Raw genomic sequence first — 143,240 nt, 5'->3', positions numbered from 1 at the left:
ATATGACTCAGAAACTCAGTTGATCCGGGTGGGAGGCAGATTACGACGATGTGAATCACTTAGTAAAGACATTTTACACCCCATTGTTCTTGATCCTCATCATCCCATAACAAAGCTCATCATAGCAGACTATGACAGCAAACTTGCCCACCCAGGAGCAGAGAGAGTTTTTGCCGAACTGCGAAGAAAGTTCTGGATCCTGCGTGGCAGAGAGGCTGTCCGCAAGCATCAGCACCACTGTCCTGAATGCTGCAAATGGCGCAGTAAACCAGTCATTCCAAAGATGGCTGATCTCCCACCTACCAGTTTAAGATTACATAAGCCAGCATTCTATTCAACAGGAATGGATTGTTTTGGACCTTATCTAATCAAGAGTGGGAGACGCAATGAGAAACGATGGGGCATAATATTTAAGTGCCTGACAACGCATGCAGTGTACCTTGATCTGCTAGCCAGTATGGACACTGACTCATTTCTCATGAGCCTACGCCGTTTCATCGCCAGGCGGGGAAAACCTCACGAGTTGCTATCTGACCAAGGGACAAACTTTAAAGGAGGCAGCTCAGAACTCAAGGAGACCTTCGACTTACTTGTCCCTGATCTACAGTCACAATTTGCCAGTCAGCAAATTCATTTTCACTTCAACCCGCCAAATGCACCCCATTTCGGGGGCTCTTGGGAGCGTGAAATCAGAGCCATCAAATCGGCTCTGCACACAATCCTAGGGTCTCAAATAGTAACGGAAGAGGTCCTGAGAACCATCCTGACTGAAGTGGAGAGTATCATCAACTCCAAACCACTTGGCTACACTTCCACAGATGTGGCAGACCCAGATCCAATCACTCCCAATATGCTGCTCATGGGACGACTGGATTCCTCCACACCTCAGGTCATCTACCCTCAGACAGACCTTCTTAGTCGCCGCAGATGGAGACACTGTCAAGCCTTAGCGGATCAGTTCTGGATCCATTTCATCCGGGATTACTTACCTTCTCTTCAGAGCCGTTCAAAGTGGCAGCAAGACTGTCAGGACCTCGCTATAGGAGACATTGTTCTCATCGTGGATCAGCAGCTTCCACGTGCCCTGTGGCTGATCGGCACAGTCACAGCTGTTTTTCCTGGAGTGGATGGCAGAGTACGGACTGTCCAGGTTCAGGTCAAGGACAGGAACTACACAAGACCAGTTGCTAAACTCATCAGACTTCCTTCGCTACCACAGGATACACCTACCTGACTGACTTTAATCAACTTTGATCCTCAAAGTTGGGGGCGGCTGTTAACAAGGTTTCCTGATTTACTCATTTCCGGACTCATTGAACGCATCACCATCCCATAATAGTTGTTTTCTCACAGCCCATCCCATAATAGTTTCCTCCTCATGTCGGAACAGGACTTCGCTTCGGAGCTCACCGTTCGCTCTCCTTTAGTTGAACCAGTACCTTCAAATAGTTGCTAAAATAGTTACTCTTTTCACCTCAGTGGAGGACTATCTTGCCGGGACACTCATGGGTTTTGTATCCTCAATGTTTATGCGTCCATGAGACTGTAAGTTTGCCTCTTTGATTGTTTGGCTATTTACGAAAAAAGCGTCCCAGTTCGCTGTTGAAATGCTCTTCTCTATAATTGTTCACACTGTTTAATTTTGAGTGTTGTTGCTGTAATATTCCTCATTATTATGATAACTATCGTTGTGAAATCTTTATTAGCCTTAGTTGCGTCTGAGTTAGCTTTTTTTGTATTGCGGTTGCCGAAAATACCGGTGATGCATTTAGAGACCATCGGAATTCTGGAAATTCCCATAATTTCATCTTAGTCAATGGTGCGTTCAAGGACGCTTGGAATTTTCTGTATTTGGCGAGAATTCACTGGATCAATGTTCCTTTCTAGTATGCTATTTAGTTAAAGCCATGTCATTCAATATCTCTTTACACCATTTCGGGTTATTTTATTGTAGATACTTGAATATTTATCTGTGCTGTTAGATAGATTATATTGTTATATATCTATTTGATCACTTGTTGTCATTTATTCTCTTTTTTGTAGAAACCATAAACTTCACTATAAACATAAACATCATTATAAGCATAACCCTCATCCCAAGGGAATAAAGAGTGGCATGAGTGTAACTGACGTCTTCTCTCATCTGTTCTGGCCGGACAACCTGGGGAGATTGAGGATCTAAATCAGTTGCCTTATACAATCCTTTAGAGGTCACAAGTTTGGATTATTTTCCATCACCTCTTTTACACCCTCAATAAAATTAATCTAAACAGTGTTTTACAGCAAAACAGTACATAACACTTCACATCATAACACCAGGGAATAGTCGGTGACTTACTGACTCCAGTGGTCAGCCTGTGCTATAACACACCACCTCAGCCTATCACTGGATTTCTCCCCTCTGAAACCAGCAAGAGCAAACATAAGCTCAGTCTCTGAGAATAGCGCACACACCATGCACGCTGGATCACACGTATATGTTGTGCCTTTGGTCACTTACGCTGCTCCACTGCTCTGGCTTTTCCACACCGTGCGGCAAACAATTGGTTTCTCAAGCAGCTTTGCGGCGATCTGATGGCGTACGGGACATTTGTCTGGTCTCTAGCCTCGATCTGAAATCTCGTGGGATTTCCGCATTCTCGCGAGACTAAACAGCTTCAGTGAGAATGACAACAATGCTCCACCAGGTGGGGCTGTTGAACCCTCTATTTAATCGCTTCCAATTTCACCTGGCTACATATATTAGCGGTGGGATTCGATTAAAAAAATTAATCGAATTACAAGCTTTGTAATTAATTAATCGAAATTAATCGCATTTTAATCGCATTTCAATATTTAACATGATAAATATTAATTTAAGTTTAGTTGATGAATGGATCAATATACATAAGCTTAAACTTCAAAATTTTGTTTATTTTCCCACCAGTCTACTACACAGACCAATGAAGGGTGGAAGTGCTCCTGTGATAAGCAAACTCCTGAAACTAAAGTTAAGCATCATAACTGGATAGTTTTATTCAACATTAATGTCTCACTTAATATAGTTGGAAATTAATCATTAGCTCAGCTGTATTCCTTGATGTTGAAATGTGTTATGCTTGTTTTAACAGCTTATTTTGAATTAAAGACTTAAAATTAAACCACAAAAAGGAGAAAAAGTTTGTTCTCCGTTTAACCAGCTGTTTTTACACAGCTGTGCTTGCACTCACGGTTGCTAGGCGACATGAGCTACGCAGAGGTGACGGCAGGTGACGCTGATATGAAGGCTAGCCGCTCACTTCCGGCCTTTGTGGTCTTCGTGGGCTACGAAGACGTGGGCCGGGTCCTTCGCAGGATGCGGCCCCTAATTTGGACATTGTGTGTCGATATAATCTGTATGCCTGGAACTCGTACACTGAGAAACGTTCCACGGTGCAAAGTGCGATTAAAATGCGTTAAAATTTTTAACGCGTTAATTTCCCCGTTAATTAATTAATCGAAATTAACGCGTTAAAGTCCCACCCCTAATATATATATATATATATATATATACACACACACATACATACACGTCTGTTCCTGTAAAAGATAAATCATTTAAACTATTTGATAAATATTTGACAAAGTGCATTAAACTATTGACCACAGTGTAGGAGCCCCTGAGGGACTCTCGGTAATCAGCTTATAGCTCAGTTTCTCTGACACATTAAAGATGAGAGAAAAAAAAACATGTGAAGTAACAGAAACAATCAGAGCTCATCAAATGTGCTTCCAAAGCCGGCATTCCTGCAGTAAGGTCCATAAAACAGAGGAGTCTCCATGTGAGCTCCAGGAATCCTGTTTGTGCTCCTTCAAAGCTGCTGCTGCTTTTCTGATCTTCTGTGTCTCCAACACAGTTTTCAGGTGACTTTTTATTTCCATCTTTCCTCATGAGCTGAGTCAGAAACATCCACACTGATGGAAACTTTCCTTAATGCTGTGATCTGTACTGGATCCACTTCAGTCCAACAGTGAGGATCAGGGAGGAGTTTAACCCTTTAATTTGTCCATCAGAGAGGTTTCACTGAAACTTTAACCAGTAAGATGTAAAACTGAACTATTTGTGTTCGTCGTCAGCTGAACTTCAAGTATTGGAACTGAAAGCTGTTCAGGAGGAAGTCTATCAGTCTCAGTGATTGATGTTTCCAAGCTGATCCCCCAGAGTTTGACAGCAGCCACACCTGAAGCTGGATGACGGAAACACCTGAAACCCTGAAACCCCTCAAACACCTCATTAAACTGCTTGGAATCATTTGCATTCAGGATGGATGGATGGATGGATGCTTTAACCTTGACTGCAGAAAAGACTGCCCCCCCCCCCCCCCCCCCCCCCCCCCCCTCAGGCCACCGCTGAATCCATTCTGCAGACCTGCTTCTTTGCTGAACTTCTTTATCGTTTATTTTCTCTAAAAAATAAAAATGGGCCATTTACTGTTGAGATGCTCTGATTTTCCACTCTGTTTTCTTTGTGTGAAAATGTGCTCGATAAACTGGACGTGGTTTGAATCTTCAGCTGGGGTCAAAGTTCGAGTTCAAATAAGACTCGACTGCTTTTGTAGAAGTGATGTTATGATGGATCTCAGTGCTGCTGGTGGCTGCTGGGCTGAATCCCAATCTGACTAAAGGTCTAAGACAGACTTCCATTTACACTAATGCTCCCTTGAGCAAGGCACCTAGACTGGTAGTGGTTGTTTTTGTGTCTCATTATCTGGATGCTTCTGCTGAGAGAAGATGAACAATGAGTCAATCTGACGGCACAAGAAACAACAACATGTTTGTGTTTGTTTGTTTCTCACTTACAGATTGTTTCAGACAGAAGCGTTGAGAGAAATATGCAGCAAGAGCAGGGAAAGCTACAACTGATATGAAGACGATGACAACAATGACCACCGAGACCCTGGACCGACCTGCTGAGGTAGAACCGAAGGTCACCACAAACTCAAAAACTCACCAAAACAGAAATGAAGCAGAAAAAAGTTGGAAAGTTTTCTCACCATTTCCTGGAATCTCATCCTGAGGATCTGGAGTTTGGAGGTTTCTGGGCTGCAGCGGTGTCTCTGTTGTTGAGGTTTTAGTGAAGTTTGGATCTTAAAAGAAAAAAACAAGAAATTAGAGTCATGATCTGTGGATAAAATGAGCCTGAATGTTTGTAATGGTGTACAAAAAATACACAAAAACAACAATCAGAGTCTTTGGATTTGAGTTTGGAACTACAAACATCATCCAGACAAATCTTCTCACCAACTACGAGTTGAACGATGGCGGCCTTCACGCTGCTCCGCAGCTTCAGGATGAAACATCTGTATCTGCCGCTGTCTTCCTCCGACACGTTCAGGATCTTCAGTGAAATGTTCCAGTGTTTCAGGTCGTCGTCCATGTCATCCATGAACAGCTCCGTCCTCCTGAAGTACGATGCCAGCTTCATGTCGGGGACCTCCTTCCTGTTCCTGTACAGGTGAACGTACTCGACTCGGCTCAGCCGGTCTGACGGGTCGGGCTTCAGGTCGGGTTGGGACCACTCCACCGTCAGACCCCGAACATCAAACAAGGGCTCCAGGTGGCACGGCAGGATCACATCATCACCCGGAGCAGCGATGATTGGAAGACCTGAACCAATCACCAGAACATCACCAGGAAACAGATGGAAGACATTTCACCCTCCATTAGAAACGTATCTTCACTTCCAGCAGCTGATCTGGAAACCCATGTGTTTAAGGATGCTGTACAAAAGGCCATCCAGTCAGCCGTGGTCCAGTAAATGTTCTGGATTAAAAAATGTAGGTATTATCCTCAACCAGCCTCAAATCGGCCCATTCCCCTGCACCAATCAGAAGGCTCTAAATCTGTCTCATCTCAGGTGAATATGTGAAGAAACAATTTGGTTGGAGCTGTTTGTGAGGACGATCAGTAGATGTTTATTCCCTGTGTGGACTTTTTTCCTCCCTTCTTTTCATGCTGGGTTAGTGGTGTGCATCCATGAGGCTAAACCACAGCATCTCACACCATCCTACTCTATCCTCACTCCATCTGCTAAAGCTAAAATCAGCAAAAAGCTATTTAAGCATAAAAATTCAAAAACAATAAATAATACAGCTTCATCAACTGCACCAAAAAATAAAACAATTAAATGTGGATTGCTAAACATTAGGTCTCTCTCTTCCAAGTCCCTATTAGTAAATGATTTAATAATTGATCAACGTATTGATTTATTCTGCCTTACAGAAACCTGGTTACAGCAGGATGAATATGTTAGTTTAAATGAATCAACACCCCCGAGTCACAGTAACTGTCAGAATGCTCGAAGCACAGGTCGAGGAGGAGGATTAGCTGCAATCTTCAATTCCAGCTTATTAATTAATCAAAGACCCAGACAAAGTTTTCATTCTTTTGAAAGCCTGACTCTTAGTCTTGTCCATCCTAATTGGGAAAATCAAAAACCTGTTTTATTTGTTATTATCTATCGTCCACCTGGTCCCTACTCAGAGTTTCTATCTGATTTCTCAGACTTTTTATCTGATTTAGTGCTCATATCAGATAAAATAATTATAGTGGGTGATTTTAACATCCATGTAGATGCTGAGAATGACAGCCTCAACACTGCATTTAATCTATTGTTAGATTCAATTGGCTTCTCTCAAAATGTAAAGGAGCCCACCCACCACTTTAATCATACTCTGGATCTTGTCCTAACATATGGCATAGAAACTGAAGACTTAACAGTATTCCCTGAAAGCCCCCTCCTGTCTGATCATTTCTTAGTAACATTTACATTTACTTTAATGGATTACACAGCAGTGGGGAATAAGTTTTATTACAGTAGAAGTCTTTCTGAAAGTGCTGTAACTAAGTTTAAGGATCTAATTCCTTCATTGTTATGCTCTTCAGTGCCATGTGCCAACACAGTGCAGAGCAGCTACCTAAACTCTGCTCCCAGTGAGGTCGATTATCTCGTCAATAGTTTTACTTCCTCACTGCGTATAACTTTGGATACTGTGGCTCCTCTGAAAAGGAAAGCTTCAAATCAGAAGTGCCTGACTCCGTGTAATTCACAAACGCACAGCTTAAAGCAGATAACCCGAAAGCTGGAGAGGGAATGGCGTCTCACTAAATTAGAAGATGCTCATTTAGCCTGGAAAAAGAGTTTGTTGCTCTATAAAAAAGCCCTCCGTAAAGCTAGGACATCTTACTATTCATCATTAATTGAAGAAAATAAGAACAACCCCAGGTTTCTTTTCAGCACTGTAGCCAGGCTGACAAAGAGTCAGAGCTCTGTAGAGCCGAGTATTCCTTTCACGTTAACTAGTAGTGACTTCATGGATTTCTTTACAAATAAAATTTTAGACATTAGAGAAAAAATTATTCATAACCATCTCGAAGATTATTCTTCATGTTCGGCTGCTTTCAGCACTGCTGGTATTTGTTTAGACTCTTTTGCTCCAGTTGATCTTTCAGAGTTAACTTCAATAGTTACTTCCTCCAAACCAGCAACATGTTTGTTAGATCCCATTCCTACTAGACTGTTCAAAGAAGTCTTTCCAATTATTGATGCTTCAATCTTAAAAATGATCAATCAGTCTTTATTAGTTGGCTATGTACCACAGACCTTCAAGGTGGCTGTAATTAAACCTCTGCTTAAGAAGCCATCACTTGACCCAGCTGTCTTAGCTAATTATAGGCCAATCTCCAACCTTCCTTTTCTCTCAAAGATTCTTGAAAGAGTAGTTGTAAAACAGCTAACTGATCATCTGCAGAGGAACGGTTTATTTGAAGAGTTTCAGTCAGGTTTCAGAATTCATCACAGTACAGAAACAGCATTAGTGAAGGTTACAAATGATCTTCTTACAGCCTCTGACAGTGGACTCATCTCTGTTCTTGTCCTGTTGGACCTCAGTGCAGCTTTTGATACTGTTGACCATAACATTTTATTACAGAGATTAGAGCTTGCTATAGGTATTAAAGGTACTGCACTGCAGTGGTTTGAATCATATTTATCTCATAGACTCCAATTTGTTCATGTAAATGGGGAGTCTTCTTCACACACTAAGGTTAATTATGGAGTTCCACAGGGTTCTGTGCTAGGACCAATTTTATTTACATTATACATGCTTCCCTTAGGCAGTATTATTAGAAAGCACTGCATCAATTTTCATTGTTATGCAGATGATACTCAGCTTTACCTATCAATGAAGCCAGATGACACACATCAATTAGTTAAACTGCAGGAATGTCTTAAAGATATTAAGGCCTGGATGACCTCTAATTTCCTGCTTCTAAATTCAGATCAAACTGAAGTTCTTGTACTCAGCCCCACAAATCTTAGAAACATGGTGTCTAACCAGATACTTACTCTGGATGGCATTACTTTGGCCTCCAGTAACACTGTGAGAAATCTTGGAGTCATTTTTGACCAGGATATGTCCTTCAATGCACATATTAAACAAATATGTAGGACCGCTTTTTTGCATTTGTGCAATATTTCTAAAATTAGAAACATCCTTTCTCAGAGTGATGCTGAAAAGCTCATTCATGCATTTATTACTTCTAGGCTGGATTATTGTAATTCATTATTATCAGGCTGTCCTAAAAGCTCCCTGAAAAGCCTTCAGCTGATCCAAAATGCTGCAGCTAGAGTACTGACAGGGACTAGAAAGAGAGAGCAGATTTCTCCCATATTGGCTTCTCTTCATTGGCTCCCTGTTAAATCTAGAATAGAATTTAAAATCCTTCTCCTCACCTACAAGGTCTTGAATAATCAGGCCCCATCTTATCTCAAAGACCTCATAGTACCATATCACCCCAACAGAGCACTTCGCTCTCAGACTGCTGGCTTACTTGTGGTTCCTAGGATACTTAAGAGTAGAATGGGAGGCAGAGCCTTCAGCTTTCAGGCGCCTCTTCTGTGGAACCAGCTTCCAGCTTGGATTCGGGAGACAGACACCCTCTCTATTTTTAAGATTAGGCTTAAAACTTTCCTTTATGATAAAGCTTATAGTTAGGGCTGGATCAGGTGACCCTGAACCATCCCTTAGTTATGCTGCTATAGGCCTAGGCTGCTGGGGGGTTCACATAATGCACTGTTTCTCATTCACCTTATTTACTTTGTTTATACTCCACTCTGCATTTAATCATTAATTGATATTAATCTCTGGCTCTCTTCCACAGCATGTCTTTCTCTCCCCTCAGCCCAACCGGTCGCGGCAGATGACTGCCCCTCCCTGAGCCTGGTCCTGCTGGAGGTTTCTTCCTGTTAAAAGGGAGTTTTTCCTTTCCACTGTCACCAAGTGCTTGCTCATAGGGGGTCGTTTTTGACTGTTGGGTTTTCTCTGTATTATTGTAGGGTCTTTACCCACAATACAAAGCGCCTTGAGGCGACAGTTTGTTGTGATTTGGCGCTATATAAATAAAATTGAATTGAATTGAATTGAATTGAATTGAATTGAATCTGACTCCTCACTCTCCACAGTCATTGTATGGATGTATATTTGTGGAATAAAGCTGCTGTTAAATAAACAAGTGAACAACAACTACCTTGTGGACCGTGGATTCATCTAAGGCTGAGCCATCGGTTCTGACCGGCCTGTTGAGATCGTAGACAGAGGAGTCAGCCCCTTATTATCCTCGTTCATTCTCAAGAAGGGCAGCCTCCATTACAGAGGCTCATTGAACAGATATGATGCTGTTCACCATCAACTATGAGCCACCTATAACCTATGTAGGAGTTATTTTAGGAGGTTTGGTATCACTGAATTTACTTGGTATCAGATCGTGTCAGAATTTGCGCGACCGTAAATAGTTTAACTCGAGACTATTCTGTGAATAACCAGCAGTTTCTTCCTTAAAAAAAGGTTAACAGTGAGTTTGGCTTAACCGCTTTTCCAATAATGTAAACTAAGTTGTGGCGTTTAAGTAAAATATCCGCTTACCTTGAACATGAGTCCTTAAGACGAAAGCTGAGCACAGCATTAAAGTCCAGAGTGAAAAAGTGTAAGAAGACTCCTTAAAATGAGAGCTGTGCAGGATCATAGTATCAAGTGCAGAGAGACCTGCTCTTCTTCCGTTCTTCAATCAAACTCCTGAAACGCTCTAAAGTGACGCTTTAATAACGTCGTGACGTAACGTAGAAATTCCCTATGTGCCCCGCCCCCTTTTTCCACCCACGATTATGTCATTGTTTTGTTACGGTTTGGTTTCCAGTCTAGATTTCTATGGAAGCATTTTTCTCCTGATGAGAATCAGTTCTTAGCACAAAAATCTTTATTTTGATCGTTTTCTTCTCATTTTTTTTCACTTTATAAAGAGCCACAGTTCTGGCTCCGTTCAGCTCCGATTACAGGCACATGTGAACAGTGTTGCCAACTTTTCCTTAAGAAAACTTCCCGTCTCAGAGTCGCTAAAGAGGGGCTGTGGGGCAACCTGAGGCAGCCTCAGTTACTGACTGAGGCTGCACCATGATACAGCAGTCAGTAATGACAGAGCAGTGTCTAGTGTTGGGTTTTATTTTTAACTCTATGAACAAAATGATAATGCTTAAGGGTACATTGCAGGAAATTAATTAATAAGTAGCGTTTGAAACAAACAATAGATAATTAAGTAAATAATTAAATTAGATAGAGAGCAGACAGACAGTGGACCAGGCTGACTTCATGGCCTCTGGGAGACATGTTGATCTTATTTATGACCTTCGTGGTCTCTGGGAAATTATGTTTATCTTATCCTTGACGGTTTTGCTAAAACATGTATGTCTGTGTCTAAGGACGAACAAATACAATTGACTTGAATCTGTGACTGAAATCTGCAGATTCATCATTTTCAGTCAGCACTCTCTCTGCCTGCCAGTTTGTCAGTGCGTGAAATGCATCAACACGTCAGTATTATCATCAGGTAACAATGGAAGTGATTACAAATATGTTTAATCCATTTAAATAAAAAGAGCACTCACACCTCTGTGTTTCCGGCATCATTCAAACCGATGCTTTCACACAGCATCAGTGGAAACTCCAGCTCACCTGCAAACATCCTCTTTCTGTCAGCTGCTCTCTGAGCTTCCCTGGAAGTGGACGGTTATGTTGTTTGGCAGAGGTGAGGGAATATTGGCGAAGTTCACCAGGAAGAGAAACGTGAAAAACTTCAAAGGTCAAAAAAATACAGCATAAAAAGTACAGACAGCAGCTGCAGTGGACACTTTATTGTTTTTAACACTCGGTTTCTCTTCAGCTCTTTGTCTGAAGCTCTAACTTCACTCTTTGCAGCAAACTGACAGACCAACAACAGCAAACACAACAGCGACGCACAGAGAGTATGGACCACATACTTTGTACACTGGTGACAACAGAGCTCTCTGTAGACTAAACTATGAATGAATGATATTTTAAAGTTCACCTGTTTGTTTAAACTCCAGGATGTGAGGGAGTGAAATCTGATCAAGCAGCCTTCACTGTTCCAGGATCAGCAGCTGATAAATGTCCTCATTCATTCAGGACGTTTCCAATGGTTTCTATAGTAAAACCTGTCTGAAAGGTTTTAGTGTCTGTGACTAAAATCTGCACGTTCATCATTTTCAGCCAGTGTCTCCTCTGCCTGCCAGTTTGTCAGGGTGTTAAAGCACACATCAGGAATATTTTCAGGTAACAATGGAAGTTATGCTGAATAAAAATATATTTATAATGCATTTAAAATAAAAGCAGAACTTTTACCTTTCAGACACAGGCTTTCCCCATGATGAAAAAGTTTACCTGCACACGCCCACTGCTTTTTGTGCTTTCCTGGAAGCGAATGCTGTATGCTGATTGGTTGGCGCACAGAGCGGCTAGACTACATACTTTGTACACTGTGAGAACAGAGCTCTCTGCAGGCAGGCGGGTCCTCCCTGGACTGAACTCTGCCTCTGCTGGACCATCAGTTCTGCCTAAGACAACTCGTGGAATTAGTTTGTGTAAAATAAGTAAATGTGCTTCATCTTTGATGAGTTCAGCTCAGAAGTTTATTCTAACAGTAACTGATCTGATTTGAAATAGATACCAGGAAGCGCAGAATGTTGTGACGAGCAGAACTTCAGTCATAAGATAAAAATCCTGGCAAAAGAACCAGGATGGAATTTTTTTTTCTTTCCTTCCTCAACAGGTAAGATTTCTTCTTTATTGTTCTTAATGTCAGATAATCACCTGATGATCTGACACATGATCTGTGAGTCAGCATAAACGTGCAGTGGTGAGTTTGGCTCGATGACTCGATGCCTTGTGTTTCCACAGTGATGTCAGCTCAGTGTCATTCAGTCTGTCCAGTGGCGGATCTAGGATTTTTCTGAGTAAGGGGCCATCAAGGGGTCACAGTATTCATAGAGGGGCCAAGTATTTGTGGTAGATGTGGTGATATATGGACCAATAAAAATTAAAGCCATTACATTAAAGTTATGGTAAATCTGATCACCATGATGTGGAATAATTCACTGAACTTATGTGCCATTTCACTAAATAACAATATCAGAAGTTTCATACATTACAGCATTAACTGTTGTAGCTCTCCTTGAATGATTTCTGACCTGATGAAATGGGGCTGGAGGTGTCCTGCTCCTGACCAGCCTCTGGTCTACTGTGTCCTGCTGCTCTCTCCCTCCTCTCACCCTGCTCATCTTCAGCTGGCAGACTCACTCTGCTCAAAAACTGCTGAATTCCCGCCTGAGACTGACCCTTTCTTTTCATATTCTTCTCTATCACTGCCAAACATTATAGGTATTGTTTACACACAAATGCAAATTACAAAGAAGTACATGAATTAGTGAAATGCAAACATTCATGTCGAAACACAAGTAGGGCCTCAGTTAACATTACTCTTAACTAACTTTGCTTCTTAATTTAATGTTTATCAGACTTACGCTGTGTGACAGCTGTGAGTAAAAACGGATTTATGATTTATCATTACCAACAAACTCCTCAAAATGTAGACAGGCATCAGTTGTCGGGTAAAACACTTTCTCCACAGTATTGTTCAAATCTTCTTTTTCTTCTGTAAGCTTTATTCATGCTGAGCATTCCTATTGTGCTCATTAGCGCTACTGGTGTTTCGGCATGGAATTGCATCCACCTATAATTTGATCCTCGCTCTCGGACAAAGGGCAGATGAGTGACAGGACAGGGGCACTTCAGGGGGCCAATTAGCTTTCAGATGGGCCCAATGCCCCTGTGGCCCCGCGCCTGGAACCGTCCCTGGTCTGTCACAGGCAGGTTTCTCAGCTGAGAGCTCAGTGAGTTCAGTTTCAGAGACCTTTCCAGTCCTGATGTGCTCAGTGTTTGAAGGAAGGCTCCATGACGGCTCTGTCTGAATCCATTCAGTGATCATCTGTAGAAAATAGCAATCAATATTTTTAGCAGTGAGGTTTGTGCCTGTGGCTCACCATGTGGAGCAGTTAGCTGAGGCTAAAAACACCTGAAATCCTGGTTTTGGTGACTTATTATCATATCAGCAAACTATCAGCTCTCCTTCACCTGGACTGCTGAGACCATTCCCTGTTCCTGGTTGGCCATGATCCCACCTTTCCCTGGATTTGGTAACTGGATTATATCATGCAGTAACAGCACTATAGTGACTGTGAACGATCAGTTCTCCAAGGCAAACTTCCATCAGCCCTGATCACATGTTCCGGCTTCATGGCATCCCTCTCGATATAGTCTCAAACTGTGGTTCACAGTTTACGTCCCAGCTTTGGAAGGAATTCTGCTCTTCAATCGGTCCCCTCTGTGCCACATCTGGATCCAGTTCGAGGCGGAGTAAATATTAGTAGGGACGTAGCTGCCCCGTCCATAGATAAATCTACACCCCTGACCGTTTGACATATTTAAATGCTAAATATCAAACTTAGACACCAATCAGAGCGCAGACACTGAAAACCATAGCCCACACCTTTAAACAAAGACGGACACACACAGTTCAGAAGTAACAACAGCAGATTAAATGTGTGTGTGACTTACCTGGACCCTTATTGTTCAGCATCTGTCCACATTTCCTTTGACCATCTCACACAGACCTGCTGTCTAATGTGTACACGTGAATTTGAACATTATAACTGCACAAAACACTGAAACACATATTTGTTGTAAATTTCACATTTGCCAAGAGGCAAAATGTAAACCTAACTATTGAAAAAGTGCTTTTAAAATATTATTTGAAAAATAAAACCTTCCCTGAGTCCCCAAAGTGGCATTTTTTTCCTGTTGTCCCAACTTCTTGATGAAAAAACTGTGAATCACATAACACTTAAAATAAGTTATAAATCCGCTTTTTCATGTTGATTTTGTTGATAAATGCCTCTCAAAATTGTTAAACCAATTTATTTGACATCATGATACTTTAAAGAGCAGCAATTATTCACTGCAGTTTCTTTCCCACTGCACACGAACAACCCTGAAACCTGATTAACCCAAAAGAGGAAGAGAAAGTAGTGACAAAGAGAAAGTGACATAATCAAGTCATGTGTTAGCAGCCTGTGTAAACCAAAGTCCTCTTTGATCTAGAAATAACTAGAAGCAGTGAAAGCAGCAATAAACCATCTGCATCAGATTACACAAAGTTTAGCTTTAAGTGGCAAAAATACAGAAACAATTTTCCTTAAATAAACTGGAGCTCTGTGTCAGGCTGGAGCAGCTTTACATTAATAATAATAAATAGATTCAGTCTGAGCATCGAGTCCTGACCAGCAGCAGGTGCAGTGGTTCATGAACACAGTGTAGAAGCCTCTGAGGGTTCCTCTGAGATTCCTGCAGTAAGGTCCATAAAACAGAGGAGACAGAACATTAACAGAACAATTTTCCCCATTTTGACATTTGGATTTTTTCTTAAAATATACAAAATGATCAGTCAAGAACAAATTTTTAAAAATCACGTAGTGTTCAGAAAGTATAATACAAAATGTAATAAAAATATCCCTTCAATCACTAATTTTCTGGATTTTACTTAAATAAACACACTGTACAAAATGATCACCTAACAACATTATAAAACATTTAAAGCAAATTTCTTCTTTAACCAAGTAAAACATGTTTTGTGTCACGTGACAGTATAACGTTCAAACACTGTGGGAAGGGGAGGAGCAAAGTGGCCCTGCTCTGTGCTGTGACAGGAGCAGCTGACAGTCAGCCACAGAGCTGCATACAGGAGAGAAACTGAAGCTAAAGTTTTGATCTCATTACACCGGTATTGATCAATATCAATACCAACGTTGGTATTGATATTACTGATATTTGGATCGATCCGCCCACCTCTAGCTGACAGTGACAGGAGTCATTACGATGTTCTGGGTGGAGAGCTGTACTCTCTTCTGGTCTATTTATTTCCTGCTATCTTTAACCTTTAACCTCAAGTGTTACCAAAACAGGTTGAACTTTTTACTGACTCACAGTTTTCTGGATTTACATAAATGAATCAAGGTGCTATTTAACAAATTAAATGTGTTGTCTGCATCTGCGTCCTCATCTTGATTAAAGTAATGTGAACACGAGTTATGTTAATTTTAATGTACAGCCATTAAAATGTACTGGATACAATGACCTAATGGACATTAATTTAAATGTCTGCACATTTTTAAGGAGTAAGTCTTCAGTTTGCTGCATTTGGTTTGTGTTTGAAGTCGAGAAATAAATACAATAACAAAATTCCTCTGACAGACTTCCAGATGGAACGAAATGACGTGATTCAGCTGTAAATGATCCAGCTGATAATCACCTCTGGCAGAGAAACATATCTACAGCATGTAAACAGTCCTGTAGTTGCGATATGATGACACTTGTAGTAATAAATGTGTGTGGCTGTTTCCTGCACCTCAGCAGGTTGTTGAGTCTATTTTTTCGTTTGCTTTGGCTGCGCACACAAACACACAAAACCTGTTTAACCCTGCCTGCAGCAACACAGCAGTTCAGTGAGTTAGTGTTGTTTCTGGGATCGCTGCCGTGCAGAAGTAGCTGAACAAATCCTCTGCCTACACAGACTCTCTGAATAACATGGTTTATTAAACAAAAGAACAGTGTTGTATCAAGCACCCCGCATGTGCTGGGAGTGATCACCCAAATTCTTTCTTATATGTCTTAAAAGTTACACCCCAAACATATATTAGTATGATTTTACCTTTTCAGGATGGCTAAAGCCACTCACAGAGGAATGTGACATAGTCTTTGTATATTTATTCTTCCATCCATCATCCATTCTCTTCCGCTTATCCGGGGCCGGGTCGCGGGGGCAGGAGCCTAAGCAAAGAAGCCCAGGCTTCCCTCTCCCCAGCCACCTCCTCCAGCTCATCCGGAGGGACCCCAAGGCGTTCCCAGGCCAGCCGAGAGATATAATCCCTCCAGCGTGTCCTGGGTCTACCACGGGGCCTCTTCCCGGTGGGACATGCCCGGAACACCTCACCTAAGAGGCGGCCAGGAGGCATCCTAATCAGATGCCCGAGCCACCTCAACTGGCTCCTTTCGATGTGGAGGAGCAGCGGCTCTACTCTGAGCCCCTCCCGGATGGCCGCACTCCTCACCCTATCTCTAAGGGAGAGGCCAGCCACCCTTCGAAGGAAACTCATTTCTGCCGCTTGTATTCGCGATCTTATTCTTTCGGTCACTACCCAAAGCTCGTGGCCATAGGTGAGGGTAGGAACGTAGATCGACCAGTAAATTGAGAGCTTCGCTTTTACACTAAGCTCTCTCTTCACCATGACAGACCGGTGCAGCGTCCGCTTCACTGCAGAGGCAGCCCCGATCCGTCTGTCGATCTCCCGCTCCCTTCTCCCATCACTCGTGAACAAGACCCCGAGATACTTGAACTCCTCCACATGGGGTAAGAACTCGTTCGTGAACCGGAGAGAGCACTCCACCTTTTTCCGGCTGAGGACCATGGCCTCAGACTTCGAGGTGCTGATTCTCATACCGGCCACTTCACACTCGGCTGCGAACCGTTCCACTGCGAGCTGGAGGCCACCCCCTGATGAAGCCAACAGAACCGCATCATCTGCAAAAAGCAGAGATGAGACTCTGAGGCCACCGAGGAAGAAGCCTTCCGCCACCTGGCTACGCCTAGAAATTCTGTCCATAAAAATTATGAACAGAATCGGTGACAAAGGGCAGCCCTGACGGAGTCCAACACCCACAGGAAACGAATCCGACTTATTACCGGCTATACGGACCAAGCTCTCACTGCGGTTGTACAAAGACTGAATGGCCCGCAACAACGGGCCAGACACCCCATACTCCCGCAGGACCTCCCAAAGGACACCCCGAGGGACGCAGTCGAATGCCTTCTCCAAGTCCACAAAGCACATGTAGACTGGTTGGGCAAACTCCCACGCACACTCGAATATCCTTGAGAGGATAAAGAGCTGGTCCAGCGTTCCGCGACCAGGTCGAAAACCGCATTGTTCCTCCTGGATCCGAGGTTCGACTAACGGACGGACCCTCCTTTCCAGCACCCTGGCATAGACCTTACAGGGGAGGCTGAGGAGTGTGATCCCCCGAAAGTTGGAGCACACCCTCCGGTCTCCCTTCTTAAAGATGGGGACCACCACCCCGGTCTGCCAATCCAGTGGCACTGCCCCAGATCTCCACGCGATGTTGCAGAGGCGTGTCAACCAAGACAGCCCTACAACATCCAGAGCCTTCAGGAACTCAGGGCGACTCTCGTCCACCCCAGGGGCCCTGCCACCAAGGAGTTGTTTAACTACCTCAGTGACCTCACCCCCAGTGATGGTCAAGTCATCTCCCTCGTCCCCAGACTCTGCTTCCACTACAGAAGGCGTGTCAGTGGGATTCAGGAGGTCCTAGAAGTATTCCTTCCACCGTCCGACTATAGCCTCAGTTGAAGTCAGCAGCACCCCACCCGCACTATAAATCGTGTGAGTGGAGCACTGCTTTCCCCTCCTGAGTCACCTGACGGTTTGCCAGAATCGCTTCGATGCCGTCCGAATGTCTTTTTCCATGGCCTCACCGAACTCCTCCCACACCCGAGTTTTTGCTTCAGCCACTGTCCGAGCTGCATTCCTCTTGGCCTGCCGATACCTGTCAGCTGCCTCCGGAGTCCCACAGGCTAACCAAGCCCGATAGGACTCTTTCTTCAGCTTGATGGCTCCCTTCACCTCCGATGACCACCATCTGGTTCGGGGGTTACCACCACGACAGGCACCAACCACCTTGCAGCCACAGCTCTGAGCAGCAGCCTCAACAATGGAGGTGCGGAACATGGTCCATTCGGACTCAATGTCCTCAGCCTCCCTCGGAATGCTGTCGAAGTTCTGCCGGAGGTGGGAGTTGAAGATCTCCCGGACTGGGGCTTCTGCCAGGCGTTCCCAGCACACCCTCAAAATACGTTTAGGTGTGCCAGGTCTGTCCAGCATCTTCCCCCGCCACCTGATCCAACTCACCACCAGGTGGTGATCAGTTGACAGCTCAGCTCCTCTCTTCACCCGAGTGTCCAGAACATACGGCCGCAGATCTGATGATACGATTACAAAATCGATCATTGACCTGCGACCTAGGGTGTCCTGGTGCCATGTGCACTTATGGACATCCTTATGTTCGAACATGGTGTTCGTTATGGACAAACTATGGTTTGCACAGAAGTCCAGTAACAAAACACCATTCGGGTTCAGATCGGGCAGGCCGTTCCTCCCAATCACGCCCCTCCAGGTCTCACTGTCAGTGCCCACATGAGCGTTGAAGTATCCCAGCAAGACTATGGAGTCCCCAGATGGAGCACCCTCCAGCAACCCACCCAGCGACTCCAAAAAGGGTGGGTACTCTGAACTGTCATTTGGCGCATAAGCGTAAACAACAGTCAGGACCCGTTCCCCAGCTCGAAGGCGCAGGGAAACTACCCTCTTGTCCACCGGTGTAAAGTCCGACGTGCAGGCAGCAAGCCGGGGGGAAAACAAGAATACCCACCCCAGCTCGCCGCCTCTCACCGAGGGCAACTCCAGACTGGAACAGAGTCCAGCCCTTCTCCAGGAGACTGGTTCCAGAGCCCAGGCCATGCGTTGAGGTGAGCCCAACTATATCTAGCTGGTATCTCTCAACCTCACGCACTAGCTCAGGCTCCTTCCCCACCAGAGAGGTTACATTCCATGTCCCAATAGCCAGTTTCGATAGCCGGGGATCGGTCCGCCAGGGCCTTCGCCCTCGGCCACCGCCCGACACACACTGCACCCGACCCCTACGACACCTCCTGCGGGTGGTGGGCCTACAGGAGGGCGGGCCCATGTAACCTCTTCGGGCTGTGCCCGGCTGAGCACCACGGGCTAAGGCCCGGCCACCAGACGCTCTCCCTCGAGCTCCCTCCCCAGGCCTGGCTCCAGGGTGGGGCCCCGGTAACCCTATCCCGGGCAGGGTAAACTGTTCCCTCGTTGTTGCAAACAAAGGGGTCTTCTGAACCGCTCTTTGTCTGGACCCTCACCCAGGACCAGTTTGCCATGGGAGTCCCTACCAGGGGGACAAGCCCCTGGACAACATAGCTCCTGGGATCACTGGGGCACACAAACCCCTCCACCACGATAAGGTGGCGATTCACGGAGGAGTAACTCGCCGTTCGCTCCTCCCGCCCCTCTCTGTCTGTCATCCCTCCTGTGACGGTGGTGATGGCTGCTGGCCGGGTTACACAACCCTTCGAACGCCTTCACTCTTTTTCTCCCTGATTGTTTTTTACTTCCTTCTTCACTCTGTGATCTTTGACCCCCGAATCTCACCTCCCTTACTACCCCCCACCCCACTCTCACAGGGAGGAAGAAGGGCAACTTCTTCAACACTCCACTGGACTCGGACAGGAAGGCGGGGCCTAACTGTAACGAAGTGATGTCATTTCTGACATCGTCGCCCTCTCAGCTGGCACAAACAGCCCCAGTATGGGAGAGAGCCCAAAGACTCATGGGAGTATTTTTATTTTAATGATGATTGATTTCTAACCTCTCTGTAAACACCCCGACCACAAACAGTCAACCAGCGCCCTGTGTGTGTGTCTGTGTGTGTGTGTGTGTGTCTGCAGGTATGAGTTGTACCCTTTTCATCATGTTCTAAAAGTGCATTTGTTGATTTTTGTTTTATTACTCTTCTGTGTGTGTGTGTGTGTGTGTGTGTGTGTGTGTGTGTGTGTGTGTGTGTGTGTGTGTGTGTGTGTGTGTGTGTGTGTGTGTCACAGCGGGGATGTTGGGTTATTACTTCAGGTGATTGTAGCGTTCGATTCTGTTGTTTCTGAGCAGACGGTTTGTGGTGCGTTGTCGTGTCTGCAGTGTGAGCTGCGAGTTAAAGGGGATTATTAATGAGGACGAGGAAACAGAGCCGCTGATGGACCTCGTTTATTTATTCTTGCCATTCTAAAACTGATATATTTGGAAGAGAAGGTCTTTGACCCTGGAAAGGGTCTTTCATCTCTTTTCCCTTCTGTGGTATTTCAGGCTTCCACCTCTGACCTTGAAGCTCTCTCATCAGGAAGGACTTTACTTCTCAGTGACATAATTGAGTCACGTGTTAAACCAAAGTTCCTCTTTGATGTATTTAGTAGGCTGAGTCACGCAAACCAGTATAACACTGTTACCCGCATGACCAAAAGAAGACAAATTAATGTCAAAGTTTCCTTCATATATTTATAGAACTTCATTTATCCTCAACTCTCACAGTTCATTACATTCAACTGTCTTTTTCTGCGAAAACATCAGCACTGATTTGCAATTCTGTTATCATTTCATTTTCATAAAATGATCATAAATATCATATTTCTACTGTAGATCAGCCAGTAGATGACAGCGTTCTCTTAAATAAAGCCTGCTCCCTCCTCATGCTGTACGTTTAAACTGTATATACAGTGAACCCTCGTTTATCGACGGGGTTACGTTCCAAAAATAACCCCCGACAGGCAAAATCCGCAAAGTAGTCAGCTTTATTTTTTACAATTATATACAGTACTATAGAACAAAACCAAAGATCAAAACCTGTTTTCTTAAACCTGTTTAAAGAAATAAAAATAGAAACGTTTTCTTACAAATTACTATGATATATTTTTAGAAATACTGTAAAATAATAATTTTAATAATCAACCAACGAGGTTGGACACATTGTGACTCACGCGTATTTCACAGTTCCTCTGACTTTGCCTTTTTGTGCTTACTCCGCTCCGTTGTAGCTTCTTTTTCTACTGAAGGCGCTGGGCGGAGGAGATTGATTGACGGCCAATCAGAACGCAGAACACAATGCGCGTTCATACACTTTAAAAAAAAAAAAAAAAAAAAAAAGCATAAAAAACTGCACTAAAAAAATTCCACGAAACAGCGAGGCCGCGAAAGGTGAAGCGCGTTATAGCGAAGGTGCTTTGTAATCAGTGTACTCTATATCACTGATTTAAATGCTCAGGGTGATTTACTTGAGGCAGATTAATACATTAACAGGTATGGACGTGGTCTCTATGCTGTCTGTACTGTTTAAGTTTCATATTGAACAATAAAACAAACTCATGATCATGATCATCGTAACATGATCAAAAATCCCCGTGAAGCCAAATGAATCATAAAACTGTTTATTGAATGCAGAAACGTTTGTTTCCCATTCTCTTAAATTAGAGCTGCAGATTGTTTATTATGGATTTTGCTGCTCTACAGCTCAGCATCCCAGATTGATTATTTTATCCCACTTTGTCAATGACACACTGATCAGTGATCAGCGGATTAAAACATTTAAGCCTGACCGTGAACACGTCATTGGTACCGTAACACAGACAGAGATCTTTATAAGAGGCAAAGCTTTAAATCACCTGCAGGAAACTGCTTCTGAATTTGGTGACGTGCCGTTTCACAGGTGAGCTGAGCTGATTAAATCTGTCAGTTTATGGAAAGTAAGAAAGAAATGGCACAACTGCCCCCTCAATTTTAACTGCACCCTATACACCTCATTCATTCACAACATAAACACATACACTTACAAGTTGGGCGGGGTGAGGGGGGGTGGGTCATCTCACACCCCAATTTCTTACACCTTGGCTAGGGTGGAGGTCGGGTGGTTCCTTGGGGCCGGGCTGGCGGCGTCTTGGGGTCACTGTTGGCCCTGGGGTAGTTTCCACTCGCCCCATCTTCAGAGGGTGGGTAGCTATGGATGAATGTGTGTCTTTGTATTTGTCACAGTCTTCATGAGTATGGGTGGGCGAGTGGATGTGTACGTATGGTGTATCTATGTTTATATGTGTGTGGGTGAGTGTGTTTGTGCATAAATGTGTACACGGGTGTGCTTGCGGGTGTGCTTGCGGGTGTGCGTGTGTTTGTATGTTTGGCTGGACCTGGGTCTGGGCCTGTGCCTCGCTTCCTGGCCGCTCCTTGCTGGTTGACTCTCCCCCACTGCCCCCCTGTTGCGTGGGTACCTCCGGGTTCCTGGGTGGGGCTGGATGTTCTGATGTGGGTGGTGACCTGCTTCCCTGGGGGCTGTGGCGCGGGGCTGCATTGGCTTCTTCGGTGTGGGGGGGGGGCTCTGTGGGGGCTCGGGCGGCCCTCGGGTGCCGGGGGCCCTGCTGCCAGCCGTGCAGGGGGCTGGCCGCTGGGGGGGGGCTGGCTTCTCGTTGCCTCAGATTCTCTGGTGTCCTTGCTCCTTGACTGCGGGGACTCCGTCTGAGACCTCCCTCCCCCGTCTGCTAGGAGGGGTGTACGGTTGTCTTTAGAATGAGTGGCCGCGGGTCTTCGTAGGTCTTGATGGGCTGCTGGTGGCCTGGGCTACCTGGGGTTCTCTTTGCCTGCCTCTAGCTTCTGGTGGGCGGGGCTGCGGCGTTCTGCCTTCTTTGGTAAGCACATTTCATGACACAAACACATACATCCACATAATAACACAAATGGTTGGTTTGTGTAACTGTGCTTCTTCTTTTATTTTTCCCCACACAATCTTTAATTTTGCAAATATTGTCAATATCTTATGTTTAACAAGTGACGAACTATTTGGTTTACCTACTTGCACTCTTTCCTGTTTCTTTTTTCTATTTTTCTCCCCCTTTTTTTCTCCTCTTTCCCTTTTCTTTCTTTTCTCTTTTGTATTTCTTAAGCCTGTCATTTCTGGCACAATTTATTAAATAGCATGTTAAAAATAATTCTAATAAAATAAAGGGTCACACAGTAACAAGAGGAGCCTATAGAGAACCTATAGAGCTCATCTTGAAATAGCAAATATGTTTGGCACAACAATACATTCAGATCACAGTTCTGTTTGCAAGATCTGCCAGACATGACAGGCTTAAAACAAAACAAAAACAAACAAAAAAAAAAAAAAAAGAAAGAAAGAAATGGAATCAGAGAGAAACTAAATAACTTGTTTCTGGAGTTTTTTTTATGATGTCACATTAAAAAAGAAATTTGCAGATTTTCATCAGCTTGAATTATTCTCATTTTATTTTTTACTTAATTCTCACTGCATTAAACACAGACATGATGCTGCAGGTGAGGCCTGCTCACATTAAGCAGATGAAATATGTGGAGCTGATTCCAAGTGTTGAACTTGTATTTGGTAGATTTCACTCAAACTCTCAGTACGAGGTCCAAAAAGCTCAAATGTGAGGAGGAACAGGACGAACACTCCCAGAGCCCTGAAACTGACCTCCAGTCAGCTGCTCGTGTGCAGTTTCTGACCAAACTGTGAGAAACACGAGACTGATGGAAGCTTCATAACACAGAACATTAACCGAGAGACACACACATATATAACACAGAATGACGCATCAGACTGAGGTCAGCTAAGGACACTTTACAGTGAGGAGTTGCATTTGACAGCAGCTGAAATCAGTGAAAACAACAACAACAACACAAACAACTACTAAATGTTGTTCAGCAGTTTACATTCATATCTGCAAATGACTTCACACATTCACAAATCAGAGTACAACTTCACAGCAGGCAGAAACACATCCATACAACATCACAACTCTACACACACCTGCAACAATGTTTCCACTGTGTTCAGCTGAAATATGTGAGGCATCAAGATAAGAGCATGAGGCTGAGCGGGCTCACAGCTGCAGCTCACAGCCCAAAGTGTGTGTCTGACTTTAACCATGAACCAAAGAATAAAAGACAAACTTCCAGTTTTTCAGGATCAAGCAGCTTTCAATAAATAACTATAAACAGACTGAACATGAAGTCCTGACCAGCAGGAAGCTTCAAACTAAACTCAATAAATTAGTTGTTCCTGTAAAAGATAAATCATTTAAACTATTTGATAAATATTTGACAAAGTGCATTAAACTATTGAACACAGTGTAGGAGCCTCTGAGTGACTCTCGGTAATCAGCTTATAGCTCAGTTTCTCTGACACATTAAAGGTGGGAGAAAAAAACATGTGAAGTAACAAACAATCAGAGCTCATCAAATGTGTTTCCAAAGCCGGTATTCCTGCAGTAAGGTCCATGAAACAGAGGATTCTCCTTGTGAGCTCCAGGAATCCTGTTTGTGCTCCTTCAAAGGTGCTGCTGCTTTTCTGATCTTCTGTGTCTCCAACACAGTTTTCAGGTGACTTTTTATTTCCATCTTTCCTCATGAGCTGAGTCAGAAACATCCACACTGATGGAAACTTCCCTTAATGCTGTGATCTGTACTGGATCCACTTCAGTCCAACAGTGAGGATCAGGGAGGAGTTTAACCCTGTGGCTGCTGGTTTGAATCCCAATCTGGCTGAAGATCCAGGAAAGAGAAATCCCTCAGTTCCATTTACACCAACGCTACTTTGAGCAAGGCACCTAGACTGGTAGTGGTTGCTTTTGTGTCTCATCCTCTGGATGCTTCTGTTGAAAGAAGTTAAATAATGAGTCAGTCTGACGACACAAGAAGCAACAACATGTTTGTGTTTGTTTGTTTCTCACTTACAGTTTGTTTCAGATGAAGGCGGTGAGAAAAATATGCAACAAAAGCAGCGACTGATATGAAGGCGACGACAATGACGACCACAGAGGCTGTGGACAGACCTGCTGATGTAAACAAAGGAAAAAAGGTCACCACAAATACACACAAAAATCACCAAGCAGAAAAGATAAAAGTTGGACTGTTTTCTCACCATTTCCTGGAGTCACATCTTGAGGATCTGGAGTTTGGAGGTTTCTGGGATGCAGCGGCGTCTCTGTTGTTGAGGTTTTAGTGAAGTTTGGATCTTAAAAGAAAAAAACAATAACATCAGAGTCATGATCTGTGGATAAAATGAGCCTGAAGGTTTGTAATGTTTCACAAAAACACACTAAACAACAATCAGAGTCTTTGGATTTGAGTTTGGAACTACAAACATCATCCAAACAAATTTTCTCACCAACTATGAGCTGAACGATGGCGGCCTTCACTCTGCTCCGCAGCTTCGGGATGAAACATCTGTATCTGCCGCTGTCTTCCTCCGACACGTTCAGGATCTTCAGTGAAATGTTCCCGTGTTTCAGGTCGTCCATGAACAGCTCCGTCCTCCTGAAGTACGATGCCAGCTTCATGTCGGGGACCTCCCTCATGTCCCTGTACAGGTGAACGTACTCGACTCGTCTCAGCCGGTCTGACGGGTCGGGCTTCAGGTCGGGTTGGGACCACTCCACCGTCAGACCCCGAACATCAAACATGGGCTCCAGGTGACACGGCAGGATCACATCATCACCAGGAGCAGCGATGATTGGAAGATTTGAACCAATCACCAGAACCTCACCTGGAAACAGACCGAAGATGAAACCTCCTGAACTCCCACAGAGGCCTATAGAGTTACACACTAAAGACCTGAAGCTGATTAACAGCCCTGTGAGTCTTTGTGTTTCTGATTGTAGGAGTGTTTGAGGTTGACCTGCTCACATTAAGTTATTTGTACTGTTTCTCTTCTCAGTGTGGAGTATAATAACTGCACACACTTGTTTCACTTCTGCAAAGGCAGCCACACAGACTCACAGGCTGCAAGTGTTTAAATCCCTGATTTATTCATGCTGATCAGTTTTGATTCATTAAGAAGCAAATATAGAAATCAGAAAATAAAAATAGAATAGTACTCAGTAGATGAGTTTAGAATTTTTTTGGGAAAATTTAAAACTACAAATCCCGAGTCAAAAGTAAACTACAAAAGACGCACAAACACCTGATTGGACAAGCGAGTCACGTGGGCAGTCCCCGCCCATCTATGGCTGAAACACAATGGCGGCTTAGCTGTAACTCCTCACATGAATTATAAATATAAGCGGTCCATGAAAAACGCGTGTGTGAATCCACGTGAGGAGAGGAGCAGCGTGTGTGGGGACTGAATCTGCATCATCTTGGATCAGTAACGGCTCGGTGCGAACCTGGCTGAGCATCATCTCGGTTTAAGCTTCTTTCGGTAGAAAGGAGCTCAGTGACAGCTGTCACCGCTGTTACTGACAGACGGTAACGGAGAGCTGCTGAGAGGGAACTCGGCCTTCTTACAGCCTCCAACATGTCCTTCAGATTCAGCGTAATCATCACTAACATGAGCTGCGGACTCAGAGTAACGCAGAAAACATCAGTTTACCTTGAACGGGAGTCCAGACGGTCAAAGCCGAGCACAGGATTAAAGTCCAGAGTGAGGAAGAGCGCTTAAAGTAGAAGCTGTACACAGACATGAGGATGATGAAGAGTTCAGTCTGTGAGGGAAGCGAGTCTTCTGGAAAGCAGCTGCTGAATGCTGTTTGTGAATGAATGAGGTCTGAGCGGCACTCTAGTTTATAGCGAATGTCCCCGCCCCTTTTCCCGTGACGTCATGAATGACAGGTGTAGTGTTTGCGTGCTTTTCATTCTTTAAATCACTGTTAGCTCAGTCGAGAAAAAGTTTTGCTTGGATTGTTTATAGAAACTCCGGCTCAGCGTCATTGATCTAACTCTGCTGTTACTGAGTCTCACTTTTCTCTTCAGTATTCAAGATTCACTCAAACACATTTTATTATAATGTGAGACCTGATACTGTTTCAGGTCAAACAGGCTGAGCTAATGAGTCCACTCAGACCCACTGATGAAGTTCATAAAAGCGATGATGACTCAGAGACTTCATGGATGAAAGTAAAAACATCAGAAATTAACTTGATTCATTTTCACTGTTTTTATTTTGATCAGTCCAATAATCTGTTAGTCAATATCCAAAAAAAAAAAAAAAAGAATGTCTTGTATTATGAGTTAGTGAAACTGTACTTTAGAATCATTTAGAGTAACAAGGAAATTATTTCTCTATTAGTCCAAAAAACACCATGTAGTGATAAGTATGATGACTTTTAAGAGGTGGTGCAGAAAGCTGCATCAGCTTAGAAGGAAGAACCACACAAGCTGGCAATGGTCAGATGCAAGGATGTCGATGACCTTTGTGCAGTCCAGAATCACAAGACACAATAAAGACAGCTGCTCAAGTTGTTTCATCTACCCAAGGTATTTTGTAGCGAGTACAGCAGCTGTGGCCGTTATTTGACTTGAAATTTTGACTTTATTCTCAAAATGCAAGATTTTTTCTTAATGTGGCCCTAATACGCTATTGTAGATCTCAAAGTGACAACTTCAATAATTTCTCTGTCCAGTAAAACCTACAGTATAAATATTTATACTGTATAAGTCTGTAAAAAAGTAAAGAAAAGCAGCAGAAAGACTCAGTGCTGTTTAAACATGTTCTAATGATGGATTCACTGATTAACAGGCACCATATGAAGTCATCCTAACACTAAAATATAAAGTGTGATATTTTAAAGTTCATGTGTTTGTTTGGTTGTTTAAACTCCAGGATATGAGGGAGTGAAATCTGATCAAGCAGCCTTCACTGTTCCAGGATCAGCAGCTGATAAATGTCCTCACTCTCAGCTGCTGCTTTTCCGATCTTCTATTTTCTTGGGTTTATCTGAGGTCGGGTCGTTGGGGCAGCAGCACAAGCAGAGGAGCCCAGACCTTTGTTTCACCAGACACCTCCTCCAGCCCGTCTGGGGAGACACCAAGACATGGTGCCTTCGGGAGCCAAGAGATATAACCAGCTGTGCCAACTGATAACGATTTACAGTGTGAGTCACTCTCCTGTGAAAGAATCTCATTAAAGAGTTATTTTTAGCTCAGATCAGTAGTGATTTGTTCCTTTTTATGTAAACCGAGGGTATTCCTTCCTTGTTTACCAACTAAGCTCCACTCTGAGCTGACAGTGACAGAAGTCATTACGATGGTCTGGGTGGAGAGCTGTACTCTCTTCTGGTCTATTTTTCCTGCTATCTTTAACCTTTAACCTCAAGTGTTACCAAAACAGTTTGAACTTTTTACTGACTCACAGTTTTCTGGATTTACATAAATGAATCCAGGTGTTGTGTAGCAAATTAAATGTGCTGTCTGCATCTGCGTCCTCATCTTGATTAAAGTAATGTGAACACGAGTTATGTTAATTATAATGTACAGCCATTAAAATGTACTGGATACAATGACCGAATGGACATTAATTTAAATGTCTGCACATTTTTAAGCAGTAAGTCTTCAGTTTGCTGCATTTGGTTTGTGTTTGGAGTCGAGAAATAAATACAGCAACAAAATTCCTCTGACAGACTTCCAGATGGAACAGAATGACGTGATTCAGCTGTAAATGATCCAGCTGACAATCACCTCTGGCATAGAAACACATCTACAGCATGTAAACAGTCCTGTAGTTGCGATATGACATCATCTGTAGTAATAAATGTGTGTGGCTGTTTCCTGCACCTCAGCAGATTGTTGAGTCTGTTTTTAGTTTACTTTGACTACGCACAGTCTAACATACAAAACCTGTTTCTGCCTGCCTGCAGCAACACATCACTTCAGCATAAGAATAGAGCATGTTTGTGAACTTTTGGGGGCTCAGAGGAGTGTGAATGTGACACATAAAATCTGTCACTTCACATGTTTGTGTTAGTGCTGTAGTGTAGGAATAGTCTCGGTCATAAATGGCAGTAAAACTCATGTCCTGTTAGTGATCAAAGTTCAGTAATGCAGTGTAAACAGTTCATTGTTTGTGTTTTTGGCGTCCAGGTTTGTGAGTTTGTATTCTGGGATCATTTTGAGCAGCTATGATGAACAGGAGTGCGTTTAAAGAGCCAGATTTTTTTTTCAGCTTATTTTCATAAAAAGTTTAAAAAAAAAAAAAAAGAAAGAAATTTCATAACATTAGGAAAAAGACAAAGAATCAGAAGAAAGTTGGTCTAAGGGAGTAGGAGCTAAAACATCTTGCTTCACACAGAGGGGGAACTGAGGGGCACAGGACGAGATTAAATAATGTGCCATCTGCAGCTTCAGTCACTATAATCAAAGGACCTTCATATCAGTGTCCATGCACCCCCTCAGCCCTCGGTGTTCCTAGTCGGACAGTTTCTGGTGATCAGGTCGGGCGTCATGTAGCATGATGACAGTTACATTGTAACCACACTACACTCTCACTCGTAGTGGGTGGTTACAAACAAACAAACAAAAAATGTCACAGTTAAATGGGACATTTGCACACTGTTCTAAGTTACAACTGTTTTTAAATGTTAATCATATGTCTCATTGATAGAGTATTCAATGTGATCCTGATACTATGCTAGCCGGATCCTGTTTGAGTGCTGGTTTAATAACAGACACGCACCGTGAATGCCAATTAGTGGTCCACAGAGACCTCTTGTGGACATTGTATGATAGTGCTTGTGTCCCACCCAGCAGAAGGTGAGGTTATTGTAATTTATCTAGTTATTCATAACTTTACTAATAACAGAATTGTTTGTTTCTGTCTTCGAGAAAACCACACCCCCACTCATATACTTGTTATCACCCACCTGTACTCATCGCTGCACGGAAGTCAGATTGAGTCTGGAAAGTGATTCAGTGTATCCAATGTTCAATACAAGGTTACATGGACGACCTTACTGTGACAGGTTCAAGCTGCACGTGCAAGGGGTGGTAATTCTATTGATAGAGAAGAACCCTATTAAGTGCCTCAGAAAGTGGTGTGATGAGTTACTTACTGACAGGAACAACAGTGCCAGGACAGAAAAGCAGACGGAGGAATGGTTAAGGAGAAAAAAAAATTAGGACTTCCGGGGAAATTTAAAGCATGGCTTTACCAACATGGACTGTTGCCAAGACTCATGTGGCCGCTAACTTTGTATGAAGTTCCTTTGACAAATGTAGAACGAGCGGAGAAGAACATCATTAAGTACCTCTGGAAATGGTTGTATTCTGTCCTCGCACAAGCGTTCTGGACCATGCTAGACAGATAGCTGACAAAAAAGACTTCAGGCGTTGATAACGTTTTCATCTTTTATGTAAAAGGACAAAGATACTCCAAGGCTTAAAAACTCTGAAAACACTGTCTCTCTGCCATGCTGTGAGAGTCCATGCTCGACTGACTGACTTTCTGACACAAAAACGAAACCTAACTCAAATCCGGCCACAAGGGGGTAGTAAATCAACAGAATACAGGCTTTTCTATATAAACATTTCTTAGCATCACAATACAGGTTGGGAATCCCTCCAAGCTTCACTGCGGTAGGCCTCTATATAAGATCAGGACAGCTTCAACGTCCTCTGTCATCTGTGGTCGAGGAATTTAAGGTTGCTTAGTGCTGAGTCGTAATGACATACAAGAAACTCCCAGGATGAACAAGTCAGACATGCTGGCGTCATCACGAGATCAGGATGCAAGTGGGCAGCTGACTCATCTGTTGTACGAGCCAAATGTATCCTGAAGCTACGGGACATTATTGAAACACCATGCTTAGGAAGACATAGTGTTGTAGTACTCGAGATCGGTCTTGGTCTCGAGACCGGTCTCGAGACCGCTTTTTGATGGTCTCGGTCTTGTCATGGACTCGACCGCATTTGGTCTCGGTCTTGTCATGGACTCGGACCTTGCGGACTCGGGATTTTATTTCAAGACCAGTCAAGACCACAGCTGTGGAAATATCACTAAATTGCCAGAATACTGTCCAATTTATTTGTTAACATCTTTGCTTTTATTGGATGCAAAACGTACTGATTCAAATCCCACAAATATTGCGCTCCTCTGCCTCTCAAAGGAGCGCACCTCACAGACTCCGCCCCGGCTAGGTCGCTGCTATTATCGCTGCTTACGCCTGTATCATTTCACCGCAGTTTGCAATCTACCACAGAGCACGGACAGTTTCATTCACAGTGTGTACGTTTGATCTCACTATGGTCACGTGTGTGCTGCATAAATCGAAATAACAACCGGCATGAACATGAGGAGAAGTAAGAGGGAAAATGAAGATCAAAGGAAAATTTCAGGCTTCCGATTCAACAAAAAAATCCCAGCATGAAAGGTAAATACCAACCTTCATGTATTTTGATACACAAACTAAAAATTTAATGCAAGTTTTAGGGCTGCAACGATTCTTGGAATAACGCAATTCGATTATTAAAATCCTCGACACAAATTTGTTGCTTTGATGTTTGGTTTCAGCTCTGCAGCTCAGGTGTCTCCGTGTAAGCGGAGCATTTCCAAAAAAAAACAAAAACGACCCTTTAACGCGAGTGGATCGCTGAGATGTTTTTTCACGCCCCCACTTCTCTGTGCTGTGAGTGCGCATGTTTGAATGTGCGCACGTGTTGTGCAGAGGATGTCAGCTGTTATTTTTTTCTTTACGTCAGCTGTAGCCACCAGAACTGATCTATAACCACAGTGTACTGGGGAAAGGGGGGCTGCCATTAGCACTAGCAATCGTTCGGTGCCCCCTCCACCCCCTTCAGTACAGAGGGGATCCGTCAAAATGTTTTTATCAACCACCTGATCAGCAACATGAAGAACAGAGAACTTTGTAGCTGCTCCATCCACCCTGTTTGTTTCACACAGAGAAACATCTGCAGTACGGAAGTTAAAATATGCTGATGAATTGTTAAAATGAAAAATTATTTCTTATCCAATTACTTGATTAATTGACGGAGTAATCAATTAAATACTTGATTACTAAAATAATTGATAGTTGCAGCCCTACTTTTATTCAGAAAGCCATAGTCAAACATTAGTTTTCAGCACCAGTAGAGCTATGAGAGGCCTTCAAGAATAAAATACTACAGTTCCCAGCAAGATGATGTCACTTCCTATTGTTGCATTAAAAACGTGATAGTTTATGCTCACAATATGGTGGCTGATATTCAAATGTAGGAAATGCTATTAGCAGCCGAGGAATCTGGATTATGTTTTTGTTGTGTATTTTTTTATGTGATTTCTGCAAACACAGTGGAAGGAAACGGCACTCTGGGACACATTAAATGCTTGATGTATAAATGTAACTTTTCTGGATTATATGCAAAAATGATCATTCTATCGATCTGATAAGGCCTGATTTAGAGTTCTGCATTGATCCTTTGTGTATAACTGAAAATCCTCTCTGAAGCAAACCTGACATGCACCTCGAGAAATGTAACTACACGTCCAAAAAAACTGATTACTGCTTTCTGGTTATGTCTTAGGCCCCATCACTCAATTAACAAGTGGGAGCGGCATTTAGTGGTTAGTATTAGCTTACTAATTAGCATTAGCATTAGTGCTGGGGTGAGGAATATTTCTTGCTAGAACCCGGAAGTTACCATGGCCACCACCAATGGTAACAGCAGAGAAGTAAGTAAGTTGTTTCTCCGCCATCAGTACATTGAGCTAGTGGTGGGCAGATTGATCCTAATATCGATAATATGGATGCCAACGTTGTATTGGTATTGATCAATATCAGTCTAATGAGATCGATACTTTGGCTTCAGTTTCTCTCCTGTATGCAGTGCTGAGGTTTCATCAAAGATGCGAGCTGACTGTCTAAGTGTCGCTCCTGTCACAGCACAGAGCACTTTGCTCCTCCCCTCCCCACAGTGTTTTGTTATACTGTCATGTGATGCATAACATATTTTATTTGGGAAAAAAAAGGATTTTGCTATGAAACATTTAAATCAAATTTAAATTAAAATTTGTAGAAAATTAGTGAATGAAGGAACATTTTTTATTAAATTTTTTTATTATACTTTCTGAAAAATCTACCTGGAAAAAAGTTTGCATTTGTTCTTGAGTGATGATTTTGTACACTTAATTTATGAAAAAAAATTCCAGACATCAATGTATGGGGAAAATTGTTTTGTTCTATTGTTTCAGAACAATAACTTTTATTTTGATAAAGTATTTTCTACTTACATATAAACTTTGCCCAATTCTATCCTGGGTTTTAACTAATTAATGATCCAAAGGAAAAAAATCTCAAACCAGTTAAACTTCATGGAAATTCTTCATAATTATTAAAAAGTATTGGTATCAGTATCGGTGATAATGGCCCTGTGTTTACTTTACATAGGATCGATACCAAATTATGAAGTGTTGCACACAACTACATTGAGCAGCATACACCAGGAGTGATTGACAGTGCTAAGACCCTCCTCCTGGCTCTGACTGGTTGTTTTTGACTGGGAGCGGTTCAGGGAGGAGGTGGAGGAGCTCCATTTTTTTCGCAGATTATCGGTCTCATACTGTCTGACATGGTGACAGTTTTAACAAATATGTAAAAACCAGATTTTTTATAAAAGTTACATCCTGCAGCTTTAATCTGTATAAGATTAAAGGCTTTAGTTCTTACTGTTGATGAGTGTTTGCCATTTTTTCAGTTTTACACATTTAGCTATGTGGTTTTGAAAAAGCACCCATTTTTACAAAGGTTGTTGGTTTAAAAACAACACAACTTTATGTATTGTTTATGAAAGGCAGAGAAAAGTTAAGACTATTGTGATGAACTATGAATAATTGTTTTACATTCTGTGATAAATGATGGAAGTCACCCAGGAGTATTAAATAAAGATGGTTATATTTATTTGAGCTGTGAGTGTTTAATATCAGGATGATTTTATGGGAATGCGGATCTTTCAGATCAATTTGAGAAGTGATTTTGATCATGTTTCACATTTTATTGTGTCATGTAGTGTCAGGCACTGGTCTTGGTCTTGTCTCGGTCTCGCCCCCCCTCGGTCTTGGTCTCGACTGGTCTCGGACCCTAAAAGTCTTGGTCTTGTCTCGGTCTCGATACCCTCTGGTCTTGGTCTTGTCTCGGTCTCGGGTTAGGTGGTCTTGACTACAACACTAGGAAGACAGGGCCTTGGAACTTCCCAATTCCAACAGTGGGGGAAGACAGAAAACAGTGACAGAAGAACCATGATCCAGGAGGGAGGAACCTGCAGGAAGAAGAAAGAAGATCAAGGGCAGTGTCATTAGCTTCCCAAGGAGTCTGGACCAAATGGGACCTCCCCAAAAGGAAGGTCACTTGGGGGGAACTGTGGAGACTGGAACCATTTCGCATTTCCTTCTTGCTCTAGTTTATAGCAAACGTCCCCGCCACGTTTCCGTGACGTCATGGATCTTTCGGTGCGGTGTTTGCGTGCATTTCATTCTTTACATCACTGATGAGAAATGTTTCGCTTGGATTGTTTATAGAAACTCCGGCTCAGCTTTATTGATCTAATTCTGCTGTTACTGAGTCTCACTTTTCTCTTCAGTATTCAAGATTCAATCAAACTCATTTTATTATAATGTGAGCACTGAGAACTAAAGAGAAACCAAGTTAAAGGTAAAGTTTGAAGCTACCATCATGTCCTGATACTGTTTCAGGTCAAACAGGCTGAGCTAATGAGTCCAATCAGATCCACTGATGAAGTTAAGAAAAGCGATGACTCAGAGACTTCATGGATGAAAGTAAAAACAGCAGAAATTAACTTGATTCATTTTCACTCTTCTTATTTTGATCAGTCCAATAATTTGTCAATATACAAAATAAATAAACAAAAATGGCCACCATAAGATCTCAAAGTGACGAATTTAATAATTTTTCTGACCAACAGTAAAACCTACAGTGCAAATATTTAATAAGTCTGTAAAAAGTAAAGAAAAGCAGCCGAAATAGTGTCATTTAAACATGTTCTAATGATGGATTCACTGATTAACAGGCACCATATGAAGTCATTCTAACACTGAAATATAAAGTGTGATATTTTAAAGTTCACGTTTGTTTGGTTGTTTAAACTCCAGGATATGATTGAGTGAAATCTGATCAAGCAGCCTTCACTGTTTCAGGATCAGCAGCTGATAAATGTCCTCATTCTCTCTGCTGCTGCTGTTCCAATCTTCTGTGTCTTCATCCATTTTCTTCTCTTTATCTGAGGTCGGGTATTGGGCAGCAACCTAAGCAGAGAAGCCCAGACCTCCCTTTCCCCAGCCACTTCCTCCAGCCCGTCTGCCAAGACACCAAGATACAATGTCTTGGCCAACCAAGAGATATAACCAGCTGTACCAACTGATAACGATCTACAGTGTAATCCACTTACTGTCCGTCTTATTCCATGTCTCTCAGGTTAAGCATGTTAGATCCAGCCACATCAATTTTGATTTCCAAATCTGCAACTACAAACATCTGGAACCATCTGGAACAACCATGCTGTATCTTTGATGGGTGTGTTCTTGAAGGAGGAACTCGCTTCATAGAACAGAGCCCAGGACACTTAGTTTGACCTTAGGGCTGATTTGAGACTCTGTGTCGGATTTTCTCTACACATTTATCGTGGGCAGAAAGAAGTCACTTCCACATTTAACTGCTGAATATCAAACTTGAACACCAATCAGAGAGCTGATATAATGAACACACAAAACCGACTACTCCACAGCGTTTCAACAACATCTGATGCACACAATCCAAAAGTAAAAACAACAGACTAAATGTGTGTGTTTGACTTACTTGGACCCTCAGCATCTGTTCTCTGATCCACATTTCCTTTGACCGTCTCTATTATGTCCTTCTTATGGCATAATTATTTAGACACAACGAAACCTTCAGTGGAGCGTGCCTTACTTTTATTAGACATTTGCAGAGAAACATAGGAAGATCAATGTGCACATACAGCACACTTGGTGTTGTTCTACTTAAACACAAAATAGTGCCAGTGAACAATGTATTTCTATTGCTAAATACATAACAGTCTCACAAAGATCTAAGTTTAATGTCTAATGTGTACACGTGAATTATGAATTACCGCCGAGTCACTCAAACCAATACAACACTGTTACCCACATTACCAAAAGAAGAAAAATGAATGTCAAAGTCAAAGTTTCCTTCCTTTACTTATAGAACTTAATTTATTCTCAGTTTTCACAGTTCGTTATATTCAACTGTGAGTGTCACTGATTTGCAACCCTGTAACAATTTCATTATCATAAAATGATCATAAATATCAGATTTCTAACAAAAAGCAGTACTGCAGATCAGCCAGTAGATGGCAATGTTCTCCTAAATAAAGCCTGCTCCCTCCTCATGCTGTACATTTGAGCTGTATATACTCTGCATCGCTGATTCACATGCTCAGGGTGATTTACTTGATGCAGATTAATACACTAACAGATGTACCAACAAATTTCCTCCTTGGTCTCTCCCGGAACCTTTAAATAGTGTTCAGACCCCTGGGGACACATTTGCCTGAACACACCCTGGAAGGACAAAAGAAGAAACAGGTGAGTGATTTCTGCACCAGAAACCCACTTGCACTATATCCGCATAAGTTAAATACACACACTTATCTTAACCACAGGTCAATTATATTTGTGGCTAACACTAATTCTTTATTTTACAGCATCTGCCTGCCACACACCGAGTAACTGCTCACGTGCCTGGAAGACAGAACCGTACCAACTGTTAAAATACTTAATAAAGAATCAATAAATATTTAAGAGTTCTTATTTTTGAGTGTATGTCAAAAAGTGCTAAGTGCCAGTAAAGTGCAAATGTGTCCCAACATTTACTACCCAAAACCATACAAATAAATATAAACACGTAATGAAAAACCTCTTCGTTACAGGCTGCTGGTTTGAATCCCAAACTGGCTGAAGATCCAAGAAAGAGAAATCTCACATCCATTAACAATATTTAATGTAACACAATATTTAATGTAAGGTCAAACTATTTTTTTTTTTTTTTTGGGGGGGGGTCTCGTTTTAAAACATGTATTATCTTACCTTTATTTCAAGATGCACCTATCATTCTCCCAATGGGGCAGTACTGCTGCAGCACTGCTCCCTAATGGTGCGACACCTTCCTGCCTCCCCCTGTGTATTTTCACAGTGCATTTATGACGATCACAACGAATAAACATGTCACACACATTCATTCATTAAATTAGACAGACTGTGGAACATCACCATGTGCAGCACATGTGATGAAACATGTATATTGGCGATATAAAGAGAGACAGCAATGGGCATGCGCCAACCGCCTGCTTCATTTATTGTATGTGACACAGCGCTACCAGAGGTGAGCCACAGTACTGCACTGGCTCGCCCCACATTTCGTCCATGTGTTTGAACAGGCAATGTGTAAATTCCACGATTTGGACCATTAAAGTGTTGAAATAATTCAGAAAACAGTTTTATAAAACATTTAAGTGGTCAAATGTATTTTCTCTTATCATTATTAGTATTATACTTTTCATGACCACAGGGGAGGCACTGCCTCACGTGCCTCCCCTGACCGCATGTCACTTCTAGACTGGTAGGGGTTGTTTTTATGTCTCGTCCTCTGGATGTTTGTGTTGAGAGAAGTTGAACAATGAGTCAGTCTGACGGCACAAGAAGCAACAACATGTTTGTGTTTGTTTGTTTCTCACTTACATTCAGTTTAAGACAAAGGTGGTGAGAGGAATATGCAGCGAGAGCAGCGACTGATATGAAGACAATGGCAACGATGACCACAGAGACCCTGGACCGACCTGCTAACATAGAAACAAAGGTCACCACAAACACATAAAAACTCAAATGATGTACTGCTTTCTCACCATTTCCTGGAATCTCATCCTGAGGATCTGGAGTTTGGAGGTTTCTGGGATGCAGCCACATCTCTGTTGTTGAGGTTTTAGGGAAGTTTGGATCTTAAAAGAAAAAAACAAAACAGAGTCATGATCTGTGGATAAAATGAGCCTGAAAAACACACAAAACAACAATCAGAGTCTTTGGATTTGAGTTTGGAACTACAAACATCATCCAAACAAATCTTCTCACCAACTACGAGCTGAACGATGGCGGCCTTCACGCTGCTTCGCAGCTTCGGGATGAAACATCTGTATCTGCCGCTGTCTTCCTCCGACACGTTCAGGATCTTCAGTGAAATGTTCCCGTGTTTCAGGTCGTCCATGAACAGCTCCGTCCTCCTGAAGTACGATGCCAGCTTCATGTCGAGCACCTCTATCTGATGCCTGTACAGGTGAACGAATTTGACTTGACTCCTCTGGTCTGACGGGTCGGGCTTCAGGTCGGGTTTGGACCACTCCACCGTCAGACCCCGAACATCAATCATGGGCTCCAGGTGGCACGGCAGGATCACATCATCACCCGGAGCAGCGATGATTGGAAGACTTGAACCAATCACCAGAACCTCACCTGGAAACAGAAGGAAGATGAAACCTCCTGAACTCCCACAGAGGCCTATAAAGTTACACACTGAAGACCTGAAGCTGATTAACAGCCCTGTGAATCTTTGTGTTTGGGGTTACAGAAGTGTTCCACACTTTAAAAATTAAGTTCAAATTTTCAAATGAAACAACTGTGAACAGCTAATTTCTTCAATATGTTGCCAAAAAGTACAGATAATTCAATATTTATGTACCTCAATGTAGCTTTTCAGGGTGGTATAACGGCAGCCCAACCACCTCTAAGATACCACCACTGAATGCATTAATGATCTCATAGAAATTGTTCTCACAGTTATTTCAGGTTTTATCTGAATTCAATTTATAAATCTTGGGTACAAGCATGGGAGAAAAAATTTGCCTCCATATTTAAAAAATTTTTTTTTTTTGGAAAAAAATGTGATCTTCAACAAATTCCTTAATACTTCTTTTTTACCTTATATCAGACACTGGAAAAGGTACATTGATGACATTTTTTTCCCCATTTGGTCTGGCTCTAAAGTGCAACTGAGTAATTTTAAAAAATTTTCTTAATACCAATGACTATCATTTAACATTTACTATGGAATATGATGTGAATAAAATGCATATTTTAGATATCATTGTCTATAGTCGTGGCAACCGATTGGGTACCAATCTTTTTTGTAGGAGCGTTATAGAAAGACTATCCTCCATGGACAGTCTTTCCATCCCTCTGCTCTTAAAAAAAGCTCGCCGTGGTCCCAGTTTAACAGAATATGACGTATTTTCTGCTCTAATGAAGATTTTCGAGCACAATCAGATGACTTAGAGAAGCGGTTTATTGTCCAGCGACAATATAAATCAGACTGGAGAGCCCAAGCACGTGAACGTTCTTCAGGGATCTCACAAATTGATTGTTTATACAATACCAAACCTTAAAAGACAGCAAAATTAATTGTATTGTCCAATAATCACCTTTTTCTAGAGATCTACAAACTATTATTATGATAAAAAAAATAAATCAACACTGGCATATTATCAGCTATAATCCAATGCACCGTTTATGTTTTTGTTCCTGCACCCTCTTTTGATTTTTACCGGACGTGCGTGTTTTTACCACTTTGATGGTGTTAGTTTACCCCATGGTTGCCTCCTACATGTTTTGTTTGTTTGTTTTGTTTTGTTTTTTAAGCTGCTCTCTATCTAATTTGATTGAACATTTGACGTTTAGGAATAATAACATAAGAGACAGTCGTACTGGCATATCCTCCATCACTGGGGCTTATCGGGTACAAAGGGATTAAGTACGCAAACCCATATAATTAATGTATCATTTATATCGCTATAATCAGGGGTTACACCGGGCCGGACCGAGTCCCTAAGTTGTGCTCGTGGCGCATAAACAGTTTAGCTAGCGCTACTGAAGAGGAGCGAGCATGAAGGGAGTAACGTGTGGCAGGTAAATGCAACGTTTCTAAATGCTCAACAAATATCAGCAAACACACAAAGTGTGTGCAGTTTGTCACACAGTGTGTCTGCTAGCTAAAAGAAGAGCTGCCGTATTTACAGGGAGAGCAAAGAGAGAGAAGTTCACTCAGAGATGGAGAAAGAGGACAGGAGAGGAAGAAGGGAGGTTAGATTTAAAGGTAAGGACTGGAAAACAAACTGAAGTATGCTGACTTTGTGTTATTCAGAGATTGTATGAAAATACCACAGTTTAGTATGTGATAAACAGATTAGCTTGTTGTACTGTATTTACAGTTAAGCTCTGTGTTGGTGCACTTTGTGTTCATGGTCAGAGTTACAGGTTACATCAGTGCAGCAGAGATGAGTTTGAATCAAAGCTGATGCTGAGATTCATTCACTGAATCCAACATTTCTACAGCCTGTATGCTGTCAGTGTAGGGGATGGAGATCAGTTCAGATAGCTGTGAAATACTGGGTTACATCTTTGTGAGTTCAGTTCATCCACACAGAGCAGTAAACCTCAGAGCAGCAGCAGCAGGTCAGCTGATCACAGCCTGCACACCAACATCATTTACTGCAGCTACAATAGAAAGATGTGATTCTTCTCTCCATGCAGAGCCACTGCAGCTGATCTTAGAGTTCCTCCACCTTCTGAATCCCACTGTAACCCCTGAGTATCCTCATGTTTGTGTTTAGGTGGAGGCACAGTCACCCTCTACTATGGAGGACACAGAGAATAGAGCTGTGTTTAAATTCCCTTTCACAGTTTGTGTCCTACATAACAGATTCAAGCTGAGTGCATTCATTAGAATTAAAATTTAGATTGGAATGACGTTTCTATTCTCATGTATTATTTTATGTTATTACAATAATATATAATGAGGTTCAGTTAACTTTACAGAAAAATAGCTGGTAGACACGTCCTCCAAAGAGCTGCTTTTACTTTCTTACTTTGAGTACATTTCAGAGCCTGTACTTTTATACTTTTACTTGAGTAAAGAAGTTGAAATAGTACTTCAAATTTTACCAGAGCAGTTTTTAACACAAGTACTTGTACTTATACTTAAGTATAGAATGTCAGTACTTTTGCCACCTCTGATGTGTTCAGTACAAACCTCTTTAAAGGTGCTAAAGTTAACAGGAAACAGCTCACTCATTAACAGCGCAGAACTCGCGTTTAAAGCTTTTTTAAGTGTCTAAATATTCACTGACATCTGTCATCGATTCCAGTGGCGTGTATGAAAGAAGAAAGGTTAACAGTTGTAACAATATGAACAATTGATTGGTCATCCTAAATGAGGTAATTCTCTATAAGCCCAGTAGATGGCGCATGTGCGTTATAGAAACTCAGTGTTAAGCGATACAGGTAGAAGAAGTTGTCGTTGTTGTTGTGAGCGCAGTTCAGTGTGTACGCCTGTTAGATGAGTGTGCAAATAGCTTAAAAGATAAAGCCCGTTCTCTTCAAGTACCTGTGTGTTTATTGAAGAACCCACAACACAAATGAAACATGGTGTCAGAAGATGGACTTGAGGAGAAACTTCGACATTAACAGCTATTCGGAAAGGATTGACTAAAGACGTCTGATGCTAGTCCGGTGAGAACATAGCGAGCTAAGTCAACCAAGGATTGTTAGCCTGTTTTCTGTGGGAGAAAAAGAGCATAACAAAAAACCAAATATGCAAGCGCTACAACCACCACCCACTCTGCAGCTGACAGGTAATGTGGCTGAGAATTGGAGGAAATTTAAGCAACGCTTTCAGTTGTATTTATCAGCTACTGGTGCCGACAATAAAGCTGCAAGAGTGAAAGCATCAGTGTTTTTACATGTAGTGGGCGACGATGCACTAGAAGTCTATAACAACTTTCAATTTGACACAGAAGATGACAAACTGGACTTGGACAAAATACTACGGAAGTTTGAGGATTACTGTATTCCGAAAAGAAACGTCACGTTTGAGAGGCACAGATTTTTTACATGTGTTCAGAAAACAGATAGATAGATAGATAGATAGATAGTGTTTTATTTGTCACATGCACAGTTATACACAGTACAATGCACAGTGAAATGTATTTTGTACCTGCAACCATATATACACACACATATAAATAAGAAGAAGAATAAAAATAAAAAAAGTAATTCACACTATACACTATACTCTATATACTATACACTATACACACTTTTATAAATTATAATATTTACATTGTGCAATAATGGTCCAGTTAGGGCTCAGAGTTGAGCAGACGGATGGCTTGTGGGTAAAAACTCTTCTTCAACCTTTCAGTCTTACCCCTCAGGGAGCGGTAACGCCGGCCTGATGGGAGCAGGGAGAAGAGAGAGTGTCCGGGGTGGCTGGGCTGTTTTAGGATCTTCATGGCCCTCAGCCTGCACTGCTTGGTGTAAATGTCCTGCAGGTTGGGGAGGGTGGTTCTGATGGTCCGTTCAGCTGAACGAACCACCCTTTTTAGGGCCATGAAGTCCTGCTTGGTGCAGTTTCCCATCCAGGTGGTGATGCTCCCACGCATGATGCTCTCGATGGTGCAGGTGTAAAAGTTCCTGAGCACCTTGAGTGGGAGCTTGAAGTCTCTCAGCCGCCTGAGGAGGTAGAGACGCTGTCTGGCCTTCTTTACAGTGATGTTTATGTGATGAGTCCAGGACAGGTCCTGTGAGATGGTCACTCCCAGGTATTTGAAAGTGTCCACTCTTTCCACCTCAGCACCACTGATGACAAGTGGATGGTAGTCCCTCTGCTGCTTCCTGCTGAAGTCCACGATCAGTTCCTTCGTTTTGCTGACGTTGAGCAGGAGGTGGTTCTCCTGGCACCAGTTCTCCAGGCGGGAGACCTCTCTCCTGTAGGCTGTCTCCTCATTGTGAGAGATTAGTCCCACAACAGCAGTGTCGTCAGCAAACTTGATGATGACGTTGGACTCTGAAGTGGCCTCGCAGTCATGGGTGTACAGTGAGTACAGCAGAGGGCTGAGCACACAGCCTTGGGGGGATCCAGTGTTGAGGGTGAGGGAGGATGAGGTGAGGTGAGACAATTGATCAGTATGTAACCGAGTTGAGGAACAGAAGCAAGATGTGTGAATTTGGAGGACTGACAGACGAGTTGATAAAAGACAGGCTTATTTGTGGAATTCCTGATAACGGTCTACGAGAAAGGCTACTGAGAGAGGAAAAATTGGATCTAGAAAGAGCAATTAATATGTGCAGAGCAGCGGAAACAGTCAAAACGCAAGCAAAAGAACTGGTCGGTGAGAGTTGCAGTGTCGATGCAGTGAGAAGAGAAGTGCGAGGAGCAGTCAGGAAGAAAAGCGGAGCTCCCGACGTTAAAAGTGAAACGAAACCAGCACACAGAGACGTGCAAGGAAAAGCATGCAGTCGATGTGGCACGCAGCATCCTCCGAAAAAATGCCCCGCGTATGGTAAAGTGTGCAATAATTGCAACAAAAAGAACCATTATGCAAGGCAATGTAAGAGTCAGGCACAACAGAGCAAAGTGCATACAGTGAATGAGAGTGACTCTGAGGAATTCTATGTTGATGTAGTAACAGAGAACAATACAGACAAGAAAGATTGGATGCTGAACCTACAAGTGAATAACACAAACATTGTGATGAAATTAGACACAGGAGCTCAAGCAAATGTGATTTCAGAGACTGTGTTTAACAAGATCAGACCCAGACCTAAATTACATGCAACAAAAGTGAAAATGAGTGGATATTCCGGAGCAGCAATACCTGTTAAAGGCAGATGCATGGTCAAAGTGACATACAAAGCCAAAGAGCATACACTGGCATTCATAGTAGCGTCCGGGAACGTACAGACCATATTAGGATTAGCTGCTTGTGAGAGACTGAACCTAGTAAAAAGAGTGCTAGCAGTGGAAAATACAGATACAGATTATGATGAATTGATGGAAGAGTACAAGGATCTGTTTCAGGGTCTTGGCTGTCTTCCAGGAGAGCACACAATCCAAGTCGACAAGGCAGTGCCACCAGTCATCAATCCATGCCGAAAAGTGCCATTTGCTCTTCAAAAGCCCATGAAGGAAGAATTGGACAGGATGGAAAGGCTGGGAGTGATCGAGAGAATTGATGAACCAACCGACTGGGTGAGTTCCCTGGTCATGGTGAACAAAAAGAATGGCAAGCCTAGAGTGTGCATGGATCCAAGGAATTTGAACAGAGCTATAAAGCGTGAACATTTCAAATTACCCACGAGAGAAGAAATAATGTCACAGTTCGCCAATGCAAAATATTTTAGCAAATTAGATGCGTCTTCCGGATTTTGGCAACTCAAATTGGACGATGCAAGCTCAAAGTTATGCACATTTAACAGTCCTTTTGGCAGATATCGATTTTTGAGATTACCATTTGGCATAGCCTCAGCGCCTGAAGTATACCATAAGACAATTCATATGATCTATGAGCATCTGGACGCCGTAGACACCTCCATGGATGACATAATTGTGTGGGGAAGTACGAAAGCTGAACATGACAAAAGACTGAAAGGTGTCTTGGAAGCGACAAGAAAAGCGAACCTGAAATTGAACAAAGAGAAATGCCAGCTGGGTGTGAAAGAACTGACATTTGTTGGAGACATACTGAGCAGTGAGGGAGTTAGGCCTGATCCCAGAAAAGTGACAGCAATAGAAAACATGTCAAGGCCACAATGCAAGAAGGATGTGCAGAGATTCAATGGAATGATAAACTACATGGGAAAGTTTATACCCAGTCTCTCTGAACGCATGGCACCCTTGAGACAACTAACCGAAAAGAAGACAGAATGGGAGTGGAGTCATGAACATGAAAAAGCATGGAAAGACCTGAAGACACAGCTTACACTTGAACCAGTACTGAGATTCTATGATCCAGCTAAGCCCATCAAGATCTCATCTGATGCATCACAAAGTGGACTAGGAGCTGTTCTTCTACAGCTGTTTGATGAATGGCAACCCATTGCATACGCATCACGCTCAATGACAGATGCAGAGACGCGTTATGCGCAAATAGAGAAAGAGTTGTTGAGCATAACCTATGCATGCGAGAGATTTCACCAGTTTGTGTCAGGACAGGAAATAAGTGTGGAAACTGATCATAAACCCCTGATCGCATTGTTTAAAAAACCACTCAACGACTGTCCACTGAGAATCCAGAGAATGATGATTCGCCTTCAACGCTACTCGTTGACAGTGACATATACACCAGGGAAGCTGATGTACACAGCCGACACCTTGTCAAGAGCAGTTGACCCAAAGGAACTGGTGAGCAGTAACATAAATGATGATGTGAATGCTTATGTGGACATGATCACAAGTGCCTTACCTGTTTCTGATGTAAAGATGGAACTGATAAAGACAGAGACAAACACTGATCAAACTTTGAAAAGACTATGTCAAATCATTAAAGATGGGTGGCCCAACACAAAGCAAGATTGTTCACCTGATATCACAGAATACTGGAATTGCAGAGCAGAGTTGTCTGTAGTGGACGATATCATCTACAAGGGCAGCAAGATTGTCATTCCAAAAAGTCTACGACATGACATGCTCAAGAAAATTCATGCAGGGCATCTTGAAATTGAAAAGTGTCGCAAAAGAGCTCGTGAGGTGATGTACTGGCCACGAATAAATCAAGACATTGCAAATGAAGTGTCTCATTGCTCGACATGTCTGAGATATCAACCAAGCAATCCAGCTGAACCACTCAAACCGCACACAGTGCCTGACAGACCATACCAAAAAGTAGGTGCGGACCTGTTTGAATGTGCTGGAAGAGACTACATTGTTGTGACAGATTACTACTCGTTGTATCCGGAGGTTAGTAAACTGAATACTACCACAGCAGAGGCAGTAATAACAGCCATGAAAGCCATCTTTGCGAGACATGGTGCGCCAAGTGAGGTTTTTTCAGATAATGGACCGCAATTTTTCAGTACGAGCTTTAAACGCTTTGCTGAGGAATGGAACTTTGTGCACACAACATCGAGTCCGCATTACCCGCAGTCGAATGGCCTAATTGAAAAGTCTGTTCAGACTGTGAAGAGACTGCTGTACAAAGCCAAGGATAGTGGAACAGACTACTACCAAAGCCTGCTCGTGTACCGCACAACGCCACTGGAGTGTGGTATGTCACCTGCAAGACTCCTCATGGGATGCAGACTAAGGTCAAACCTGCCTATTCAGGAAAGGCTGCTGCAAATAAAGGAGGGAGGAAAGGTGAAGAGACACAAAGAACACAGGAGAGCAAAACAAAAGTTCTACTACGACAGAGGAACACAGAATTTACCTGAACTGCATACTGGCGACAAGGTTAGACTCAAAGACAAAACCAACACATGGTCACAGAAAGCAACAGTCCTGAAGGAAATTCAACCAAGATCATACAACATTCAAACAGAAGATGGCACAGTACTGAGAAGGAATCGCCGTGACCTCCTGGGGCCAGCAAAAGCAGATCAGCCGTCTGATGAAGCAGCCGAGCAACAACAGCATCCAGAGAATCCATCATCTGAGGCAACAGTTCTGGATCTGAGTCCAGAGCGACCCCTCAAGAGATCTTCAAGGATTATAAGACCACCAGAGAGACTGATTAAACAGATTTAGTATAGTAGTTCAGTCAGGACGTGGTAACATTTTGAAATCTAGATTTACATAGTTTGATGGATTTTCAGATTAAAATAATTAAAGTACAATAGATTAACAGTTAGATTAAAGTAAGTTCATAAGGTCTAACTGTGCATGAGGTATCATTCTAAAAGTATAATACTTTTATTTAAAGAAGGGAGATGTAACAATATGAACAATTGATTGGTCATCCTAAATGAGTTAATTCTCTATAAGCCCAGTAGATGGCGCATGTGCGTTATAGAAACTCAGTGTTAACCGATACAGGTAGACGAAGTTGTTGTTGTTGTGAGCGCAGTTCAGTGTGTACGCCTGTTAGATGAGTGTGCAAATAGCTTAAAAGATAACGCCCGTTCTCTTCAAGTACCTGTGTGTTTATTGAAGAACCCACAACACAAATGAAACAACAGTGAGTTCGGCTTAATCACATTTCCAAAAAAAAAAAAAAAAAAAAGTTGTGGCGTTTAAGTAAAATATCCGCTTACCTTGAACATGAATCCTTAAGGCGAAAGCTGAGCACAGCATTAAAGTGCAGAGTGAAAAAGTGTAAGAAGACTCCTTAAAATGAGAGCTGTGCAGGATCATAGTATCAAGTGCAGAGAGACCCGCTCTTCTTCCCTTCTTCAATGAAACGGCTCTCAAGTGACGCTTTAATATACGTCATTACGTTTTCTGTAAATTCCCCACGTGACCCGCCCGTTTTCCCGTCCATAATCATGTCATTGTTTTGGTTACGGTTTGGTCCCGACATCTATTCTTCTCCTGATGGGAATCACTTGTTAGCACAAAAGTCTTCTTTATTTTGATTGTTTGCTATAGTTTGTGAAGTGCCCCAGTTCCAGCTCCGTTCAGCTCCAATTAATGAATCATTCTGACACTGAAATATGAATTTAAGGGTGAAATTTCAGAGTTCACATTGTTTGTTTATTTAAACTCCAGGATATGAGGGAGTAAAATCTGATCAAGCAGCCTTCACTGTTTTTCAGGAACAGCAGCTGATGAATTTCATCATTCATTCAGGAATTCGGCATCTCATTTCGTGTATGAAAAATGTTATCGGAAAGACATCAAATAGTTAAACTGCAGTAATACAGCACCTGGCCAAAAAGAAAAAGGTGACACTAATATTTCATTGGACCGCCTTTAGCTTTGACTACGGCGTGCATTCGCTGTGGCATTGTTTCGATAAGCTTTTGCAATGTCACAAGATTTATTTCCATCCAGTGTTGCATTAATTTTTCAACAAGATCCTGCAGTGATGATGGCAGATTCTGACCACTGCGCAGAGCCTTCTCCAACACATCCCAAAGATTCTCAGTGGGGTTGAGGTCTGAACTCTGTGGAGGCCAATCCATGTGTGAAAATGATGTCTCATGCTCCCAGAACCACTCTTTCACAATTCAAGCCCGATGAATCCTGGCATTGTCATCTTGGAATATGTCCGTGCCATCAGGGAAGAAAAAATCCATTGATGGAATAACCTGGTCATTCAGTATATTCAGGTAGTCAGCTGACCTCATTCTTTGAGCACATAATGTTGCTGAACCTGACCAACTGCAGCTGCCCCAGATCATAGCACTGCCCCCACAGGCTTGTACAGTAGGCACTAGGCATGATGGGTGCATCACTTCACCTGCGTCTCTTCTTACCCTGATGCACCCATCACTCTGGAAGACGATGGGTCCCCACTATCCTTCCAGTTTTTAAAAATGCGTTGGACAGTCCTTAACCCAATTTCAGGAGTTTCTGCAATCTCCTTAAATGTTCTCTCTGCTTGCTGCATGCCAATGATTTTACCCTTCTCAAACAGACTGACATCTTTTCAACATCTTTTCCTCGTTTCTTGTTTAAGAAACGAGAAGCAACTCATTGCACCAGTTAAATAACTTGGTGCCAGCTGAAAGATAATTGCCCATGCAGTAATTATCCAATAGGAGGCTCATACCTATTTGCTTAGTTCAATCCAGGTGGTCACTCTTTTTTTTTTTTTTTTTTGGCCAGCAGTGTATCTTAAAGACAAAAAGGCCTGGATAAGCTCTAATTTCCTGCTTCTAAATTTAGGTAAAACTGAAGTTATTGAACAAACTTTATAAAACTTAAAACCATTTGAGGCACAAACATTATGACTGAATATCCTGATATCATGTTCTACTTACAAATAAAGATGGACTCCTCCGTGAATCGCCACCTTATCATGGTGGAGGGGTTTGTGTGTCCCAGTGAACCCAGGAGCTGTGTTGTTCGGGAGCTTTCCCCCCTGGTAGGGTCCTGGGTGAGGGTCCGGACAAAGAGCGGAACAGTTTACCTCATCAGCACGTTGACAGGATGGGCAAGAAAATGCCAGCAAAAGTTTTCTTTAATCCATAATTCAGCGGTTACTGTTGGACGTGGCTGACTGTCTCACTCTCTCACTGCTTCACTCGATCTAACACACATGCAGACACAGAGGCACTGGCAGCACACTGTTTAAACAAACACTGACACACAAACAGTTCAGAATATGTGTGTCTGACTTACCTTATTGTTCAGCATCTGTTCTCTGCTCCACATTTCCTTTGGCCGTCTCACACAGACCTGCTGTCTACACTAAAACACACATTTGTTGTGTAATTAACATTTTCCCTGATGCAAAATGGAACCCTAGCTGTTGGAAAAAAGTGTTTCTAAAATATTATTTAAAAAATAAAACCCCTCTCTGAGTCCCCAAACTGGCATCATTTTTTTCTATTGAGCCAACTTCTTGATGACCAAACTGTAACAGTTACAAAACAGTTAAAATAAGTTAAAAATCCACTTTTTTCATGTTGAATTTGTTGATAAATGCCTCTAAAAGTGGTTAAACCAATTTATTTGACATTACAATACTTTATAGAACAGTAATTATACACTGAAGTTTATATACTGCAGTTTCCTTCCCACCGCATACAAACAACCCTGAAAGAGGATGAGACAGCAGTGACAGAGGAAGTGAAATGATCAAGTCTTAGAAGCACGTGTAAACCAAAGGTCCTCTTTATTAGTGTATTTTGTAGACTGAGTCACTCAGAACAATGCAACACTGTTACCCACATGATCCAAAGTATCAGTTTACACAATCTTTGTAGCTTTAAGTGGCAAAAATACAGAAACAGTTTTCCTTAAATAAACTGGAGCTCTGTATCAGGCTGAAGCAGCTTTACGGTCGGGTCGTGGGGGCAGCAGCCTAAGCAGAGAAGCCCAGACCTCCCTTTCCCCAGCCACCTCCTCCAGCCCGTCTGAGGAGACACCAAGGCGTGGTGCCTTGGCCAGCCAAACCAGCTGTACCATCTGATAATGAGTGTGAGTCACCCTCCTGTGAAAAACTCTCCTTAAGGAGTTATTTATAGCTCAGTCCAGTAATGATTCAGTAATGAGGGAATTCCTTCCTTGTTTAGCAACTAAGGTCAACTCTGAGCTGACCATGACAGTGCAGAGCTGCACTCTCTTCTGGTCTGTTTATTTCCTGCTATCTTTAACATTTAACCACAAGTGTTACCAAAACAGTTTGAACCTTTTACTGACTCACAGTTTTCTGGATTTACATAAATGAATCCAGGTGCTGTGTAACTAATTAACTGATTAAATTAGCTGATTAGAGTGTGGCACCAGGTGTCGTCCATATTGAACCTTTTCACAATATTCTAATTTTCTGAGATACTGAATTTGGGGTTTTCATTAGTTGTCAGTTATAATCATCAAAATTAAAAGAAACAAACATTTGAAATATATCAGTCTGTGAGTAATGAATGAAATAATATACAAGTTTCACTTTTTGAATGGAATTACTGAAATAAATCAACTTTTTCATGATATTCTTATTTCATGACCAGCACCTGTAAACTATTATCAGGCAGCACTGCATTAAACACAGACATGAAGCTGCAGGTGAGGCCTGCTCACATTAAGCAGATGAAATATGTGGAGCTGATTCCAAGTGTTGAACTTGTATTTGGTAGATTTGACTCAAACTCTCAGCATGAGGTCCAAAAAGCTCACACGTGAGGCGGAACAGGACGAACACTCCCAGAGCCCTGAAACTGACCTCCAGTCAGCTGCTCGTGTGCAGTTTCTGACCAAACTGTGAGAAACACGAGACTGATGGAAGCTTCATAATACAGAACATTAACTGAGAGACACACACATATATATAACACAGAATGATGCATCAGACTGAGGTCAGCTAAGGACACTTTACAGTGAGGAGTTGCATTTGAACAACACCGTGCGGAAAGTGTTCCCTCTAAGGCAGAAGGGAAGCATAAGGAACACACACACATTGAGAAAGCCCTCAAAACATGCGGTTACCCCAACTGGGCCTTCATCAAATCAGCTAAGATGCACAGGAATGAAGGCCAAACACAAACTACAGAGAATAGGAAGGACAAGAGGAACAACATTGTCATCCCATATGTGTCAGGCTTGTCAGAGAAACTCAGAAGAATTTTCTCCAAGCATGACATCTCAGTATACTTCAAACCAAGTCACACCCTAAGACAAAAACTGGTTCATCCCAAGGACAAACCCGCCAAACACAAGATCAGCGATGTAGTGTATGCTGTTCAGTGCAGTGAAGAGTCCTCGGACCTCTACATTGGTGAAACCAAAGAGCCTCTTCACAAACGAATGGCACAACATAGAAGAGCCACCTCGACAGGACAAGATTCAGCAGTACATCTGCATCTGAAGGAAAAAGGGTGTTGAATATTTAGTAACAAATGGTTTAGGTGCAAATTAGTTATGTGAGAGGTTATTGAATGTGTTTTACAAATTCATTTAAACACACAGAACCAATAATTTAGTTAATAGTTTACTGATAAAAGATATTAATGTAACATATTTCATTTATTCCAGAACGTGTTTTTCCTTCAAATATATGCATTTAGATTCCCCACTAGATGGCGGTGTTGCCTCGCGTTTGGGCAGAGGCGAAGAAGACAATGTTGTTAGCTAGTTTTAAGCATGTTAGCCAGCCGAACAAGTGTGTTGTACAAATGTATTAATTAGATGCAGTTCTAGTAAAAGCAAGATGAAGTTCAAATCGGACGTCTGGGCATTTTTCCTTTAAAAACAGATGTTGCAGCTAAATCCACAACATTTTTTTGGTGCCGAAACCCGGGACAGGACGTGTGAAAAAGGATCTTTGTTGGGATCAGGCCAATAGCTGTAACAACGACAAACGAAAAGGAAAAAATGACGGAGCGACTACAAAGGTTAAAACAGAAGCGGACTGTGCTGCGGGCGTCCGTTACGAAGCTGCTGCAAAATATTCAGGATGAAACAAGTAAAAGTAATGTGAACAGTGATCGTTTGCAAGAGCTGTTAGCCATGTTATCGCAGAAGGAGAAAAGCCTGCAAGATATTGAACCCGGTATAGAGCAGGAGATCGCATTGGAGGAGTTAGATGCGGACTTGATGAGGACAATGGAGTATCAAGACAACACGAGCTTATGGCGCACGCGAGCGGAGAGAGCGATTGAAAGGGCTGCCATACAACAACCTGATCCGGGAGGGGACGCTGCCGTAGAAACGCGTCCACAACGACTGAGTGACGCAAGTACACGGTCAACAGCAAGCAGACCCTCTGTAAAACTACCCAAGCTCTCAATAAGCAAATACAATGGAGAAGTATGCATGTGGCAAGAGTTTTGGGACCAGTTCGAAAACGCTATTCACCGAAACCCAGACTTGAGCAAAACTGAAAGATTCACTTACCTGAAGTCATATCTCATCGGGCCAGCTGCACGAGCTGTTGCAGGGCTGAAGGTAACTGACACGAACTATGATACTGCAGTAGACATGCTTAAGCAAAGATTTGGAAGGAAAGATCTCATTGTAAGCGCGCATATGTCTAAATTACTGAATCTAAGCCCAGTAAAAAGAAGCGCAGACATTGTCGCTTTGAGACAACTTTTTGATGATGTTGAAGTACAAATAAGAAGCCTAGAAGCTTTAGGTGTTGTGTCAGATAGTTATGGCGGTTTACTGTGCCCCATACTGCTCAAAATGATTCCTGATGACCTTGCCCTTGAGTATACACGCAAAACAGATATCGGGCAAGCATGGGATGTTGATGATCTTGTTAAATTTTTGCAACAAGAAGTTGAAAGCAGAGAACGTGCTGCCCATTTGACAAAACCAAGCGAGACTTTTAAAGATGCACATGGCATGCAGAAACAACACTGCAAACCAGATTTAAGCAGAGATAAGTGGAAAAGAGCTAACGTGCCATCAGCAGCAGCCCTCCACACAGGCAGTTCAAATACACCCCTTGTGCCCAGTTGCATATTCTGTAACAGTACCAGCCACAAGTCAGAACAGTGCACAGAAGACACAGTCACAAGCAGGAAGGAAAAGCTAAAGAAAGCAGGAAGGTGTTTTATATGCCTAAAACCAAGACATCTTGCTCGAGACTGCAGATCGAAAAATGTGACATGCACTGATTGTGGTAGAAGACATCATGCGGTAGTGTGTGACAAAGGTGAACAACCGTTAGAAAACACTGATGCTGCAGAGAACACAAGTGATGCTGTAGTCTCGTCAGTCATTCCACACGCAGCAAACCCGACTGAAAAATGTGAAACAGTATTGTTGCAAACTGTGAGAGCGAGGGTTGAAGGACCCGGTGGAAAGAAGCTTGTGCGTTGCTTGATTGATGGAGGAAGCCAACGGAGTTTTGTTCAGGAGAAACAAGTGAAGGATTTAAAACTGCCAGTGGTGAAACAAGAAACACTGAACCTGCACACGTTTGGCTCTAAGAACCCTGTGACCACTAAATGCAACGTCATAAAACTAGTCCTGGAGAATGTGAGAAACAAAGATCAGGAAATTGAGATTGAAGCTGTTCAAACGCCGCAGCTGTGTACTGCAGTCATGAAAATACCCAGTAAACACATCCAACAGCAGCTGGAGAAAAAAGGGCTACCGGTAGCAGATGTGTCAACAGGAGACAAGGACGATTTAGAGCTGTCAGTACTGATCGGAGCAGATTACTACTGGAAAATAGTCACAGGCAAAACTGAAAGACTGTCAGATGCATTAGTTGCTATTGAAACCAGATTTGGCTGGGCAGTGCAAGGACCAGTTGTCATGTCCAGTATGAATGAAGCAGCATGTATGCACATTGGACTCAGTGAAGACTCATTGGAGATCTCAAACCAGCTAAAAGCATTTTGGGAAATAGAGTCACTGGGAATTTCTACCAAAGGTGAGGAAACACCTGATGACAAGAAAGCACAAGAGAGCTTTGACAGGTCAGTCAGATTCATAAATGAGCGGTATGAAGTTGCATTGCCATGGCGACAAGACACACCCAAGCTAGCAGACAACAAGAAGGTTGCAGAGAAAAGGTTTGAAAGCTTGAAAAGAAAACTGAAATCTGATGTAACGCTGTTCAAAAGATACAATGATGTAATAGAAGAATACAAAGAGCAGGGAATATGTGAAGATGTGCCAGAGAGCAGCTATTCAGCAGAGGCAGAGAATGTAACATACTACTTGCCTCATCATGCTGTAATCAGAGAGGACAAGGTAACTACCAAATTAAGGGTAGTTTTTGATGCTTCATCACGTGAAGAAGGTTGTTCTTCTTTAAATGACTGTTTATTACCTGGCCCAAACCTGAATGCTGACCTCATAAGCATTTTAATCAGATTCAGACAAAATTCAGTAGCTTTCACAGCAGACATTACAAAGGCTTTCCTGCAGATATCCATTACTGAGAGTGACAGAAATGCTGTGAGATTTTTGTGGTTTACAGGACCCCCAGATTCTGAAGGCACCAACACACGCATAATGAGAATGGCACGTGTTGTGTTTGGAGTAACTTCAAGTCCATTCTTACTTGCAGCCACAATCAGACATCATCTAGAAAAATATCAAGCTGACCAACCAGATACAGTAAAGCTAATGAGAGACTCACTTTATGTGGATGATCTGATTGCTAGTTCAAGCAATGCAGAAGAGGCATACAAACTTACTACAAGAGCGAGAGAGATATTGGCGGCTGCCAACATGAACCTGTGTAAGTGGACAACAAACTCCCATGAACTGCAAACTAAGTGGTCAAACAGCAGCCTTGATTTTACACAAGAAACAGAAGCACATGGAGCTGTGCTCAAGGTACTTGGTTTGGTGTGGAGACCGGACACAGACGACTTTGCATTTGACCTCAAACACTTGATGAGCATTCTGAAAGGAAAAGAGAACACAAATAGGAGTGTTTTGAGATCATCCGCCAGAATCTTTGATCCCATAGGATTCCTAACGCCATTTACTATTCGAGTAAAATGTTTGTTTCAAGAAATGTGGCGAAGGGGCCTGAGCTGGGATGACGAGCTGCCTCCAGACCTTTCACAAGCATGGCAACAGTGGTGCATGGAGCTTCCTCAGATCCACCAAATAGTCATTCCAAGGTGGTATGGAACAGAAAACCTGTCAGGTAAATCACAAGTTCTCCATGTTTTCACAGATGCAAGCGAAAGGGCCTATGGCGCAGTTGCGTACCTGCAAGGACAAACACCAGAAGAAGAGACTGTTACCACGCTGGTAGCGTCCAAGTCAAGAGTGGCACCAATCAAAACAATAACACTTCCACGGTTGGAATTAATGGGAGCCTTGATTGGAGCAAGGTTGGCAAATAACCTTTTGAATGCACTAAATATGCAACTCAGCCAACTCAAAATGTGGTCAGACTCCATGATAGTGATCCATTGGATTCGCAGCTCATCAAAGAAATGGAAACAGTTTGTTGCGAACAGGGTCATGGAGATACAAACTTTGACACCTCCGGAACTATGGACACATTGTAATGGGAAACTTAACCCAGCTGATCTCACAACAAGAGGTCAGTCTGCAACAAGGCTGAAAGAAGAAGAGCTCTGGTGGTCAGGCCCACAATTTTTGAAAGAAAGGGAGCATCAAATCACCCCGCCAGAGACAACAGAAAACATGTTTTCAGAAGAAGAGGTTAAAGCGGAGTTAAAGGCAAGTCAAGTCGCAGTACATCTCAGTAACAGTGAAAGAGTAGAATCTGAGCCATTGCTTCAACTGGAAAGGTACAGCAAACTACAAACTATTCTAAGAATAACTGCATGGATTCAAAGATTTCTTCACAACTGTCGTTCAAATCAAAGAAAAGCTGGAGAAATAACAGCAAAGGAAATATCAGAAGCTGAAAAGGTCTGGATACGTGAAGCACAACTTAGCAGTTTTGAAAGGGAAATAAAAGAGTTGAAAACTGGAGAAAATGTGAACAAAAACTCAAAATTGAGAGACTTTAAACCATTTCTGGATGAGCACGGTTTAATCTGTGTAGGAGGAAGGCTGCAACAATCGGACATGAGTTTCAGTGAGCAACACCCATGGTTGCTACCCTCAAGTCACAGATTTGCACGACTTCTGATGGAATACAGTCACAAAAAGGTTATGCATTCAGGCGTAAGAGACACTCTTGTTCATCTGCGAGAGAAATACTGGATTCCACGTGCAAGACAGCTTGTCAAAAAATGTATTTCAGATTGTACTATCTGTAAAAGATTCAAAGTGAAAGCAGCACAGCAAACAGCTGCGCCTCTACCCAAAGACAGAGTTACGGAAGCACCGCCCTTTGAAATCACAGGTGTAGACTTTGCAGGCCCACTGTTTGTAAAGACAAAGAACACTACAGAGAAAGCGTATGTCGCACTTTTCACCTGTGCGGTGACACGTGCAGTGCACCTTGAATTAGTGTCGAGTCTATCAACAGAAAGTTTCCTCTTGGCACTCAAAAGATTTGTTTCACGGAGGGGACTATGCAGAATAATCTACTCGGACAATGCAAAAACTTTCAAACGGGCTGATCAAGATCTAAAGGACCTGTGGAAAGCTATGAAAGAGCCTGAGCTGTTCGAATATTTTTCTGAAAGAGGAATCAAGTGGAAATTTATTGTGGAGAGAGCAGCTTGGTGGGGCGGGTTTTGGGAAAGATTAGTGCGTTCTGTAAAGGGATGCCTCAAAAGAGTCATGGGCAGAGCATCTTTGCGTTTTGAAGAGTTAACTTCTCTATTGACAGAAATAGAAGCCACTATCAACTCAAGACCACTCACATTTGTGTACAATGATTTGAAAGAACCTCTACCTCTGACGCCAGCTCATTTCCTGATTGGGAAAAGACTCACCTCTTTACCACCAAAGCCATTTTCTGCAGAAGGTCAGACAACAAATGCAAACAAAGAAGAGCTGACCCGAAGATGGAAATACCGTCACAGACTTGTAAATGAATTTTGGAACCGATGGAGGAGGGAGTATTTGCAGGACCTCAGATCTGCACACACTCGTCAAACCCCAAATCCAATGCAACTCAAAACAGGAGATCTAGTTCTAATTGGAGATGACAAGATGCCACGTCTAACATGGAAAACAGGACTAATTACGGAAGTGTTCCCAGGAAGAGATGGACTAGTCAGATCCTGCGCTGTGCGTACTTCAACTGGGACAACATTAAGAAGACCAGTTCAGCTACTATATCCTTTTGAAATTATTGCTTAAACTGTCTTCTGGGGGGGAGGATGTTGAATATTTAGTAACAAATGGTTTAGGTGCAAATTAGTTATGTGAGAGGTTATTGAATGTGTTTTACAAATTCATTTAAACACACAGAACCAATAATTTAGTTAATAGTTTACTGATAAAAGATATTAATGTAACATATTTCATTTATTCCAGAACGTGTTTTTCCTTCAAATATATGCATTTAGATTCCCCACTAGATGGCGGTGTTGCCTCGCGTTTGGGCAGAGGCGAAGAAGACAATGTTGTTAGCTAGTTTTAAGCATGTTAGCCAGCCGAACAAGTGTGTTGTACAAATGTATTAATTAGATGCAGTTCTAGTAAAAGCAAGATGAAGTTCAAATCGGACGTCTGGGCATTTTTCCTTTAAAAACAGATGTTGCAGCTAAATCCACAACAAAGGGCACTCTTTTGAGGATGCCAATGTTCACATTTTGGACAGGGAAAACAGATGGTTTGAAAGAGGAGTGAAAGAAGCCATCTATGTCCACTGTGAACAACCATCATTGAACAGAGGAGGTGGATTACGTCACCAACTTTCCCCCGCTTACAGTGCTGTCCTGAGCTCCCTTCCCAGACGTCTCAACCCCCATTCACACCTTTGTTCCAGTGACCTCAATAGGCCACAGGAAACAATGGAGCGGAGTCCTAAATTGGTTTCAACTGAAACCACTGATTAAATATGACCCACGCCCCCTTCACACCTGGGCACATGTGTTCACGCACATGATCAATAGAGGGTCATAACCACCTCCAGGGGACTACGCCCACAGGGGTTTAAATACCTGGGTCTCTCCACCATTTGGTTGAGAACTGAAGAAGCCTTTCGGATGAGAGGTGAAACGTCTTCAAGAAACAAAAAGAAGTCCAGTCGCCTTTTTCAAGCTCCAGAGACTACTATGACCTGGATGACTGAGAATCTACACAGACGCGTTAGATTACTCGTTACCGAGAAAAAGTAGTCAGATTAGAGTAACGCGTTACTAAGTAGCGCGTTACTGACATCACTGATCATCACTAACATGAGCTGCGGACTCAGAGTAACGCAGAAAACATCAGTTTACCTTGAACGGGAGTCCAGACGGTCAAAGCCGAGCACAGGATTAAAGTCCAGAGTGAGGAAGAGGAAGAGCGCTTAAAGTAGAAGCTGTACACAGACATGAGGATGATGAAGAGTTCAGTCTGTGAGTGAAGCGAGTCTTCTGGAAAGCAGCTGCTGAATGCTGTTTGTGAATGAATGAGGTCTGAGCGGCACTCTAGTTTACAGCAAATGTCCCCGCCCCTTTAGTGACGTTTCAATGACGAGGATTTTTCAGGGCGGTGTTTCCGTGCTTTAAATCACTGTTACATTACAAGAACCTGTTTTGCTTAGATTGTTTATAGAAACTCCGGCTCAGCGTCATTGATCTAACTCTGCTGTTACTGAGTCTCACTTTTCTCTTCAGTATTCAAGATTCACTCAAACACATTTTATTATAATGTGAGACCTGATACTGTTTCAGGTCAAACAGGCTGAGCTAATGAGTCCACTCAGACCCACTGATGAAGTTCATAAAAGCGATGATGACTCAGAGACTTCATGGATGAAAGTAAAAACATCAGAAATTAACTTGATTCATTTTTCACTGTTTTTATTTTGATCAGTCCAATAATCTGTTAGTCAATATCCAAAAAAAAAAAAAAAAGAATGTCTTGTATTATGAGTTAGTGAAACTGTACTTTAGAATCATTTAGAGTAACAAGGAAATTATTTCTCTATTAGTCCAAAAAACACCATGTAGTGATAAGTATGATGACTTTTAAGAGGTGGTGCAGAAAGCTGCATCAGCTTAGAAGGAAGAACCACACAAGCTGGCAATGGTCAGATGCAAGGATGTCGATGACCTTTGTGCAGTCCAGAATCACAAGACACAATAAAGACAGCTGCTCAAGTTGTTTCATCTACCCAAGGTATTTTGTAGCGAGTACAGCAGCTGTGGCCGTTATTTGACTTGAAATTTTGACTTTATTCTCAAAATGCAAGATTTTTTCTTAATGTGGCCCTAATACGCTATTGTAGATCTCAAAGTGACAACTTCAATAATTTCTCTGTCCAGTAAAACCTACAGTATAAATATTTATACTGTATAAGTCTGTAAAAAAGTAAAGAAAAGCAGCAGAAAGACTCAGTGCTGTTTAAACATGTTCTAATGATGGATTCACTGATTAACAGGCACCATATGAAGTCATTCTAACACTAAAATATAAAGTGTGATATTTTAAAGTTCATGTGTTTGTTTGGTTGTTTGAACTCCAGGATATGAGGGAGTGAAATCTGATCAAGCAGCCTTCACTGTTCGAGGATCAGCAGCTGATAAATGTCCTCATTCATTCAGGGCGTTTCCAATGGTTTCTATAGAAAAACCTGTCTGAGAGGTTTTAGTGTCTGTGACTAAAATCTGCACGTTCATCATTTTCAGCCAGTGTCTCCTCTGCCTGCCAGTTTGTCAGTACGTCAAAAGCACACGTCAGGAAGTTACGCTCAATAAAAATATATTTATAATGCATTTAAAATAAAAGCAGGACTTTCACCTCTGTGTTGCTGTGACAGGATTAAGGAGGATGGCTTCCCTGTGAAATGTGGAAACTCAATTTTACCTGCACACACCCTCTTCCTGTCAGCTGGGTAACACCTGCTGTTTGCACTCTGCCGGAAGCGGATGCTGTATGCTGATTGGTTGGCGCACAGAGCGGCTGGACCACATACTTTTTACACTGTGAGAACAGAGCTCTCTGCAGGCAGGAGGGTCCTCCCTGGACTGCCAGTGGGCTGAACTCTGCCTAAGACAACACGAGGAATTAGTTTGTGTAAAATAAGTAAATGTGCTTCATCTTTGATCAGTTCAGCTCAGCAGTTTATTCTAACAGTAACTGATCTGATTTAAAATAGATACCAGGAAGCGCAGAATGTTGTGATGAGCAGAGAGACATGTCACACTCTCTGCATGTTATTGTGGCCACAAAGAATTCACTTTTATGATATTAATGGATGTCTGGTATAGAAAACCTGAGCGTGAAGGAGCAACAGTAACACGAGCTGTGTGTGCTCTCTGATTCACTTCAGCTGAACAGCCTGCAGTGCATCTGAATATCCCTGTAACACATCTGATATACAAAGACTACAAACACACAAAACTTTCATTTAGTGCAACAACAGAAAGAGTCTGACCACAAACAGACAAAAAATAAAATAAAAATATTTAAATAATTAAATCAGTACAACGATGCCAATGTCAGTACACAACCCTTTGTCAAGGGTTTAAAAAGCAACTTTTAAAACCAAAGACTACAAGCAGTGAAAGCAGCAACAAAATAAGACAACAGACACCACAACTCAAACAACATGCAGCTGTCAAGATTTAAGGGACTTCATTTGCATTTGCTATAAAAACAGGAAACAGCAATGCAGATATAAAAATATATAGATAGAAACAAAGTATAAAAAGTATGTGCTTCTAATAAATCTATATTCCAAAGTACGAGGCTACTGGAGACTGTGAACAGCAGTTATTGCTCACTAAATATTCCAAACACAGTGTACTCTGCACATGTAGATCAAACAGATATTGCACCAATGAATGTTGTTTCAAGAAATCAATGTTGCACATTATATTTATTCACATTAGAAACATTACACAGTGGATTTTGGAAGTGAACAGTTCTTTACTCAGAGTGCTGGGATGCCATCAGTCTGACGGTGGCAGGAAATGAACTGATGATGGTGCTGTGCGTGTGTTTGGACCTGAGGAAAGTGTGGGCAGGTGGTGTGGGTCCTGATAATGTGCTGTGCCCTCCTTTTGCGTCGCTGCATGTAAATTGTGTCCATTGATGGAAGTGGTGAAAGTGGTTGGAGTTGAACTGAAATATTTGAGGCAATAAAATGAGCGAGCTGAAGGTCACGCTGCAGCTCACACTCAGTGTGTGTGAGTTTAACCATGAATAGAAGGAGAGGCGGCCATGACAGAGCAGAAACAAAGACATTTGTGCAGCAGTTCATTAACACAGTGTAGGAGGCCTCTGAGGTACTTATGGAATCTGCTTCTAGCTCAGTTTCTCAGTGACATTAATGGTAGAACAAAAACATGAAGTCACACAAACTGTCAGAGCTCAGTGAATGTGGTCCCAGAGGTCTGCGCTCCTACACTCAGGTCCTTTAAATCCCCCCAAACAGCTTTGATGAATCCATCTGTTTCAGTGGGTGATGCTGGATCCAGTCTGATTAAGACATCTTTATGGTTCATTGATCAAACAGCTGTTTCCTCTTTTACACTCTGTGGTTCTCAGAGTTGCACAAAACTTTGTTCTTTGAAAATCTGCTCTGTAAATAATCTGGACATGGTTTGAGTCTTCAGCTGGGGTCAAAGTTCAAGTTCAAATCAGACTCATGTCAGACTTGTAGACATGACCTTATGATGGATCTCAGTGCTGCTGGTTTGAATCCCCAGCCTGCCAGTGAAGATCCAGAGTCAATTAAGCTCGATGTTCTATGCTCCATTAACACCAACGCTCCTTTGAGCAAGGCACCTACACTGGTAGTGGTTGTTTTTGTGTCTCATCCTCTGGACGCTTCTGTTGAAAGAAGTTCAATAATGAGTCAGTCTGACGGCACAAGAAGCAACAACATGTTTGTGTTTGTTTGTTTCTCTCTTACATTTAGTTTCAGACGAAGGCGGTGAGAGAAATATGTGACAACTACGACTGATATGAAGGCGACGACAACGATGACCACAGAGACCCTGCACCGACCTGCTGATGAAGTAATAGAAATAAACAAGGTCACCACAAATACACAAAAACTCATCCAAACAGAAATAATGCAGAGAAAAGTTGGACTGTTTTCTCACCGTTTCCTGGAATCTCATCCTGATGATCTGGAGTTTGGAGGTTTCTGGGATGCAGGAGCGTCTGCGTTGTTGAGGTTTTAGGAAAGTTTGGATCTAAAAGACATAAAAAAAAAAAAAGTCATAATCTGTTGATAAAATGAATCTTAAAGTTAGTAACAGAGCACAAAAATATGAAACCTGACTTTCAGCAGACAGGATGATGAAGGTCTGCTGGATCCTCCTGGATCACAACAGCACCACTAGAATAAACCTCAAGCTTAAACAGTGCAGCAAAGTTTGGAGCAGCTCGAACAGCTGATCAGTGTAAACAGTGTGTTTAAAAAAAGAAAAAGGAATCAGGATTGGTGACATAACAAGTCAGCACAAAGTCAGTTGGTGGTACCAGTACACAGAGAGGCTCCAAGAAACAAGTTCTCAGTCGTTTTGCATCTTATGCAACCTCATGTTATACACACACACACACACACACACACACACACACGTTAAACAAAAGGAAAAAAAAAACAAAAAAACAACACATTTACTAAGCCTGATTCCTTCCCATTGCCCCGAATAGAAGATTGCATTGACCAGGTAGGCCATGCCAAGTATGTTAGTAAATTTGATTTACTGAAGGGGCATTTAAGAGCTGGCTGTTTCAGCTCTAAGGGTTTTACCTCTGTTCATTCAGCACCATGGCAATTTATTTAGGTTTAGCGGGGTTTGTCAGGTTTAGCGGGGTTCGTCAGGTTTAGTGGGGTTTGTCAGGGTTGGCGGGGTTCGTCAGGGTTGGCGGGGTTCGTCAGGTTTAGCGGGGTTCGTCAGGTTTTACTCTGCAGCATACTCAACATCCCTCCATTCATCAAACTACTGACACATTGGAAGTGCTGATATTCACACCTCATGGAGCATTCTTGTTTTCACATTAGTTTTTGGACAAATAAACTCCTGTTATCTATCATTGCCCGTGAGCCAGACTGACAACATTTAAGAGGCAAAAACTCTGATGTTAGATTTACAAATGCACTCTTATGTTAACAGCTCAGAGTGATCCCAGCTTTAAAATGAATCCTCTTACCAGAGACGGTGACTCTGCAGCTGTTGTAGCCGCTGCCATCACCTGTGGTCACCTCACACAGGTACAGACCCGAGTCCTCAGTGCTGAGTCTGGACAGCTGCAGTCTGATTCGTCCTTCTCTGAGGGCGTCTTTGTCACTCTGGACTCGCCCTGAAAACTTTTCATCCTGAACGTCTGAGAACTCGACTCCATCAAACACATAATAAAGAACTGAGTATTTTTGATCAGCTCTCAGTCTACAGCGGACTTTCAGTGATGAGATGAACGCGTCTGATTTGGTGGTGAACGTCCACTCCAGTGTGATGTTGTGGTTCTCCTCTGCCTGATAGGAGCTCTGAGTCACATTCACTACAAATGATCCTGTGGAGGAGACAGAGAGGAGCAGACACACTGAGAACACTAGAAAATATCACAACTGTGAAGAACAACAGACTATTTCACGTTCCTACACAGTTTCTGTGCACTCAGCTGTTTTCATTGTGTTTTACTGCTTTTACTAAATGAAAAAGGTTTGATTTAATCTGGTCCACTTTGTCTTGCTTCGTCTCAGGGAGAGCAGGATTTACCTGTGAGCGCTAAAGACGAGCACCTCAAACATCCACTCCCACTGTTATTAGTTAAATTTGAGAAAAATCACAAACATTAAAGTTTGTAAGATGACATTTTAATCCTGTGTCCCTCCTTTAGATGGAACCTTAACATCTAATAATAATCTGTAACCCTGGATTTAAGCAGAAACACAGAGGAACCTTGAATTTGTATATCCAGCTGAGGAACATTCACACAGCTTTGAGCTCTCAGCGTTTGCAGCCCTCTGCTGTCCTGTTGTTGAACTCACAGTCACAGCAAACTTGCTGTAATCAGGCATGCTGTCTCCATTTATAAATCATTAGAAATTAAAAACCACTGTCAGAGTGCAAAGATTTTGACAGTAGATTTTAGCATCAGTTAAATGTAGCTATTTAAAATGAACTTAAAGTAGAGTCTGCAGTAGAAACACATCATTTACCTTTAACCAAACTGAGGATGAAAGTCCACAGAGACACCCCGGGGAAAGACTTCAAATCCATCATGAAACCTCAACAGGAATCCAGATCATCTTCCTCCTCTTCTTCATACAAACCCTGCAGACAGTCAAAAACTCTGTTACAGCTCAACACCAGTGTTAATTTTGACAGCAAATTCCGATTTTGTTTTAGTCATAATTTAGTCATCTTAATAGTTTTAGTTTTAGTCTAGTTTTAGTTCAACTCGGGACTTTTCTGTGAATAACCAGCAGTTTCTTCCTTAAATATGAACATAAAAACATATTTTCAGATAACATTTGACTTTTAGTGTCCGCATATACGATAATATTTAATGTTTTCAGAACCTTTATAAAGACACTAAAATTAACAGAGAAAAGCTCGCTCATTATCAGCGCAGAACTCGCGTTTAAAGCTTTTTTGTAAGCGTCTCAAATTCACTGACGGCTGTCATCAATTTCAATGACGCGTATGAAAGAAGAAAGGCTAACAGTGAGTTTGGCTTAACCGCATTTACAGTAATGTAAGCATAAGAATGTAGGCATTATCCTCAACCAGCCTCAAATCGGCCCATTCCCCTGCACCAATCAGAAGGCTCTAAATCTGTCTCATCTCAGGTGAATATGTGAGGAAATGAATTTGGTTGGAGCTGTTTGCGAGGACGATCAGTAGACGTTTATTCCCTGTGTGGACTTTTTTCCTCCCTTCTTTTCATGCTGGGTTAGTGGTGTGCATCCATGAGACTAAACCACAGCATCTCACACCATCCTACTCTATCCTCACTCCATCTGACTCCTCACTCTCCACAGTCACTGTATGGACGTATATTCGTGGAATAAAGCTGCTGTTAAATAAACAAGTGAACAACAACTACCTTGTGGACCGTGGATTCATCTAAGGCTGAGCCATCGGTTCTGACCGGCCTGTTGAGATCGTAGACAGAGGAGTCAGCCCCTTATTATCCTCGTTCATTCTCAAGAAGATCAGCCTCCATTACAGAGGCTCATTGAACAGATATGATGCTGTTCACCATCAACTATGAGCCACCTATAACTTATGTTAGGAGTTATTTTAGGAGGTTTAGTATCACTGAATTTACTTGGTGTCAGATCGTGTCAGATTTTGCGGGACCGTAAATGGTTTAACTCGAGACTATTCTGTGAATAACCAGCAGTTTCTTCCTTAAAAAAAGGTTAACAGTGAGTTTGGCTTAACCGCTTTTCCAATAATGTAAACTAAGTTGTGGCGTTTAAGTAAAATATCCGCTTACCTTGAACATGAGTCCTTAAGACGAAAGCTGAGCACAGCATTAAAGTCCAGAGTGAAAAAGTGTAAGAAGACTCCTTAAAATGAGAGCTGTGCAGGATCATAGTATCAAGTGCAGAGAGACCCGCTCTTCTTCCGTTCTTCAATCAAACTCCTGAAACGCTCTCAAGTGACGCTCTAATAACGTCGTGACGTGGAAATTCCCTACGTGACCCGCCCCCTTTTTTCCGCCCACGTTTACGTCTTTGTTTTGGTTACGGTTGTTACGTGACATTTCCAGCCTAGATTTCTATAGAAGCATTTTTCTCCTGATGAGAATCAGTTCTTGGCACAAAAATCTTTATTTTGATCGTTTTCTTCTCATTTTTTCCACTTTATAAAGAGCCACAGTTCTGGCTCCGTTCAGCTCCGATTACAGGCACATGTGAACAGTGTTGCCAACTTTTCCTTAAGAAAACTTCCTGTCTCAGAGTCGCTCAAGGGGGGCTGTGGGGCAACCTGAGTCAGCTTCAGTTACTGACTGAGGCTGCACCATATGGAGGACCGAATCATTCTGACACTAAAATATTAATTTAACGGTGAAATATTAAAGTTCACGTGTTTGTTTGATTCTTTAAACTCCAGGATGTGAGGAAGTGAAATCTGATCAAGCAGCCTTCACTGTGTTTCAGGAACAGCAGCTGATAAAGTTCATCATTCACTCAGGAATTTGGTGTTTCCAGTCATGTCTGAGGAATTTTAGTGTCGTAATGTCTCAAACACATTAAAGCCTTGATGATTTCTAATTTCCTGCTTCAAAATCTAAATAAAACTGAAATTCTTGAACAAATCTTATAAAACATGGTGTCAAACCAAACACTCAATGATGTTACCTCGACCTCCAGTAACACTATGAGGAATCTTGGAGGACCAGGACATGTCCTTCAATGCACATATTAAACAAATACGTACGACCACTTTTTTTTATTTGTGCAATATTTCTAAAATTAGAAACATCCTTTCTCTTATTGATGCTGAAAAGCTAATTCATTCATTTATTACTTCTAGACTGGATTGTTATAATTCATTATCATCAGGCCATTTATACCCCACTCTATATTTAATCATTACTATTAATCTCAGGCTGCCTCCTCTCAGCCCAACCAGTCACAGCAGATGACTGCCCGTCCCTGAGCCTGGTTCTGCTGGAGGTTTTTCCTTCTCACTGTTGCCAAGTGTTTGCTCATAGTTATGAGTGTTTTGACTGTTGGGTTTTTTTCTGTAATCATTGTAGGGTCTTTACCTTACAACATAAAATGCTGACTGTTGTGATTTGGTGCTATATAAATAAAATTGAATTGAATCTGTGACTAAAATCCGTTGTTCAATCAAACTCCTGAAAGTAGTGATGTTACGTCCTGTACCGAAGCCCCGAGTCCTGTACCGAGCAAAAGGGGCGTGTCCAAACGAAGCCTGTATCCAGGCCCGTTTCGTTTTTGAGAAGATCACGTGATAAAAGCCAAACGAGGCCCTGTTTTCTAAAATCACAGGACTGCTTCATTATGTGAAGCCATTTGAAATGCGGATATTTTGACTAATCAAATCAAAGTTTAGGTAATAAAATGTAAGCGATGAACATAAAAGAGATACCAAAGTGATGTCCTCAATATTTTATCTGTTCAACGGTAAAACAAATGAACAATAAACAATAAAACAAAACCCTTCAAATATGTATTTAATGAGGCTGTAAAACAGCAAAGAAAAGCAGCAGAAAGATTGGGTGTTGTTAAAAATGTTCTGATGATGGATTGACTGATTAACAGGCATCATCTGAATAATTCTGACACTAAAATATGGATTTAAGGGGGAAATTTCAAAGTTCACATTGTTTGTTTATTTAAACTCCAGGATATGAGGGAGTAAAATCTGATCAAGCAGCCTTCACTGTTTTTCAGGAACAGCAGCTGATACATTTTATCATTCATTCAGGAATTCGGCGTCTCATATCGTGTATGAAATATTTTATTGTCATAAAGACATCAAATAGTTAAAGTGCAGTAATACAATGCCTGGCCAAAAAAAAAGAAAAAAAAAGGTGGTACACTACTATATCGTTGGACCGCCTTTAGCTTTGATTACAGCATGTATTCGCTGTGGCATTGTTTCGATAAGCTTTTGCAATGTCACAAGATTTATTTCCATCCAGTGTTGCATTAATTTTTCACCAAGATCCTGCAGTGATGATGGCAGATTCTGACCACTGCGCAAAGCCTTCTCCAACACATCCCAAAGATTCTCAGTGGGGTTGAGGTCTGGACTCTGTGGAGGCCAATCCATGTGTGAAAATGATGTCTCACGCTCCCAGAACCACTCTTTCACAATTCAAGCCCGATGAATCCTGGCATTGTCATCTTGGAATATGTCCGTGCCATCAGGGAAGAAAAAATCCATTGATGGAATAACCTGGTCATTCAGTATATTCAGGTAGTCAGCTGACCTCATTCTTTGAGCACATAATGTTGCTGAACCTGACCAACAGCAGCTGCCCCAGATCATAGCACTGCCCCCACAGGCTTGTACAGTATAGGCACTATGCATGATGGGTGCATCACTTCACCTGCGTCTCTTCTTAAACTGATGCACCCATCACTCTGGAAGACGATGGGTCCCCACTATCCTTCCAGTTTTTAAAAATGGGTTGGACAGTCCTTAACCCAATTTCAGGAGTTTCTACAATCTCCTTAAATGTTCTCTCTGCTTGATGCATGCCAATGATTTGACTCTTCTCAAACAGACTGACAGCTTTTCAACATCTTTTCCTCGTTTCTTGTTGAAGAAACGAGAAGCAACTCATTGCACCAGTTAAATAACTTGGTGCCAGCTGAAAGATAATTGCCCATGCAGTAATTATCCAATAGGAGGCTCATACCTATTTGCTTAGTTCAATCCAGGTGGCCACTCTTTTTTTTTTTTTTTTGGCCAGCAGTGTATCTTAAAGACAAAAAGGCCTGGATAAGCTCTAATTTCCTGCTTCTAAATTTAGGTAAAACTGAAGTTATTGAACAAACTTTATAAAACTTAAAACCATTTGAGGCACAAACATTATGACTGAATATCCTGATATCATGTTCTACTTACAAATAAAGATGGACTCCTCCGTGAATCGCCACCTTATCATGGTGGAGGGGTTTGTGTGTCCCAGTGAACCCAGGAGCTGTGTTGTTCGGGAGCTTTCCCCCCCCTGGTAGGGTCCTGGGTGAGGGTCCGGACAAAGAGCGGAACAGTTTACCTCATCGGCACGTTGACAGGATGGGCAAGAAAATGCCAGCAAAAGTTTTCTTTAATCCATAATTCAGCGGTTACTGTTGGACGTGGCTGACTGTCTCACTCTCTCACTGCTTCACTCGATCTAACACACATGCAGACACAGAGGCACTGGCAGCACACTGTTTAAACAAACACTGACACACAAACAGTTCAGAATGTGTGTGTCTGACTTACCTTATTGTTCAGCATCTGTTCTCTGCTCCACATTTCCTTTGGCCGTCTCACACAGATCTGCTGTCTAATGTGTACACATGAAATTGAACATCATCTTTGTAAAAAACACTAAAACACACATTTGTTGTGTAAATAACATTTTCCCTGATGCAAAATGGAAACCTAGCTGTTGGAAAAAAGTGTTTCTAAAATATTATTTAAAAAATAAAACCCCTCTCTGAGTCCCCAAACTGGCATCATTTTTTTCTATTGAGCCAACTTATTGATGACCAAACTGTAACAGTTACAAAACAGTTAAAATAAGTTAAAAATCCACTTTTTTCATGTTGAATTTGTTGATAAATGCCTCTAAAAGTGGTTAAACCAATTTATTTGACATTACAATACTTTATAGAACAGTAATTATACACTGAAGTTTATATACTGCAGTTTCCTTCCCACCGCACACAAACAACCCTGAAAGAGGATGAGACAGCAGTGACAGAGGAAGTGAAATGATCAAGTCTTAGAAGCACGTGTAAACCAAAGGTCCTCTTTATTAGTGTATTTTGTAGACTGAGTCACTCAGAACAATGCAACACTGTTACCCACATGATCCAAAGTATCAGTTTACACAATCTTTGTAGCTTTAAGTGGCAAAAATACAGAAACAGTTTTCCTTAAATAAACTGGAGCTCTGTATCAGGCTGAAGCAGCTTTACGGTCGGGTCGTGGGGGCAGCAGCCTAAGCAGAGAAGCCCAGACCTCCCTTTCCCCAGCCACCTCCTCCAGCCCGTCTGAGGAGACACCAAGGCGTGGTGCCTTGGCCAGCCAAACCATCTGTACCATCTGATAATGAGTGTGAGTCACCCTCCTGTGAAAAACTCTCCTTAAGGAGTTATTTATAGCTCAGTCCAGTAATGATTCAGTAATGAGGGAATTCCTTCCTTGTTTAGCAACTAAGGTCAACTCTGAGCTGACCATGACAGTGCAGAGCTGCACTCTCTTCTGGTCTGTTTATTTCCTGCTATCTTTAACATTTAACCACAAGTGTTACCAAAACAGTTTGAACTTTTTACTGACTCACAGTTTTCTGGATTTACATAAATGGATCCAGGTGCTGTGTAACTAATTAACTGATTAAATTAGCTGATTAGAGTGTGGCACCAGGTGTCGTCCATATTGAACCTTTTCACAATATTCTAATTTTCTGAGATACTGAATTTGGGGTTTTCATTAGTTGTCAGTTATAATCATCAAAATTAAAAGAAACAAACATTTGAAATATATCAGTCTGTGAGTAATGAATGAAATAATATACAAGTTTCACTTTTTGAATGGAATTACTGAAATAAATCAACTTTTTCATGATATTCTTATTTCATGACCAGCACCTGTAAACTATTATCAGGCAGCACTGCATTAAACACAGACATGAAGCTGCAGGTGAGGCCTGCTCACATTAAGCAGATGAAATATGTGGAGCTGATTCCAAGTGTTGAACTTGTATTTGGTAGATTTGACTCAAACTCTCAGCATGAGGTCCAAAAAGCTCAAATGTGAGGAGGAACAGGACGAACACTCCCAGAGCCCTGAAACTGACCTCCAGTCAGCTGCTCGTGTGCAGTTTCTGACCAAACTGTGAGAAACACGAGACTGATGGAAGCTTCATAACACAGAACATTAACTGAGAGACACACACATATATAACACAGAATGATGCATCAGACTGAGGTCAGCTAAGGACACTTTACAGTGAGGAGTTGCATTTGACAGCAGCTGAAATCAGTGTGAGTGATGAAGGAGACACACACAGCAGACACCGTGAGGACACACAGTTACTGATTCATTTGACCTTCAGTCACTGGATTCACTTCATACTGATTTTATTCAACAACATCAACAAGAATATATAAATAATGTGTATAAATACGAATGAGATGTTTTGTTATTTTGTTATTATTGGATTGTAGCTTCATGTACATTAAAATGATCTATAGAAGATTGGGTAGATTGTATCACAGGGCACTTTGGCATGGGTAGGTGTGTGTAGCCATGCATGCTGGTGTTAGCGTATGCATGTTTGGTTAATATTATAATCCAGTTTAATTATGAATTTGTAAACGGCAATGGGGACAGGACTAGATAAGCTATTGCTTCTTCCTGCTCCCTTTTCGAACACCTTGAGATTGTTATAAAAATACATTGCTGGTCATTTTATTTATTTATTTATTGATGTTTGATTTGCATTTGTTATATAGGTGAATATATGTATATATGCATATATGGATATATGTATGTTTTATTTTCCTACACGTTTATTTATTTTCGTTGTTGTTTTCTTTTTATTTTATTTTGATTGTTCAAAATAAATTGAATAAAAAAAAAAAAAAAGAAGAATAAACTCAGGTGAACACTGGAGTGCATTTAACCTCCCTGAAACACAACAGACACACAAAACTCAAACATACAAACTTTCATTTGGTGCAACTGTTTGAAAACTGCATGAAATGGAAACAGGAAACAATACATGACAATAAATAAATAAATAAATAAAGACAAAAATACAATAAAGTTAATAAAGAGTTAAAACAAGAAGAATAGGAAACAAATTACCAAATAAAATCTGCAAGCAGTGAAAACAACAACAACACAAACAAGTAGGGCTGCAACGATTCATCGATTAACTCGATTAAATCGATTCTAAAAATTTATCGACACAAATTTACTGTGTCGATGCTTCGTTTAAACTCTGCAGCGCTCAGCTGTCTCGGTGTAAGCGGCGCTCCTCACTAGCATTAGCAGCATTTGTGCTGACGTTTTTTTGTGGGTTTATTGGGGGCTGGCAAACCAACATAGAACTGCATTACCGCCACCTACTGGACTGGAGTGTGAATCACTCACGTATACACAAGCACACATTCTAAAAAGCTCTCCGTCGCTGCGATTGATTTCCTTTCACACAGAGTGGATCATCACTAGAGTTGCCACCTGTCTCGTAAAATACAGAACCCCGTATGTTACGGGACTCCGTGGAATACGGCTCCGTAACATGCCGTGTTCCGTACTTTACGGGACGGGTGGCAACTGTCGCTGACATGCATTTCCACGCCTCCACTGCTCTCTGTGTGTCTGTGTGTGTTGTGCTCGCTGAGAATTTCAGCTGCTATTTTTGTCTTTACTTCAGCTGTAGCTACCAGAACTGGTTTGCTAGCGAGCGCGGGCCATTAGCACTAGCGATGGTTCAGTACCGGAAGGCCCGCCCCCCAGGACCGAGGGGCTCCTTCAAAATATTTTTTATACTTTAATCCCTTATTAGTGACTAAATATAGACCTGCAGTAGAAACGTATTTTCGAGAATGCTTGTGAATACAAAGCATTACACCATTACTCACACATGCGCCATGGCTCCCGCAGCCACTAGTTTTTCAAAACACTCATAGCAGGCAGCGGTTTTAACTGCGCAAGCGCAAAGAGGCGAAGCTGTGACGGTGAGCTCAATTAGTGAAAAAGGAAACGTTTTTCCAGCGTCCAAAACAGCAGCTTTTTCTTTTAGTAACCACCATTAAATCTGTGAAACAGCTGGAGGTCCTTCATCAAGCACCTGATCAGCAAGTGTTAAGGTGAAGAAAAGAGAACTTTGTAGCTGCTCCATCCACCGCTGTTTGTTCACAGGCGAAAAACTGCAGTACGGAAGTTAAAATATGCAGATAAACTGTTAATAAAAAAAAGTATTTCTTATCCGATTACTCGATTAATCGCTGGAATAATCGATAGAATACTCGATTATTAAAATAATCGTTTTATGCAGCCCTACAAACAAGTAAAAGTTATTCAGCAGTTTACATTCATATCTGCAAATAACTTCACATATTCACAAATCAGAGTACAACTTCACTGCAGGCAGAAACACATCCATACAACATCACAAGTCTACACACACCTGCAACAATGTTTCCACTGTGTTCAGCTGAAATATGTGAGGCATCAAGATAAGAGCATGAGGCTGAGCGGGCTCACAGCTGCAGCTCACAGCCCAAACTGTGTGTCTGACTTTAACCATGAACCAAAGAATAAAAGACAAACTTCCAGTTTTCCTGACAGAACCTGGAGCTCTGTATCAGGATCAAGCAGCTTTCAATAAATAACTATAAACAGATTGAACATGAAGTCCTGACCAGCAGGAAGCTTCAAACTAAACTCAATAAATTAGTCGTTCCTGTAAAAGATAAATCATTCAAATTATTTGATAAATATTTGACAAAGTGCATTAAACTATTGACCACAGTGTAGGAGCCTCTGAGTGACTCTCGGTAATCAGCTTATAGCTCAGTTTCTCTGACACATTAAAGATGAGAGAAAAAAAAAAAAAAACATGTGAAGTAACAGAAACAATCAGAGCTCATCAAATGTGCTTCCAAAGCCGGCATTCCTGCAGTAAGGTCCATAAAACAGAGGATTCTCCATGTGAGCTCCAGGAATCCTGTTTGTGCTCCTTCAAAGCTGCTGCTGCTTTTCTGATCTTCTGTGTCTCCAACACAGTTTTCAGGTGACTTTTTATTTCCATCTTTCCTCATGAGCTGAGTCAGAAACGTCCACACTGATGGAAACTTCCCTTAATGCTGTGATCTGTACTGGATCCACTTCAGTCCAACAGTGAGGATCAGGGAGGAGTTTAACCCTTTAATTTGTCCATCAGAGAGGTTTCACTGAAACTTTAACCAGTAAGATGTAAAACTGAACTATTTGTGTTTGTCCGTCAGGCTGAACTTCACAGTATTGGACTGAAAGCTGTTCAGGAGGAAGTCTATCAGTTTCAGTGATTGATGTTTCCAAGCTGATCCCCCAGAGTTTGACAGCAGCCACACCTGAAGCTGGATGACGGAAACACCTGAAACCCTGAAACCCCTCAAACACCTCATTAAACTGCTTGGAATCATTTGCATTCAGGATGGATGGATGGATGGATGGATGGATGCTTTAACCTTGACTGTAGAAAGACTGCGCCCCCCCCCCCCCCCCCCCCCCCCCCCCCCTCAGTCCACCGCTGAATCCATTCTGCAGACCTGCTTCTTTGCTGAACTTCTTTATCGTTTATTTTCTCTAAAAAATAAAATGGGCCATTTACTGTTGAGATGCTCTGATTTTCCACTCTGTTTTCTTTGTGTGAAAATGTGCTCGATAAACTGGACGTGGTTTGAATCTTCAGCTGGGGTCAAAGTTCGAGTTCAAATAAGACTCGAATGCTTTTGTAGAAGTGATGTTATGATGGATCTCAGTGCTGCTGGTGGCTGCTGGGTCGAATCCCAATCTGACTGAAGGTCCAAGACAGACTTCCATTTACACTAACGCTCCCTTGAGCAAGGCACCTAGACTGGTAGTGGTTGTTTTTGAGTCTCATTATCTGGATGCTTCTGCTGAGAGAAGATGAACAATGAGTCAATCTGACGGCACAAGAAGCAACAACATGTTCGTGTTTGTTTGTTTCTCACTTACAGATTGTTTCAGACAGAAGCGTTGAGAGAAATATGCAGCGAAAGCAGCGAAAGCTACAACTGATATGAAGACGATGACAACAACGACCACCGAGACCCTGGACCGACCTGCTGAGGTAGAACCGAAAGTCACCACAAACTCAAAAACTCACCAAAACAGAAATGAAGCAGAAAAAAGTTGGAAAGTTTTCTCACCATTTCCTGCAATCTCATCCTGAGGATCTGGAGTTTGGAGGTTTCTGGGATGCAGCGGTGTCTCTGTTGTTGAGGTTTTAGTGAAGTTTGGATCTTAAAAGAAAAAAACAAAACATTAGAGTCATGATCTGTGGATAAAATGAGCCTGAATGTTTGTAATGGTGTACAAAAAATACACAAAAACAACAATCAGAGTCTTTGGATTTGAGTTTGGAACTACAAACATCATCCAGACAAATCTTCTCACCAACTACGAGCTGAACGATGGCGGCCTTCACTCTGCTCCGCAGCTTCGGGATGAAACATCTGTATCTGCCGCTGTCTTCCTCCGACACGTTCAGGATCTTCAGTGAAATGTTCCCGTGTTTCAGGTCGTCCATGAACAGCTCCGTCCTCCTGAAGTACGATGCCAGCTTCATGTCGGGGACCTCCTTCCTGTCCCGGTACAGATGAACGTACTCGACTCGACTCAGCCGGTCTGACGGGTCGGGCTTCAGGTCTGGTTGGGACCACTCCACCGTCAGACCCCGAACATCAAACAAGGGCTCCAGGTGGCACGGCAGGATCACATCATCACCCGGAGCAGCGATGATTGGAAGACCTGAACCAATCACCAGAACCTCACCTGGAAACAGATGGAAGATGAAACCTCCTGAACTCCCACAGAGGCCTATAGAGTTACACACTAAAGACCTGAAGCTGATTAACAGCCCTGTGAATCTTTGTGTTTGGGGTTACAGAAGTGTTCCACACTTTAAAAATTAAGTTCAAATTAATCAAATTACATTGATGACACTTTTTTTCATTTGGTCTGGCTCTAAAGTGGAAGACATTTCACCCTCCATTAGAAACGTATCTTCACTTCCAGCAGCTGATCTGGAAACCCATGTGTTTAAGGATGCTGTACAAAAGGCCATCCAGTCAGCCGTGGTCCAGTAAACGTTCTGGATTAAAGAATGTAGGTATTATCCTCAACCAGCCTCAAATCGGCCCTTTCCCCTGCACCAATCAGAAGGCTCTAAATCTGTCTCATCTCAGGTGAATATGTGAGGAAATGAATTTGGTTGGAGCTGTTTGTGAGGACGATCAGTAGACGTTTATTCCCTGTGTGGACTTTTTTCCTCCCTTCTTTTCATGCTGGGTTAGTGGTGTGCATCCATGAGACTAAACCACAGCATCTCACACCATCCTACTCTATCCTCACTCCATCTGACTCCTCATTCTCCACAGTCACTGTATGGATGTATATTCGTGGAATAAAGCTACTGTTAAATAAACAAGTGAACAACAACTACCTTGTGGACCGTGGATTCATCTAAGGCTGAGCCATCGGTTCTGACCGGCCTGTTGAGATCGTAGACAGAGGAGTCAGCCCCTTATTATCCTCGTTCATTCCCAAGAAGGGCAGCCTCCATTACAGAGGCTCATTGAACAGATATGATGCTGTTCACCATCAACTATGAGCCACCTATAACCTATGTTAGGAGTTATTTTAGGAGGTTTGGTATCACTGAATTTACTTGGTATCAGATCGTGTCAGAATTTGCGGGACCGTAAATAGTTTAACTCGAGACTATTCTGTGAATAACCAGCAGTTTCTTCCTTAAAAAAAGGTTAACAGTGAGTTTGGCTTAACCGCTTTTCCAATAATGTAAACTAAGTTGTTTAAGTAAAATATCCGCTTACCTTGAACATGAGTCCTTAAGGCGAAAGCTGAGCACAGCATTAAAGTCCAGAGTGAAAAAGTGTAAGAAGACTCCTTAAAATGAGAGCTGTGCAGGATCATAGTATCAAGTGCAGAGAGACCCGCTCTTCTTCCGTTCTTCAATCAAACTCCTGAAACGCTCTAAAGTGACGCTCTAATAACGTCGTGACGTGGAAATTCCCTACGTGACCCGCCCCCTTTTTTCCGCCCGCGATTACGTCTTTGTTTTGGTTACGGTTGTTACGTGACATTTCCAGCCTAGATTTCTATAGAAGCATTTTTCTCCTGATGAGAATCAGTTCTTGGCACAAAAATCTTTATTTTGATCGTTTTCTTCTCATTTTTTCCACTTTATAAAGAGCCACAGTTCTGGCTCCGTTCAGCTCCGATTACAGGCACATGTGAACAGTGTTGCCAACTTTTCCTTAAGAAAACTTCCTGTCTCAGAGTCGCTCAAGGGGGGCTGTGGGGCAACCTGAGTCAGCTTCAGTTACTGACTGAGGCTGCGCCATATGGAGGACCGAATCATTCTGACACTAAAATATTAATTTAACGGTGAAATATTAAAGTTCACGTATTTGTTTGGTTCTCCGGGATGTGAGGAAGTGAAATCTGATCAAGCAGCTGATAAAGTTCATCATTCACTCAGGAATTTGGTGTTTCCAGTCATGTCTGAGGAATTTTAGTGTCGTAATGTCTCAAACACATTAAAGCCTTGATGATTTCTAATTTCCTGCTTCAAAATCTAAATAAAACTGAAATTCTTGAACAAATCTTATAAAACATGGTGTCAAACCAAACACTCAATGTCGTTACCTCGACTTCCAGTAACACTATGAGGAATCTTGGAGGACCAGGACATGTCCTTCAATGCACATATTAAACAAATACGTACGACCACTTTTTTTTTATTTGTGCAATATTTCTAAAATTAGAAACACCTTTCTCGGATTGATGCTGAAAAGCTAATTCATTCATTTATTACTTCTAGACTGGATTGTTATAATTCATTATCATCAGGCCATTTATACCCCACTCTATATTTAATCATTACTATTAATCTCAGGCTGCCTCCTCTCAGCCCAACCAGTCACAGCAGATGACTGCCCGTCCCTGAGCCTGGTTCTGCTGGAGGTTTTTCCTTCTCACTGTTGCCAAGTGTTTGCTCATAGTTTGACTATGAGTGTTTTGACTGTTGGGTTTTTTCTGTAATCATTGTAGGGTCTTTACCTTACAACACAAAATGCTGACTGTTTGTTGTGATTTGGTGCTATATAAATAAAAATGAATTGAATCTGTGACTGAAATCTGCAGATTCATCATTTTCAGTCAGCACTCTCTCTGCCTGCCAGTTTGTCAGTGCGTGAAATGCATCAACACGTCAGTGTTATCATCAGGTAACAATGGAAGTGATTACAAATATGTTTAATCCATTTAAATAAAAAGAGCACTCACACCTCTGTGTTTCCGGCATCATTCAAACCGATGCTTTCACACAGCATCAGTGGAAACTCCAGCTCACCTGCAAACATCCTCTTTCTGTCAGCTGCTCTCTGAGCTTCCCTGGAAGTGGACGGTTATGTTGTTTGGCAGAGGTGAGGGAATATTGGCGAAGTTCACCAGGAAGAGAAACGTGAAAAACTTCAAAGGTCAAAAAAATACAGCATAAAAAGTACAGACAGCAGCTGCAGTGGACACTTTATTGTTTTTAACACTCGGTTTCTCTTCAGCTCTTTGTCTGAAGCTCTAACTTCACTCTTCTCTGCAGCAAACTGACAGACCAACAACAGCAAACACAACAGCGACGCACAGAGAGTATGGACCACATACTTTGTACACTGGTGACAACAGAGCTCTCTGTAGACTAAACTATGAATGAATGATATTTTAAAGTTCACCTGTTTGTTTAAACTCCAGGATGTGAGGGAGTGAAATCTGATCAAGCAGCCTTCACTGTTCCAGGATCAGCAGCTGATAAATGTCCTCATTCATTCAGGACGTTTCCAATGGTTTCTATAGTAAAACCTGTCTGAAAGGTTTTAGTGTCTGTGACTAAAATCTGCACGTTCATCATTTTCAGCCAGTGTCTCCTCTGCCTGCCAGTTTGTCAGGGTGTTAAAGCACACATCAGGAATATTTTCAGGTAACAATGGAAGTTATGCTGAATAAAAATATATTTATAATGCATTTAAAATAAAAGCAGAACTTTTACCTTTCAGACACAGGCTTTCCCCATGATGAAAAAGTTTACCTGCACACGCCCACTGCTTTTTGTGCTTTCCTGGAAGCGAATGCTGTATGCTGATTGGTTGGCGCACAGAGCGGCTGGACTACATACTTTGTACACTGTGAGAACAGAGCTCTCTGCAGGCAGGCGGGTCCTCCCTGGACTGAACTCTGCCTCTGCTGGACCATCAGTTCTGCCTAAGACAACTCGTGGAATTAGTTTGTGTAAAATAAGCAAATGTGCTTCATCTTTGATGAGTTAAGCTCAGAAGTTTATTCTAACAGTAACTGATCTGATTTGAAATAGATACCAGGAAGCGCTGAATGGTGTGTTGAGCAGAACTTCAGTCATAAGATAAAAATCCTGGCAAAAGAACCAGGATGGAATTTTTTTTCTTTCCTTCCTCAACAGGTAAGATTTCTTCTTTATTGTTCTTAATGTCAGATAATCACCTGATGATCTGACACATGATCTGTGAGTCAACATAAACGTGCAGTGGTGAGTTTGGCTCAATGATTCGATGCCTTGTGTTTCCACAGTGATGTCAGCTCAGTGTCATTCAGTCTGTCACATGCAGGTTTCTCAGCTGAGAGCTCAGTGAGTTCAGTTTCAGAGACCTTTCCAGTCCTGATGTGCTCAGTGTTTGAAGGAAGGCTCCATGACGGCTCTGTCTGAATCCATTCAGTGATCATCTGTAGAAAATAGCAATGGCCTGGAGTGGTGGCCTAGGGGAGAAGAAGAGGGTTCGTCACAGAGAGGACCCTGGTTCAAATCCTCGGGCTGGCATCACTGTGGGTCCCTGAGCAAGCCCACCCCCCCAGGTTGCTCCCCGGGCGCCCTTTGGCTGCCCCCTGCTCCATGCTGTGCTGTGTGTACTACATACTCCATGTGTGTGATGGGTTAAATGCAGAGAATGAATTTCACTGCATGTAAATGTATGTGACAAATAAAGCTCCTTCTTCTTCTTCTTCTTCTTGTGCCTGTGGCTCACCATGTGGAGCAGTTAGCTGAGGCTAAAAACACCTGAAATCCTGGTTTTAGTGACTTATTATCATATCAGCAAACTATCAGCTCTCCTTCACCTGGACTGCTGAGACCATTCCCTGTTCCTGGTTGGCCATGATCCCACCTTTCCCTGGATTTGGTAACTGGATTATATCATGCAGTAACAGCACTATAGTGACTGTGAACGATCAGTTCTCCAAGGCAAACTTCCATCAGCCCTGATCACATGTTCTGGCTTCATGGCATCCCTCTCGATATAGTCTCAAACTGTGGTCCACAGTTTACGTCCCAGCTTTGGAAGGAATTCTGCTCTTCAATCGGTCCCCTCTGTGCCACATCTGGATCCAGTGCGAGGCGGAGTAAATATTAGTAGGGACGTAGCTGCCCCGTCCATAGATAAATCTACACCCCTGACCTTTTGACATATTTAAATGCTAAATATCAAACTTAGACACCAATCAGAGCGCAGACACTGAAAACCATAGCCCACTTTAAACAAAGACGGACACACACAGTTCAGAAGTAACAACAACAGATTTAATGTGTGTGTGACTTACCTGGACCCTTATTGTTCAGCATCTGTCCACATTTCCTTTGATCGTCTCACACAGACCTGCTGTCTAATGTGTACACATGAATTTGAACATTATAACTGCACAAAACACTGAAACACATATTTGTTGTAAATTTCACATTTGCCAAGAGGCAAAATGTAAACCTAACTATTGAAAAAGTGCTTTTAAATATTATTTGAAAAATAAAACCTTCCCTGAGTCCCCAAAGTGGCATTTTTTTCCTGTTGTCCCAACTTCTTGATGAAAAAACTGTGAATCACATAACACTTAAAATAAGTTATAAATCCACTTTTTCATGTTGATTTTGTTGATAAATGCCTCTTAAAATTGTTAAACCAATTTATTTGACATCATGATACTTTAAAGAGCAGCAATTATTCACTGCAGTTTCTTTCCCACTGCACACGAACAACCCTGAAACCTGATTAACCCAAAAGAGGAAGAGAAAGTAGTGACAAAGAGAAAGTGACATAATCAAGTCATGTGTTAGCAGCCTGTGTAAACCAAAGTCCTCTTTGATCTAGAAATAACTAGAAGCAGTGAAAGCAGCAATAAACCATCTGCATCAGATTACACAAAGTTTAGCTTTAAGTGGCAAAAATACAGAAACAATTTTCCTTAAATAAACTGGAGCTCTGTGTCAGGCTGGAGCAGCTTTACATTAATAATAATAAATAGATTCAGTCTGACCATCGAGTCCTGACCAGCAGCAGGTGCAGTGGTTCATGAACACAGTGTAGGAGCCTCTGAGGGTTCCTCTGAGATTCCTGCAGTAAGGTCCATAAAACAGAGGAGTCTCCATGTGCTGTGACAGGAGTGGGAGACAGTCAGCTCACATCTTTGATGAAACCACAGCCCTGCATACAGGAGAGAAACTGAAGCTAAAGTATTGATCTCATTACACCGGTATTGATCAATATCAATACCAACGTTGGTATTGATATTACTGATATTTGGATCGATCCGCCCACCTCTAGCTGACAGTGACAGGAGTCATTACGATGGTCTGGGTGGAGAGCTGTACTCTCTTCTGGTCTATTTTTCCTGCTATCTTTAACCTTTAACCTCAAGTGTTACCAAAACAGTTTGAACTTTTTACTGACTCACAGTTTTCTGGATTTACATAAATGAATCCAGGTGCTGTTTAACAAATTAAATGTGTTGTCTGCATCTGCGTCCTCATCTTGATTAAAGTAATGTGAACACGAGTTATGTTAATTATAATGTACAGCCATTAAAACGTACTGGATACAACGACCTAATGGACATTAATTTAAATGTCTGCACATTTTTAAGCAGTAAGTCTTCAGTTTGCTGCATTTGGTTTGTGTTTGGAGTCGAGAAATAAATACAATAACAAAATTCCTCTGACAGACTTCCAGATGGAACGAAATGACGTGATTCAGCTGTAAATGATCCAGCTGACAATCACCTCTGGTATAGAAACACATCTACAGCATGTAAACAGTCCTGTGGTTGCGATATGACATCATCTGTAGTAATAAATGTGTGTGGCTGTTTCCTGCACCTCAGCAGATTGTTGAGTCTGTTTTTAGTTTACTTTGACTACGCACAGTCTAACATACAAAACCTGTTTCTGCCTGCCTGCAGCAACACATCACTTCAGCATAAGAATAGAGCATGTTTGTGAACTTTTGGGGGCTCAGAGGAGTGTGAGTGAATGTGACACATAAAATCTGTCACTTCACATGTTTGTGTTAGTGCTGTAGTGTAGGAATAGTCTCGGTCATAAATGGCAGTAAAACTCATGTCCTGTTAGTGATCAAAGTTCAGTAATGCAGTGTAAACAGTTCATTTTTTGTGTGTTTGGCATCCAGGTTTGTGAGTTTGTATTCTGGGATCATTTTGAGCAGCTATGATGAACAGGAGTGCGTTTAAAGAGCCAGATTTTTTTTCAGCTTATTTTCATAAAAAGTTTAAAAAAAAAAAAAAGAAAGAAATTTCATAACATTAGGAAAAAGACAAAGAATCAGAAGAACGTTGGTCTAAGGGAGTAGGAGCTAAAACATCTTGCTTCACACAGAGGGTGTGTGGCTGTTTCCTGCACCTCAGCAGGTTGTTGAGTCTATTTTTAGTTTGCTTTGGCTGCGCACACAAACACACAAAACCTGTTTAAACCTGCCATCAGTTCAGCGAGTCAGTGTTGTTTCTGTGTGGATCTATCTGAACAAATCCTCTGCCTACACAGATGCTATGAACAACATGGTTTAGAGGTAACATTACTGCATCTCAGCATGGTACAGCAGCTGCTCAGTGGCAGAAAGGAGAACACTACAGAGTGATCAACACGGCCCAGAAGATCATCGACTGTCCACTGCCCAGTCTGGGGGACCTGTTCAGTTCCCGCTGCCTCAGCAGGGCAGCAACATACTGAAAGACTGAAAGACTCTTTCCACCCTGAATATCATCTAACAGTGTTGTACCAAGAACCCCAGATATGCACTCAAATTGTCTCTCTCGATTTACAGGAAGTGTCTGCTTATATACACCGCAGAGCTCCACCCCCAACATCTACTATTATGACTTTACCTTTTTCAGGATGGCTAAAGCCACTCACAGAGGAATGTGAAATAGCCGTTTTATATTTATTCTTGCCATTCTGAACTGATATATTTGGAAAGCGAAGGTCTCTGACCCTGGAACGCTCGTCTATTTTCTCTTCTGTGGATTTTCAGGCTCTCTCCTCAGGAAGGGCGTTACTTCTCATCGCCCCCTGAAAGAGGAAGAAACCGCAGTGACAAAGAGAAAATGACATAATTGAGTCACGTGTTAAACCAAAGGTCATTCTGCAGACCTGCTTCTTTGCTGAACTTCTTTATCTCGTGATATGTGTTTACGCTTTGTTTATACGCAGGCTGTTGGCGGGAGCGCGTTGCCATTTCTAGCGTCGCTTTTTCCACAAATGAAAACATCAGAAACATCTGGAAACAACTGGAACAAACGCCGTCAGATGACATGATCAGCAGAAAATCGGGGACACGGTTCATACAGCTTATGTGGGTGAAATAAAACCCACAAAATTAAAACCCTCTCATGGTCCATATTATACTTTGTGTTTATAGCTCAGGGAAAGGAAAACAGGAACCCACGAAAAGAAATTCCCCCCTCAGGTTCTGGTTCTGTCACAGTGAAATTTCCCCCCTGCCCCGATACTCGGGGTCTTTGGGGGTATTTCTGTTTCCAGCAGCATGACTCCAGGACACTTAGGCTGACCTCATGTCAGATTTTCTCTGCATGTTCAATGTGGGCACAAAGAATTCATTTTAATGACATTATTGGATGTGCAGTGTATAAAAACAGGAGGAAAAAACAACAGTAATAACAGCTGTGTGTTATGTCTCTTTGTAGGAAATTAACTGTTAGGATATACTGTGTGTACGAGGGAGGTGTTCGGGTGAAGTTGAGCAGTGGAATGAGTGTTTTCTCCCTGACGTCTTGGCACGCCGAGATTTTCACTTGCCGCAGACACCTTTACCTGGAAGGCCGTTCCTGCAGCGTGAGATGCTCCTTCCATCGTTCCTCACAGGACACCGACATGTCATTACTGACAGATTAAAAACTACTTCCTGTGCTTCCGGTGAAGCAGATCAACTGGACAGCACAATGAAAACTCTGGAGGATTTGATAACATCAGCTGTGACATCAAACCTCTGATGCTTCAAACTGTCATCTCTAACAAACAGCATTATTCAGCCAGTAGGTGGCAGCATTCTGTTAAACCAAGAGCTCGTGATTGATGTCAGGTTTCTGTTAAATGTTCGAGATTAAAAGGATAAGCGGAAGGAATGGATGGATGGATGTTTGAAATGATTTGTATTATAACGATAATAATAAAAACATCAAAGATATGGACATGTTCTCTGTATTGTCTGATTCAGTATCTTGTTGGCCGGTGAAGTCAGCTCAGATTAGGGGTGTACGATATATATTCTTAATGATATCATAATTGCCGTGTTAACGATGTGCGAGCTGACGTTATTGAGTATGCTAATGAGGAAGAAAACAACAATCAAACGCCTCGGCTCCACGCGTTTACTACTGCTGCGCGTGCACATAGAGAGTGCCCATACTGTGCGCTAGCATAGCTGCCTAAACAACACACCTAAAGCTGGAAGTGAGTGAACACGCTGCGCTGGGGAAGAAATTCACACATCACCAGCCTCGCAGTCTACCGGCGTGATTCCTGGGCGAGGAGGTGGTTTTCAGTTTGCAGACTTTGTGAGAACGCAGACAGCTCGACAGTTAACCTGTTCCATCATCAGCGAGTGTGAGGAATATGAAACGTTTCGGGAACCCGCCGTCCAAGATAAACTTAAATCAGCTAAGGTGTCTGATAAAACACACACTCAGCAAACTTTATTCTCAGTGTGCTTTTCCTGGTTTAATAAAGGTTAAATAAAATAAAATAAAAATAAGTTAACATGTCAAAAACACCGATTTAAGTCTTATATTTTACCAGTTTGCACTTCTTGTATATTTTTAAATAGTGCAAAAAAAATCGCTTATTATTGTTATCGAAAAAATTACAGAAAATATCGATATTATTTTTTTTGTCAATATCACACACCCCTAGCTGAGATGCTTTTTAACATGCAACTTTATAAGGTAATATGTTAGGATCATATATCCATGTAAAGCCAAACTAACCATAAACTTTTATAACACAGACACGATGCTGCTGCAGGTGAGGCCTGCTCACATTAAGGAGACGAAATATGTGGAGCTGATTCCAAGTGTTGAACTTGTATTTGGTAGATTTGACTCAACATCAAAAAGCTCACATGTGAGGAAAAACAGGACAACTGGTGCAACTGTTTGAAAACTGCATTAAATGCAAACAGGAAACAATACATGACAATAAATAAATAAATAAATGTGTGCAATACTTGTATTTATAACACTCTTTAAGAACAAGATTACAAACATTAAAGCCACAAATGAAACACAGAAAAATAAACAAATTGTAACAAATGTCAACAAGTTAAATGTTTTTATTTCAAGTTTAACCACATTTAATCCGACAATCATTAGTCAGTGAGGTAAACAGTGACTATAGCACCAAATAAAATCTACAAATCAGTGAAACAACAACACAAACAACAAGTAAAAGTTATTCAGCAGTTTACATTCATATCTGCAAATGACTTCACACATTCACAAATCAGAGTACAACTTCACAGCAGGCAGAAACACATCCATACAACATCACAACTCTACACACACCTGCAACAATGTTTCCACTGTGTTCAGCTGAAATATGTGAGGCATCAAGATAAGAGCATGAGGCTGAGCGGGCTCACAGCTGCAGCTCACAGCCCAAACTGTGTGTCTGACTTTAACCATGAACCAAAGAATAAAAGACAAACTTCCAGTTTTCCTGACAGAACCTGGAGCTCTGTATCAGGATCAAGCAGCTTTCAATAAATAACTATAAACAGATTGAACATGAAATCCTGACCAGCAGGAAGCTTCAAACTAAACTCAATAAATTAGTCGTTCCTGTAAAAGATAAATCATTTAAATTATTTGATAAATATTTGACAAAGTGCAGCAGCTGAAGAACACAGTGTAGGAGCCTCTGAGGGACTCTCAGCAATCAGCTTATAGTTCAGTTTCTCTGACACATTAAAGATGGGAGAAAAAAACATGTGAAGAAACAAAATCAATCAGAGCTCATCAAATGTGCTTCCAAAGCCGGCATTCCTGCAGTAAGGTCCATAAAACAGAGGAGTCTCCATTGTTACGTTTCCACTACTGAGGTGCTGGAGCTCGTGCCAGCGCTGGTGTCGGTTTCATTGAACCGGCGAAATGCTTAAGAACGGGCCCGCGTTTCCACCGCGCTTTGTGAACTGCTCCTTTACGTACGAGTGTGGGCAGGTCCTCATCTGGACACGGAAGCCTAAGCGCACAAATGTGGGAGAACACGCTCCCATTTCTTGTGCCGCAAATACGTTTTACGGTCCAAACCAAACTACTGCAGCATCTGTGTGCAGCACAGAGGGAAACACAGACAGCGATATGAGCAAGACGACAAGTACGCACTTTGTGTCCTTTTATCTGTGATATGAACTGATACAAAGCAGCAAGTTCAGGCTTACAATCTGACTGAAGGTCCAGGAAAGAGAAATCCCTCAGCTCTATTCACACCAACGCTCCTTTGAGCAAGGCACCTAGACTGGTAGTGGTTGCTTTTGTGTTTCATCCTCTGGATGCTTCTGTTGAAAGAAGTTGAACAATGAGTCAGTCTGACGGCACAAGAAGCAACAACATGTTTGTGTTTGTTTGTTTCTCACTTACAGTTTGTTTCAGATGAAGGCGGTGAGAAAAATATGCAACAAAAGCAGCGACTGATATGAAGGCGACGACAATGACGACCACAGAGGCTGTGGACAGACCTGCTGATGTAAACAAAGGAAAAAAGGTCACCACAAATACACACAAAAATCACCAAGCAGAAAAGATAAAAGTTGGACTGTTTTCTCACCATTTCCTGGAGTCACATCTTGAGGATCTGGAGTTTGGAGGTTTCTGTGATGCAGCGGCGTCTCTGTTGTTGAGGTTTTAGTGAAGTTTGGATCTTAAAAGAAAAAAACAATAACATCAGAGTCATGATCTGTGGATAAAATGAGCCTGAAGGTTTGTAATGTTTCACAAAAACACACTAAACAACAATCAGAGTCTTTGGATTTGAGTTTGGAACTACAAACATCATCCAAACAAATTTTCTCACCAACTACGAGCTGAACGATGGCGGCCTTCACTCTGCTCCGCAGCTTCGGGATGAAACATCTGTATCTGCCGCTGTCTTCCTCCGACACGTTCAGGATCTTCAGTGAAATGTTCCCGTGTTTCAGGTCGTCCATGAACAGCTCCGTCCTCCTGAAGTACGATGCCAGCTTCATGTCGGGGACCTCCCTCATGTCCCGGTACAGGTGAACGTACTCGACTCGTCTCAGCCGGTCTGACGGGTCGGGCTTCAGGTCGGGTTGGGACCACTCCACCGTCAGACCCCGAACATCAAACATGGGCTCCAGGTGACACGGCAGGATCACATCATCACCAGGAGCAGCGATGATTGGAAGATTTGAACCAATCACCAGAACCTCACCTGGAAACAGATGGAAGATGAAACCTCCTGAACTCCCACAGAGGCCTATAGAGTTACACACTAAAGACCTGAAGCTGATTAACAGCCCTGTGAGTCTTTGTGCTTCTGATTGTAGGAGTGTTTGAGGTTGACCTGCTCACATTAAGTTATCTGTACTGTTTGTCCTCTCAGTGTGGAGTATAATAACTGCACACACTTGTTTCACTTCTGCAAAGGCAGCCACACAGACTCACAGGCTGCAAGTGTTTAAATCCCTGATTTATTCATGCTGATCAGTTTTGATTCATTAAGAAGCAAATCTGAAAATCAGAAAATAAAAATAGAATAGTACTCAGTAGATGAGTTTAGAATTTTTTGGGGAAAATTTAAAACTACAAATCCCGAGTCAAAAGTAAACTACAAAAGACGCACAAACACCTGATTGGACAAGCGAGTCACGTGGGCAGTCCCCGCCCATCTATGGCTGAAACACAATGGCGGCTTAGCTGTAACTCCTCACATGAATTATAAATATAAGCGGTCCATGAAAAACGCGTGTGTGAATCCACGTGAGGAGAGGAGCAGCGTGTGTGGGGACTGAATCTGCATCATCTTGGATCAGTAACGGCTCGGTGCGAACCTGGCTGAGCATCATCTCGGTTTAAGCTTCTTTCGGTAGAAAGGAGCTCAGTGACAGCTGTCACCGCTGTTACTGACAGACGGTAACGGAGAGCTGCTGAGAGGGAACTCGGCCTTCTTACAGCCTCCAACATGTCCTTCAGATTCAGCGTAATCATCACTAACATGAGCTGCGGACTCAGAGTAACGCAGAAAACATCAGTTTACCTTGAACGGGAGTCCAGACGGTCAAAGCCGAGCACAGGATTAAAGTCCAGAGTGAGGAAGAGGAAGAGCGCTTAAAGTAGAAGCTGTGCACAGACATGAGGATGATGAAGAGTTCAGTCTGTGAGGGAAGCGAGTCTTCTGGAAAGCAGCTGCTGAATGCTGTTTGTGAATGAATGAGGTCTGAGCGGCACTCTTAGTTTGTCTTACAGCAAATGTCCCCGCCCCTTTAGTGACGTTTCAATGACGAGGATTTTTCCGGGCGGTGTTTCCGTGCTTTAAATCACTGTTAGATTACGAGAACCTGTTTCGCTTGGATTGTTTATAGAAACTCCGGCTCAGCGTCATTGATCTAACTCTGCTGTTACTGAGTCTCACTTTTCTCTTCAGTATTCAAGATTCACTCAAACACATTTTATTATAATGTGAGACCTGATACTGTTTCAGGTCAAACAGGCTGAGCTAATGAGTCCACTCAGACCCACTGATGAAGTTCATAAAAGCGATGATGACTCAGAGACTTCATGGATGAAAGTAAAAACATCAGAAATTAACTTGATTCATTTTCACTGTTCTTATTTTGATCAGTCCAATAATCAGTCAATATACAAAATATACAAAATAAATAAATAAACAAAAATGGCCACCGTAAGATCTCAAAGTGACGACTTTAATAATTTTTCTGACCAACAGTAAAACCTACAGTACAAATATTTATTCAATAAGTCTGTAAAAAGTAAAGAAAAGCAGCAGAAAGACTCAGTGTTGTTTAAACATGTTCTAATGATGGATTCACTGATTAACAGGCACCATATGAAGTCATTCTAACACTGAAATATAAAGTGTGATATTTTAAAGTTCACATGTTTGTTTGGTTGTTTTAACTCCAGGATATGAGGGAGTGAAATCTGATCAAGCAGCCTTCCCCGTTCCAGGATAAATGTCCTCATTCATTCAGGAATTTGACATTTCCCATCGTGTCTGAGGAATTTTAGTGTCGGGATGACTTAGAGACATAAAGGCCTGGATAACCTTTAATTTCCTGCTTCTAGATTCACATAAAACTGAAGTTATTGAACAAACCTTACGTAGAAACATGGCGTCTAATCAGATACTTACTCTGGATGGCATTACCTTGGTTTTTTGTCCTGTCTCCCTCCCTTCACCCCCCAATTGGTCACGGCAGCTGGCTGCCCTTCCCTGATCCTGGTTCTGCTCGAGTTTTCCCTTCCCTCTGTTACCAAATGTTTGCTCGTAGATTATTGTTTTGATTGTTGGGTTTTTTTCTGTATTATTTTAGGGTCTTTACCTTACAATATAAAGCATATTGAGGTGACTGTTTGTTGTCATTTGGTGCTATATAAATACAATTGACTTGAATCTGTGACTAAAATCTGGAGATTCATCATTTTCACCCAACAGTCTCTCTGCCTGCCAGTTTGTCACTGTGCTAAATTCACGGTTGCTTTAGTATCATCAGATAACAATGGAAGTGATTACAAATATTTTTAATACATTTAAAATGTATAGAGGACTCACAGCTCTGTATTTCTGGCATCATTCAAACAGATGCTTTCCAACAATATCAATGGAAACTCCATCATACCTGCGAACATCCTCTTTCTGTCAGCTGGGTAACACCTGCTCTCTGCCTGGAAGCGCAGCGCGCAGGTGCAACGCGTAAATTCCGTGCGTTAAAAATATTTTTCGGACTCTCCTGTTCTTAATGCAGCCATTTCACAGGATCAAGTTCGATTTTTCTGACTTTCGCAAGCGAACAAACAGGTCTGACCAATCAGAGCGCTGCATTTAGCAGCACGTGAAGTCATAACTCAAAACGCGCACCGATGTACTGAATATACAGTGATGTGGGAACAATAAAATCATAATATTTTACCTCAGACACACAGCTACACGCTGCTCCGGGTCAGTCGGCTCTCTGAAATTATTCTCTGCCTCCTCACATGTGATCACACGCGCAAATGGGAACACAGGCAGTTTTCATGACTGAGTCAAGGTCCCTCTAAACTCTGTCACTACCGTCCCATAAACAAATACACACAGACATGGCCTGTAGAGCTTCACAGTTTGAAGATTCCCTAAAATCACCATTTTCCTTGAGTTGACACACACTGGTGGATCTAAAATCCATCTCAACAGATTCTGGTCAAATCTGACCTGAAACAGCATCAGTGTATACAAACCCATAGCACCAACAGTATAAAATGTTAAAATATGTGCAACTTTGGGCTAATTCAACAAATTCTGGGCTTAAAGAATTACATTTAGGGATTTTTTTTTCTCCTGTCAAATGGCAAAATGGTTCAAATTGAACTTGAACAGTAGGAAAGGGTTAATGAAAGTTGGTGCAGGATCCCTTAACAGTGTGATATTTACTGTCATGGATCACGAGTGCTGAAAGTAAAAGTCAGTTTCTGATTTCATTGCTGTCTGAGCTGTTGGGAATGTGGGGAGTTCCTCAACGGGTTCCCCCCAACAAATCACACCCCTGGTAGAGTCATGATAAATCCGTGCAGATGTTGTTTCATCTGTGAGGGTAAAAGTACCATTCTGCACTGATACTCTGGGTGCTTCTGTGGACCGAGACGGTCATTCAGGCTGAGAATGTGACTCCATCCCAGGACACTTCGACTGAGCTAATGTGGGATTTACAGTATGGCCGTCACCACAATAAAGTCTCTGCTTGGCCACAAAGAATTCGCTTAATGACATTCCTGGATGTCTAGTATAGAAAATTTGGGGAAGGAGAACAATAGTAATCTGTTTTCTTTTAATAAAAGGAATTACATATAAGAGTTAACGGTGTTTCCAAGAGCTGACTGTTGGACCCATGGAGTCATTAATAGAATAGAATAGAATAGAATAGAATGCCTTTATTTGTCATTATACACACTGTACAATGAGATGGCCTCTGCTGTTCAGTACTATGTAGTAGAAAGTCTCACTTTCTAAAAATATAAAACTTCTAAAAAAAAAAAAAAAAAAATATATATATATATTCATATTCGGCTGTCTCCTCTCTGTATTTACAGTCAGATATCTTTAATAATAGTGAATGAGATAAACTTCATGTATAAAATACAGACAGTTCTAGGTAGTACCTACAGAAGAACATTTACTTTAAAAATCTACTTGTAAACATTGTTAGGAACAGTCCTCCCTTTTTAAGCTATCTTCCCAGGATCATAGTTCCAATTAGAATCAAACACTTCGAGGAAAAGATTCACAAAAACTGAGCGGAATCATTTCCAGATGTTTTATTGAACAAAGAGTTCAACTCGAAGAGTGTGAAAGGGTTAATGAAAGTTGAAACGGAAGAGGGTCCCCAAACAGTGTCACCTCTGCAGTCGTGGATCACGAGTGCTGAAGTCAGTTTCTGATTTCATGGCTGTTTGAGCTGTTGGGAAGGTGGGGGGTTCCCCAGGGGGGCTAAAAATAATTCAGTAGTGGGAGGCGGGGACAAAAGAGGGAGATACGCGACTCTCCCCCGAGCGTTCCAGCCAAAGTTATCTCTGTGTCATATCTCCTGATCTTTATCATAGATGTGTTTTATTGTAACTTTTAGCACCAATCGCTTACCAAATTTGGCCCAAATGTTTCTTAAGAATAACTATACAGTTTGAAAATGTGTGTGTGTGTGTGTGTGTGTGTGTGTGTGTGTGTGTAATATATAAAGAAAACTAAAATATCTTCCAGTGGTACATGAAGGAGCCTGTCCTTCCATGATGGACCGGCTGACTCTTTAGGACTTGCCTTACTCTCTGCAGCTAATGCAGAAACAAGAATACGGATCAGTGGACACTGGATGGGAATTGGGAACTGTTAGAATCCTACTGCACGTGTAACTCCAGGGAAAGAGGTCACATGAAGAGGATGTGGGACCTTTGGATGAAGAGCTGCAGGACCAAGAAACAGCTGACACAGTGAGGACAAATGTTAGTGATTTATCTGACTTTCAGTCTCTGTTTTCACTTCAAGAATAATGAACTCAGCTGAACAGCCTGGAGTGCATTTGAATATGTCTGGAACACAACAGATGTACAAAAACAGAACTTTCATTTAATGCAACAACAGAACGTCTGACAGAACAGGCATAAATAAATAAATAAAACAATTAAATACATTAAACAAAACAAGAATGCCATCAGTTATATCTGCTAGCTGCAGCAAAAACTAAAGTCAGGAGGATTTCTGTCAGTCTGCATGTTTGCAGCTGTAAATGACACAAAGACAAAATTCCAGTTTTTCTTTCATGAGCTGGAGCAAAGTGCAGCAGTTCATAAACACACGAGGTACTCATGTAATCTGCTTCTAGCTCAGTTTCTCAGTGACATTAATGAGAGAACAAAAACAATCAGAGCTCATTGAATGTGGTCCCAGGGGTCTGCGCTCCTACAGCCAGGTCCTTTAAATCCCTCCAAACAGCTTTAATGAATCATCGGTTCCAGTGGACGATGCTTTCCAAACAGATCCTCCAACAGTTGATAGCAGCGGGAGCTACAGCTGGATCAAAAAGTAAATACAAAAGCTGTTAGCTACTGTGCTCCACAAAGAGACCATGTTTTAAAGACAGACTGAAACAGTTTAACTGCAACCTGATCGACAAATTCATTCAAACTAGGCTGGAAGGGTTTTTCCACAGAACACAGCTCTTTATAAACACATGGAAAAATCCAGGAACTTATTTCAACCTGGAATAAATCCACTGAATTTAATATTTTCCACATTAAAATGGTTCAATCAAAATGAGTCAGAGTGGGGGTGGGGGGGTCACTTTGGGAAACACTGCCTCCTCATCAGCCACATTTAAGTCCAAGGCCCATGTCTGTCTGAGTCGTAGGTTATTGTGTTTTTTGTAGTTTTTCAGTTTGTACCATTTTATAGTAATTATACCATCAGGCTTTCTAGTTTTCTGAGTTCTGTTTTTGGTTTATTTGTATTTAATTCCTTGTTTTGCTGAGTTCTCTGCATCAAGTCTAGATTCCTGTGTGTCATATTTTGTCACTTCCTGTTTTATTTTGCTAGTCTCCTGTCTTGTGTGGTGTGTATTTAGTTTTATCCTTTGTGGTTAGCTATCTCCAGCTGTGTTTCCATCCGTTTCCCATCCTCTCATTATCCTGTGTTTGTATTTACTGTCTGAGTATTCCTCTGTTCCCTGTTCCTCCCTCGGGATCGTGTGTTCCCCAGTTACAGTGTTTTCATTGTCTTTGTGCCAGCTTTGTTCTGCATAAGTTTGGATTTGTTTTCTGCACCTTGCCAACAATAAAGCTGTTTTGGGTTTGAGTCAGCCTCCTGAATCCTGCATTTGGACCCTGCTCTGCTTTGATGAGTGGCAGCACACTGTTCTTACCTTTATGAGAAAAACTGGAAGGTGGGAGGCGTGGCTCGCTCTGGAATACGAGCTGCTCTCTGGAGGGATTCATGTGGTGTTGGAAGGACCCGCTCCCACTAGGTCATCATTCTCATCATTCTCTTCTTGGCAGCAGCCTGGTGTGATTTTTATGTTTTGATTCAACCAACAATGAGGTTGTGTATTCTTGTTTCAGAGATCTGTTTCTGAATCGTTCTGTATGAAAACGGAGCGTTGTGCCTCTGAGTCCAGCGAGGCCTCTACTGAAGTCACTGACTAACTCATTCATGGGGTCTGACCGTGACCTCAGTGACCTAAATCACTGCAGCATAGTGATGGGAATTCAGGCTCTTTACAGAGAGCCGACTCTTAGAGCTGGATTGTTTGACAATCACTATTGTAGCATCCTGAGCTGCCAGAGCAACCTGAGCATCTTGTGTCTCCTGTGTCAGAGAAAGTGGCTGTGAGCTCCATGCAGCATGAATATCACCACTTCTTTGAGCAGTTCTGGTTGGCTTTGTGAGTCTGGATGCTTCTGTTGAGAAAAGTTGAATAATGAGTCAGTCTGACGGCCCAAGAAACAACATGTTTGTGTTTGTTTGTTTCTCACTTACAGTTTGTTTCAGATGAAGGCGGTGAGAGAAATATGACCAGAGCAGCGACAGCTACAACAGATATGAAGGAGATGACAGCGACGACCACAGAGACCCTGGACCGACCTGCTGATGTAGAAAAAAAGGTCACCATAGATACACAAAAACTCACCCAAACAGAGAGAAGTTAGAGGGCTGTATCACCTTTTTGTGGAGTCACATCCTGAGGACCTGGAGTTTGGAGATTTCTGGGATGCAGCGGCATCTCTGTTGTCAAAGTTTTAGTGACGTTTGGATCTATAAGACACAAAAATTAAACATTGGTGTCATAATATGCTGATAAAAAAAGATTGAAATTTTGAAAATTGATAATTAAAAAAAAGGAAAAATAAAACAAACACAAAACATCAATCAGAGTCTTAAAAAACCAAAACAAATCTTCTCACCAACTACGAGCTGAACGATGGCAGCCTTCATGCTGCTCCGCAGCTTCGGGATGAAACATCTGTATCTGCCGCTGTCTTCCTCCAACACGTTCAGGATCTTCAGTGAAATGTTCCCGTGTTTCAGGTCGTCCATGAACAGCTCCGTCCTCCTGAAGTACGATGCCAGCTTCATGTCGGGGACCTCCTTCTTGTCCCGGTACAGGTGAACGTACTCGACTCGACTCAGCCGGTCTGACGGGTCGGGCTTCAGGTCGGGTTGGGACCACTCCACCGTCAGACCCCGAACATCAAACGTGGGCTCCAGGTGACACGGCAGGATCACATCATCACCCGGAGCAGCGATGATTGGAAACTTTGGACCAATCACCAGAACCTCACCTGGAAACAGACGGAAGATTAAACTTCCCTGCAGGATGAACTGGTGATGAAATTCAGTTCGTCTTTATTTATATAGCACCAAATCACAACAACAACCATCTCAATGCACTTAATTACTGTAAGGTAAACCACCTACAGCACTAGTTCCCAGAGTCAAGAGTGCGGCCCACTTAAAAACCAAGAAATCCCATCGGCCCCAGTTGTCAGATAGTGCTGGTCTGTGAAATTATTCTGGCTAGAAATCTGTCTTTACTCTCATCAAAATACAATCAAAATACACGGAAAGTGACACATTTCCTTGAAAATTTGATTAAAAAAACAAAAAAAAACACAGACAACACAGGCTGATGGATATAAACTGCTAAATTCTACCCAGTCATATGTAAAGTGCTAATGCCAATATGTGATCCACCTGCCACTGAGACATAAACTTCAATAGAAGAGCAGTAAATTTAGGTCAGAGTAATGAACAATATCACAAACTAACCACCTCCTGTCATCAGTTTTAATTCACATTTCATTTCATGTAACTTTGCATTCTTGTGAGTACCCTTGCAGTACCTTCACATTCCACCAGGGGGCCGCAGCCCACACTTTTGGAATGTCAGCTGGACACCATCGAGCTGAGTGATGACATCATTACTTTTCCAACCTCCGATTAGCTGAATAATTACATTTTATAAAATTAGGATTCAGCTTCATGTGATGGAGATTCAAGTTGTGTAAATGATGACAGCAGACATTATAAAAGAAATAATACATTTAATAATAAACTTTTATTCTGTCTACGATGCTGACAGAGTGGGTCAGGCTGATCATAGTGACTCGTCACGCTCCACACTGACACCTGCGATCCTCCATCCATCAAATAAAAATGGAGGCTCTGCTCTTCATTTACCTGTTGCCATGGTGACTCCTGGTATCAGAGCTCCATTGATGACGGCTTTCTTTCCTTACTCACGCACGCGCTAAATCAGGGTGATCATACTCAGAGGTGATTGAACTGACTCTGATCAGCTGTTCTGTAAGGGGAAACTCTGAGTCTGTGTTTAAACTCAGAGTCTGATGAACCTGCCTGAGGATCACTGAGTTTGAAGCTTTCTTCGCTGACTCACTGACAGCTTCCAGTGACGCACAGCGAAGGAGCGCTGCTCGCAGTGAAGTCGGTGGATTTAATTTCCCAAAAATGTAACAGCTAATATAACAGCTATAGCGCTAATCTCCGTACCTGCTACTGTCAGCTGCTGAGCACAGTTAGAGTAAAATATCCGCTCACCTTCAACAGGAGTCCTGACAATGAAAGCCGAGCACAGGATCAAAGTCCAGAGAGGAAACATGAAGCCGGACTTCTTCCAGTCCGAGCAGCAGAAACACAAATAGATGAGAACAAATATCGAGTCCGTGTCTGAGTCAATCAGGTCTTATTCTACTGTGAAGCAACGATCAGCTGAATGAACGAAGTGCGTCCTTATGAATACTGGCGGGGGTGGAGGTGGGAGTGGCGCTTTAAATGCTTGAGCGGATCATTACATTTGTTTATGGAGATTAGGGATGTGTCTTCGTGCCGTGATGACCTAAATAGTGACTCAGTTTTCACAGATTGAATTCAGTAATGCTACCCTCTGCGTCGCAATCTTACAGAGCAACAGCGTATAGAGCTCAACTAGAAATTAACCTATCATTTATTTCTGTTAATATTTGTGACTGATCTGATCATTTTTCTGATGTTGAAATATGAGAACGAATCATAAAATGTTCCATCGTAAGATCCCAGAGTGATGACTTTAATATTTCATCTGCCCAGAAGCCTCAAACCTAAAGATGTTTGAGGCTGTTTTTATATTTAGGGCCAGATTCTCCTGGAGCTGTGTGTCTGCTGGACTTCACCTGTGTATACAAGGACCAGTTCATCAGCCAGTCCTCAGACTGTCACACCTGTTCAAGCAGGTTCTGTGTTATCACCTTCCTGATCTCCTGGGTGCGTGGGCAGGTTTACCTGTTGGTGACTTTAAGTCCTCCGAGCTCTCGAGCATTTCCACTGGATTTATGCTCACCACCTCCACCTGCCCAAGTCTCTCACCTGCAGGACATCAGGACTCACCTGAGCTTCCTCACCCTCACCCCCTGTTATGTCTTTAATAGACTCTGTAAGTAGTGTTGTAGTACTCGAGATCGGTCTCGAGACCGTTTTTTGATGGTCTCGGTCTTGTCATGGACTCGGACCTTGCGGACTCGGGATTTTATTTCAAGACCAGTCAAGACCACAGCTGTGGAAATATCACTAAATTGCCAGAATACTGTCCAATTTATTTGTTAACATCTTTGCTTTTATTGGATGCAAAACGTACTGATTCAAATCCAACAAAGATTGCGCTCCTCTGCCTCTCAAAGGAGCACCTCGCAGACTCCGCTAGATCGCTGCTATTATCGCTGCTTACGCCTGTATCATTTCACCGCAGTTTGCAATCTACCACAGAGCACGGACAGTTTCATTCACAGTGTGTACGTTTGATCTCACTATGGTCACGCGTGTGCTGCATACTGTAAATCGAAACAACAACCGGCATGAACACGAGGAGAAGTAAGAGGGAAAATGAAGATCAAAGGAAAATTTCAGGCTTCCGATTCAACAAAAAAATCCCAGCATGAAAGGTAAATACCAACCTTCATGTATTTTGATACACAAACTAAAAATTTAATGCAAGTTTTAGGGCTGCAACGATTCTTGGAGTAACACAATTTGATTATTAAAAATCCTCGACACAAATTTGTTGCTTTGATGTTTCGTTTCAACTCTGCAGCTCAGGCGTCTCCGTGTAAGCGGAGCATTTCCTCCACATTAGTTCTCCACCGCTGTAACAGATTTCCGTCATTTGGAAAAAAAACGACCCTTTAACACGCCCCCACTTCTCTGTGCTGTGAGTGCGCGTGTTTGAATGTGCGCGCGTGTTGTGCAGAGGATGTCAGCTGTAGCCACCAGAACAGACCTATAACCACAGTGTACTGGGGAGGGGGGCTGCCATTATCACTAGCAATCGTTCGGTGCCTCCCCCCTCTGTACAGAGGGGATCCGTCAAAATGTTTTTATCAACCACCTGATCAGCAACATGAAGAACAGAGAACTTTGTAGCTGCTCCATCCACCCTGTTTGTTTCACACAGAGAAACATCTGCAGTATGGAAGTTAAAATATGCTGATGAATTGTTAAAATGAAAAATTATTTCTTATCCAATTACTTGATTAATTGATGGAGTAATCAATTGAATACTTGATTACTAAAATAATTGATAGTTGCAGCCCTACTTGTATTCAGAAAGCCATAGTCAAACATTAGTTTTCAGCACCAGTAGAGCTGTGAGAGGCCTTCAAGAATAAAATAACTACAGTTCCAAGCAAGATGATGTCACTTCCTATTGTTGCATTAAAAACGTGATAGTTTATGCTCACAACATGGTGGCTGATATTCAAATGTAGGAAATGCTTTTTAGCAGCTGATCGTTAAAAAACCTGGATTATGTTTTTGTTGTGTGTGTTTTTTTTATGTGATTTCTGCAAACACATTAGTGGAAGGAAACGGCACTCTGGGACACATTATGCTTGATATATAAATGTAACTTTTCTGGATTATATGCAAAAATGATCATTCTATCGATCTAATAAGGCCTGATTTAGAGTTCTGCATTGATCCTTTGTGTATAATCCTCTCTGAACCAAACCTGACATACACCTCAAGAAATGTAACTACACGTCCAAAAAAAAATGATAACTGCTTTCCAGTTACATCTTAGGCCCCATTACTCAATTAACAAGTGGGAGCGAAAATTCTTCATAATTATTAAAAAAGTATTGGTATCAGTATCGGTGATAATGGCCCTGTGTTTACTTGGCATAGGATTGATACCAAATCTTGAAGTATCGCACACAACTACATTGAGTAGCATGCACGAGGAGTGATTGACAGTGCTAAGACCCTCCTCCTGGCTCTGATTGGTTGTTTTTGACTGGGAGCGGTTCAGTGAGGAGGTGGAGGAGCTCCATTTTTTTCGCAGATTATCGGTCTCATACTGTCGTGACATGGTGACAATTTTAACAAATATGTAAAAACCAGATTTTTTATAAAAGATACATACTGCAGCTTTAATCTGTATAAGATTAAAGGCTTTAGTTCTTACTGTTGATGAGTGTTTGCCATTTTTTCAGTTTTACACATTTAGTGTTTAATATCAGGATGATTTTATGGGAATGTGGATCTTTCAGATCAATTTGAGAAGTGATTTTGATCATGTTTCACATATTATTGGGTCCTGTAGCGTCAGGCACTGGTCTTGGTCTTGTCTTGGTCTCACCCTCCCTCACTCTTGGTCTCGACTGGTCTTGGACCCTAAAAGTCTTGGTCTTGTCTCGGTCTCGATACACTCTGGTCTTGGTCTTGTCTCGGTCTCGGGTTAGGTGGTCTACAACACTATCTGTAAGTAAACCTGTTAGTCTTGCCTCTGAGGCTCCTGTCTGTGTTTGGGTCTGCCTTTTGAGCTGGTTATGATAAAACACTGTACAGACAAAAGTGCTGGATCACCTATGGATGAGGATCTTTGAATTATTCTGGAAAAAGAGGGATAATAGAGGGCGCTTTTGGCCAAAAACACCTATATTTCGAATGATTATAAAAACAAACAAGGAGATGAGAAAACAAGTAGAACTTTTGAGGAAATGTAGTTAAGATATGTAAAATTATGTTGACCAAGTGGCATTACCTTGAGCAACTGCCCATTTTGCTCAAGGTAATGTGATTTTTTTTCACCCGGAACCCATTTCTGAGTCCCTTAATTCCAATTTTATGCTTTCTACAGAGCTAATCTTGTCCAAACACACACACCTGTCCTGAAACAATAGGAATATGGCATAAAGTGGTTTCTGAGAGAGATCCTGGCATCATGGGAGGACTTTGAAATCTGAATTTTTTATTTTCACCTGTAAAAATAGTGGTTTTTAAAGGGTTAATAACTTAAGAAAGAGAGAAGATACAACATTTAGGATGCCAGATTCTGAAAGTCTGGGCCAAAATTACCCAGGACAAAAATTTTCAGTCTAAGCATATTATTCATGTGGGAGATATTGCCTGTTGAAATGTTAGAAAATTGAAAATCATGATTCACAAGGTCAAATATACGGCACAGCACCCAATGTTTGGAGGGCCATATCTCAGAAACCCTTTGGAGCTGAGGCCTATAATTTTGCATGTGTTCATTATACACATAGAGGTACTTTCATAATAAGTTTTACTTAAATCTGAGATGGTGACCTGGGGACCCATTGGTTGAGTTCATGTACAGCTGACAGTTAAACAGATGATGTGTCACAAACTGACTTGTTGCAACATTGTTGCAGCACCACACTCTGAGTCAATCAGCTCTTTAGAACGAGCGTTGGACATGTTTTTTTTTTTTTCTTTAATTGTTAGTTTTTTAGTTTTTGTTAGTTTTTAGGGAAGTGTTGTGATTGTTGTGACAGACTCGTGGGCTCCTTGTGCCATCATATGGCTCCGTGATAAATCCGCCTGTTTTGCATTTCATAGTTCCATAAACTGGTCATGAGTTTGACCCTTTGAGCACTTCTTTGTAGTGGTGGGTGAGGCGAGGGTTTTTGAAACACTGAAACGTTTGAAGAATTTTTTTTTCCAGATTTGTCTCAAAGTTCAGAAACACCCTGAAAATCTCCATCTTGGTTAATGTCGCATCACAAAAATGCTGCTCTGTGAAACAGCGACACAGATAAGCCCCGCACAGTTCCAGACAAAGCTGATTATTATACCAGACTACTAATAATTATGATGTTTTGGTAAAACAGGGAGACTGTTAAAGACAACAAGCTGTGACTGTAGTGAACAGAGCACTTCAGCAAACACAATTTTTTTCTCTCTGTTAACATTTGTGAGGCTGTTTCAGCTGCTTAACAGGAACACACAATAAACCAGCTCATAAAACACTGACAGCAGACTGCTGTGTTTATTGTGAGAACCACAAGTCAGCTTTGTTTGCCAGCTTTGTCTCAGCCTGGGGGTGGATTCAGAAACAAGTATTTAAATAAAAAGAGAAATATATATTTGCAACCTATTCTGCTGTGGATGTCACATCTTTATATAAACATATTTATGATATGCAGTGATATTTTTAACAGTGATTTAGAGTTTACAGCACATTTATCAATACATTATTTAATAACAGACTTAAAAACTCAGTACTATTACATAGCACAAAGTTATTTATGCAAACAACTGTACAATTATTTGAATTGCACATATGATCATTAATTTGAAAGAATTTGTATGGTGTGACTTCATTTTGTCAATAATAACATAACACAGGGTCACCGTGAATGCTGAAACAGCTGCATGATACAATAATACATTGTTTATTGTACTCAGGGGGGAAGCAGGTGGGAAAATAATATTTAATCCCGAGTTTATTTGCTTCCAATCATCATCATTCTAATCTTATCCATTCTTTTCTGCACGCTTCCGGCAGTGTAGGTGTTATAATTCACAGATAAGGATTGTTTTGAGCCATCAATGACTCCCCAGTGTTTTGCATTTATTTTACTTTTAGATCAAAAGCGTTTTAACTAAACAAGAAAAGGCACACAAAGACTTTTTGAACTAAGAGCAAAGCATCAAGTAAATCTCACAGCTGAACATCTGCACGTATTGAAGGAAACAGCGGCGGGTTGTTCACCCAATCATGAGTCAGTACTTGGATGTTCTTTGCTTCTTCTTCCATTGGCTAAAGGAAAAACTAAAATCTTTGACTGGGTGGGCTGAACTCTCCCCTCCCCATGGCTAGAAGAGCTCTGGGATATAAAGCTGCATGAACATCTGACAAGTCTATACTTTTTAACCATCCATGCATATATTCCTGCAACTAATGATCTGATAAGTCAGTGACAACATAAAAAAACAAAGCGAAATATTTTATTATCTAATTTTAGAATTAGATAATAATTCTAAAATTAGATATAATTCAAAAAGTTACCTTGAATTAGATTCAAGTTACCTTGTAAACAGAATCTGTTATTTCTACTTTTATAACCCCAGTAAATAATGACATAGATACTAACTGGGCCTACAAGTATCTTAGAAAGAACGACTGAACACCGTAACACACCTAATCTGGAGCTGGACTCTCTATCATGGACAATAACAGTCATTAAACAGCAGTATAATCAAACAGAGGAGCATGTTCATGGGTAGGCTGCTCTCACAGAACTGCTCATATGACAGATTCAGGAAATCATTTGTTCCAACAGACTTTTTATTTTTTGTTTGTCGTCATGTAAAACACTGGGACCTGCACAGGCATAAACACCGGCAACAGTTTGCATTGTATTGTTTTAATGTACTTCATGAATTGTAGAACAACAAGCATCATTCATAATGTGTGGCACAATGTGCCACAAACTACAATAAACTGAAGTCACAGTTTATTCGTTTTTCTGATCTGATCTGATTTTCTGGTTATTTTCTCATATTCGATGATGCGTGAACATCGTTTGCAGCAACGCGTTTTCATATGTTTAACATTAATTGATTAAAATTTTTTTCTTCTCTCCAAACAACATCAACACCAAACAGTGCAGTGTTCATAATGCACACAGTTAAGATAAAACTTTAATGATATGACGGGGAAATTTGCTCATTACAGCAGCTCAGTGTAGAGAAGAAGGATGAAAAGTACACATATACATATACACACATATACATCAAAACACTGTATACAGATATCAAAACCCAAAATACATTTGTAGCTGGTAATTTTAATATAGCATACACAGTATGTATTATGGGTGGGAGTGTAATGAATAAACAGTATATGTACTGTATGCATAAAGTGATGGCAGTGAAGGACCAAGTGATTCATGACATCCTGATGTGTTGTACAGTCTAACTGCTGCTGGGATGAATGACCTGAGAAAGCGCTCCTTCCTGCAGCGAGGATGATTCATTCTCTGACTGAAGGAGCTGCTCAGCGCACCCATGGTCTCATGATTTATGAAGGCTTTTATATAAAATGCAGAAATAACCTGTTTTTCAACAATTTTTAGGAGTCTGTGTTATTGTACCTACATTGTAATAAAACCATTGCTTTTTGGCCACTTCAAATATCTTTATATAACTGTGATGTTATATTTGTTGTGATTTCTGCAGCCTTCTGAGCCAGATTTCTGTTTAAAAAGATATTTTTAATGTCAATAACAGTTTTTACCTTGAAAGAAAAAGTGCAGCTTCTACCTTGTGATAGAAACTCACTCAAAATGACCTGATATCATTGATGAGAGATATGTTTGATATATGCTTCACAGATTATAGGTCAACAAGTCATTTACAGCCGTTTAAATACAGGCGATCACTTTCTGGCAAATACTGGAAATCACTTTTTGTCACAACAACAAACCCCCCCCCCCCCCCCCCCCCCCCCCCACTGGCTCAGCATAAAAATGACAACCATGAAACGAGGGCGGGTCAGCTGTGTTTAAGGGCAGCATTTCCTCTACTACACACTGTCCAACCAACTTCTTCAGCTCTCCCCCACTTACTGGTTTGTTCTGAAGTCCAGCTTTTGTTGTTTGGGTGCTGGGGGGGCTCCTGCATTAGCCGCAGCTCTGCTTCACCACCTGTTGTGACTCGCTCTGTAAGTGTGACTGTGCTGCAACTCCAGATGTTTCTTCAAACCTGATGTAGTGTTTTTGAAGCTAGATAGCACTTTGTTACCAGCATAGAGTGCATAGCTAACCTTGATGTTGTCATCTTTAGCTGACACAGACTCACAATAGTGTCTGTATTTCAGCTAGAAAATGCACATCTCTCTCCTCCCGCCATTGTTTAATCTGATTACTGGACTGCAAATAGTAACGCGTTAGATTACTCTTTACTGAGAAAAAGTGGTCAGATTAGAGTAACGCGTTACTAATTAACATGCTACTGACATCACTGCTCCAGAGGACATCCCAGCACAGAGCTCGACCTCCGCACCAGTTTGTCGATCCTGCTCCTGTCCCTTTGGGTGCATCCCCTCCAGCAGACCACTGCATAGAAAAGGGCAGAAGCTACCAGGACTCTGGCCCTTCTTATACAGGACGTCTGTGTTTGTAGTCCAGCAGCATTTAAAGTGCTGCTTAGTGTCATTCTGAGCACCTGGCCCTCCAGGTGTTCCCACTTGTCTCAACACCCTGATGTGTTTTTATTGTCTGCATTTTTCCCTTGTCCTTTTTCTTTGGTTCCTCCTGCTCTGTGCTCATGTTCTACTTAAGTTCAAGTGAGCTTGGCGTTTGTTGTGCTGGCTCCCGTCCAGCTTTGTTAATGAGTTGTGTGGGCCTATCAGAGGGACAGCTCAGGTTGAGACAAAGTCACTGAGGCAAGGCTCAGAGGACTTGGACATGTGCAGAGACGGTATGTTAAAGATGGGGCTGTCAAGAAGGAGGAAAAGAGCCCAAAGAGAAGATTCATGGGTGTAGTGAAGGAGGACATCCAGAGGGTTGGTGTGACAAAGGAGGATGTGAAGAACAGGGTGATATGGAGGCAGATGTGGAGACCCCTGAAGAGAGCAGCTGAAAGAAGAAAAAGGGGGAAAGAAAGTAGAGCAGTGGCTATTAGGGGAGATTTGGAATTGAAAATGTCAGAAGATCCAAATGAATCAATGAAAAAAAAAAAAAGGAGGAAAGACTTAATCTTCAATTCTTGTGACGTTTAGCGATTTTTTTTTTAAGGTTTGGGTGGGCTGCATTTTCAGTTTTCATTCTGGGCCACTGCGGTCTTTAGTTTGGGAATATCTGATCTACACTGACGTTACATGTGTTACCATAACCAAGAGAGAGAACATCATGACATATCTAACAGGACGAAAGCTGCTGCAACTGATAAACTGGAAATACACAGAAACTTTGACTTTTTGACAGAAAACAAAGCAGACATTTCAGCTTCACATAAATCACAATGAGCATGAAAAAATACACAGAAACTTTACAACAGCTTGGCTCTGTGTTGTGGAATGGCAGACCAGGTGTCATGGCCGTGGAGGAAACGGGCGAGGAAGGGCAAACACGAAGGACTCCGGAGACATACATAACTCAAAAGGTTTATTAAAGATGGGGGGAAAAGAATACAAAAACCTTTCAGAAGGAAGCCGAAGAGAAACCACAGGGAGCACAGGAACACACGGGCACACAACGTCAACGACGCCACAAAGAACAGATGAAAACTGAGGGCTTAAATACACAATGGGTAATCAGGGCAAGAGAAAACAGCAGGGAACAACAGGTGAGGCAAATGAAACTAATTACACAGGGGAAGCAAAGCTAAACACAAAGCACAGGGAAATCACACTGGCAAAATAAAACAGGAAGTGATAAACCAAGGAACACGCAGACGAGTCACAACACTGGGAACATGACATCAAACATACTGGGAGGACAAACTCAGGAAATAAACTATAAACACAAAACGCTGGGCCAACGGCCCAGGACATGACACCAGGGGAATTTTTATTCAGGAAGAATGCTGTCAGCCTGTGATTCAGGCTGTGACTCAGGCGTCTGGCTGGGATGCTAAAATAACATTTAATGCTAAAATTAGTTTTCCTGTCTCTGTTGGTGGAGTTCAAGAAAAGTGAGACTGGCGACTGGGTGGGGACTGCCTGGAAACCACTGGTCACTACTGAAAAGTGAGTATTCCCTGACCGGCTGTGAGTGGTTGATGGAAGCCGATTGCCATTTGTAGGTGAAACTGGTCAAAAAGATGGTGCTGCATCAAAAATCTAGGTATGATTGCTTTGGTTGCTACCCTCTAGTTTGCTGCTGCTGCTGCTGCTGCTGACTAATCTGCAAACACTCGTCATTTCCTCTCTGAACTGTAGTGAAAACTGAAAAAGTGCAACACAAACAGTCCGCGACCCTGAAAGGATAAATGGAAGAGAATGGATGGATGGATGGATGGATGGATGGATGGATGGTTTTAAGAGCAAAGCACAACTTTTACTTGAATGTTTTTCAAATTTCACTGTCTCTAAATTGTTATTTAGCAAGCGTTTGCACACAAATCAGCATCACCCATGCAAGCTACAGGCAACCGTGGCAATCCGCTAACTACCAAAAACACTGCAAGAAGGATTTGGGTTCAGATCAGTTTCATCCAGTGATGGCCAGCAATGTGATACAGTGGATTTTCCCAACCCAAAGCAGCAGACATGTTTAATCTGTGCTCATGAAGCAAAGATGAGGAAGACATGATTCATCACCTTCTAATAGAAAGATAAAAGATAGGAAAATACCATCTGAGAGTCTGGAAAGACCCCCACATTATTCAGTTGAGCATCTGCAGCAGTTACAGCAAGTCCCTACAAGCCGGGACTACTAAAGCCTAATATGTAGAAAACAGACCACCACCTTTCTTTGTGTGTGAGTGCACTCTGAAAATGTCTAAGATTTAAGGAACAACCATCCATCCCTTCTCTGCAGTACGCTTCAGTTCTTTAACATTCACTCAGTCTAATCTCATTACAGAGAAACCTTACTGCAGTAAATCAAATAAACAAAGCAGCATGACTTACCTCACTTTATTATGGATGGCAGACCAGACAGATATTTTTGCTGGTAAGCCATCTTTAAAACAGACAATGATCAAACCAACAGTTCAAACAGTCTCTAATTCACTGTAATGCTTCTTGATTCCAACAGTTATGCTTGCCTCTTCTGCAACTTTTATACTCTACAAAGTCATCTAATGGGCCTCCTATTAGATAGTCATTTCATTGTCTAATTGACACCTCTGCTATAGTGTAGAAAATAGTCAGGACTGTTAGCTCTTTTTTTCCCCCAAAAGGTCAAAACCACTGATGGAAAAAGAAAAAGAAAAAAATATTTGATTTGGCAGATTTTACCTGACTGCTCCTCCTGACACATTTATCTTACAACCAACACTAGCAGTACAATCATTCCTAACCCCTTGAGGCTGAATTTCTGTCTACTCCCGGTCTTGAACTGGGAGTAGACCCTATAATAATACAGAGAAAACCTAACAGTCAAAACGCCCCCCTATGAGCAAGCACTTGGCAACAGTGGATAGGAAAAACTCCCTTTTAACAGGAAGAACCAGCAGAACCAGGCTGAGGGAGGGGCAGTCATCTGCTGTGACCAATTGGGGGTGAGGGGAGAGGGACAGGACAAAAGATACACTGTGGAAGAGAGACAGAGATTAATAATAAGGATTAAATGTAGAGTGGGGTATAAACACATAGTAACAAGAGTTGAGTATAGATGTAACCCCCCACCCCCACTCCCAGTAGCCTAGGCCTATTGCAGTATAACTAAAGGTCACCTGATCCAGCCCTAACTATAAGCTTGATCAAAAAGGAAAGTTTTAAGCCTAATCTTAAAAATAGAGAGGGTGTCTGTCACCTGAATCCAAGCTGGGAGCTGGTTCTACAGAAGAGGCGCCTGAAAGCTGAAGGCTCTGCCTCCCATTCTACTCTTAAGTATCCTAGAAACCACAAGTAAGCCAGCAGTCTGAGAGCAAAGTGCTCTGTTGGGGTGATATGGGACTATAAGGTCTTTAAGACAAGATGGGGCCTGATTATTCAAGACCTTCTACTGTGTGTGAGGAGAAGGATTTGGAATTCTATTCTTGATTTAATTTTAACACATTAAACAGTAAAATGTGAAATGGACTCTTGTTCTCAGAAATCTTGTGAGAGATGAATTGAGACCTGATCCAGATCTGCCTCGATCCACACAGATCTTTTCATTTAACAAGCACCAACAAGCTCTGAAAACCACAACTAGCTACAAAAGGAAATGACAAAGCGTGTCATCATCACATTTTACAGAAATATCAAACATCAGAATTGCCACTGAAGTTGAGCTCAGCAGCTTCTGATCTTAACTTGGGGCAGCTGTGGCTCAGATGGTAGAGCAGGTCTACCAATCAGAGGGTCGGTGGATCGATCCCTGACTCTCCTCACTGAACCCAGAGTTGCACCTGATGCACCCATCACAGCGTGAGCATGTATGTAAATATCAGAAAACATTTAGGTGTAGCTAAAAGTGCTGTGTGAATGTGTGTGTGTGATTGGGGTCAATGAGATCTATAGTTTAAAGTTCTTTGAGTGCTCAGTAGAAAGTAGCTACGTAAGCCTTCGTGTACTGGGTCTGCTGTCTGTGGCCTTCTGATAGAAATCCTTGATAAGCAAACAGCTGAGAAGAAATGTTTCACTTGTGGTTTGCTGACTTTACATGTGCTGGTACAGCTCCTCTGATGAAGCGATAAAATGCTGCAGCTGCACCCGTAAAATTAAAGCAAAGCATCAATCTTAACCCGACTGTCACTCGCCACATCAGTCACTGACTGCAGTCTGCAGTTCATGATGGAGAGAACAGAAGGTCTGAGGCTTTTGTGCTGTATTCTTGTAACACTGAGTTTTAGTTTCTGTTACATTATCTGAATTCTGGTTCCTTTCTAGCTTTTAAAGGAGTTTTAGTGCAGAGGAGAGAGAGTGAGTATACTGAAGAAGTGATAAAGCTGCCAGGGAAGAGGAAAAGAGCAAGGCCACAGAGAAGATTCATGGATGCTGTGAAGGACATGGTGTGACAGAGGAGGATGCTACAGATAGGGTGAGATGGAAGCAGATGAGGAGTATCTCTCTTTTGTGGCAGTGGTGCAGTGGGTAGGCAGTGGCGCAAAAAGGGGTATGCACTATATGCAATGCATAGGGGCGCCACACACGAGGGGGGCGCCAAAACGATGTGGGAAAATATTTCTCTTGTTGCATTTTCTGTATTTAACAGCTGTGCATATGACATGATCAATAACAGAGGCGCGGCGCTGATTAGGCGCCCCTGCGCTCCTTCACCTCCCCTCCTCCTGTCCCATTTAAAGACAGTCGGTAAGTTATGTCATAGAAGTCTTGTATTTTATAAGTCCATAAATAAGTGATCTGCACACATGAACACAGTAAATGTTGAGAGGATGCGGATGGTGCGTTTTGTGCGTGTGTGTAGTGTTCTAGCTAGCGGTTGATCGCAAGGCGCCGCGCCGGGCTGAGACGCTTCACTTTCGGAGCTCTGCTGTCACTGCATTTAGCAAACAGGAGCCCCGCGGACTCAGCACCGGATAGATCGCTGCCTTTATCGCTGCTTGCGCCTCTATTATTTCACTGCAATTTACAATCTACGACAGCGCAGGGAAAGTTCACAGTGTGCACATTTGATGTCCCTAAGGTCATGTGCGCACTTGATTTCACGGCTGCAGAAATCGAAATGACAACCAGCATGAATGAGGAGAAGTAAGAAGAAAAACGAAGATCAAATGAAAATTTTAGGCATGATTTAACAGGAGTGGATCATCACTGAGAAGTTTTTTCCGCGCCTCCAGTCTGTGTGGCTTTACTGGCTGTGCAGAGAATGTCAGCTGTTATTTTTTCCTTACATCAGCTGTAGCCACCAGAACATCACTATAATCACAATCTGGTGGTAATCGCACTATTGTGGTTTGGTTTGTGCGATTGTTTATTCTATTATTCTTCAAAAATCACATTAGGAAAAATGAATATATTTCAAACTGATGAAAAGTTGCAAATTTTTCAGGTTAAAAACTGTAACGTGAATTTCTGCGCTTCACAGTCGGAAAAACACTGCATAAACTGCAGTGTGTCCACTTTATCAGCAAATAGCAGCTGCAAACACAGCGGTGGAGACAAGTTATCACGCGGTCCAGTCCCCAAAGCTGCAGGGACGCATTATGATGCTTCATGAGAAAAGCCGACTCTCAGCCACCTTTCATCCCGGAGCCCTGCTGAGGCTTTTCCTTCACTTTCTATGAACTGACAGATTTCCTCAGGCAGCTCATCGCACCTGTGTAATAAGGCGCGTCACCAAATTCAGAAACTATTTACTCCAGAAAAGACTGAAACTGCCTTTTACAAAGTTCCGCGTCTGTGTTTCGGTGTTTATGACGCGTTCTGTCTTCAGGACTTTGCTGCAGCGTTTCCTGCTGTGTGACGCAGTGATGCACTCTCAGCTCACCTGTGCAGGTCTCCTCTTCATCTTTTCCGTATCTGTCCCACCAATCTGCTCTATTCCCCGCAGCGCAAGTGAGGAAAAGAGACAGATGGTTTACCTCCGATGTCAGCGTTCAGGTCTTTTGCCTTCCCCCTGTTTGGAAAATCCCTGTTTTCCACTTTTTGTTTGGTCATTTTTGGGGAGTCAGGCAGCTTAAATGTCACTGTAAAAAGTGCTGACCGATGTTTTATCCACTGATCACTGATCAATCGGCAATAGAGAAAACGGGTTAGCGCACAGTTCTTGGCCTGCCAGCAGCTGCTGCAGTGCGTGGAATTTGTAGTATAAGTGGTGGGAGCACATTTACCCGCGGGCTATTAATAATAACTATATGAAATCATCTTGCTGGCCGTATAAAATTAGATCGTGGGCCAGAAGTGGCCCGCAGACCTTGAGTCTGACACATGTGACATAGAGAAAAACTGCAGTACGGAAGTTAAAATGTGCAGATGAATTGTTAGTATGAAAAATTATTTCTTATCCGATTACTTGATTAATTGATGGAATAATCGATACAATACTCGATTCCTAAAATAATCAATAGTTGTATTCAGAAAGCCATAGTCAAACATTAGTTTTCAGCACCAGTGGAGCTGTGAAAGGCCTTCAAGGAAAAATGACATGAACATGAGAAATGTAACTACAGGTTCACAAAGACTGTGATTAGGCTTTAGATGTGCTTTCTGGTTACATGTGTAGGCCCCTTCACTCAATTAACAAGCGGGAGCAGCTTTTAGTGGTTAGTATTAGCTTGCTAATTAGCATTACCACCCCCGCCCCTGGGGGGGGGCCTAAAAATATGTCCGCATACACCTCAGAAAGTATATAGCTGCGCCCCTGTGGGTAGGTGCTCGCCTTGCAGCCAGAAGGTTGCAGGTTCGAGCCCCTGTCCCTGCGCTGCGTTGTGTCCTTGGGCAAGACACTTAAACCACATTGCCTAACGGTAGCGCCGGTCTCTGGCTGCATGATCGCAGATGCTCGTCTCTGGATGAGTGATCTGGAACGATCATTTCGTTGTTTGCCTTGTGCGCACAATGACAATGAGTTGAATCTAATCTAATCTAATTTCATCTTCCCGAGCCTGCCTGCCCAGTTCATGTCATAGTGCCGGTGTCTGAACCCCTAGTTCCAGAGACAGACTGATTCAGCCTCCCCTGCTTTAGTCACAATGTTGATCACCTCCTCTCTGGGCCCATTCCCAGGGTCTCAGCAGGCTACAACCTCTCCAACATCTGAGTGTGCTCCTAAACAGTGTGGAGAGCTCCTGTTCCTGAGCTCATTGGTGCTGCCTCAGCGTTGCTTGTTGTTACTATTCCTACACAGCCAAGTACAGCCTAAGCATGAGTTAAGCATGGGGTCTACCTTTCTGCTGCACCCTGGAGTGGTCCACTGCTCCACCCTCCCCAACTACTGAGCCCTGCAGTTCACCTTGGTTCCTGTCCTTGGGCTGACCTGGGACCTGAGGGCAAATTGAATTTAAAAAAAAAAAAATTCAACCCCAATTTCAAGAATTTCCCCTTGGATGACCTCTTGGACACCATGTGACCGATGTATGTAGCACATATTCAGTCAAACCACCTTCACAGGGCACAGGCGGGACTAACAAACACACAACAAAGTAAAATAGATCATGTTCACACACTTTGACATTTGAGGTGTTAGAAAAAGACACATCCTGCACAAACAAACTGTTAACACATTTGGAACAGGAGATCATTACAGCAGGAAACTGTGGCCACTGTGACGTAGACAGTAGAAAGCAAGCAGCATCCCCCCCGGGGAGTTATCAGCCTGTCAGTCAGTGCACCAGCAGCATGGAGATAGCAACACTGTGCGCTGTTGTTGGTGAGTACAAGTGTGTTTGAGCAGTTTGCACTCTCGTTTAGTTTAAAAGCACCAGCAGCATTCTTGTTTATGAGCACTTTTACTGAGCAGAATTTTATTAATCACAGATGCACATGTTGTTGCCTTGCAACTACCATGTAACTACTAAGCAGCTACAAGTAACTGCAGAAGAGCGCAGTAACACAAACATTAACTTCAGAAGAATTCAAGTACCTACTAAGTAACTGCCAGAGTTATAAAGTGTTGTACTTTCCACAAGTTTTATCTTTAAGTTTTTCTTGTCGTTTCATTTTAGTTTCAGCCAGTTTGTTTCAGTTTGGTTTTAGTTTAGATGGTATTACTTTAAGCTTTAGTTTAGAAATTCAGAAAAAATATTAGGAAGAAAACAATGATTTTTTTGAATGTGGCTGACTCACAGATGTCCCAAGTAATCTCAATAAGGCAGCATCACAAAGATAGACGTGCTGTGGCTGGATAAGTGGGTCAGGCGGGCCGGGTCAGTGGTTGGAGTGGAGCTGGACTCTCTGACTACAGTGGCAGAGAGAAGGAAAAACTGCCCTCTATCATGGACAATGACAGTCACCCATTACACAGCAGTATAATGAAACAGAGCAGTGTTCAGTGGAAGGACTGCTCAACAGACAGACTTAAGAAATCATTTGTTCCAAGAACCGTTAGACTCGTTAATGCTTCACTTGGGAGGATGATAAGATAACATACATCATAACATCATTACATATGTTGATATTTGTCACCCCATAAATCTGACACTTTATAACTTTACCACTGTACATTACTGCACTGCACTGGTTGCACATTTATATATGTATATTGCACTACCGGTCTCATTCATATACCAGTGTTTGTTGTTTTATTTCCTTGTCTCATAGTGTAGTGTAGTATAGTGTAGTGTAGTATAGTGTAGTCTAGTATAGTGTAGTCTAGTGTAGTGTAGTGTAGTGTAGTATACAGTGAACCCTTGCTATAACATGCTTCACCTCTCGCGGCCTCGCTGTTTTGCAGATCTTTTTTAGTGCAGTTTTTTAGACTTTTTTTTTTTTTTTTTACAGTGTATGAACGAGCATTGTGTTCTGCATCCTGATTGGCTGTCAATCAGTCTCCTCCGTCCCTCGTCTCTGTCCAGTACAGAATGTGTTCGGCTTGGCAAATTTACATGTTTGATCTTTTGATCTAATTGTAAAAAATAAAGCTGAATACTTCGCGGATTTCGCCTATCGTGGGTTATTTTTGGAATTTAACCCCCGCGATAAATGAGGGTTCACTGTAGTGTAGTGTAGTGTCGTGTAGTATAGTATAGTGTACTATAGTATAACAGTATAGTTTGTTAGTCTGTATTCTTATTATTGTTTGTTTTTTTGCCTCCATTGTCTGGACTCTATTTATTATGTGCATTAAGCTGCTGGATGCTCCAGTTTCCTTTGGGATCAATAAAGTATCTATCTATCTATCTATCTATCTATCTATCTATCTATCTATCTATCTATCTATCTATCTATCTATCTATCTATCTATCTATCTATCTATCTATCTATCTATCTATCTATCTATCTATCTATCTATCTATCTGAAGCTCAAAGCCTCTTTAGGTTGGTTGCCATGGCAAATTTGACTAAAACAAAGGCTAAAGTTAAACACGTTTTTTTCGGTTTTGTTTTAGGATTTTTTTAAGCACACAAAATAATTTCTGAGTTTTTTTCCAAAAGTTTAACCTTAACTTTTATTTGCATTACCGTCTTCTTAGTTTTATTTGTCGTTGTCAATCATAACCATGGTAACTACCACATAACTAGGCAAAATAAAAAATAATCCAGAAAACATCACAGTTTCTCAGCAGGAAAGGAGTGTCTGTCTTTGCCGTTGTGCGTTCACACTAATGGCAGTCAGTTCGATGTGTTGCTCTTCTAACTCTGATTGTAGGTGGCACATGAAGCTTCGACTGCATCGATGCTACAGTGAAGCTCACTGTAGCCGCTAACCGCATCGCAGTGCAGACAAGTAGCCGTTCTGAGTTAGGCCTGGGTTTCACTACAGCCACATGCTACACAGACACATTTTATTCAAATAACATCCGCAGTGAAACAGCAGCTAAAGTATGCATCTGTGCATCATCCAGCATTTCATGGCTACTCTTTTCTGCATGTGTATTAACCACATAAACTGTCTTTGTTTTGCAGCTTCACTCAGAGTCATTCCCAGCAGATCTCAGTTCTTCCAGTATGAGTCTGTCTCCATGAGCTGTGGGCAGCAAGACAACTCTTCTAGCTGGAGACTCAAGAGGAACACTTCCTTATACATAAACACAACATGTGCCTCATCCTCAAATGGAGGAAATGAATCTCAGTGCATCATCGATGACCTTTATCCAACAGACACTGGAGTCTACTGGTGTGAGTCTGGAGCAGGAGAGTGTTTTGATGCCATCACCATCACTGTGGCAGGTGAGCTACACAAACTACAAGCTGCAGCCAGCAGGCGCTCAAAGTACCTGAGAAATTTCTACCAGCTTCCAGATAACATCACCCTGAAGCAGCAACTCTCTTTATGCCAAGTAAGCAGTGACAGTCTGCTCCAAATAAACAGGATGCTGTTAACCCACCACAAAAACCACCACAACCACCATCTCAAGTTTGGTCACGTCACATGATACAAATATGTATCTTAACTGATCAACGATCCTACGCAGGCTTTAATGGAGTCCAGTCAGTTGTTGTAATGCTGCCTGATGCTGCTGATGTGGGGAGCAGTTAGTGAAGGGTTAGGGTTAGGGTTTTTATAGATTTTTATAAACTCTCAAATACAAAAGCTTTTAACTAAAAAAAGTGTAATGCCAAAATCTCTGAGACTTCATTTCAAATGTAACAACTTCTAGTTTCTGAAAATGTGTTTGTTTATCATGTGGCAAAAATAAAATCCAACACCAACCCTGGATGTGCTGCTGGTGACCTGGTGGATGTTAGAGGTTAAGGAGCCTTCAGCAGTGCTTTAGGTTAGATAAAGAAATGCAGCACTAACTAATGAACTAGCACTACACATGGACTACAGCAGAAACATAACCTGAGCCTCACTTATGCAACACAATCATGTAAAACATCAGTTTTAGGGAGTCTGAACTAAAGTCAGGTTGTTGTTTGGTCTTCCAGCTGGTTCTGTGATCCTGGAGAGTCCTGCCCATCCTGTGATGGAGGGAGAAGCAGTGACCCTGCACTGTAGACACACGAACACGTCATCCTCCAGTTTCACTGCTAGCTTCTATAAAAACGATGAGCTCATTGAGATCAGCTCTACAGGAACCTTGACCATCCACAGTGTTTCTAAATCAGATGAAGGACTCTATAAATGTAAAGTCTCTGAAGCTGAACAATCACCAGACGCCCTGCTGACTGTCAGAGGTGAGAATCAGATTCACAGGAACTGAAAGAAAAACATCTGTGAACGTCACAGATTCATGCTCGAAGCAGTTAGTCTCATTTTACATGAAGGAAATCTGGGTCTGTGCTTTTGTTCCTGCTGTTCTCATTGATTTAAAGTGTGTGAATGATGTTATACATTTCTGTGCATCAATAAGTGATTAGTAGTTTTTTGATCCAAATATTATTGGCCAATTTGACCCAGTAAATATTAATCATAAATACATGCATACAGCTAATTAGCCACACAGCAGGAGATACGCTGGGTTTCAAAGTGTAAAAGTAGGATTGTTTCTTTCTTGAACTCACTGTTTTTTACTCTAAAGCACATTAGCTCTAAAGACCGAACACTTCTTTATCTCTGTCTTCTAAAATGTTTTTATTTTTGCAGCCCAAAAATTATTTCAGAATGGGACAACAGTTTCCCCTTCAGTTCAAAAGACCCAACACGCCAACCAAATGTGTTGTTTTGGGGTTAAGGACACTGCTTACTTTAAAGGAATATTACAACATTTTGAAAAATCTACTTGTTTGGTCTCCTTCCTGAATGGTGGAACCTGTGCATTTTTTTTTTTTTTTTTGGCTACCTCAGCACAAAAGCTGTGCATACAAACTCCTGTGGGTCTGCATTTAGGCCAATGTGTGGTATTTGTATTCTGAAGCAGAGTCTCCTCACCTGCCGCCCGGTTCTGCCCTCACGCCGATTCTGCTTCCTGTGGTGGGTGTCTGCCTCATGCTGATTGTGCTGATGCTGCTCTGCCTCTGGAGGAGCCACAAAGGTCAGCCTGTTTTGATGTATATATAAAAAAAAAAGGAAATGACATTTTACTTTCTGTTGTTTTGTTACCACACGCGCTCTGAGCAGAAATTCCTTTTTATGGTGGTCTTTCAAATGGCAAAAGGTCAAAAAACAAAGAAACAAAAACAAACTCGGGTTAACTTGTAAAGTACTTTGGCTGACAAAAAGTCTTATCAAGGGCACAGTTTTGGGTGTACACACAACTCTTGATTATGCACTTGCCTTTGTGAACAATGAACAATCTGACTACGAGGGAGCATTTCTGTAGACGACAGCGGGCCAAAGTAATTGAAAACTGTAGGGTTTGTTTACTGTATGAAGAGCCTTGAGGTGACTGCTATTATGGTTTGATGCTATATAAATAAATCGGAATTGAACTGAAATTGAATAGATCTTGGCAGTGAGGCCTTAATTGTGGCCACTTGGGAAAATTAATTGCCCACCCTGACTCCAGAGGAATTGTCTATTGCAAATTTCCTAATCCCAGCCCAAGTTTCCAAGCAGATTGCACAGCCAATCTCACTGTCCTCAAAACCCTCTGTCATGAATCTGGTATTGAGGATAAAAATGAAAGACCTGTTTGCTGTTTCTCTGCTTGTGCATTTGTGGCTGAAGTGATGACGCTATTCACCATGAACTTCTCTATTCATTATAACTACTGCATCATAAAGCTTTGTTGCTTTCATCAATGATGAGATGACTGATGACTGAATGCTTTTGTGCACCTAAAATATGGAATTGTTGAAATGTTAAAAATGTATTTCATGCACATTAGAGCTGAGTCATGAGCTTTGCAAAGAAGCAGACAACAAAGAATGTCTGACTCCACCCACCTTATCCCTTACAGGCAGTGTTGGTGTTGTGGTATTTGCAGTTATTGTTTGCATAAACTCTGACATCAACACAGTCCCACAACATTTATGTTGGCACCTGGTTATTAATAGAACCAGCCAACAAAAATAAAATGCTGACCCAAGTAAGACACATAAAGAATGAAGTATATAGTGCTGTACAGTTACTACAAAAGCAACACTAATGAAGTAACCCCAACAAAACATGTGTAACAAGAAATACTACAGAAATCTATGTCACTAGAACAAATATCTCTATAAATAATGCGTGTAGCTCTTCAGTAGTGTAAGTGAAGAAGTCAAAGTTCACATTAAAAAGAAGAAATTATACTTTTAATTTTAAAGTCCACCATTTTACTTTGAAAATATGAAGAGGAAATGTTTTTATTCCACTGACATTTGTATGTTGTTTGTATCAAAGGACCACTTTCTGCTTTACAGTTTCACAACTGTGTCTAATTTATTCTAGTTCATGGCTTCAGACAGGCTGGGGCAGTAAACCTGGTACATTATTACCTGTGTGTGTGTGTGTGTGGTTGTGTGTGTGTGTGTGTGTGTGTGTGTGTGTGTGTTTGTGTGTGTGTGTGTGTGTGTGCATTCTGAAAACATTCACATTGAATAAACCATCCAATTACAAAACCGTCCAGTTTCAATGCTTCAGTTTGGAGTTCTTTTTACACATTAACTGATTGTGTGTGTGTGAAAGCGCTCTTTAGAATATATATATTAGGGGTGGAACTCGATTAAAAAAATTAATCGAATTAATTGGAAGCTTTGTAATTAATTAATCGAAATTAATCGCATTTTAATCGCATTTCAATATTTGACATGAGAAATATTAATTTAAGTTTAGTTGATGAATGACTCAATATACATAAGCTTAAACTTCAAAATTTTGTTTATTTTCACACAAGTCTACTACACAGACCAACGAAGGGTGGAAGTGCTCCTGTGATAAGCAAACTCCTGAAATTAAAGTTAAGCATCATAACTGGATAGTTTTATTCAACATTAATGTCTCACTTAATATAGTTGTAAATTAATCATTAGCTCAGCTGTATTCCTTGATGTTGAAATGTGTTATGCTTGTTTTAACAGCTTATTTTGAATTAAGGAATTAAAATTAAACCACAAAAAGGAGAAAACGTTTGTTCTCCGTTTAACCAGCTGCTTTTACACAGCTGTGCTTCCCACTCACTCACTGTTGCTAGGCGACATGGGCTACGCAGAGGTGAGGGCAGGTGACGCTGATATGAAGGCTAGCCGCTCACTTCCGGCCTTTGTGGTCTTCGTGGGCTGCGAAGGACGTGGGCCGGGTCCTTCGCAGGATGCGGCCCCTGAATTTTTGACATCGTGCGTCGATATAATCTCTATGCCTGGAACTCGTGCACTGAGAAACGTTCCACAGTGCAAAGTGCGTTAAAATGCGTTAAAATTTTTAACGCGTTAATTTCCCCGTAATTAATTAATCGAGCCTCTGGCTGGCTGTATGTTTGTTTTACTCTGCGAGTTTCAAATCACAGTGGAAAGTTCTCAGAGGCAAAGCATTTCCTCTGCATAGAGTATTTTATTTTGAAAACTGACCGGATTCTCTGTGCTGTTCCTGTTAACCTGCCCTCCTCATCTGCTCTGTGCTGCTTGACCCAGCACTACAGTTTGCAACATGCTTTTGAAGCCTGTCTTACGGATTTACAAGCAGTGTCTTCCAAACTGCTCCCAGTGACAACTATCTATATTTGTCACTGTGAGTCACTCTCATAAGTTATTTATAACTCAAACCGGTAATGATTCATTTCTTCTTGTCTGTCAACCAGTCAGAATTCTTTCTTTGTTTACTAACCAAGGTAAACACTGAACAAGTGTGACAGTGTAGTATCAGAACTCATTATCATGGTCTTAGTGGAGATCTGTGCTTTTTTTTTTCTTTAACTTGTCAATTCAGTTCAATTTTATTTATAAAGCACTGAATGATAAACAGCTGCCTCACGGTGCCTTGTATTGGATGGTGAACTCCATACAATAATTACAAGGAAAGTAACCACAACTGTGACAAAAATCCTTTTTACTGTATTTTAAGCAGCAGCAGCTCTGTGGGTTTCTGACCCAGTTTATGGATTTACATGTTTGAATCCAGCTGCTCTTTAACACAGCAGAAACACTATGAAACAAGTAGCTACACTGTAACATGTGACATCCTGAAACAAGAACTGTCTCCTAAATAGTGATGCAATGAAGAAACTGATCATGAAGTCATTCAGGTCAGGTGATAACTCTCTGTGGGTTTGTCACTGGGAGTGGGGCTGATAGTGTCTCAGAGGATTAATGATATACAGTAGGTCAAAGGTCATCCCTTCTTGTATTGTCAGCTAGAAAGAATTCACTCCTCCTTCAGGGTAAACCCCAATCAAGCAGTGACATGTTATCTCATTACAAAGGTCTTGGTTCCTTCTGACATTGAAAAAATATCCCAGCTTGCCCTGCGGGGCGGTCTTTGTCCTGCAGGCTCGGGTCCTCTACCAGAGGCCTGGCAGCTTGAGGGTCCTGCACAGTGTGTTCGCTGTTCCCAGGACTGCGCTCTTCTGGACAGATATATAGACATGCAGTTATTGTGGGTAGGTTAACTGTGAGTCTAAACTGCCCATAGGTGTGAATGTGAGTGTCTGTCTCTCTGTGTTGGCCCCGCGACAGGGCAGTGACCTGTACAGGGTGTACCCTGCCTCTCTCTCTATGACAGCTGGGATAGGCTCCAGCCCCCCACCCCACCCACGACCCTGAACAGGAGCAGAAAAGAATGACTGTGAATTTGCCCTTTTTTTTCTTTTTTTTTTACTCTTTGCGTTTATACGTCACATTACTTTTTTGTTTTGCTTGCAGTCGCACTGATTTTCATTTTCACTGTATGCCTTGACGTATAACGACAATAAAATTCTTCTTGATTCTTGATGAACAAACGGGTCAAGAACTCACTGAGGTATTCAGGTCAGATACCTCTCAGTGCATTTGTGACTGGGAGTCAGTCTACATGATACACCCTCACAACACACTCAAACACATTTCTTACATAACACTCCGATGTCAGCTGAAAGGATTCCCTCCTGCGTCATCACACAGGATAAACCTGAACAAACACTGCTAACAGGTGTTATGATGGGTGTTGGTGGAGACCTGCATTTTCACTTAGCAACATTATTTTCTGGATACGTTCATTCTCCAAAACATTCGAGCATGAGTGATCCAGATTCATGTTTGCAGCGGGATTTTATCATTTCTTTGGACAGCACTGACCCACAGTTAGCTGGATTTACATGTTTGACTCCACCTGTTGTGTAACACATGAACTGTTGTGTATTACAGATAAAGTGAACCCTGCAGTCTCACACACTGATGTTACCGTCATACAGGAAGTGAAACCTCGTAGTTTCAGAGGTAAGAACATGAAAACACCCATTTAAATACACACACTTCTTTCTGTTATAGCAGGCCTCTGAGTCTGACTGTAAAGGCTTTTATGACATAAAAATGTAAAGAAAGAAAACAGATGTTCACATTAGATTTTAAAGTAAAGGAAAAGCTGCACTAAACTTTGGCTCTCACAGCATAAACAGTGAAAACTCACTTATCTCCTCCATTATGCCATAAAAACTCCCTGGAGCCATGAGTGCACTGTTATCTGCCTAGAAACAGAAGAACTCTGCAGTCTCACTGGTCCACATTACATCACCATGGTCACAGACATAACAAAACTCCACCCTCTTGTTTCTCTGCTCTCAGTCACTTCCTGCTCTCACTGAAAGTTTCTATTTCTGCTTTTAGTTTGATAAAAACTGACATCATGCTGATAATTTCCACACTGAAAGAGCTTTTAAACTGAAGGAGTGTGCTGCTGTTGCTCTTAAAATGATCTTTTTTGCTGATGCACGCAGTCTGCACAGCTGCTGTTTTATAACCAGATACAAATGTTATGTACGACCGCTGGTTTTGCTCATAATATTGATTAAAATTAAAATAAAAGTATGCACACTGAGGATGGAACCCCAAAACACAATTATTAGAGGGTAAAAGAAACAGATGCATGCATAATAAAAATATGGTGTTTCTCTGATTCTCCACAATCTCAGAAAAATTCAGTTCAAGTCAATATAAATTTATTTATATAGCTTCAAATCCAAACAAACAGTCACCTCAAGGTGCTTCATACTTTAAGACAAACAGCATACAACATTACAGGTAAAACCCAACAGCTGAAACGACCCCCTATGAGCAGCACTTGGTGACAGTGGGAAGGAAAAACTCCCTTTTAACAGGAAGAAACCTCCAGCAGAACCAGGCTCAGGGAGGGGCAGTCATCTGTTGCTACCATTAGGAGCTGAGGGGGGAGAGACAGGACAAAAGACATGCTGTGGAAGAGAGCCAGAGATTAATAGCAACAAATGAGGTCCCATGGTAGACCCAGGACACGCTGGGGAGATCTCAGCTGGCCTGGGAACGCCTTGGGGTCCCTCTGCTTGAGCTGGAGGAGTTGGCTGGGGAGAGGGAAGCCTGGGCTTCTCTGCTTAGGCTCCTGCCCCTGCAACCTGGCCCAGGATAAGCGGAAGAGAATGGATGGATGGATGGATGGATGGATGGATGGATGGATGGATGGATGGATGGATGATTAAATGCAGAGTGGGGTATAAACAGAGTAAAAAGAAGTAAGTAAAGAAGAAGCGCTCGGACGCACTAGGAACCTTTTATATCAGAGTAATACAGCTGCAGCTTCACCAACTGAATCCTGCAGTCAGCGATCATTCAGTGACATCATCCTGCAGTACTCGCATATAAAACAGTGAGTACAGTCTCAACAAACATGAGCGAACCAACTTAAAAATATATTGTTTTTCCACAATAAGCACGCTCCCACCTGTGCTATCACAGTGACTGGAAAACACCCAGCAACCCACATTAACCACTCACACTATTTTGTCAATAAACAGCATATTGACACAAAAGCATCACAAAAACAAACGCTCCTCCGTTCTCTATGCGCAGAGCTTATTGAACGCTCAATTTAAAAGTTTCCCACTGAAAGTCAGAAATCCCCCGTCACAGCTGTGGCATCAGTTTTAACACCTTTGAAAGGTGGAAACTAATGTGGGCTCGTCGATCTTATCTTACTTAAAGTTGAGAAAACACTTTTAGTGCTAACATCTCCTGGTTACTTATTTAAGTTGAATAAACAGACCGACAGTAAAGGAACCTTAACAGAAAAAAATGACCTCATTATTTGAAATGTTGCTCATATTAAACATGACCATCCACCAACAGTGTGTGTATATGACTGAAAATGAGGGAAAGTAGAGCAGGTCCACTTTAATGTGACGCTAACATGTAATACTGCAGTGCTGCTGGGCACCGGCGGTCAGTAGTTTGAACCTGTCCTCTCTCCACAGATTTAGACTCTGAGCCGACCTTCTACTCAACACTCAGTCTGGCAAACATGTGCCGGGAAACACCGAAAGACCACCATTTCAGTGTTTGAACTTTGATTTATTTATTTTTAAACTAAACCAAAGAAAGTTTAACGAAACTTTCAAAGAAACGGTTTTCATCAGCAGCTCCAATTACTTGACACAACATTTGCACAAAACTGTCATTTCCTCTGGGTACTGATCTCGAATCTCATTTTTTATGTTTGTGTCACGTTCAAGTCATGTTTGAGAACCTTTGTAGGAGTTGTGTTTGCATCAAAGTCATGTTGTTATTCTTATTTTTTTTTTCTTTTGTCTGTCGTGGTGAAAGTTTTCCTCGCCTTTCTTTGTCACCTTTTTTTTTCCCAGCCACTTTGTAGCCACTTTGTCTGCACCCTTTGTTGTCATTTTCTACTCTTTGAAGATGGCTTGTGTTCATTTATAGTTATTTTGCAACATATTGTTGGTCTTTTTGTTCTCTTTGCAGACAATTTGACTCAAAATATCGTATTTTTCTCTTTAACTCTTGCATGCAAGAGTTGTGAGTTGTGAGTTGTGTTGGACAATTTCCTGTAGTTTTTAGTTTTTGCTGTCATGTTTTTTGCATATCTTTGAAGATCTATTGTCACTCTCTAGTTGTTTGATTGTTGACTGATTGTCATGGCTTTGCAGTTTTATTTGCATTGAATAAATTTTGTATTTTTTCAGTATTTTGTTTTGTGATGTATTTTGGCTTCTTTTGTAGTCACTTTTCCTACAGTTTCCCTTTTCTTTTTTTAAAAATTTTGTTTTCATTGTTTTGCAGTTATTTTGATGTATTTTTGTGCCTCTTTATGATGAGATTAGTCTTTTTGTGGTTGTGCTGGACTGTTTTTTGTTTTTCACGGCTTCTTGTGTTACTTTGTAGCAATTTTGCAACATTGTACTGACATTTCTTAAATTTGCAGTTGTTTCGGAATGATTGCAACTCATCTTCTCTTTGTGTGTCCTTTAACATTTGAACCAATCACATGATTCAGATTTTTCACTTTTTTAATGACAGTAACTGAATGAACAATAAAACTACCAAACCATAAATATGCCTCAAGACCTTTTGTTGTCTTAACAGAATAATGAGCTGTTGATGTATTTGTTTGTGGTATCTCTGGGACTCTCCATTTTAGGTCACCATCTGGGTGAATCTTGGCTTTTGGTTCCCCATTTTCAGTAAGTAAAATAATGAAATACCTTAGGGGTCAATCACAGTTATCAACATTTTCCAAAATATAAAAAGAGTACTTTTTTTCAGACCACCTGTTATCTGGGCAGTTCACCCAGCGTGCTTTATGTTTCGTTGAGTTGTATTTGTAGTTATGTATTGGGATTTTAGTTTGCCTTTGTTTTCTGTTTAGTTATCTGTGTCAGTCCCTGTTTCCCTCATGTGGTCTTTTCCATGGTCTGTGGTCAGCTGATTGTGTTATCCCTCCAGTGTCAGGTCTGTGTCATGTTTTGATTCCTATGTCCTCCTGTTGTTGTTGGTGTTCCTGTGTTTGTTTTGTTTCTCCTGTCTTCGTCCCTTGTCTCATATTTTGTTTCTCTTTCCAGTGTTTCCCTGAGTGTTGTTTAGGTTCCTTCTGTGTCAAGTCTGCATGCACCTTGTTTGGTTACTTTCTGTTTTATTTTGACAGTCCTTTGTCTTGTATGCTTGTGTTTAGTGTTTCTTCCCCTTGCCTCATCTATGTAATTATGTTCAGCTGTGCCCCTCACCTGTTGCCTGTTTCGTCATTTAGCATTTGTGTATTTATTGTCTGCGTTTCCCCTGGATCCTTGTTGTGTCAATGTTTGTTTTCCCCACTGTGTGCCTATATGCTTCCTGTTGATGTCTATTGCTTGAGTTTATGTCTACGTCCCAAATTCATGTTATGTTTTGCCAAGTTTGCTATTAAAGCTTTAAGTTCAAATTCAGCTCCTTGCTTTATGAGTCCTGCATTGGGGTCCTCTGACTTGGCGGCCCCCTCCCCAAAAAGTGTACAACAAGTATGTTGAAAAAATGTTAAGTTTTTCATGCCATTTAATTTCACCTGGTGCGTGTACGTAAAACGTGCACGGGACCACAATGTACACAGTGGCAGTGGAGTCATCTGAATAGCCGGTCTTGTGCCAAAAAGTGATTTCCAGTATTTGCCAAAAAAATTATTGCTGTTGTTTATATTGTTTTAAATGATTTGCTGACCTATAATGTCAAACATATCTTTAATAAATGACATCAATTCATTTTGAGTCATAAAGAACATTCCCGTCACATGGTAAAAGCTGCAATCAGTTTTTGGAAACACCGGTGGCCAGTTGCTCTGTTTTCTGTACATATAGCCCCCCCACTACCCCACCCCTCTTCCTTGTTGAATAGAGCTCTGGTAAACACATATTTTCTTTTATCTACAGCAACAATAACATAGCAGATGGTGTGCATGGTCTTGCTTTTCTTTAGGGCCTCTTTTATGAATCTTGTGATATATTTAGAGTTTCACAGTGGAAGGATTGTGTCTTACATAACATCTAGACAGGTAAGACCTCTGAATGTTTATCCTTTTATGCACCTGTGGTTGCTGCGGAGAAGCTAGAAAATGTATCTGCTATTATAACTCAGGCATCACAGCTGTCTGACGTCTGTCTGCTTTTTGACGTCAGAAATGTTGACCTTCTATTTATGCATGATAGAAATGCATTGTTGTTAGCATTTTAGCCTTGAGAAGAAAGCAAACAAAGAAGGTTACCTTTACCACATACAGCTGCATTGTAGTGCATCAAAGCCAAAGGTGTGGCTATTGCTGTGCAATCTGAGACATCAACACAGAGAAAGAGCGCTGACATTTTTTCCATCCATTGTCGGGTTTTTTTTGCGGCTCTCTCCCCCTGTTGCTCTTACCAGGCGGAGGGGAGACCAATGGAAGCAAATGCACCTTGAGAAAAGCTCCACACTTCACAGAAACTCACTGGAGATGAGCAGGTTTCGTTTCCAGGATTTATTGAAGCACAAAGTTAAACAAAGTTCGAGATAGCAAAAAGTTAAACAAAATACAAGATAGCAAAAGTTAAACAAAATGCAAGAAAGCAAAAAGCCTCCCGAGAGTGAGTGCCTTGGTGCTGTTATAGGGTGGTAGAAAAGCAAAGAAATAAACGTCCAGAGTTTAACAGAATATAAAAACAGAAGCCCTCTCGGGAGTGAGAGCCTGCAGCCGCTGCAAACACGGGTGAGAGGAAGAGCAAAGAAGAGCGCTCCCTCCCAAGTTTGCCATGCCCTTATATAGCCCAATCTCACACCTCCTCCAGCTGTTATCAGGGGAGGGGACATATTAAGATGCTCCTTTAAGCAACAGTTCTATGAATTGATCTCAGGGGGGCTAGCAAAAACCCATCTTTCCCACGTTCCGGAGTCCAGGTGCGCCTCCGCCCCTCCCCTCGGGATTCACTCCGGCTACTCGCCCTCCCCTCGGGAGAAGCTGGGTCAAAAGTGCACTGTGTAAAAGGTGAAGCTCCTCACAAAGGTGGGGGCTAGCATTACTTAATGGAAAAATCCCAGGTTGCCTGCAGAGCAGGCCTCAGCATTTTTACCTGTCTACAGCATGCAGAGCTTCAGTGTGTGAGTGACAATATAGGTGACAAATAATACATAATGTGACCATTAATTAGAGTGTGTGATTAATATATATATAACAATACATGATATAAAAATATTGATAGAAAATACTGATGTCATCAAGATAAAAATACACGACACCATCCCTCCTCTTCAAAACACGCTCTCTCGTCACAGCTGCTGAAAATGATCCAAGAAGACAAAGTCTCTTGAGGTGGGAGGCAGTTTCTGATAAGTTCGGATCATTTTAATAACTCAGAGAACAAACACACAACTCTTTTTGAACTTGCGCAAGGAGGAGAGATCCGTTCCTTGAACTCAGCTCGCGGCTGAGCGAAAGTTATCTGTCCTAAAGGACGGCTTCCTGCGCAGCGCTTTTATTCTGACTTTCACAATAAGATCACGTGGGTTACACCAAACGCAGTTTACAGCATGTAATAAACAACATTCTTGGCTTTTTCCTTACCATATATGGTCGTAAGCATACTGTAGAATGTGCATATAACATGGCGTATATGAGACACGTATCCTATGTGTGTATTCTCTGCAGGCTGAAAACAGCCTGCAGGTAACTACAACTTCCTTTGCAAAAAATGTCGCCACGTGTTTCCAAACATAAAAACAACAGTATCATATGTACATAAAACAAATTATAGAAAATATACAAACAGAAGATATGATAATTCATAATAAACAGAATGGAATTTATACCATAACTCCAACAGTTTCTAAATGGTTTCACGTCCTTACTGCCTCTGAACTTTGACCAATAACAGAAAGCAAATTTTGCAGCCATAAATTCTCGAGAATATTCTTGTAATCTGTTTACAGTCCAAAAAATAAATGCAATTTAAAAAAATATGGTTGTTGGTGTCTGCTTCTGTAGTGAAACAGAAAAATGAGCACAGTCAGGGGTAAAGAGCAGGTGTAGCGGTGCAGGATGGTGGAAAGAATCACTTAGAAATAAGTCACAATAGTTTATAGCTCCAAGAGCTGTGATCAGCTGACCCATGCTGCTGCTGCTGCTGCTGCTGCTTGTAGATTTAATTAACTGGATTCAACAAGACATTTGATGTCACTCGGTAGTTTCCATGTTAGTGTTGTGTACATTTTGCATCCCTTGGTTGTCATTTTGCCCCAATGCTTTGTAGTGTTTCTGTGACGTATTAGTGTCTCTCTTTTTTCTCTTTGTTTTGTAGTTATTTTGGTATTTTTGTGTGTCTTTGTGGTCTTGTTTTGGGTATGACTTTTCTTTACTGTTGAATTGGACTTTGTTGTTTTTCACTGCTTTGAAAATGAGTTTTTCTTTTCATGTTTTGCCATAATTGTGCAACTTTTCATCTTTTTGCAGCATTTTGTGCAGTTTTTATACATTTTTTGTTGATTTTATGTTTCTTGTTTGACGTCTTTTTGTTGCTTGGGGATTGTTTACATTTGTTTATCAAACCCGAACTCTGATACTTGCCCCACATGTAGTGTCATGTGATAGTTTGGGTCTTTGTCAGTTCCCCAGCTTTTCTGTGTTATGCTGTTACTGTAACTCACCCAGTGAGTCAAGAGTTTTTGTCTTTTCATAACAGCAACCTGATCTGAATAAAAACAACCAAACTACAAATTCCCTTTGTTGTCCTCACAGAAGGAAGAACAGCTGATATGTTTGGTAGCTGATGTCTCAGAGCTTGTTGGCTGCGTCAGTCTCTTTGCTCTTTACATCAGTAACCCAATAAATGTCTCAGTACTTGTTGGATAACGGTTTACATTACAGTGAACAGAGTAATTCATTCTCATGCACAGCATTGGTGCTGCGAGTGACTCAGTGAACTTAAATGTTTGTCCTAATCTGACACCTGAAAGGGGACACTGTTAGTTTACTGTTAGTTTATCTTGTGGTTATTAATACATATCTGTCCTGGGTCTAGGACATAGTGTTTTCTTCTTTTGGACTTTCAGTTTCAGCTTTTTTAGGTAAATGCTGTAAGTTCTGTTCAGAGTCATTGTTCAGCTGTTACTGTTCCTTGATGCACTGATTATGCCTTCCTGTGTTTCCTGTTCCTGTTGTGTCTCTGTCTGTCATGTTTGGTCATTTCCTGTTTTGTTTTGACAGTTCCTGGTTTCCTGTTCCATGTGAATGTGATTGTGCTTTGTTTTGCCCCCTGTGTTTTATTGTCAGCTATTTCCACTTGTTCCTAATTACCTTAGAGTCCTGCACTGGGGCCCTTTAACCTGCCAGTTCAATTATTCAGTTTTTATTGAGGTGACTGTTTGTTGTGATTTGGTGCTGTATCACTAAAATGGAATGGTTCACCCTCTGTATAGAAAAAAGATGTTTTAGCTCCTCCTCCTTTAAGCCAACTGTCTTCTGATTGGTTGCCCCTCCATTTCTATTTCTTAATATCATAAAATTCAATAGTTTGGGTCTTTTAGTCAGATTTTTTGAGTTTTTACGATAATAAAACATGAAGAAATATAACATAAAGGCAGCAAACCAAAACCTTCCCTGAAACTTGAAACACACTCGTGATCATCACAGCTGCTGAAAATGATTCAAAAATATAAACTGTCTAAATTAAATATAAACTAGAGGCTGAAAGCAGAAATGAAACTGATGTTTTCACTTCATTCCTTCTTCAGAACTTTGATCATTAATAGAAAACGATCTCTACCATTTATTACCAATGGACCAAAGAAGAACGAGCAGGTGGCAGATTCTTTGTGGAAACAAAAGCATTTAACACACACAGTTGGCTAACCTACCATGGCCTTCTGCTGTGTCCACTGTAAGGGGAATCCCACACCAAAGGTGGGCTTATCAGAGCTGCATGCTGATTGTGGGAGGGAATGGAAACCAGATAACCAAAGATGAAAACACTCTGCTGTTGGTACAGTGATTAAAGTCAGGTTTTTACATACATGCAGCCCATTATGGCTCTATATCTACTGCATTTTGATAACTATATTTGTTTTATGCCAGATTTTAGTCCCCTGAATTTCCTGGGAACTGGTGCAGTCATCTCTGTCTCTCTGTTGGAGCCTCAGTGTCCAGAAATTCCCCATAACACCAGTGACAGTACAGTATGTACAGTCTGGATAGTGAGTGAACCTAAATGTGTCCCTTAATATCACAACCAGGTGGAAAGGGGGAAAAGACCCAGTTATTTAAGCCTGGTTTCAGTGAAAATACAAACTTTGGACTTCCCCAAATTGTTTTCACCCGAAGCCACTGATTGTAATGACCCACGCCTCCTTTCACACCTTGGCTCATGTGATTAGACACATGAACGATAGAAGGTCACAACCCCAGGGGACTACACCCACTGGGGTTTATATACTTGGGTCTCTCCACCTTTTGGTTTGAGAACTGAAGAAGCCTTTCAAATGAGAAGTGAAACATCATCAAGAAACAAAAAAAGAGGTCCAGTCGCCCTTTTTCAAGCTCCAGAGACGACTGCATTTAATAATTATCATGCCCTGTATGTATGTTAGATTTAATCAAGATTAGGGCGCAAATGCAGACACTAGAGGCAGGTCTAACAGAGATAAAAAAAAAACCTGAACAAATAATACTCTTTTCCCCCTAGATATGTTCACTGGAAATCACCAAGTCATCTTCCTGTGAACTTCCTTGTAACTGGTGCAGTCGTGTCTGAGGGAGATCCTGTGATTGTGCTACAAGATTGTGAAAACATCAGTGACCTGTATGGGGTGTACCCTGCATCTTACTGCCTTGTCAGCTGGGATACGCTCCAACCCCCACACACCCATGAAAAGGATAGGGGGGATTGATTGATCAAAAGACATTTTATTTTTTCATGAACTATAAAAGATAAGTTTGGGCAATTAGAACATACAATTTAGTTCAACTGGAAATGGAGTAGTGCTTACTTAACAGGCTGAGTTAAATGAACTGTTTCATTACTTAAAAAATTTAAGGCAACGAGTCACCTTGGTTTTTTTAAGTAGATTTAACTTATCCAGGTTTACAGTCTATTAGCCAACCTTACTCTGATTGGCTGCTCCTCTTAAACAGAAGGTTTGCAAAGGCAGGTGGGTGTGGCTTCTGTGCCTTAGTGATAGGATCAGTGAGGATTTAGAGCAGTGTGAAGCCTGGATTTTTGGGTTACCCTGAATAAATGTGCATACACTGAGCTAATTATTTGTGTTGTGTTAGTTTAAGCAATCATTCACCACCCATTTATTTAACTCAGCTTGTTAAGTAAGCACTACTCGATTACCAATTGAACTAAGTTGTATGTTCTAATTGACAAAACTTATCTTTTATAGTTTTGGACAAATTAAAAATGTGTCCTTTACACATGCAAACTCTGCACAGCAAGAGGCCCGGGCGAAGGTGGAATCAAACACAGATTAATTGATAGTTATTCCAGCTGTGAGGCAGTGGTGCTAACCACCACTGTGCTGCTGCTCATTAAGCCAGTCTGTTAAAACTGGTATCAAGTAGATTTTTAGTGGGTGCAAGACCTGATGATATTAAGTTGTTTGAACTCAAACACATAATTACAATAAGATAGACCATCAAAAAGTACAGTCTACTCAGCATTAATAAGTTATGTTACAAAATGACAGATATTTAAGTAATATAAACTCAGTTTATTTCAGTAGGAGCTGTTGATTGGACTTAAAAATACAATTACAGTAAAAAAAGGACATGAACAGTTCAGCTTACTCAGCATTAACAAGTAATGTTCACATACTAGGCAAATTTAAGTAATATGAACTCAATATTTTTAAGTTGAATCAAAATCTGGGTTTACAGTGCAATGGCTGGACAAAGCTGGCCTGACAGACAGCACAGAGGCACTAATCATGGCAGCACAGGAACAAGCTCTGAGCACAAGACTGATAGAGGCTGGGGTCTACCACACCAGGCAAGACCCCAGGTGCAGGCTGTGCAGAGATGCTCCTGAGACAATCCAGCACATAACAGCAGGGTGCAAGATGCTAGCAGGCAGGGCACACATGGAACGCCATAACCAAGTGGCTGGCATAGTATACAGGAACATCTGTGCCGAGCATGACCTGGAAGTCCCGAGGTCAAAATGGGATACGCCCCCAAGGGTGGTTGAGAACAAAAGAGCTAAGATCCTGTGGGACTTCCAGATACAGACAGACAAACTTGTGATGACTAACCAACACTGTAGTGGTGGACAAACAAAGGAAGAAGGTCGTGGTGATAGATGTTGCAATACCAAGTGACGGGAACATCAAGAAGAAGGAACACAAGAAGGTTGAGAAATACCAAGGGCTCAGAGAGGAGCTGGAAAGGATGTGGAAGATGAAGGTAACAGTGGTCCCTGTGGTAACTGGAACACTCGGGGCAGTGACCCCCAAACTGGGAGAGTGGCTCCAGCAGATTCCTGGAACAACATCTGAGATCTCCGTCCAGAAGAACGCAATACTGGGAACAGCTAAGATACTGCGCAGGACCCTCAAGCTCCCAGACCTCTGGTAGAGGACCCAAGCTTGGAGAACAAAGACCACCCAGAAGGCGAGCAGGGATTATAATCCCATTATGTGTGAGAACGTTTGTACAAATTTTCATTGAGCACCTGTTATACATATATATACTGCAGTCATTATAGTAACATATGCAGTGAAATCTGAAATATCACATGAAGTGAAATCACTCCGTGTCCTTTTAAACCATAAACTGTAACAATAAATGATTGCTAATCATAATTAGGCTTACTATTAGTGACTGCATGAGCTGAGCTTGTTTGTATTTTATAGTGTATTTGTATTTTGCTTATACTGGAGTTAGGGTAGGCTCCAGCCATTGAGTCAGAGAAGTGGTTAACAGAATGGATAGAGACAAAAAGGCATTCTATTCTATTCTATTCTATTCTATAACAGGCACAAATGCAGAGACACTTAAGAGACTTTCAATCATGTGAGCAGCCTGTGTTTGCTGCCATCTAGTGCCCATTGTTTGGAAATGTATTCAAAGCTGTCTGATCAAAGTAGAAGCTGCAGTAGAAATCTTAATGAAGGACCAACAAAAAAAGAGAAGAAGGAGAGATGTTAGAGGAGTTCGTAGTTCTACCGAACCTCTCAGTGTTTAAACGTGGGGGTCAAAATCGTTATAGTTCAGGAGTCACGCATTTTTTTTTGGGTCAGAACTGCGTCCAAACACTGAAAGTGCAGCATTAGCATTCAGCCAGCTGTGACTTAACCAGGTGAAGCCAAAACAGAAACACGTGACTTACCTTTAACGAAATTCAGGCAGATGATAAAAGTCCACAGAGATAAAGGACGTCCTGCATCCATAACAGAAGAGGACACGTCCACAGTCTCAGGGAAAGTCTTCCTCATGCTCTTCTTCTCCTCTTCACGTACAGGCGGCAGAAGCTAACACACAGACTTCATCCTCACCAAGGAGAGCTGCTGAACGAGTCCTAACGACCAGAGCCGAACACAGGATCGGAGTCCACAGCGAGAAAGCAGCAGACTTGAATTGTAGATACACCGAGTAAATGAAAACACAGTTTCGGTATCAGTGAAACGAGGCTTCTTCTGCTACACTCAGGTGTGTGTTATTGCCTAGAAACTGCTGAGCAAACGCAGCCCCGCCCACTCTGAACGCAGACTCGGTGATGAGGGGAATTAAACCGAAGCTGTGATGGTGTAGTGTCTGATCGATCTGTGTGTTAAATTGTGTGTTAAACTGCATCTATGTTTAGGTTTTCTTCTTTAGGATTAAGGCCTTGAGTCAGGGCTGCTTTGATCAGTGAATGGTATGAGAGTGTAACCTTTTGTTGCTCTCTCTAAAAAAGGAATGACCTCACATACATGCAGGAAATAAGCTATACCTGGTTATTCAGAAAATACTTTATGTAGTGTCTGTATTGTTCTGTTAAACTTTCTATGTGTATGCATATATGGTCTCTTTCTTTAAAGCCTTTATTGTTTGTGCAGAAGGGTAACCTGAGCTTTAAGGTCTGGCCTCAAGCCAGAAGGAATGCATAGAATGTCCTTGTAGCTCTCTGGCATGCCATATAAGGAATGACCATATGTTTAGCTGTAGGTTAGGAGGCTGAAGTTTGTTTCTTAACCATGTATGGAAGGCAGGATGTGGGGGTTGCTAACACTATATAATGTCTGTCTCCCCTTTGTTCAGTGGAGTTAGGGCGATTGGAATTCCCTGTCCCCAGATGTCTATGAGAAGCATCTGTTTTGACATTGTCTTTTGTGTAAATAAACTCTATGTTATACATTAAGACTGTCGGCGGAGGATTTCTTCAACCACACAATGAAACTACAATTTTGCCACCATAAACTACATTTTGGCGTCACTGAACTGAGAACTGATTGTGGGCTACGGGATGACCTCTGCTTCTGGGGAGCTCATGGCCAGGAGCCTTCTCTCTGAAGTGAGTGTGTGTTTCATTCCGGCTCACACAGAAAAAAGCACCTGTGCTGGAGGATTTTTGGTTTTTGTGTGTGTTGTAGTTATCCTTCGTTTTAAATTTTTAAGTATTTGTGAGGTTGAGAAAAAAAAAAAGAGAGGGAGAGAACCAGTGTTAAGAAACGAGAGATAAGATGTTAAAAAGAGTATGAGTTAATCAAGAGTAATTAACAGGGTCCTGTGTTTTGACTTCATTCTTTTGATATGGCGAATAAAAGCAACTGGAGATTAATTGAGCGCCTCCTGCCCCTTTTATTAAAAGAACAGAAGTTTAATGTTTAAACTAGTACAATTTGGTGACCCAATGTGAAAGGCAGGATTAAAATACATTTTGGACACAACGGACAGCTACAGAGGCCTCTATAAAAAAAGCGGGTGAGCAGATCCCATTTATCTTAAATATCTGCTGATTGAAGAATACTAAATTAAGTTGGAAAGTGTGTCTATGATGTATAATTTTGATAACAGAAGAACGAAGTCAAATAAAAAAGTGAAAGAATAAGAGTAAGTTAAGAATAAAGGAAAATAAGAATTAAAGGAAAAAAGGACATGGGTGATGGCTGTGAGATTGATCACCTCACTGAGAATGCCCACCCTCGGGGTTTAATAGGTTTAGAGGTCCTTGCGGTCTGTTTAGGATATAAAGGTTAGAAAGACCAATGTCTCACAACATGCCGCAAAAAGCTGCCAACCCTTAAAAAGTCCAGGGATTGCAGGGTTTCGAGGCCCCTCGATTAATTTTGAATCATAAAAGTAAGCAATTGGGGTTTTGAAGTCCTTGATTTAAAATTAACTGTAAAAGCTGCCCCCCAAAAGACAGGGAAATTGGGTTTAGAGTTCCCTCTTTTTATTCTTAAGACAAAAGCAAGTATTTGGGTTTACAAGTCCTTTTCTTCTTCAGAATAAATTGTAAAAGCTAGCCCCTGTAAGAGAAGAAATAAGAGTAAGAGAGAAAAGTGTAAAAAAAGAGAAGAAATAAGAGTAAAAGAGATAAAAGTGTAAAAGAGAAGAAATAAGAGTAAAAGAGATAAAAGTGTAAAAGAGAAGAAATAAGAGTAAAAGAGAAAAGTGTAAAAGAGAAGAAATAAGAGTAAAATGAAAAGAAATAAGAATAAAGATAAGGAAAGAAATAGCTGCTTAATTGGGTTAAGCCTTCAATAATGGAGCTGCTTTAGGTAGGCCTAAATCCTAATTAAACATTAGAAATGGTTTATTAGGTCAGTTTTTTTTGGGAGGAAAACTGGAAGTGTAAAAAGTTCTATGGAAAAGTTTTCATTGACACTGAGTTGTGTATGATATAACCTTCTATTTGAATTTGCACTTTAATAGAGGTAGCAGAAATTAATATCCTAAAATTAAGATGAGAAGAAGCGGCAGTGGCAGAGAAGAAAAAGTCGACTAGTCTGTGTGTTTATGTTTCATGTTGAGCGAGACGTGTGTGTGTCAAATTGGTTATTATTTTTGAATAACAAAATTTGACCTGACTTTCCTGGCTCTTTTGTAAAGTCTAAATGTGTTTATGTGAAATGAGATGTGTTTGACCGTTATGCTGTGTGTGTGCCGGCCTGTGAAAGCTTTTGTCTGTGTAGAGAGCAGATCACCTGGGTGTGTAGGCATATGTTCATGTGAATGGACTGATTAAATGTGTGAGAAGGAGCCTTTCACCCCCCCTCCTTCTTGTGTGTGTGTGTGTGTGTTTGCCCCTCCTTTCCTCTGAAGAGCAGAGTGGTGTGTGATTAATAAATTAAGTTTTATTGGCTTTAAAGAGAAGTAAAAGTGTGTGTGAAATGGAATGGTTGGAGTAGAGGATTTGACAATTGGTGTTAACATGTGAAAAAGTGATAATCTGGTACATACATTGTTGTAAACAGAGCATGTGGTTGTGCAGGATTTAAGTAGGAGGAGAGACAGAGCTGTGAGGCCTCTGTCTGCTTAGAGTTGTAAATCATCCACATGTGGTTGTGGAACTTTTGGCCAAGCGTCCATTTTGGTTTTTGGGTGTGTGTGGATTCACCATTTTGTGGAGGTGTGTGTGAATTTGAGCCTGTCCTTTGTTTGTTTATGAGGAGGAGTTCCCCCTCCTTCCTTTTTATTTCTCCTGCGCTTGGAGAATCTGTGTGTGTGTGGGTGTGGGTGTGGCATCTTGCCTTATGAGGTTACTGCTGATTGGTAATTAAACATAGAGGTTATAGAGGTTATATTATGGGTAATGATAAAAAAACAACATACGAGTTGCCTGCTATTGTTAGAAATTCAGACATTTCTTTGAGGGATTTAAGGTTAATATGTCTTAATGATCAATTTGCAATTTGCAATCAATTTGTGCATCTTTCTGTAAGAGGTCTTTGATGACAGAATTCCATGATTCCTTTTTGGAAGGATTTTGTTAGTTTTATGGTTCCTTGAAGAAAAAAAAAAAAAGTGAAAAAGAAAGAAATAAAGTGGGTTCTAAAGAAATGGTGTTTAAAGAGAGATTACACGTCCAAGATGCTTGGTAGTGTAATAAACTTGCTCTGTTGATGTTATACTGCAAAGCTATGTGGAGGATGGATATTATTATATGTATGTGAGATTTTATATGTTAATATCTGAACTAATTCTTGCCTTTTCTCTTTGCCCTGCATGGGAGACAAGGGGAGTGGCAACATAGACAGAGCCAGAGGAGACATCTGGCCAGAGCCTGAAGGCCAGTGGATCAACCTCTTTGAAAGGCCAGTGTTTTTCTTATTCACAAACTCTTCCTGATATGTTCTTTAAACATTTATGAGTACATATTTACTTTGCTTTTAAAGATATATCTAATTTGGTATTTTATATAGAACATCTGCTTGATTTCAATTCTCTGGCAATTTGGCAAAAGATTGGACACATTTAAGGGGTTTATACTTTGTTGCTGTTAGTAATAGTGTGTCTTATGGTGCATATTGAGCTTAATTCTGGTTTGGATAAATTTGAGTTATATTGTTATAGTGGGTTGAATAGTTTTTGCATCAGAACGTTTGTATTTCTTCTGGTGTTGGCAGTTGAGTGTTTACTGATTGTTGCCGAGTGACTAATAAATAAGTGGTTTAAGATTCAGGAAATGATCAATTACTGCTAATGATAAACAAATAAACAGATAAATAAAATTGTCTGATTACAATACCATTGATTAATTGGAAATAAAATAAGTTCTTTGAAAGTTAATTAATTCATTGGGAAAAAAGGGAAATTTGAGAATTCATTAAAATGTCTGACAATGATATCACAGTTTTGAGAGCAATTACCCCAGTAGAGGTAGTTCAACAGAGTAATCCATTAATTAAATTACTCATTGCAAAGACATCAGAAAAATTGCAAAGACGATGGCCACATATTGATCAACCCTGGCCTAAGGATGGAACTTTTAATCCAGATGTAATTCAAACCATAAGGGTGCTTGTGTCTACATACAAAGCGGAACAAAAGAAGGGGAAGAAAGGAGAACGACGAAAAGTGAAGAGAGAAGTGGAACTGAGCATCTTACAGCTGTTTGACATCGAAGGACAGAAGCTGATACAAGCTACAAAAGAAGAAAGAGAAAAAAAAGCTTGAAAGAAATTGAGGAAAATACAAAATCAACGCAGAAACTGATGGCTGAAATTAATCTGCCATTTTCACACTTGACTCCAGTACAAAACCTACCTCCATACGAACAGAAAGTGGAGTTTGAAGACGTCTGCTTACAATTACCAGTACTCAATCAAGATGGCAATTATCGCATTAAGGATGACAACGATGGAGTAATTGAAGTGGGACAAGGTGAGACCAATACAAAACTGGTTCCAAGTTCTAAAAGTAAAAAGAAGACATCAACCTTGAAGGTTAGGAACAGAAGGATGGAAAAACAACAGGATCAAGAGACTCTCAGAAAGCTCAACCAGATAAAACTGGGAGAGAGTAAGAGAAAAGAGGAGAAGCAAGCTGTGGTCATGCAGAGCCAGCAGCCGTCAGATCAACCAGCAATACAAATGCAGCCCAAGCAGGCTGAACCTCAACTGTTGCAGCCATCATTGGTGATTCCAGTGACCTCTTACCCTCAGTCAGTGTATAATCGAGTGCAGTCCTGGAGAATCAGAGGACAAGGAAATTTTGGAAGAGGAAGAGGAAGAAGTTTTAATTTAAATTTGCAACAGTTTTCAGAGGGATGTTACAACTGTGGACAATTTGGTCATTTTGCTCGTAATTGCAACAGATCCAGAGGAGTTAGAGGCCGACCAAGTGGATCTAGAGGCCCAGCAAACCCTTTCATGGGAAAGGAACGAGGATTTTAGGGATGCCCAGAGAATCTGAGCGAGTGATGTCAGCTGGTAGCATCAAGACCAGAGAAAGATTCAACAGTAAAGGTGGATAGCGGAGTGGATTTCACCTGTGTGCGACCTGAAGGTGCTACACATCTCTGTGTGTGAGGACAATATGTGAGGAATCAAACTACGACCTGAAGAACTCTTGGAAGCAGAGAATTGTTGGCTGTTTGTCAGCATGGATTGAAGCAACATCATTGTAATCTTTCTTGGATGCAAGATGGCATTTTGGCCTTTGAAGCAATTAAACAGAGGCTGCAAGAAGCCCCCAGCGTTGGTGCTTCCAGACTATTTTGAGAACTTTTTGAGTGTTTGCCTCTGCGAGTGGTATATATGCGTGTGGAGTTCTTTGTCAGACAATTGGAATAGGGACAAATTCCCAATATGTTTCTTATTATTCTAGTGCTTATTCAAAAGTGGAGCAGAGACTACCACTATGCTATAGAGTCCTAGTGGGGATTCATTGATATACGACGAAGCATTATTGGTCATGAAGGGTTACCCAGTGAAAATTTTGTCTATAATAGTCGCAGAAATTGCTGAGCTATGATAAATATACATTGACTATGTCCAGAATTAGAGACTATCTGAGGCTCTTGGAGCAAGAAGATGTCACTTTAGTGAGGTGCGTCACAGCTAATTTAGCCAAAAACTTGCCAAAACCAAAAGATGGTGAATGATAAATTGAGTGCTGATTATGCATTAGTAAAAGGATAATTTGTTGTTAAATTTCAGTCCAGAGAAGTGAAAAGCAGATGGGGATTTTAAGATTGGAAAAGATGGAAGAGAGTTTGTGGATAAGACTGTAAAAGTGATCTTGAAAAAATTGGAAAAATTGGGAATTAAATAGTGCCTTGGTGATGTTTATCATCTACAGAGCCGAGGAATTTGTGGAAAATGGATGAGGTTTGAAAAATTGTGTTAAGATTTGTCAGCATGCGAACAACTGACTTTGATAATGATGTGGTGATAGAAGGAGTAGTGGAGTAATACTCACTTTGATGTGTACTCCTATTAGATCTTTTACATTGAGTTTTATTATAATCTTCACATCTGTTTTTATTAATAGTTGTTAGTTAATTAACTCTTACTAACCATTGTTAATTTCTCTTTGTTTGTTTGTTTATGTCTTATATAGTGATGTGATGCTTCCAAGGGGGGAAATGAGAGAAAAATAAGATAAATTGGAAATGCAAAAATGGGAAATAGGAAATTTCACATTTATCTAAAAAAAAAAAGAAAAATTAATGAATTAACATTTGATGTTTTAATGTTATTTGTTGCTTTTACAGAAGATACTGTTCAGTGTTTATTGTGTCTTTCAGAGAAGGTGTTCTTTTTTTTTTTTTTTTTTTTTAAAGCCTGTCATGTCTGGTAGATCTTGCAAGCAGAACTGTGATCTGAATGCGTTATTGTGCCAAACATATTTGCTATTTCAAGATGAGCTCTATAGGTTCTCAATAGGCTCTTCTTGTTGATGTTTTAACCCTTTATTTTATTTATCTGAGTTATTTTTCCACATACTATGTAACAGCCAGAGCTGACAGGCTGAAGAAGAGGAAAATAAAGAGAAGAAAAAGGGAGAGAGAAAGGGAGCAAAAAAAAAGGGGAAAGAGCACAAGTCTATTAATCAGATACTTCATCACTTTAACATATAAAAAAATACTATCAATACTTGCAAAAATAAATTTGTGTGTGAAAAACAAAACTAACAAAGCATGTTACGCACACCAACAATTTTATTGAGTTGTGATTGAGTGGGCGTTTGTGTCTGTGTCATGTTTGTGTCTGTGTCATGGAACGTACTTACCAATGAGGGCAAAACGCTGCAGCTCCACCCATCAGAAGCCAGAGGCAGGTACGGAAAGCCCCCGGAACCCCAGGCCACCAGCAGCCCACCAAGAGCCAGGAAGACCCCCGGCCACTCAGTCCAAAGACAACCGCACACCTACCCCAGCAGACGGGAGAGGGTGGTCTCAGACGGAGCCCCCCCAGTCGAGGAGCGAGGGCTCCAGGGAACCCAAGGCGATGAGAAGCCAGCCCCCCCCCCAGCGGCCAGCCCCCTGCACTGGCCGGCGGCAGGGCTCCCGGGCCCACGGCACCCAAGGACCGCCCAACCCTCCACAGAGCCCCCCCCCACGCCGAAGAAGCCAACGCAGCCCCGCACCGCACCCCCAAGGGGGGCAGGCCAGCACACACGCCAGAACACCCAGCCCCACCCAGGAACCCCGAGGCACCCCCATCCCAGGGGGGTAGGGGGGAGGAGGCAACCAGCAAGGAGCGGCCAGGAGGCAAGGCACAAGGCCCAGACCCAGGTCCAGCCATACATACAAACACACCCAGACACCCGTGTACACATTTATACACAGATACTCATACATGCCCATACATACTTACCCACACACAGATATGCCATACATACACATTCACTCACCCACCCATACTCACGGAGACGGTGACAAATACACAAAGACACACATTCATCCATAGCTACCCACCCTCTGAAGGCGGGGCAAGTGGAACCCACCCCAGGGCCAACGGCGACCCCAGGACGCCACCAGCCCGGTCCCCAAGGAACCACCCGACCCCTACCCCGGGCGAGACGCAAGAAATCGGGGTGTAAGATGACCCATCCACCCCTCCTCCTCCCCAACTTGTAGGTCTATGTGTTAATGTTTGTGAGTGAATGAGGTGTATAGGGTGCAGTTAAAATTGAGGGGACAGTTATGCCACAAGCGCCAACTGTTGGTCGTCAGCGCTTGCCCACACTGCCCCCCCAAAACCCTCCATGTCTAAAGTGCAAATAAAATTTGGAGACAGACAGTGACGAGGATCCGAGTGGGGCCACCTCAGCGGCCCATCTCATCAACCTCTGAGTAACATGCCTGCCCCAAAGGTCCTATGTGTATCAGGTTGTAAGTGTGTATGTGTTGTGAGTTATAATGACTAAAGTGCAATTAAAACGGAGAGGCAAGTGGTGGTGCAGCTCTCCACGTGGCCTCTCCATCCTACATCTGTGAGTGATGTGTATTCTGTGTGTGTGTGTGTGTGTGTGTGTGTGTGTTTGTGTATGGGGAGGGGGAGTGGGGGGGGGGCATATGACCAGGAAGAATCCTGGAAGAAGAGAGCCAGCTGTCCGCTGGCTCAATAGGCACCCCGACCTCCCACACCCCAGCACAGGGCAGGGGGAGGTGAGCCCGGGGCCGCGGTGACAGCATCCCGGAGCACTGCAGCACCCGAGGTTGGCGCCCTCGCCCCCACTGCAGAGGGCGGCCCGCTCCTCCTAGATGCCCATTCACTCAACAATAGACACAAACAGGCGACAGGACATACTGGCCTGGGCATGGAAATGCAGTGCCCAGTCCCCCCCAACCACCCCACCGCGGCCCCATCCCCCACCCCACCCCCCTGCAATGCAGGCACCCCAGGGCCCCAAAAGCGTAGACCGGACATCCCGACGTCAGGCCAACCCACCCCACCCGGCGGCGCAGCCGGGACAGCAGACTGAGATGCTTTGAATCAACACAGTATGGATACCACATGAAGGAGCCAAAGCTGTTGGAGAACTACAGTTGATATTCAAATGTTTGGCTGAATTTATATGATAATAAAATATTGCTTCATTGTATGTTCATTACAGTAACACAATAGCAGAACTTGTGACAGTTTTTCATGTATGCATAACATGTTTGGTTAAATCAATTTAAGAAGGATGTCTGTCATTTGGTAAGTACATTGGAACCTCAGATGTTTTATTCTTTTATTCGATTCTAGGGAGAGAAATGGATAGGTAGGGACAAGGTCCATAGAGAGGTCCGATGGGTCGACCAGCTGATCTAATGGACACTTTTTTGATTTTATTTACTGAGGCTTTCTTGTGTATTTGCTAAATGGTCACATGACAATCACTTTTTTCTTTTTGAGTTCCTCTGAGGTGCCAGAAGTAGGGGTTTTTGCTCCCACACCTCACAGGAAATCAGAAAAGAGTTTTTGTTAAAGTTATGTTATGGGAGAAACTGTTGTTTGGAGTAATAATAAATATCTTTGTCTTTTGAGACTTACTTGGAAGTCTCAAAGGGGGGAAATATGTAGTGTCTGATTGATCTGTGTGTTAAATGAGAAGCCTAACAACATGACAGTGAGCTCTAAAGAGATTATATTCACCACTGTCAAATGTCAAAAATATGTAATGGGTAAACATTTCAGAGATTTAAATTACTTAATATTTCAGTCGGGGCATTCAGATCACTGACCGACTGATTACAAAAAAATAAAGCAAAGAAAAGCAAAGAAGAGCAAAGAAAAGCAAAGCAAAGAAAAGAAGCACCATTTTACTGGAAACACAAGACTTCACAGATGGGAAACAAATGAGCTGAAGATTAAATTTGAAGTTTTTACCAAAACCCCCGTCAGCAGATGTTCCACCTGTTTTTGTTACATTTTTTTTCCCTCATCAGTAATATAAAGGTTGCAGGATGTAGGCAACACAGCAGAAACAGTGTATTTTTGTACTACACTTTACACTACTATACTTTTATTACACGGTTGTGCCAGCATCCGCGGTGGTCACGTGTTATTCCTGACAGAAGGATGTCACACTTCACAAATGTGCTGTCTAATTGTGTGTAACTGAAACCATTTTACAGATGTTTACATAAATAAATTCCTGCTCCATAACTGTTCTACATGTACTGAGTAATGTGGTAAACTGAGTGCACTTTTCCACTATAAGTGGTCTGAGATCAGGCTAAAAACATCACTGATCACAGTGAGGTTCAGCAGTGGGTAAGCTCTGAGTGTTGTTACTCTGCAGTGAGTTCACAGGTTTTTACCTTTTGCTACTTGAATGGAATCCGTGAAAACTCCGAGTCACCATCACAGCTTTGGTTTAATTCCCCTCATCACCGAGTCTGCATATATATATATATATATATATATATATATATATATATATATATATATATATATATATATATATATATATATATATATATATATATATATATATATATGAAGCATGCCTTGAGTGGGTGTCTGAGGTGAAATGTAACACAACTACTTTATTTTCAGCAGCTGTTCTGTGGTTTTTCATAGTAGTGACCCACAGGTCTCTGGATTTACATCCAGCTGTTTTCTAACAAATAACATGTTGTGTATTGCAGATAAAGTGAACCCTGCATCCTCCTACACTGATGTATACATCGCACAGGAAGTGAAACCTTGGAGGTAAGAAGATGAATAATCTCTCTCAATAGTTGAATAATTCTCTTATTGTAGGCTTCTGTGTCTGATTGAACTTTAAAGGCCTATATGTTTAATTAGATTAATTAATTAACAAGAAGAAAAGACACACATATATGTTATTAAAATGGTGTTTCTCATACTTTCCACAATCTCATAAAAATAAATTAACAACTGTGTGCTGTGTGCCATATTTATCTTTTGCTACTGTCATGAACACACTGTAGTTCACTTTGAGTCAGTTACACTGTGCTGCCATGGAGGGGCAGTCATGACATATGGAATAAAGCATCTCAGGAATAAGTATAAATTGTAGGATTAGAAATATGCATCATTGTCATTAGCTGGAAAGAACCTAATGTGTAAAATAAAGCTGCTCCAGTTCAACGAGTAAATCATCAGAAGATCAAAATCATTGACAGCACAAAGGAAAATCAGAGTTGTGATTAAAGGTTTGGAGAAAAGAGCTTCAAGCTGTGCTGTGGCAGCCTGAAGTTTGCTGTAA

At 41.7% G+C, this 143,240-nt stretch overlaps 6 protein-coding genes and 1 long non-coding RNA gene across 21 annotated transcripts; 1 reads left to right on the top strand and 6 right to left on the bottom strand.

Moving 5' to 3' along the window:
- Positions 1–23,371: 23,371 nt before the first annotated feature.
- Positions 23,372–26,642, bottom strand: LOC115796699 (myelin-oligodendrocyte glycoprotein-like). The gene is made up of 5 exons (XM_030753079.1): positions 26,493–26,642; positions 25,290–25,667; positions 25,044–25,136; positions 24,857–24,957; positions 23,372–24,774 (listed from the first exon to the last, which is right to left on the bottom strand). The coding sequence occupies exons 1-5, from the start codon at positions 26,581–26,583 to the stop codon at positions 24,730–24,732; spliced, it is 708 nt and encodes a 235-aa protein (XP_030608939.1). The 5' UTR covers positions 26,584–26,642; the 3' UTR covers positions 23,372–24,729.
- Positions 26,643–34,866: 8,224 nt separating this feature from the next.
- On the bottom strand, positions 34,867–58,276 carry LOC115796692 (myelin-oligodendrocyte glycoprotein-like). 7 transcript variants are annotated; one of them, XM_030753060.1, is made up of 8 exons: positions 58,098–58,231; positions 48,988–49,056; positions 48,627–48,738; positions 38,007–38,384; positions 37,784–37,876; positions 37,620–37,720; positions 36,969–37,058; positions 34,867–36,443 (listed from the first exon to the last, which is right to left on the bottom strand). In XM_030753060.1, the coding sequence occupies exons 2-7, from the start codon at positions 49,018–49,020 to the stop codon at positions 36,990–36,992; spliced, it is 786 nt and encodes a 261-aa protein (XP_030608920.1). In that variant the 5' UTR covers positions 49,021–49,056; positions 58,098–58,231; the 3' UTR covers positions 34,867–36,443; positions 36,969–36,989. The 7 variants fall into 7 exon arrangements, with proteins under 7 accessions (XP_030608920.1, XP_030608922.1, XP_030608918.1 ...); XM_030753062.1 differs by having other exon boundaries at positions 37,620–37,717; XM_030753058.1 differs by lacking the exon at positions 36,969–37,058.
- A 1,973-nt stretch (positions 58,277–60,249) lies between these two features.
- Positions 60,250–76,267, bottom strand: LOC115796695 (myelin-oligodendrocyte glycoprotein-like). Of its 7 annotated transcripts, none has more exons than XM_030753073.1 (6): positions 76,100–76,224; positions 63,983–64,097; positions 62,974–63,333; positions 61,917–62,009; positions 61,724–61,821; positions 60,250–61,641 (listed from the first exon to the last, which is right to left on the bottom strand). In XM_030753073.1, the coding sequence occupies exons 2-6, from the start codon at positions 64,044–64,046 to the stop codon at positions 61,597–61,599; spliced, it is 660 nt and encodes a 219-aa protein (XP_030608933.1). In that variant the 5' UTR covers positions 64,047–64,097; positions 76,100–76,224; the 3' UTR covers positions 60,250–61,596. The 7 variants fall into 7 exon arrangements, with proteins under 7 accessions (XP_030608933.1, XP_030608932.1, XP_030608934.1 ...); XM_030753072.1 differs by lacking the exon at positions 76,100–76,224 and adding an exon at positions 65,269–65,413; XM_030753074.1 differs by lacking the exon at positions 76,100–76,224 and adding an exon at positions 65,269–65,413 and having other exon boundaries at positions 61,724–61,818.
- A 9,604-nt stretch (positions 76,268–85,871) lies between these two features.
- Positions 85,872–88,058, bottom strand: LOC115796697 (myelin-oligodendrocyte glycoprotein-like). Of its 3 annotated transcripts, XR_004021322.1 has the most exons (6): positions 87,880–88,058; positions 86,677–87,054; positions 86,431–86,523; positions 86,244–86,344; positions 86,045–86,161; positions 85,872–85,929 (listed from the first exon to the last, which is right to left on the bottom strand). XR_004021322.1 is itself a non-coding variant. In XM_030753076.1 (5 exons), the coding sequence occupies exons 1-5, from the start codon at positions 87,974–87,976 to the stop codon at positions 86,117–86,119; spliced, it is 714 nt and encodes a 237-aa protein (XP_030608936.1). In that variant the 5' UTR covers positions 87,977–88,058; the 3' UTR covers positions 85,938–86,116. The 3 variants fall into 3 exon arrangements, 2 of the variants coding, with proteins under 2 accessions (XP_030608936.1, XP_030608937.1); XM_030753076.1 differs by lacking the exon at positions 85,872–85,929 and having other exon boundaries at positions 85,938–86,161; XM_030753077.1 differs by lacking the exon at positions 85,872–85,929 and having other exon boundaries at positions 85,938–86,161; positions 86,244–86,341.
- A 3,878-nt stretch (positions 88,059–91,936) lies between these two features.
- On the bottom strand, positions 91,937–93,967 carry LOC115796716 (uncharacterized). The gene is made up of 3 exons (XR_004021327.1): positions 93,862–93,967; positions 93,248–93,782; positions 91,937–92,400 (listed from the first exon to the last, which is right to left on the bottom strand). It is a non-coding gene; the product is annotated as an uncharacterized LOC115796716 (long non-coding RNA).
- A 60-nt stretch (positions 93,968–94,027) lies between these two features.
- On the bottom strand, positions 94,028–96,119 carry LOC115796979 (myelin-oligodendrocyte glycoprotein-like). The gene is made up of 3 exons (XM_030753475.1): positions 95,941–96,119; positions 94,287–94,664; positions 94,028–94,137 (listed from the first exon to the last, which is right to left on the bottom strand). Exons 1-3 carry the CDS (start codon positions 95,999–96,001, stop codon positions 94,028–94,030), a joined length of 549 nt encoding a protein of 182 aa, XP_030609335.1. The 5' UTR covers positions 96,002–96,119.
- Positions 96,120–111,555: 15,436 nt separating this feature from the next.
- LOC115796691 (low affinity immunoglobulin gamma Fc region receptor II-b-like) lies at positions 111,556–123,105 on the top strand. The gene is made up of 6 exons (XM_030753057.1): positions 111,556–111,608; positions 113,804–114,067; positions 114,770–115,018; positions 115,699–115,815; positions 120,041–120,112; positions 122,116–123,105. The coding sequence occupies exons 1-6, from the start codon at positions 111,578–111,580 to the stop codon at positions 122,202–122,204; spliced, it is 822 nt and encodes a 273-aa protein (XP_030608917.1). The 5' UTR covers positions 111,556–111,577; the 3' UTR covers positions 122,205–123,105.
- Positions 123,106–143,240: the final 20,135 nt, after the last annotated feature.

This window comes from Archocentrus centrarchus, chromosome 18 (genome assembly GCF_007364275.1).
Source record: "Archocentrus centrarchus isolate MPI-CPG fArcCen1 chromosome 18, fArcCen1, whole genome shotgun sequence".
Lineage (NCBI taxonomy): Eukaryota > Metazoa > Chordata > Actinopteri > Cichliformes > Cichlidae > Archocentrus > Archocentrus centrarchus.
The sequence above is the reverse complement of the archived record's forward strand: the minus strand, read 5'-3'. Positions and strand labels throughout refer to the sequence as shown.

What these genes read in the sequence shown, in the direction of transcription:
- LOC115796692 (XM_030753058.1), bottom strand. Translation starts at nt 49,020, where the DNA reads ATGTGGAGCAGAGAACAGATGCTGAACAATAAG. An exon ending in AACAGATGCTGAACAATAAG is followed by an intron (nt 48,739 to 48,987) that starts GTAAGTCAGACA and finishes ACCCTCACCCAG; the next exon opens with GACCCTACCAGGGGGGAAAG. An exon ending in CATCGTTCAGCTCGTAGTTG is followed by an intron (nt 37,877 to 38,006) that starts GTGAGAAGATTT and finishes TTTTCTTTTAAG; the next exon opens with ATCCAAACTTCCCTAAAACC.
- LOC115796699 (XM_030753079.1), bottom strand. Translation starts at nt 26,583, where the DNA reads ATGTCTGTGTACAGCTTCTACTTTAAGCGCTCTTCCTCACTCTGGACT. An exon ending in CGTCTGGACTCCCGTTCAAG is followed by an intron (nt 25,668 to 26,492) that starts GTAAACTGATGT and finishes GTCTGTTTCCAG; the next exon opens with GTGAGGTTCTGGTGATTGGT. An exon ending in GCCTTCATCTGAAACAAACT is followed by an intron (nt 24,775 to 24,856) that starts GTAAGTGAGAAA and finishes TTCTTTCAACAG; the next exon opens with AAGCATCCAGAGGATGAGAC.
- LOC115796979 (XM_030753475.1), bottom strand. Translation starts at nt 96,001, where the DNA reads ATGTTTCCTCTCTGGACTTTGATCCTGTGCTCGGCTTTCATTGTCAGG. An exon ending in TGTCAGGACTCCTGTTGAAG is followed by an intron (nt 94,665 to 95,940) that starts GTGAGCGGATAT and finishes GTCTGTTTCCAG; the next exon opens with GTGAGGTTCTGGTGATTGGT. An exon ending in CATCGTTCAGCTCGTAGTTG is followed by an intron (nt 94,138 to 94,286) that starts GTGAGAAGATTT and finishes TGTGTCTTATAG; the next exon opens with ATCCAAACGTCACTAAAACT.
- LOC115796695 (XM_030753068.1), bottom strand. Translation starts at nt 76,199, where the DNA reads ATGATCCTGCACAGCTCTCATTTTAAGGAGTCTTCTTACACTTTTTCA. An exon ending in CTTAAGGACTCATGTTCAAG is followed by an intron (nt 75,039 to 76,099) that starts GTAAGCGGATAT and finishes ATCTGTTTCCAG; the next exon opens with GTGAGGTTCTGGTGATTGGT. An exon ending in GGATGAGATTGCAGGAAATG is followed by an intron (nt 74,330 to 74,413) that starts GTGAGAAAACTT and finishes GTTCTACCTCAG; the next exon opens with CAGGTCGGTCCAGGGTCTCG.
- LOC115796697 (XM_030753076.1), bottom strand. Translation starts at nt 87,976, where the DNA reads ATGTCTGTGCACAGCTTCTACTTTAAGCGCTCTTCCTCTTCCTCACTC. An exon ending in CGTCTGGACTCCCGTTCAAG is followed by an intron (nt 87,055 to 87,879) that starts GTAAACTGATGT and finishes ATCTGTTTCCAG; the next exon opens with GTGAGGTTCTGGTGATTGGT. An exon ending in AGATGTGACTCCAGGAAATG is followed by an intron (nt 86,345 to 86,430) that starts GTGAGAAAACAG and finishes TGTTTACATCAG; the next exon opens with CAGGTCTGTCCACAGCCTCT.
- LOC115796691 (XM_030753057.1), top strand. Translation starts at nt 111,578, where the DNA reads ATGGAGATAGCAACACTGTGCGCTGTTGTTG. An exon ending in CATCACCATCACTGTGGCAG is followed by an intron (nt 114,068 to 114,769) that starts GTGAGCTACACA and finishes TTGGTCTTCCAG; the next exon opens with CTGGTTCTGTGATCCTGGAG. An exon ending in CCTCTGGAGGAGCCACAAAG is followed by an intron (nt 115,816 to 120,040) that starts GTCAGCCTGTTT and finishes TGTGTATTACAG; the next exon opens with ATAAAGTGAACCCTGCAGTC.